Source organism: Seriola aureovittata, chromosome 17 (genome assembly GCF_021018895.1).
Source record: "Seriola aureovittata isolate HTS-2021-v1 ecotype China chromosome 17, ASM2101889v1, whole genome shotgun sequence".
NCBI lineage: Eukaryota > Metazoa > Chordata > Actinopteri > Carangiformes > Carangidae > Seriola > Seriola aureovittata.
Window position 1 is genome coordinate 19,315,794 of NC_079380.1, and position 119,355 is coordinate 19,435,148.

Below are 119,355 nucleotides of genomic sequence, written 5' to 3' on the forward strand. Positions count from 1 at the left end.
TCGTTGCCTTTCTACAATTCTTTCCTGTCTCCTGTTTCTTTCTCTCTCTTCCTGCACATTTTAGGGTGCTACCGGTGAGCGTGGTGCCCCTGGTGTTGTTGGACCTAAAGGTTCCACTGGTGAGCCTGGCCGCACTGGCGAGTCTGGTCTGCCTGGAGCTAAGGTGAGATACCTTACTAACTATCTATCACATAATTGGCAACAACAACATCATTTACCCTGCACTGCACAGGCTCTCCTCTAACCTCTGACCTCTGACCTGTAGGGTATGACTGGTAGCCCTGGCAGCCCTGGACCTGATGGCAAGACTGGAGCTGCTGTAAGTTCATATTCAGTATAATAAAACTGATCTCATCAAAACAGCTACATTTTGAGTTTATGTAAATTAATTAATCATTAATCCTCCATCACAGGGAGCCCCTGGACAAGATGGCCGCCCCGGACCCCCTGGCCCCGTTGGAGCTAGAGGCCAGCCTGGAGTCATGGGATTCCCCGGACCCAAGGGAGCCGCTGTGAGTAATGTGTCTCAACTGCTACACAGTATCTTTGATCAGTGGGATACTAAGAACTTGGCTGCTGATAAAATGGTTCACACATCTCTGTTGATGATGCTTTTCTACTCCTGTCTGTAGGGTGAGGGTGGAAAGCCCGGCGAGAGAGGAGTGATGGGACCCACTGGCCCCGTTGTAAGTTCTCTATGCTATACTAGTCTTTGAATCTACTGAACTCTACTATTTTCATGTATTGAGACTGTGTGTCTAAAAGCCTGCCATCTTTCTACACAGGGTGCCCCTGGAAAGGACGGTGACGTTGGTGCTCAGGGTCCCTCTGGACCTGCTGTAAGTCTGATGGCCTCTCACTACAAAATACTTCTAAACTAGCTCTGCACGTAGCATAGCAAAGCATAGCCACACAATGCATTACTTCTGTTCGCTCTGAAACTCCCTCTTTTGCTCATCCTCAGGGCCCCGCTGGTGAGAGAGGAGAGCAAGGAGCTGCCGGATCTCCTGGATTCCAGGGTCTTCCAGGACCCCAGGGTGCCATTGGTGAGACTGGCAAGCCCGGAGAGCAGGTACTGACTGAAATATGACTGAACTACATACATACTATGATCAAACTGATACTTTCTAGTGAATCAAAGCATTAAATTGCCTCTCCCTCTATTTCTCTGTGTCTAGGGTCTGCCCGGTGAGGCTGGAGCCCCTGGACCTGCTGGAGCTAGAGTAAGTCACTCATTATCATCATATTCACAATAACTCAATTAGTCTCACTTACTCAGCAGTATCCTTTAATGGAGAATCGATGTATGTTAGTAGTACTTGACGTTATAATGAATACATCCTTACCAACCAGGCTACAAGCACTTAAAAAAGCTGTGTGATATTGCTGCTATAAATTGTTTCAGTTGTGTTTGATACAGTTAACATGTAAAGAGTTGGTTAAAAATGTAGGTCACTGTAAGGCAGCAAACTGGCTCAACTTCTGCCCTAGTTTTTAGTCCAAAACACTGTTAGCAAAGAGCTGTTAGCTTGCTAACAAGGTAGGAGGTTCATTTAGCAAACACACTGATGTTAGTGCTACTCACTGCTAGCTAATAGCTAATGCTAAAGGGATGTTGGCTAGCTGTTCAGATGATATGGCTAATTACCCAGACCAGAAAGCTTTCCACCTCACATTAGTTATTGCCTCCTTTTGGGGAATAACCATTCACCTTTTAGATAAGCCTTCCAGTCACATAATCTAGATACTCTTCATTTGTTTGACCACTCCTGCACTCCAACTTCAACTTACCAGAATCTCTACGTCTCCTTCCCTTCAGGGTGACAGAGGATTCCCTGGTGAGCGCGGTGCCCCTGGCGCTATTGGACCTGCTGGTGGTCGTGGATCACCTGGTGGTGCTGGAAACGATGGTGCTAAGGTACACTGGCAGATGTTGAAAGAGAAGAATGGATGTCCTGTGATCAAGCAGAATATTCTAGTATTTTGATTTCTTTCTCCTAATCTTTCTTCTTCTTCCTCTTCTTCCTCAGGGAGATGCTGGAGCCCCTGGTAATCCTGGTGCTCAGGGTCCTCCTGGACTGCAGGGCATGCCTGGTGAGCGCGGTTCTAGTGGTCTTCCAGGACTGAGGGGAGACAGAGTGAGTTGCTTCAGTATATATTTGTATTTGATCAGACCCCCTACTATGATGAGTGTGACCAGTTTAAAGCCATCACCACCATCTATATCCATAACCCAGTATCACCACATCACATTATCAACAGATTACTATCAAATTACTGATCTGGTAGTGCTCCCTACAGAATGCTCCCAGTATTACGGGATCTGATGTATGATCATTCCCTGTATACCCTAACCCTCTTCACCATCCTATAACTTAGGGTGACCAAGGAGCTAAGGGTGTTGATGGAGCTCCTGGTAAGGATGGTCCCCGTGGTTTGACTGGACCTATTGGACTTCCCGGACCTGCTGGAGCCACTGGAGACAAGGGAGAGCCTGGTGCCGCTGGACCTGTTGGACCTTCTGGAGCTCGTGGAGCCCCTGTAAGTACCAGTCTCGGGAGCAGAAAAAGTTCTCCAGCCACTTGATTCTTCAATCTTCAAACCATTGGTTGACTCTTCTTGCTCCTCCTCTTCCTCAGGGTGAGCGTGGAGAGTCTGGACCACCCGGACCCGCTGGATTCGCTGGACCTCCTGTAAGTATTTTCTCCATCAATGTCCTGGTTTATCTTTTGCCTGAAGTTTTAACAGAATTTACTGAGAAATGATTTGTCTCTCTCTCCATCAACCACCATTCCTACTCAGGGTGCTGATGGACAGCCTGGTGCCAAGGGAGAGGCTGGAGACAATGGTGCTAAGGGAGATGCTGGTCCCCCCGGCGCTGCTGGACCCACTGGTGCCCCTGGACCTCAGGTTTGTAAACTTATACATTCACAGTAATTACAATAAATAGCTGCACTGCCTGCTACTGTTTCTCCCATGTTCCCTAACACTATGTTGTGTTCTTTCAGGGTCCCGCTGGAAACACTGGCCCCAAGGGAGCCCGCGGACCTGCTGGACCTCCTGTAAGTCTTCTTCTGCTCCGTCCTTGTCTTTCTCTACAACATTTACATTTATACCAAACTGCCTGACTTCAGCTTCAATTCCTAGATCAGGAACATCTAAAGCAGTATAGAGGTCATGTCTTACTTGTATTGTAAACAGCTCAATGTTTATGATTCATCTTTGATTATTTATTGTTTGTACGTATTTGATACATGTTTGTTACATGTTGCCATGTTTCCAGCCTCAGACAACTAATGGACCTCTATTTGTCTCCTTAGGGTGCTACTGGCTTCCCTGGTGCTGCTGGCAGAGTTGGACCTCCCGGCCCCTCTGTAAGTCTTTCTCTAGTGTTATTAGCACTTCCTGTTCAGAGCTGTGGTAGAGCTCAAAGTCTTGGATGGTTTTTTAGCAGTGTCAAATTTTATCCTCTCTTCCTCCCCCACAGGGCAACGCTGGACCTCCCGGACCCCCTGGACCCGCTGGCAAGGAGGGACAGAAAGGAAACCGTGGTGAGACTGGACCTGCTGGTCGCCCTGGTGAGATTGGTGCTGCTGGACCCCCAGGACCTTCTGGAGAGAAGGGTAGCGCCGGTGGTGATGGTGCCCCTGTAAGTTACCTTTATGGCAAAATCTTCAGCAAAACCAGGCAAACAGCAAGACTGGAGCGTTAGCTGCTGTCATTTCTGCCACTCTGTACCTTGAAGTCTAACCAATTTCTCTTTTTTTCTCTCTGCCGCCACCTGCAGGGTGCTGCTGGTCTGCCTGGACCTCAGGGTATTTCTGGACAGCGTGGTATTGTTGGTCTGCCCGGATATAAGGGAGAGAGAGGTTTCCCTGGCCTGCCTGGACCTGCCGTAAGTTACTAATTTTATTCAACTTCAAAACTACAAACTGCACAATGGATCAGATGGAACCAGCAAAAGAAATCTAAATGTCTTTAGTGAGCCAACAGTATGCTTTGAACTAGAAATCCTGAAATATGGAAGTGTATAAACCACTTCTACAAGACAATCTGATGATGAAAACAAAACCTCTGAGAATGAATGTGAAATACTATTCAACTCTAGTTTAGTCCATGAAAACTCAACACCTGGATGCAATGCTGTGTTTTAGCCTTGGCACCTGCAGGACTGAGCAAACCCAGATAGACTTTAAACAGTTAGAAGAGCAACCGAAATTATTATAACTGGACTGATTGTGGTCGTGTCACAGGGAGAGGTTGGAAAGCAAGGACCTTCTGGACCCGGTGGTGAGCGTGGACCTCCTGGACCCATGGGACCCCCTGGACTGGCTGGAGCCCCCGGTGAGCCTGGACGTGAGGTATGACGAAACAATTGCACCTTAGAACAACAAGGCTACCTGACTATCTTTTGCATGCTAGTGTGTATAAGTCAACCCTGTAGGTGTTTCTTAATCAGTTAATCTGCTGTGTTTTTGTTTTAGGGAACCCCCGGAAACGAGGGATCAGCTGGTCGTGATGGAGCCGCTGGACCCAAGGTGAGTTCATTGCTAGTTGACAAGCATCAGACAGCTAGCTTATTTTTGTCAAAGAGATCAGTTGGCTAAGCTACATTTTCCAAATGGCTAGATTATAGTGACACAGTAAATGTTGTCTCTTCCACAGAACTGAGCTTTAGAAGAGTCAGCTCAGTTGACCCAGACCAACCAATGTAGCTTAGGTCATTTAGCAAACAATATGCTAACACCACAGTAGCTCCAGCTGGATACCCTGATGTTGAGCTGTGTCTGTGAGCTCCTGAAGGACAGATATTTGGTTTTCTCATTTTTCACGACCGCAAACCTTTACCTTCCTTGGACATAGAATTGGACAAGCCATGGTATAAAAAAAAAAAATACAAAGACTACATCTGGTGAAATAAGGGGATTTTGTGTTTGCATTTTAGGGAGACCGTGGAGAGACCGGACCTTCTGGAGCACCTGGTGCCCCTGGACCCCCTGGTGCCCCCGGACCTGTTGGACCTGCTGGAAAGAGTGGTGACCGTGGAGAGACTGTGAGTGATGAAGCCACCCTGATTATCTGTCCAACTTCAGGTCATAGTGATGAAAATTAGCCACCAGTATTAGATTTTTACAGTAGGTGACAGTAAATATTGCATTTCACTGTGACCTGTCTCTACATGAAACAGATTTTTCTATGTTTCAGGGACCTGCTGGCATTGCTGGCCCCGCTGGCCCTGCTGGACCTCGTGGCCCTGCTGTAAGTAGCAATATCAGCACAACTAATAGATCCCTACAATAGATGGAACCTCATGCAGAGGAAGGCAAAGCAAAACTCTTCATCCCCTTCTTCATCTCAACAGGGAGCTAATGGACTTCGTGGAGACAAGGGAGAGACCGGAGAGGCTGGAGAGAGAGGCATGAAGGGACACAGAGGATTCACTGGCATGCAGGGACCTCCCGGACCTTCTGTATGTGACTTAATATTCGAGCCCACCCATACTCCATACAAACAACACGTACCTGTACAGTATACCTCTAACTCCTGTTTTCATTTATGAACCCATAGGGACCCTCAGGAGAGCCAGGACCCGCTGGTGCTGCTGGACCCGCTGGACCTAGAGTGAGTTGATCCACAATGTTTTTCATCTTTGCTGTTTTCCATGTCTAAAGGTGTTTTGGTTGGATGTTGACATTCAGACACTTTAAGGTTTTCCTCTATGCTTCTTGCAGGGCCCTGCTGGATCTGCTGGCTCTGCTGGTAAGGACGGTATGACCGGTATGCCCGGACCTACTGGACCCCCTGGACCTCGTGGACGTTCTGGAGAGATGGGACCTGCTGTAAGTCTGACTGTCTAACTATCCATCCATTAATTCGTTTACCACCAGAAAACCTTTACCAGTCATGAATTAACCAACTTCTTTCTCTTCCTGCTCTTCCCTTCCTCTTCTCCTCTCTCAGGGACCTCCTGGACCTCCTGGTCCTCCTGGAGCACCTGGTGCCCCTGGTGGCGGATTCGACCTTGGCTTCATCGCCCAGCCACAGGAGAAGGCCCCTGATCCCTTCCGCATGTTCCGCGCTGATGACGCTAACGTTCTCCGCGATCGCGACCTGGAGGTTGACACCACCCTGAAGAGCCTCAGCCAGCAGATCGAGCAGATCCGCAGCCCCGACGGAACCCGCAAGAACCCCGCCAGAACCTGCCGTGACCTCAAGATGTGCCACCCTGACTGGAAGAGCGGTGAGTCTTTGATACAGTGAAAGGACAGTTGAAAGGGTAGAGTGGTGGTGGAGTGGATAATGCCAGGCTTAGGACAGCATAAGGTGGTGGTCTTGATGACAAATAACACACTGGAGTTCTGACTTTTTTTCCTCTCTGAACTCCTTGTTCTTCAGGTGAGTACTGGATTGACCCTGACCAGGGTTGCACTCAGGATGCCATCAAGGTCTACTGCAACATGGAGACTGGAGAGACCTGCGTAACCCCAACTCAGCCCGAGGTTGCCAAGAAGAGCTGGTACGTCAGCAAGAACATCAAGGAGAAGAAGCACGTCTGGTTCGGAGAGGCCATGAGCGACGGCTTCCAGGTAAATGCCCTCAGCTTGCCAGTCTGAGCACCTCCTTACTCTTAGCTCCAACCTCTCCACGGTTCCTTTGGTTTCTCTTTAGTCGCCTCCTCCTGTCCTTCTCCATCTCGTTCCAGTCACAAACTTCACCCTACTCATGGGCAATATCCTTTCTTGCCCTCTCTTCCTTGCCTTCTAAATTCCACCTATTCTTACTCCTCTCTTTGTTTCTCATCTATTCCTCGAGTCCTTCGTATCCCTCTGCTTCGTCTTCCCTCACAGTACCAATCTCTAACCCCTTCCCTCCTTCTCTTTCCGACGCAGTTCGAGTACGGCAGCGAGGGCTCTCAGCCAGAGGATGTCAACATCCAGCTGACCTTCCTGCGTCTCATGTCCACCGAGGCATCCCAGAACGTCACCTACCACTGCAAGAACAGCGTCGCTTACATGGACGCCGCCGCTGGCAACCTCAAGAAGGCCCTGCTCCTCCAGGGCTCCAACGAGATCGAGATCAGAGCCGAGGGCAACAGCCGCTTCACCTACAGCGTCCTGGAGGATGGATGCACGGTGAGCAATCCTGATTCTGAATTAGGAGGAATTAGATGTCAGAGGTCACAAGAAGATTTCAGGCAAAATGTCAATATATCCCTTGTTCTATGTAGTGCCCATTTTGACTCCCCTTTTCTTCTTCTCTCCTTCCAGTCACACACCGGTACATGGGGCAAGACAGTCATCGACTACAAGACATCGAAAACATCTCGCCTGCCCATCATTGATATCGCTCCTATGGACGTTGGTGCTCCAGACCAAGAGTTTGGCCTTGAAGTTGGACCCGTCTGTTTCTTGTAAAAAGAGAAATCTGGACTTGAAATTGTTGTTGTGTGTGTGAGTGTGTTTTATTTTTTCTAGCAGTCATCTCTCTTCTAAAAAAAAAACCCCCACCAAAACGTTCTACTAATGCCATTTTTCTGAAAAGTCCAACCCCTCACTACCGATTCTACGAGTTTCCATTTGGCCGTTGTTCCGATGGTCCACTTTGCCTAAAACCTGCACTTCAACAAGATGGCGGTGATGTGGCAGTGTCTGCATCATCGTGTTTGGGACCACTACCTTTTTTGTTTCTGACGCTCTTTTTTTTTTTTTTTTTTGTTTGTTTGTTTGTTTTTTTTTACCATCACCAACACCAAGGATCCTGTAGAGAAGACATTTTGTTTCACTGGCAACAAGAAAATAATATATGCTTCTGTAAAGTGTAAAAAAAATTACTTCCCCTCTTCATCCAGCCAAACCAGGCCTCTCTGGAGTTTACAGAAACACACAGGTGACTTTTGTATTTTTATACACCACTGCGGTGAGAGGAATGAAAGGACAGTCCCAACAGACAGAACCCAATTGCTTTGTACCACGTTTCAGGTGTTGATGAATAAACGGTGAAACTGACAGCCATGTTTGTCTCTGTTGTTCTGCCCCCCTCCCTCCCCTGCTCCTCCTCCTCCACCTGCCCCAAACAAGGCTGACAACCCCTTCCTCCTCATCTGCTGATGTTGTAGCTGTTGTGATTTGTTTGTTGTGGTCGCTTTCTTGTTTTATTCCTCCATTTTTTTTTCTAAAAAAATGTCACATTAAAACCACCAGCAGAGAAACATGGGTTTAAACCTCTTTTTTTGAAAGAAAGAAAGAAAAAAAAATCCTATGGCTACCTCAGAAAGCAAGGAGTTCCAGCTATGAAAAAAAAGGGCCCTGTGTTTTAGAAGTGCCTGCAGTAGTTGTGGTGGTCGGTGGGTTAGGGGGGTTTACTGACACTTTAGCAGAAGCAGAAACAGCTAGAACCTAAGGTGCTATTCTCTCTTTGAGGTTTCCTGCCATGTCCAGTGTGACTGTACTGTTCTGTAGTGTTAAGGTCACTCTGGCGTGGCAGGGCCTCCTTTGGTGCTAAAAATGATACCACAGCTTTTATTCTTGGTGTCCAGAATGAGAGAGACTTCTTCTGTTTCCAGCCTTGGTCGTGCTGGCAGTGAAACTCTAGCTCTGTTTTTGAGTTCAAGTGAAAAGTGGATTCGCATCTCTTCTCTTCCGTCACACTATCATGGTTTTATGTTTTCTGAACCTGCTGTCCACCTTATATCTGTCATCCAAAAATTCTCCTCCAGCCTCTTCATCCACACACCTGTTGTGGTTTGTTTCTTGTTGTTCTTGTGCAAAGGGTGAATTTTTCTCAAATACAAAATTGGAATCGATTTGGAAAAAAAAAAAAAAAAAAAAAAAAAAGCACAGAAAGAGAGCCATCAGCAAAAAGTTTGTGAGAGAAGGACACAGACACAAAAACACCACAAGGATCTGTACCTATTTTGTATATGTATAATAAATTGAGATGTTTTTAATTATTTTGAATGCTGAAATAAAGCATGTTAAGTGGTCTAACGTTGAATCCTGACTAATTCCCTGACTGACTGCGCCCCCCCACCCTGCTTTTATTTTATTAATTAAAGCAGCTTTATACCTTCTAACCAGTTGTACAGTGACTGAATGTGGAAGGAAAATCCCAAGATATACAGAAATGTCTAGAAAACCTCCAGTAATTCCTAAGAAGTGCCCATCGTAACTGAGGCAGAGAGTGTAAGTGTGTGGAAAGAGAAAAAAGATGCAACACGAGGACAGTCTGTTGGACAGTAGCAGATTCTTAACTTTGTTTTAGGGGCTGAATCAGTGGACTGGGAAACATTTTAAGAAACATCTTTTATTCTTTATTTTAATCTGTGTTTTCTTCACCTCTTAAACATAATTGTTTCCCAGAGTGATCAGTCAAAAAATGTTCCTGTCTGTGGTCTAAAAATGCCCAGTTGCCCGCGTAATATAAGTAGATCCAACTGGTCACCATGTCTGAGTCAGAAAATTGTGGCCTACCTCTGAGTTGGTGGAGACTCCTTCTTCTTGTTGTCAGGCAATCCCAAAGAGCTGGTGATGCTTCATCCGGACCATTAAATCCAATTTGAAAATGAAGGTTTTCAACAACCATAATCCACCAAAGGAAACACATGTAGCTCTGATAATCCAGCATTGAATACGATGATATTTGTGCATCCTGAATTGTCCTTTATCCAAAAAATCCAGTGTTTCAGCTACCAAGGCAGACACACTACACAGCTCATACAGCAGGACTGAGGGGCTGCAGGGTGGACCTGCTCTGCATGGGCTCAGTGTGTTGGCATCAGCTTGGCTTCACAAAGACACTGATTGTCCACCTTGGGGGAGGCAGCTGCCCAGGAACAGAGGATAGGTTTCCAACTCCCAGCGGGAATCTGGACTATTTCTGCAAGAATTCAGGTCTCTATTTGAGGCCTGGGCACAGGAATGCTGACCTCTCCTGTTTCAGACACAGAGGAGGCTCTATCTGCAGAGAGGAAACCCCTCTGCAGGCAAGTGGGACTTCACACTGAGGGTAAACATCAGACGGATGCTGATGAGGTGAGGCCAGGTAAAAGCAGATAGATGGTGATGTACATAGAGAATGACCAGTATTTTAAAGTATTTTAAGGGGTCAGTTCACACAAATTACAAAAAAAAGAAAACACCAGATGTAGTGCTACTTAAAACTGTCACAATGTGTATTCTGGATTATTATTATAATGAAAAAGGTTATATAATCTATTTTAATGCCCTGAGCACAAGTAAAGTATGGTGTTTAACAACTTAGTTTTTTTGACATTTCAAAGTAGCATTTGGGTAGTGTTGCTATTTTCATAATCTTGTAGAGAGTCCTTTTTAGCCAGGGTGGCAGCATGGCTCTAGATGAGCCAGTAACATGTATTGCTAAGAAGTGGGTGCAAATTCATGTTCCCCAGAGGATGAATTGTAATATCTTTTGTGATTCCCTGACTTTTCATCCAGCCAAATACCTGCAAAACTAAATAGCATTCCCATCAGTCTCAGCTGTACTTTGTGTCTAGAGCTAATTAGCAAATGTTAGCATGCTGACATGCTAAACTAAGATGTGAATATGGTAAACATTATACCTGCTAACCATCAGCATGTTAGACTTGTTGTGAGCAGGTCGCCATGGAGAGTTTTATTCAGCAGCTTGACTGCTTAGAGGAAAAAACAAACTACGTCGACAGGGGGAGCTCAAAGCAAAGCTGCAACCGTACACACCACCATCTTGGCATTGATGCGAAGTGCTGACCAGTCTGTGATAGGAGAGATCACAGACTGTTTTATGACACACGCCGCGCTGTGACGGCCGACTGTGTGTTGAGTGGATCAAAATGATCTCATCTCTCGTCACCTGCGCTGCGTCTCTGCTCTGTGCTGCAGGTAGTTTTAACCAACAGGCTTTATTTATTACTCCAGCAATAAAGCTCACATGGTTTGTTATTTGTTATGTGCAAGTAACTATAAAGGGAGTATTTGAAAATATCCTCACCTGTTAACTTTACTTCTATCTTCCAGGTGTAACATGGGCTACGGGAATCCAGCAGATCCCAGACTTACATGTACAGATGGGTCAGGCTGCTAAGATGGACTGCAGTCACAAGCTGCATGGCAGTTACTATCATATGTACTGGTTTCAGCAGTTACCAGGCGGTGGCATTAAGCTGATTGTCCACACGTTGCCTTACAAGCCACCAGACTTCGGGAACCTTAGCCAGGGCAAATACTCAGCCAACAAGACTGTGAGTGAGAGCGGATCGCTCACAGTGAAAAATGTGGACCCAAGAGACCGCGGAGTGTATCTCTGTGCCGTCAGCTCACACAGTGATGCAGACACCTGTCAAGCTGCACCAAAACTACACACGGATGATTGGCACACTGCCTGAGTTTACTGTTTGAACATCCAAATTTAGACCAAACAGATGCACAAAAGCAGTAAAATGTATGACTATTTTTAGGTAGTAAATCAAAATAAAAGTCGCCTAATTCTGCCTGCTGTGAAATAACCTCTTAATGAGTGATTACTATTTCTTTTATAATTTTCATTCTTTAATGGATGATAGACAGGAAAGCAGTCACAGAATACAGACCTCAACCAAGGCTGCTCAGTCTATATCTAAATCCTTTCTGGCAATATTAGGGATAGGATGCACAACAGTTAGATTCAAACCCACACCTATGGACAAAATACAACCAGTCCTCCAAATTCAACAACCATACAGGTTGTTTTTTTCAACCCTCTGTGTTGTGAAGATCAGGTTTAGAGGAGGAGCTGCCTCAGGAGAAGCAGGGAGGAGGAGGGGCTGGAGGAATCAGAGGTCATAAGAAGGATTGACTATAGGTGCGAACTCTTTTGTCCACCTGCAGCAGAACCCTGGGTTCTCCTGGTCACAGGTGTTCGACTGAGTGTAATGTGAGTTCTTTGTTGTTTAAACCTTGCAATATACAATTATTAGTTATGTTCAAGTTATATTGCTAGTTGCTTTATATCATGACTCTCTAAGCTTATATATTTTTAATGGAATTAATTCATGATTCATATTTTCTGTCTATTGTCAGCCATCTCTCTGTTCCCTGTATAAATGACCTAGAAAGACTGCATATAAACATGGAAAGATTGGAATTGTACTGCTACTTCTCCTGGTGTCTCACTGCGCCTGACCTCAAACCGACTGTGTTCACATTACCTGGAAACCAGCACCACCACCAGCATACCAGTAATATCAAACCTCATGAACACTCTGATACGACCCATAGGCGTGTCTCTTGAAATAGGGACTTTATGCAGCGACGGCTTTGGCATGATGTGATGATGTAGACTCTATGTTCAAACTTCTTACCGTTGCAGCCCAACTGTCGAATCACTATGCACATATGAATGTAGCTGAACTTTTTTTAATACCATATATACATAAAAAAACAAACAAATGTATTTTAAATGTTATCTCCCGAAATGAATGTGATCACAGTGAGGGGCCACAGCTGATGATTTGAATGTGGTGGAGGTGGAGTTCAGCTCTGGCCACGTTTATTACGCCTCTTTGCCCCGGCTCCCTCCTCAGACGTCAGGCAGCTCTGCAGAGGCACCAGCTGATGAGATAAAACTGTAGAGAAGACAAAGTAAAGATGATCTGCTTTCTCTTTTTCTCTTGCCTTGCAGGTAATGACAAAGACCTTCTGTTGAAGATGTGAATTCTTTCTCTCATCCATCACAAAATGAAAAATAAATGTTTTTCTGTATTCAGGTGGCTGTCTGAGTGTTGAGGTCCATCAGACTCCCCCTGCTCTAATCCGAAGCCTCGGGGACAAAGTGCAGCTCGTCTGCACCCATGGACAAACTGACTACAGGGTGATGCTGTGGTACCAGCAGCCACCTGGACAGACAGATATGAAACTCATTGGATATTTAAACTACTATGAAGTGAAAATGGAAAAGCCATATGAACAGCACTTTAGCATCCATGGAGATCTGAGTAAGAATGACGCAAAAAATGTTTCTCTCATATTCAGTCTGACTGGAGATGAGGACAGTGCAGCGTATTACTGTGCAGCGAGGTATGCACATTAACACAAAGTGTCTCTGCTTGCTACAAAAACTCGACACTATCTTTCAGCAGTGGTGGTGTCTTAAATAACATGACACAGCAGACACCTGTTTTGGTGGTTGTAATTTCATTTGATATCCTGTCACTATTGGCTAATGCTATTCTGTTCTGTGGGTTTAAATATTGTGAGTGCAATGTGTGAATCTGAGTCCCTATTTCAAGAGTGATAATGCCATATATGTTAACTATAACGGCATTCAGAAGATATAAGTTTATAACATATATGAAATACCCATAGTAAAATTTGCATTAAATTATGTGACATGTTTACAATATAAGCATATATACATAAACATGGATACCTGAATGGCTAGAAATATGTGAATATATATAAATTGTTCAAATTTCAAATAGGTTTTATATCTTTTTTTTTTACATATTCATTTTATGTGTACATATATTTCCTATATGGAAATTCAGTATATGTACATATATTACATTTGTGTATGGGAAGGTCCATGTAAAGACTCAAGTGGAGCAGGAACACATTTTTCTCTTTGACCAACAAGCATGTGAACAACAGTTTCTGACACAACTTCACCTGCTACTAAGGTGCGTGGAGAAGGGGAAAAAAGTCAAAAGAGGTCAAATCTCCAGCACTTGTAGCATACAAAATAACTTTATTGCTAGACCACACTTACGTGCTGCAAGGGAGGTAGCCTACACCACATGAGTGAGACACATCTTTTCATCATGTGATGCCTGCACCATCTCACTTCCTCTCCTGCTTCAGACACATACTTGTCCCTCAGCAGAAGCCATGCTCAACATGAAAACTGTTTTGATTGCAGTTATAATTCCACTGTTCTGGGTCGAAGGTACATCGAGTGATTCATTGTTGCTTCAACACAAAATTTGACCATGTGACTTCTGCTGGATTAACATTCTTCGTTGTCTGTTCCTTCCTGCAGGAATATCACCAAATAAACATGTTCATCAGACTCCAGCTGATCTGATCGGCAACATCAACGATGAAGTCAAACTGACCTGCAAACACAATATCGACAGCTATTACACTGTTCTGTGGTTTCATCGCCCTGGAGGAGACACTTCTTTAAAGCTAGTGGGTTTTTCAGCTCATACAAGTGTTCACATTGTTGAAGACCCCTATCAGCATAGCTTCAATGTCAGTGGAAATGGTAACAGCGAGGCATTCCTTCATCTCCTCAAACTGCGACATCCCAGAGACAGCGGGCATTATTTCTGTGCAGCCTCGCACTGTGATAGAAAAGCCCCAAATTTTGCTACAAAAACCCGAATTTTTACCCTGCACACCTGCAGCAAACCACATGAACGCAGAGTCAATTCAACAGTGGGAGGAGCTGAAGAGGAAATAGACATGAAAACACAACGAGACAGACAGAGTTGATAGAAGATCAACTGACTGCTACTACTGTCTTCATATCCAAACAAGTTCGTCAGAGTTTACAGCCGATTCTTCACATTCAACATGATCTGGCTTCATCTCATCATACACATTATCATCTGTATGAAAGGTATTCAGAAATCCACCTTGTCCTTTATAATCTTGATTTAGCCCTGGACGAAGAAAGTGGAATATTTGACACTTATTGATCACCTTAATTGGTACCACTTTCTACCTACAATAGAGGGATTATAAGGTATAACTAATGGCTTTATTTATCACATTTATTTATTTGTTTGTTTATTAGTGGTTTATAGATTAGCTTTTGGGTTGCTAGCAAGACACTTACTTTGTCTTTTTTAACTAGCTCCTCTACTGGACTGTCTGATCTTTTACCATCTGGAAAATAATTAATCATTTCATTAAGAAATTTTTCAAATTGCTTCACTCATTTCACATTTTGTTTTATTGCTGGCTTGGTCACTCAAGGAGTCGTCCCAAAGACACTCCTGCGTTGTCTTGGCTGTGTGCTTAAGAAACATGTAATAAAGTCCTCTCTTCATCTCTCTACAGGAGTTTCCCTCAGTAAAGAAATGCAAGTGCTTCAGACTCCAGCTGAACTGCTGAGGCCGCTGAATGATTCAGTCAAATTAGAGTGCACATACAAAAACCCAGACTTTAACACTTTTCTTTGGTATCAGCGTTCAAAGGGAGAAACTGCCCTGAAGCTCATTGGCTACATTTATTACAAAACTCAATTTATTGAACCGTCGTTTAGAGGCCACTTTAATATGAGCGTTGACAGAGGGAACACGGTGTATCTCCACATCCAAAGCCTGAAACACCCTGAACACAGCGCAGAGTACTTTGCTGCAGCGCGTTCAGCACCATGATGAAAATAGCTCCTCTCTTTTACAAAAACCATGATGATCCGTTAGATATTAACACACCAGCGTGAAACCACAGTCACAAAGCATCTATCCTTTAACAGAATGTCAGTTTTACAGAACTGTGTATATTTAGTGAAGAGGAGAGAATCATAATGATATCATTAAAGATGATGAGAGTCGCTTCATGTTTGGGAAGCTAAAACAAGATGATTTTCATCATTAAAATGACTCAGCTGCTTGTCTACATATTAAAATAAAATCAATACATTGATCTCTCATCTAACAAAAAATGTAATGACGGTAGCCTACTCTGTTTTTAATCTTTCATACATTCTTCTTATCTTTCTGTTACTTCATTAATTTGTGAAATGAGAAAACCTAAAATAAAATATATGAAGCCTGAGACTTTAAAAAAAAGAAAGTTGCATGTTAGAAAGTTTTGGGACACAATGTTGATAAATGGCTCTGTCATAACATTTTGCTGCACCTTTATTTAAAGTATATACAATAAACATCTGATCACAAAAGAAGTAGTTTGTTTTTGGCTAATGATGTCACCAAGTGCCGGCAGTGAGAAAAAAATGGACTGAAAAGACACAAGATTCAGCGGGACCATATTTGACCCAATCAGAATTAAGCCAGATAATTCACTAATTATAACAAAGAATAAAGAATGAATCCATCACAGATTATATTCAGCCAACAGATGGAGGCAGAGCACATGGTGTCGAGGACGAATTAGCACCTCCCCAATACAAAAATACACACTATTATTCACTCAGAGCAAAACCATGTTCTTCAGAAAGCAGAACGAGACAATGTCTTTGTTCATGTACACATTTTGTTTTCTCTTCATCTGGTTTCCAGGTAAGATCTTAAATCTGAACAGATTCTTTAAAGTATCGGATATAAACCTTTTCTCCTTATCTGCTCTATTTTATCTAAATTTCCCACAGGTCAGGTCAACTGCATCACGTTACATCAAAGTCTTCCTCAGATAGTGGAAGAGGGTGCTGAGGTCCACATCGGCTGCAGCCATAATGACAGCGACCTCCCGATAATGCTGTGGTACCAGCAAAGAGAGGACAGTCAGTCTATGACCCTCATTGTGTTTGGATATGCAACAGAAGTCCCAAATTATGAAGGAAAGTTCAAGGAGCAGTTTGAGCTGAGAAAAGAAAGCGCAGTGAAAGGAGATCTGATCATTCGCAGAGCAAACCTGTTCCACTCGGCTGTGTATCTGTGCGCTGCCAGGGCACAGTGATGCAGTGTAATGACACTCCCTCACAAAAAACCCCTCAGTGTGTTTTTCCTTCAGCTGTCATGACTGAGGATGTGCAGCTGAAAAGCAGGAGTCTCAGTCTGATTAGATGAAGCTGTGTTTCTCCAGGGATCTGACTTTTTCTTCTTTTCTTGTTTACACATGTTTCTTTAAAATGAACAAAGATCAAAGAAATTAATAGTCACACAGCAATATTTAAAAATGTTTTAAAATGTAAAGAATGTATCACCCATATGTTGAATTTCAATCCACAGATCAAGTCAAGACTGTGACATTTCAGCCATCTCAGCCCAGAGTGGAAAGGGTAATTTAGTTTCTGTGTGATGCTCTGGTACCAGTAAATAGAGAAGGAACTGATGGGATACAGCTATGATGTCAAACCACCTGACTGTGAGAAGCAGTTTACACATCACATGGAAAATTAAAATGTCCAAAAGCAGGGTGCAATATCTGCACAGGTAATTGTAAACAACACAAAATACTTCTAGTTTACCTGAACCCAACCTAAACATCCCACCATACACTCACCCATAACTTGGTTTCCCCTCTCCTGAAGGAATCTGAACTATAATACAGATTTTAGTGTGTAAGTTGGTTTCCGGATGCTGTTTGACTTGAGGAAAAAATATTGTTAGAGCTTTTTTCTATTTGATGGAGTCTGAATGATTTGTTAAAAAGAAACAAATTCATAAAGTAACAAAACTGCTTCCCTCTCAGTTCCCTGATGTTTCTGCAGAACCACAGAGCTGATCAGACAGATAAGTCCACAGGTGTTATTATAGAAGTTGTCAGTCCCTACAAACTGCTCTAGATGATCTTTTATTTAGCTCTTAGGCTTTAATTATTTTTGCTGCCTAAGAAGATAAAACTAATTTCTTTCTGTAATTGGAGGGAAAGAACAAGTTTAAGAGTTAATCATATACTGACCTCTACAGGGTACATTTGGCATTACATATTAAAAAAATTATAACGTTGTAGTAAGCTTTGACTTACATTAGATAATCAATATACCAAAGTGTAATGAAAAAACAGCCATTATGTGAGTTAAACATACTAAAAACTGTTAAATATTCCTATGTAAGAGTAAAACATTATAGCATAGCATATCATTGCATGACTGCAATGATAATAGTAATATAATAACTACGTGCATTTATGTTATGAGTAAGGCATATTTAGTCAGCATTATTACATCATTCATTAATAATGTTGTACTTATCTTATGATATCGTATATGCATGATGTGATAACATGATCTTATGTAATTTATTGTAAGAATTATCATTACATTTCAGGAGTCCATAGAAGAAATAGGAAATAAGACATACATACATACCTAAGACGATAAATGATAAACGTCTAATTCGGCCTGAATGTTGTGTTGGAGGAAAGCATGTAGTGTTCGAAATTGAGAGAAGTTAATCTTTTGGAGAGCATGAATATGTTTAATATACATCTTGGCAATCTCCCTGACTAAACTGGTGTAACCCCTTGGGTTATTTTCTTCATAAACCCTAGGATATTGTCCTTTATATTCAATTTGCACTGTTATGTAATATTCTATAATATGTTATACAGTGTTTAAATGTGCGTATCCATTTACATGGGGAGTAGTGTAAATTACCACGACATTGAATGTAACATAAAAAGTTTGTTTGTAAAGTACACTCGTCTTCACGTTGTGAAAAGAGTGAGAAAACCTAACTGTTTATTTTATTCTCACATACTAAAGTGCTAGGTTGTATCCTATCTTTCTATTGGTCAGTTGTAAAGCAACGTCAAGTTCCTTGGTTACTGATTGGTCAGGGTACGGGCGTACAGCAAGCGGCGGGACGTATGTGTGCGTGAGAGCAGTTGACTAGAAGCAGCTGCCTCTTTGACGCTTGGCTAAAGAGCGGAGAGGAAAGGCTAACAGTTAAATCTATCAAAGAGGTGTTACGGTTGTCAGTGTGCTTCAGAGTGTAGTATGGACATTACGAAGCTCAGCGAGTTAAAGCAAACTTTTTGATTAACTACCGCGTTTTCAGCTTGTCGAAATAAGTGTGTGTTTGGTCTGAGTTAGGAGCGGCTAAGCTAGCGCGCACGTTCAGCTTGAGTGCTAACCGCTCGCTAGCACGTCAGTGGATATCATCAGCCCAACATTGAGCGACAGGAGACCAGATAGCGAACTGGGTGACCAGGTAAAACCCAGGTGTTCCTCTGGCTACGAGGGGGGAGAGAACATCTTCATCCACGGTCAAGAACTGGATACTCGCTTTCTTAAGACAGAGGTAAACTGGACTGGGGTGAGTAACCATGTTGTGAAGCGCGGCCACAGTCAGGGGCCTTCATCTTTAAGGAGGCCCAACGCACACCAGCCGAGAACAAGCCTGCACTGGGAGGCTTAATTTTATTTCACTGCCATCTTTTTGTTTTTTGTCACAATGTTGGCCCCCAAATATTGAATGTGTTGTTTTATGGTTTGAATGTTTCATTATGTAGTTAAAGGTACCTGTAGAATTACTAAAAGTTAAAGGAGTCAAAGAGCAATTATGGAGTAATAGAATAATTAAAGGAAAGATTGTTTTAGGTTAGTCACTGTATCTTATAACTGAGAGGAGAAAGAGGTGTGACCAGGAAAGACGTCACTTCCTCTGTGCAGCTACTCCTTCTTGCTTCTTGTTTTGGCCTCACAGAAAAAGCATCAGTCAGGCTGCATGGAGCTCACCTCAGCCATCAGTCAGCCCAACCCGAACAGCCCTCTGACAGACAGATGGAGAAAGATGGAGGCTGAGATATGAAGAGGCCGGGCAAGGGGAACGAGGGCTAAGAGAAGTCTTAGAAGGTTTTTGTGTGGTGCTTTTTCACTGTGGGGACAGGGGGGGCACGGTGATACAATCAAATGGAGCCGCTGTACAAAAACCTCCTGTGTTTAAAATGCTTAGTTTGGAGCACATAAGTCAACTGTGACAATTGGCAAAAAATAGAAACATAAGTGTTCTAAAAAGTGAAGGATGCCTCACTCTTCTGGCACTGGACAAACCTAAATTTTGGTGGGAAATTTGCTTGGAAAAAAATAAAATCCAACCCACCCTTTGGGCTTTATCCACTCATTGTAATAAAAAACAGCAAACCAGGACATTCTGGACATTTTCTATGCTGAAACTACAGTAATGTCATGAGCCATTTTCCAAGAACCAGTTTTACCAGTTTTTGATAGAGGATGCAATCAATGTGACACTGGGGCTGAAGCTTACTTTGGAAGTGGAACTAAACTGACTGTTCAAGGTAAGTCTGAGTCATGACCAATATTAACCTTATCAGGTTGTGACCACTTTAGCTGAATGTTTTCAGTCTAATATTGCATTGTGAGATTTTGGGAATGTCTAGAGATTCTCACAGAACAAAGCAAATGTGTAAAGATGATTTGGTGATAGAGATTCATGCTCAGTACTTCTATGTTCTTTCTAAGTTTTAGGTAGATGTAGGTAAATAAAGGTTGAATTATTGTAATAAGAACTGTCCATACTTGCTGCTCTGTAGTTCTCGTTCAGCTCGATGCTTTTTGATATCACTCTTGCACTGTGCCTACTATGAAGCCTATTTTGGGCCTGGCACAAAACTGACTGTTCTTGGTGAGTAACGTCAAATTTTCATTTAATGAATTAATGCATGAAGCAAAATATTATATATGCGAGTCTCGCAGTCTGTTTCACTCATTGTTGAGACAAAGAAATTTTTTGTTCAGCAGTGTTGCTTTTAGGAATTAGAGGAAAGTGGTAGAATAAGGAATAAACTGGAAGTATTAAAGATATAAGGTAAAAGCATAAACTGCATCTATAGGCTGATTTGAGCCCAGTTAACTGCTTTTGGTATTTACGAAGCTCACTTTGGTGGAGGAACAAGATTAACTGTTTTAGGTAAGAAATCAACTCTAATTCAATTAAAATATATAACACTAATTTTGTTCATATTTAATCTGCCTTAAAGAAACTGATGAATAATGTAACTGCTATCAAAATTAATTAAATCATCATAAAACGTAAGTGATCTTTAGCAGAGAGTGGCTTGAGTAGTAAAGTGACGCAGCTGGATAAACTACAGAAAGAAGCCGTAGGAAGAGTTTTGTGACAGTCTCAGAGGTCTGTGTTCATTCACTGAAGCTTACTTTGGAGCTGGGACTAAACTGACCGTCTTGGGTAAGAACTAATCAGTCATCTGTCACAGTTTGTTAATGTGAGAGAATAAGCAATACTTGGACTCTGCTTTTAGGTGATTTTAATTAGCAGCAGTAAATGCAGGCTAGTATTCTCCCTTCCAACAGCCTTATATGGCCAGGGTTAGTTTTGTTTCAGTTGATCAGTCGGTCTTAACCTGCTCCCCATCAAACTGCTGCAGCTATAAAAGAATTGGCTCTTGATGTTTAGTTTTGTTATCAAGTCTGAATTTGGACACACTTCCAAATGTTTCCAAATTGGAATTCCAAATGTTTTGTTTTTTTCCATTTAAAAAAAGAAGAAAGAAAAAAAAGACAATGTACAGCTGTTGCTGTGCTGAAAGCTTGAACAGTTTGTACTATAGCAGTGAATCAGTGTGGGCAACTACAACCCTGCTGACTTTGGTAGTGGCACCAAATTAACAGTCTTAGGTAAGAAAATAATATTACATGCAATAATTAATCCTTGAATTTAAAGATTCTGATGTAAAATTTTCTTTGTAAAATTTAGGCCTGTTGAAAAGTTATAATTTGAATGCAATTATGAAGTTGAGCAGTAATTTTGTAGTTAAATCCAGTGCTATGAATTTGAAAGTTGGAGGATGTCTCTTTCTAGTCAGATAAAGAAGAAATTAAATAAATCAAACACAAAGCAACTTCATTTATTAATAGAAAGAAAGAAGAATTTATTGTAGGAACCAGGTTAACAGTTCTTGGTAAGATGATAACAGGTTTAAAGAAAATCTGTGATAATAGCTGTGAATGTGGACAGTGTTTGCATGTGGCTTTTATATGTTGCACGAGAATACTCATGGTTCATGTTTAAATTTCGTTGAGTCACAATATTTCCATGAATACAATCAACAGCTTTAAAGAAACTGTTTTGACTTTTTATTAGAAGAGCAGATTGATCTGCTCTCAGGTCCGTACTGTAAATATGTAGCTACATCCAGGACCTAGTATCTTACAACAAAGATGGAAAACTGGGGAAATGGCTAAAAACAACTTAAAAAAGTAGAAAAAAATCTTTATCATCTTGTGAGTCAGAAATCCCATTGGAAATCTGCCGATTTAACTTATCATAAAAACAGGCTCTCTTCTGTAAGGAGCATATTATATTTATTCATGAAAAGAGTTTAGTCAGAATTTAAAGTAGAAATCTTCTGATGGAACTCATGGATTCTTTTTTTTATATATACAAATAAATAAACTTAATACTGAAAAATCCATGTAAGAACTGAAAAGTGTCTTTTTAACTAAACTCCAAACCAACATTGGCTTTTTGCTGATTTAACACTCACACGTTTCCTCTGAGTATAATTTAATAAAGTGGAAATGTCTATATTAGTCATTCAGAAAATATCTTTAAATGCTGAAATCTTTATTTCTTAATCTGAAATTTTTTTATTGTGGTTGGAATAACATGCTGTCATTAATTGTTCAATTAACTCTAAGAAAAATCAAAGTGGCCAAGAATTATTTTGGCTGGTAAACCCCCTTGTGTAATTTTAGCACTTTCAATAGAACGTATTAATGAGCAAACTTTAGAGGTACTGTAGGTGTATTTTGTTATCTTTGCATACAGCCAGGCTTGGTGCTTCAAGCCTTTTTGCTAAACTAAGTTTACTAGCTAGCTACATATTTACTGTACAGACATTAGAGTGGTTTCAATCTTCTCCTCTAACTCTCGGCAAGAAGGCAAATAAACGTATTTCCCAAAATGTCTGACTATTCTAATAACTTGCTTCCCGCTTTGTCCCCACAGAACCGAACCTTCCTCCCAAACAGCCAACAGTGAAAGTGCTGAAACCTTCAGTGAGAGAGTGTCAGAACTGGAAAGATAATAAGCAATACAAGACCCTGGTCTGTGTGGCGTCTGATTTCTACCCGGACCATGTGAGTGTGTTCTGGCAGATTGATGGGGGAAATGTCACACGTGGCGTGGCGACCGACAGCTCTGCCCGGCGGGATGGTAAATACTATCGCATCACCAGCAGGCTGATGGTCCCACTCATACAGTGGTATACACCAGAGAAGAACTTCTCCTGCACCGTCAGCTTCTTCAATGGGAACAAAACTACGTACAGTTCAAACTGGGTCAGAGGCATTGAGGGTATGTTCATTTACAACTAAGAATCTAAACTTGTTGTTAATGACATGAATTATAACTGCACTGATTAAACCTTTATCTCCTTTCTTCTCCTGTCAGCACCGGGAGGAGGTAAATATAGTTTTGTGTGAACATTTACAGCTCGGAGTATGAACACTGCTGAAACACGCCACTGACTGAACTGTCACTGTTTTTTGCAGGGAGATATTTGAGGATCACGCAAAACGCCAAACTGTCCTACGCTGTTTTGATTGTGAAGAGCAGCTTCTTTGGAGTCTTTGTGGTGCTGCTGCTCTATAAGCTTAAGGTTGGTCCACCATCATACTGTGTGCAGGCTACATGAGTCATTGTTCATTTCCACAATAGTAAAGTCGAGAACTGGTGCTGGGTTTGTGCTCAGGCTTTTAAAAAGATAATGTCTCCAATAGAAAGTGTTGTATTTGTCATAGTAAATGGTCCTGTATGTTTTGAATTAAAGAGCTTGTGGCCAGTGTAGGTTAAGCGGTATATATAAGTGGTGTTTCTTCACTCATATATGTTACCTGTTGATTCAGGCAGCAATTCAATCACCATTACAAAGTAATAGGGATAACAAATTTTGAACGTGTAAATGTTTGGTTTACCTACCTTTTATATTTGCTCCCATGCACTTTTCGTGTTTTTTTAGCCTGTTTCTCCCAATAATATGAGGGGGGCAAATCATATTCAAGGTTTTTTTAAGTTTAAGCCAAAGCATTAAAGATATCACTGAAAACCATTAGGGGTGATTAGGCCAAAGATCATTTACCAAGTCCATGAATTGTTCATATTTTTGTCAGCACTTCCCAGCAGTTATTAGCAATAATTGCTAATATCATCATTAATTAATCATCAAATATGACCTGGGTCCGGATAAGTAGCACAAATTGGATTAATGATGATTAATGAGTGAATTTAATCAGTGTTTTTCCCGTCAACATTAAATTTAGATTTGTGTCATATTGGAAGTGCTATGGTAATGCTGCAGGTCTGACCTGGCCACCCACATACCAAAATAAATCCATATGCCTGCTTCTACGACCGGAATCATATACCAACATGACTGTAAGATGTTACTGCTACATCTGGACCAATTCTGGTGCACATACATAAAATCATCTGTCAGCCAATAGCAGAGGATGATAGCTGGAATCTGCTCAGATGTGGAAATATGTTGTGCCAGAAAAGTGACTCGGACTTAGTGACATGATCAAAATGTAATATTGCCATCACATTCATATCAACTAACATGATGTTTTGTGATATGAAAATGTGTCCTTCTCTGTCTGCTGCGCAGGGCTCATCTGGAAAACAGAACGACTGAGAGCCGAGCTGAACGATGAGCTGATTCTCCAGTTTTCTGTAAATCAATTTTAAAAGCGTGTATGTTGAAGTGCATTTGCTTTCAATCAGCCAATCACATTCTGCACAAATGAGAGCAACTTGCTTGACTTAAAACCCTGTGAATCATTTAATATCCAATGTTGATTGATACTTAATGATGCCTTGTTTGTGTAAGAGCTTGTGAACTGCTTTATGCTGAATTTTCTTCTCAATAAAGGATTTCAGAAGAGATAAGGCATCATTATTTATTTTATTTCTGAAGCTAACACGATATCCTGCATTCAGAACGACCTGCAACACATGTAAGCTCCACCTGTGAGATGCTGGCCACTCGGTTGTTATTTTATGGAGGCATGGTTTTGTTTCCATACAGACACATATGCCCACATATCTGAGTCTACATGACAGACATTACAGACTCGGTGGAAGTATTTTTAGTTGCTTCCATTTCTGTCGGTTTTGTGAGAAACTCATGTATGTTTCCATTCACTGCACTGAGCCCCAGCCCTGCAAACTGGGTCATTTAAGGGATCAAAACAGGAAAAGTGTCTCTGATTAGATCTAAACACTAAAATAAATCTACAACTGTAAAATATTTTTACATTTATCTCCTTTAGATTCAAGTCATCTAGTTTTTCCATTCTGCACTGACTGTTTTGCAGCGACATATCATGATTGATAAACACGGTCTGTGAGCGTAAAGCTACAGCATATTCCTTTAGGCTGAAGGAGTCGATGTTTAAATGTGAGTCAACCGCTGCATGTCAACAGGGGCGTTGTGAGCGACAGCAGAGCAGAGGATGTGGTCACAGAGAAAGCTGCAGGTCGCTCTAAGTGCCGAGAAACAAAGGAAGCGGTGTCTTCCACTTCACCGCAACCTTTGCAAACGACACTTCCATCTGCGCAACGACCTGCTGCACCACGCAGGTCTGCAAGAAACTGCTGTTTCTGTGTCAACTGAAGCTACAGTGTGACCCAGCAGCTGCTCAGTATCATCAGCTGCAAGCTGAGAGTTAAGAATGTAACAGTTTCAATTGAGCGTTGTCACAATCTGTCCTCATTACCAGCGTGACGAAGAGGAGGAGGAGATCTGAGCATTTTACTTACTGACTCAGACTACACAGAGCCAGGAGTGGTCCTTATTTAAATCTGAAATGACGCAAACACTGCCCAATAATCACCACATGAGGGCAGTGTATAACAGTGAAGCTCGATCCTCTGCTCGGTCTCCTCCCCTCCCCTTCCTGCTCCACTGTCTGTTACAGGTGTTTGTTTGTTTGTTCCCCACCATGCTTGTATTATTTCAACCTACTATGTCTTTTAATAGGCCTACATCCATGTTCCCCACATATATGGTTCCACAGTTTATTTTTCTAATGCTATTATTCATATATCTGGGCCGAGAAATCAGTTTTTTTTTTTGCCGCTTTCTCTCATGGACACAGGAAAGGAAAGAGTGAACCAGCAAACATGAAGTCTATAAAGGAAGGTTCAAACTTCACAAGCTGCAGCTGAAATCCACGAACTGCAGCGGGAAGTGAAGGTAAAAGTCCAACAGCAGCTGTGTATGAAGTTCAAAATACTAATACATAATAATCACAACATTCATAAACACACAGTTCATTCATTTGAAAGAAATTTTACTAAATAAAAGGTTTAAATGTCACTTGTTATTCCCATGCCCAAGGACAGTTAAGTCTATTATCTGTCTTAAAGCTAGAAATCAGAGAATCCTCAAATCCTCCACAGACAACAGGAGGGCACTGACTTTGTTCTGTGTCAGCAGTTGTGTAATCCATTAAAATATCGAATAAATGTCATAAGTGACAAATGAAAACGTTAAATGCACTTTTTAATTGAACCCCCCAAATTAAGAGCAAACGATGAACGAATACAGTAGAAAAACAGACACTGGAAGAAATAAACTTACAAATGCCATATTCTAAAAAAGCGAAAGGCTTGTTTTCATCAGTCAGGCTACTGAAATATAAAGCTGAAATTACTTGCCACTGTAAGAAATGTGTTTCCTCTATAACCTCAATAATCTACAGTAGCTGTGTAGTGTACCAGGTCTCATCACATTTTGGTGTGAGAAATTAGACAAACATTTTATGACCTCACAGCATCAGAGCCCCATTCATTGTTATAGAGCAAACTGGGGTGACCTTACACATTTTAAGGTTCTCCCTTTGGTTTCTAACTTTAGAGGAGAGTGCTGCATGTTCACAAATATTCACCAATCTGTTCCTGGGCGCAGGAATAAGAAAAGTGAATTCTTAAGAGGGTTGAATTCTCCTTTAAATGCAGAATCCATGATTATGATAAAGTGTTCCATCCTCAAAGCATCTGGTGCAGAAAAATAACAAACTCCTGTTCACCAAACAGGGCATTTTCACCGTAACTCTCTTCCACCAGGAGATAAGAGTAACAACTCACCCGCCCCACCCACCCCCCACTCACCCAATCAGCACGCACCATTGAGTTAGTGTCTGAAATATCCTTGCTGTCAGTCAGTCACTGTGGTAAATCTCCCTCTAATCCTTGTTGTTCCAGTCTGTTCTGTTCAGTTTTAAAACCTATTATCTTAGAAGGGTGGAGAGGTCGAATTTGTCTTCATTGATTCATGATGTGATCAGTCCTTCCCTTCAGCGGGGTCTGTTTAATCTTAAGGCTCCTCTCTATATATGTTTTAAACTATGTTAAAATACCCTGCTATGATTATTATTGTGTTTAACATGGTTTCCCCACATAAAAAGTGACACAAAAAATTGAAAATTGTGGTTGGAAACTCATCTACATGAAATTCTGAGTTAGGCCTTATGCCCCTGCTTGCTGCAGGTTGACAGGTGAAACAGCAGTGCTTATCCAGATGGTTAGAGGAGGAAACATTAGAGAGACTGAGCCACATGTTCGAGCCTCAGTCAGACCCAGACTCAGATGAGGAGTCTGTTGTGACCGAGGGCGAGGCTTTGGAGCAGCCTGCTGTTTTTGGTTGAGTAGAAAACAGCTGCCTAAAAAAAGCATAAACAGAGGTGAACTAGTAAAACTAAAGGTCAAAGGGTACCAGATTAAAAAATGCTGGTTTTTAATTAGATTCCTTTGTCACATCCTTGTGAAATAATCACAAGTCTTACATGGTTGATTGGTTGGTAAAATTTTATTCAACGTTTTACAGATGCTCCTTTTCCAGTGATTGTGTTTGGGAAAAACTATTTTGTGCCACCACTGTTGTGCTGTTCCTGGGGGCTTGTCCAAGACATAGGAACTTTAGCATGTGTTAGCTTGATGCAGGGGCTTGAGGTGCAGGGACGCAGTTAACTCCTGATATTTCCAAAGTTGTCTTACTCACATGTTGTGTATTTTTAGCTAGCTTACTAACATTAGCCAAGGATACACCTCATGTTCACAGTTGGAGGGTGTCAGCAGCTGAGGTCTGGTCTTCTGGAGAGCTAAGTGCAGTCGCCAAGATTAATGTTGAGCTAGCTGCTGGATCCCTCTTAATTGTGTGGCTGCTTGTAAAACCACAATATCTTGTTCAACACGGATGTGACATACAGTATGGATGTGGAGGATTCACAGTTGTTTAAAGGCACCTTCGATGAAGCTGGGCTGATTAACAAAAGCAAAGTAGTAAGTTCTTCAAAGAACTTTCTCAGTTATCTGCATATTTTTGTTAGTTTTCTCTGATGAATTTCTGACATTTCAAAACCTCAGTTAATATGAAAAAATATTTATCTGTGACAATCTGCTGCTAGGCCTGCTGTTGGGCTTCTGTCTCTGCCTGTTTAATACTCTCCAACACACACAAATTTAATGAATGTATTCCAATCCAGCAGTAATCATCTTGACATCTGACTTTTACTATAACCCCAATAGGACTGTGTTTCTATTTCTCTTTCCCACATCAGTCCAGCACTAATCTGCTGTGGTGTCGAGAGCCATATGGTCCTTATCAAGGGCTCTATCTGTCTGACTGTCAGCCTGAAAAAAATAAATGTTTTAAATGCTTTTGGACATCTGACAGTCAACTATCCAGAGCCCAAACATGGGGAGCATCTTCAAGAAGCCTCATATTAAAAGTTTGTCCTACAATTTTTCATTTGACATAATGGATTACACTTTTAAAGATTTATTTTTGGGGTGAACAGTTACATATTACATAGATACCACAAGTTTTTTATTAAAAACAATACTAGATTCAAACAAAGATTTGGTCTCAAAAACTACTGAATATGGCAACCAAAAGAAAAAACAAGTGAGAAAGAAAGAAATCTAATAGAAAACAGGTTGTGAGTGAACACATCTTGTGATTGGACATAGCCAGCTAACATTATCATGTGATCTGCTCTTTGTGGTTGTCAAGTCAGGGAGTTCTCCACATTGTGATGCCTCGTCCTCTTCCTCTCTCTGTCTATCATACAGCCTCTCAGGAGCTCTAAGTTTGATTCTGTGACTCAGTGTCCCAGTTCTTTCCATGGTTCCTCTTCCTGGTCCTCTCAGCCATCACCAGAGCTGCCACCACGGTGACCAGCACGGTGATGGTGATGACGAGCACGGTGGCGGTCTCCGCGATGCAGAGCTGGCTGTCCACCCAAGCCAGCGAAGCCCCGGTCAGCTGCGGCGGGTCCTGGCACGTCACATTCCTGTAGTCGTCGATGTGGAGGTGGCGGACGTGCAGGATCTTACTGAAGACGCGATGAAGATCGCAGTCACAGCTCCACGGGTTTTCTGGTGAAACAACAAGGAGGGTAAATGTAGAGATGTATGAAGAAAGAGTGGTGATTGAAGGGATACCACAAAGTAAAAGGTATTATTGTTTGAATACTGCAACACAGTCACTGTACTCTTCATTCTGTAATAATATCTATTTCAAAACAGCTCTAATCGTATTTTAATTATTCAGTATAACTGTTGAAATATATTGTCTGTAAATTCTATTTTCGGCAATATGTTTTAAGGTTGTCCGTTCGACTTTCCCATTCTCTGGAATGTGATATCTCAGTAACACCTTGAGGGAACTTCTTCAACTTTGGTACATTCATATATATAATACACTAATTATGACATCATTTAACACAAATGTCTAATCAGATAAAATGATGAAATAATAACTTTTTATATCCAAAAGGTCAAAGGTCAACTTCACTGTGATCATCATGTCTGCCATTATTCAATGCTGTAACTCAGGAAGGAGAGATTGTGCCCATATTTCCTGCAACTTGACCGGTTGGCGGAGGGATACAACCACAAGGAGGTGATTCTAGTTCTCTTTGAAGTTCTTTATCTGAGTTTTCTACATACTGTAAGGACATACTGCTCAAAATGTATATCTTGTGCAAAACAGGATATTGTTATTAGTAGCAGTAGTAGTATTCACTGATATGATGCGTTGGACACTGAGACTAATGAGCTAGATGCCAATTTATACCAGATCTTGTTCATTGTTTTACAAACACTCATGGCATTAGAATAATTACCACCATTCATCAAATTTTATACATTCATGGTTTCCAGATGATGAATCCTACTGACTTTGGCGAGTCTCTGACTTTTCATTTCAAGCCATCATCACATCAAAATTCAGATTTGGAAAATAATAACATACTGTCAAATAGAGTAGCGTGGTAATAGACTCTTGGGCTTGTTTACTATTATACCAGAGTGACCAGAGTGGTACCTCTTTCACTTGATGAAAGGTTTAAAACAAGATGAGCAGAGGTTATAGTAGTAGTGATTGTAGACACCTGACAGCTGGATGTGTGTAGCTGTTGTATGCAGACTGAGGAAGGTTTTAAACTTCAGGTGATGCAGGTTGTTTCCCTCCAGAGCCAGAACTGCCAAACTGTAGAGAGGAGCCAGAGCATCATTGTCTATCTTAGAGATGTTGTTGTGACTCAGCTGGAGCACCTGAGAGACAGACAGATAGACAGATGGACAGAGACACAGGTATTTAGATGGGCATACAGACAACTTGGTATTCACACATAATTATTTCAGCAGTTGCTTATGTACCTCTAGTCCAGGCAACATATCCAGGCTCCCCTGCTGCACCACAGTCAGTCTGTTGTTATGCAGGTAGAGCTGTCTGAGCCTGGAGAGGCCCTTGAACACACCGGGGCCAACTGACGCCAGCTGGTTATAACTGAGGTCCAGTTTCTCCATGTTGTCCAGATACTCCAAGCTGACCGGAGGAGGGGGAGACAGTTATGGCATGAAAACAACAATGAGCTTGAAGGCTTATAGCTCTATAAAACTCAGGGGAACTGGATTAGGGTCAACCAGTACAAGCAACTCCATATACATTATACAACAGAGGACTGAAAGAGTGCCCAGATGTGACCACATGTGCTTTGACTTTAGTTTACAGTACAGTTTTCTTCTAATGAGTACCAAATGATCAGCAAGAAGGTGAAATAAAGGCCCAATAATATATATGTAATATATAATATGGCATTATTATCATTATGGCAACCTCTAATTACAGCCTGTGATGTGTAATGAAGCTATCACATATCCATGATGAAGTAATTGAAGTATTCAATGTGATGTATTACGGCATAATTATGGAAAAGTTTCTAACTGTAGAATATTTTGGACCTGATACAGCATTTTGTTCGATTTTCCAATTAGAGTATAATTTGGTGAAATGGTGTCTAACTACATATCTTGTTTATTTTGGATCTAATACGGAATTATATGGGATTTCTAACTACAGCAAAATTTAGGTGAAGCCTATGGTGTCTAATTAGGGTTTGTTTACTGTCTAATTAAGAACATATTATTTGTAGTTTTGTCTGAAGTCTCAGCTCCACGTACACCCCACCTCTTTGCCCACTTTTGAATTTGCGTTTAGCATTTGGATTAGAGGAGTAAGGTGCAGGCAGGCACTGCCAAGATGGCGACGGTGGAGCGGCTCACTCTGAAACTTAAAAGCCACTCTTCAGAAACCTGTGGGTGATGTCACGGAGGCTACATCCATCTTTATTTATATTCTATGACTAATCATGAAGGCAAAGTTTTGGATAAAGACTGTAACAATGAGATCTTTGGAGGATGTCTGAGCTCACCTGTGTGGACGAGGTGAGCAGCTCAGATAGTGGACCAACTAGATGAATCTCCCAACTTTGTTGCTGCACTTACACAGTCTTGTTTCAAACATCAGGTCAAGTAGAAGAAAGGGGGGTATACATTTTTTCACAACAATGAGGAGGAGGAGGCTGATAGGAATATGGAGTATGATGGTGGGAGAGAGACAGACTTTGAGGGCAGACAGACAGTTACCTGTATCCAGATATATAATGTAAGTTGTTGTGCTCCAGTCGAAGCTCTCTGAGAGCCGACAGACTGGCTGAGAAGTCGACAGGGAGAGAGCTTAACTGGTTCCAACTAAGATCCAGCTTCTCCAGGAAGGACAATGAGAAAAATGCCTGTGGAGAGAGAAAGAACACTTCTTTAAAATCTTTACTTTTTAATCCTACATCCTCACTCATTTCCTCAACGTGTTCCCTTTACCGTCTCATCACTTCAACTGCTTGCAGTGATGTCAGTTCGACTGGCATTTCAACAGCTTTCTGACAAACCTTTAAACTTTCAACTTTCTGATACTTCAACAGATTTTTTACTACGACTTTCTTCTCTTTCACTTCTGAGATCAACTGCTGTCAGTGGTTGCAGAGTCAGAAGCAGTTTTAAAAAGTTTATGAGAACTTCACAGAGCTTGTAACTGTCCGTCATACCATCGACAATGTCGCTACAGTCACCTTTTTGGTTGTGCAAAAGCAGAAGTTCACAAGGAAGACATTCTGTTTTTGGCCAGGATGATTAGACCTTCCAGTAGATATAATTTCTAACCCTTTAGATACATGTTTGTACTTCAACAGTCCAACTATCTTCACTGGTTTCACTCAACAGTACCTGAAACTTCAGCTCATGGCAGTGACTAACCTTCAACTGACATGAACTTCACCTCAACACCTTTCAGTACTTCCCTTCAAACCCTTTCTGAGCTTGAACTAACACTTTAAATTGTTAAGTGCTTCACCTTTAATGGTAACTCTCCTACAACATTACACCAGCATGGAATTAATATTTTACAACATTTTAACCTGTTTTCATATTCAATATTTCCTGTGTAGTTTTCCAAACAAGCAAACCTAAATTTTCCTTGGAAATTAAAAAAAAAAAATCCTCATAGTCCTGCCACCCCTCTGCTTTTACCTGTGGTTGTATTTCTTGTATCTGGCTGTTTGTCATCACCAGCACTCGCAGGGACCACAGTCTGCTGAAGGCTCTGGTACCAATCTCAGTCAGATTGTTTCCCCCCAGCTCCAGCAGCCACATGCCATGTGGGAGGCCCCTGGGAACGTGCTGGAACCCACGGGCGCGACAGTCCACCAGGTCAGCGTGCTCATAACAAACGCACTGGTGCGGACACGAGTGTGAGCACTCGACCGATGGAAAAAGCAACGGGGGTGAATAAAAGGTAAACAGATGGGCCAGGAAAAGAAGACACATATTTCTCCGAGGGCAGCTCATTCAGTGGAGTAGTTAAAGCGTGGAAAGGTTAACGAAGCTTTGAAGTTTAATTCTACTGTTGTCTTCGTCAACCCTCACAGTCAGTGTAGACGAAACTGGAAATACAAAAGAAAGAGTTTGTAGTTTATGTTTAGATCAGTTACAAACATAAAGGTTTTGTGGATCTAATGAATGTTTAAACCTGCAGTGATTCATTTTATTAATTTCTTTTGTGTCCACTCAGGCGCCGTTTAGACCTTTACACGCATCTCAGGTGATCCACTCACAAGTGGTCAACTCTGAGTATGGATGTGATCACACCCAGGAGGCAGTGAGGACGCATTGCTCAGACCACATTCTGGGGTGGATCGTGATTTCAGTTAAAATAAGTACTTCCTCAACATTAAATGATCTTTGTTGCCATGGTTACAATATAAACTGTTGGTTTCAAATGGGAATCGAACACCATTCTCCTGTGTCATATGCCTGTTTTGTTGACCCACCCATCCACCGCAGACTTTGTCACTCTTTGTACTACGTTACAACAAAACGTAACTATGGGTCATAATAACCTGCTGCACAAACGACCTATGGGCTCGTTTTTTACAGGACTGTCTCCCTTTCATGTAGTAGAAACATACATACTATCCACAATCAAATGCCAGCATTAAAAGCACTGTCACCAAATTTTCATCATTACGTAACTGACTTATTTTAAATTGTTCCTATAATTGTGACACTTGTTTTTAACACGGGTTTTTCATTTGCTGTAGCCTCCTTTTCCCAGCCAAATGTAGTTACATAATCACAGCCATTAAAGACAGAGCAGCAGTAATGGATTAAATTCAGCAAACATCTCTGATGACACTTCTTTCTCATATTTGTACACAGTAGAAAATCAATAATAGTTTTCAGCATTTACTTCTTATTTACTGTAATGCAGCAACAGAATAAGTTGTTTGCTTTTTCCTACTAACTCATGTTCAATATCAGTGCTAACTGATACTTTTTATAATATCTTGTCATTAAACAGAGTACAGTAATTGTGTTGGCAATAAACTTTCATATCTCAAACTCTCATGTAACTGGAGAAAAATAAACTATTAGGTGTACATTTCTAAGATAAAATCTGACAACAACACACAGTGACAGTGACAAATCACATTAAGATGAAGAGTAAAATCAATATTCAAATGACACAAAAACCATTTGGTCTGATTATTTCTTCACTCACCTCTCCTGCTTATGAGGCATACAGACATCTCCATCCTGGATCACCAACTCCTTCATGTCCTCTGACTTCGCTGCACAACAGCTCTGCAAAGCTGAGATGATGGACGCAGATAGAGAAACAAAGACAGTGATGATGCTGATGCTGATGGAGACTCTTAGTGCAGCCAGCTATGTCACTAATCCTCTAATCCTTTCCAATCACCAAATGTTTCCTCTCATCCACTAAACTGTGGCAGTTCGTCTGATGTTTTCACCATGTTTTGGTTTCTGTGCCCCCCTCTCATTTCCTGTTAATATCACCAGAGAACCTTGGAGTCCCTCCATCTGTCTGTTTCGATGACTTGAATATAATATAAAGACTCTTAACAGCTTGTGAAGAATTTGTGTGTGCGTGTGTGCATTTTTCAGAGACAGACAGAATGGGGGAGCCAGATGGGCGGAGGAATAAAACCATAGCTGATTTTCACATACATACATGATGTGAGCATCAGTGTTGTCCCAGATTTACAGCTTGTATATGCTCACTGTGGGTCAAATCATGCTATGCCTGGATTTAATGAGCTCTCTCGCCAAGTGACTGGTTACTATTGTAACCATGGTGAAAAAGGTCCCCTAACCTTAATGAAGTCATGATTTTAACATGGGCCCCTCTAGCCAGAGATCATGAATGACTTTGTTATTACAAATTTAATCAATATTTATTGAACATTATGTTTATTAATCAATATTGCAATATTGAAAGACAAACGTATTTTTCAAATACAATTTTATAAATGATATTCAAGATCCTGCTTAGAGTCCTTCATGGCTGGTTTATTAAGCAGGCTAAGCAGTGAACTATGTGGCCCTGATCACCTGTCTGGTAAATTGACTATACTTATAAAGTGCTTTTCCAGTCTTATCAACCACTCATGGTGCTTTAAAGTAGAAGCCACATTCACACTTTTTCTACACAAACTGCTTTTCCATCATACACAGTCATTAACACACAGATGTTACATTTGGGGTTCAGTTCAAGGAAATTTCAACATATTCACAGGAAGAGTTGGCTCCAACCTCCTGAGCCAGGAGTCCGTCACTCCTCTGGCCTTTGTGTCAAAATCTTACTGCAATATCTTATAGAGTTTGGATTAAAATGTGTTTACATGGTGCCTTTCAATTCAATTCAACTTTATTTAAATCTGAAAGGGCAACTGCATGCAGCAGCTTACAACGGATACACGCACTATATACACTAAACATTACCATTTACTGCTTTTCTCTGTTTTGAATCGTTGCACATACCTGGGTTTTAGACTGTTGGTGAGACATAACAAGGTAATGTCACTGTGGGCTTTGACAACTTGTGTTGATGTTTTTCATTATTTTCACTTTTTTTTTTTCCAGACTAAACAATTAATTCCCAGAAAAATATTTGACAGATTAATTGATATTGAAACTAGTCATTAATATTTAGCTCCCGTCCAGCTGCCCACTACTAATACTAATGATATGGACATTATTATCTATTTTGACCAAGGATCTCCATAGCCAAGAGGCGCAAGCAAAGATCCTCTCTACAGGTTTCTTTACTGTCTCCGGCGCAAGGAAAACGGCCGGAACTACGTACATCTGCGTCATCACGTTTTTCAGTGCGGAAGTAATGGTTGTTTTGGAGTGCACTTCTTGCGAATAATGAGTGGTCAGATGCAGAAGAGCAATGGAAAATGACCAGTGTTTGTGTTTTTGCTGTAACTTGAGGTGTTTTTAAAATGACCGTGTGATGTTGACGGAGCCCGGAGAAACATCGGCGACGTGGTCCTGCTAACTTCCAGCTAACTTCTAGCTAACAGCTAGCAGAGGAAGGTATGTTGTCCAAAGTTTGACCACATGGCTGCATGAATACACCGTAACAACCAAACTGCCTTGGTTTTTTCTGTAAATGGGTTAAACTAGAGAAGTGTTTTCAGTTTACTGTCTAGCTAAGCTTTGAACTGAATCCAGTTTGAGAAATCACAGCCTTTATTCATCAATTCAATTCACTCCAATTGTATCTATCTATATAGATAAAATAACACAAGGCATTTGACATAATTTGCATGTACGTTTCCGTAATTATCCAATGAAGCAAGTAACAGTTTTAACCCTCAAACTTGAAGTCGCCTGTTTTAGGGCTGATATAAACGTTTTGGTGAACTTTAACCCTTTAGTATAGGTCACTGGAACCTAGGCTGTGGTCGAAAAGTCAAAATAATCTCCTTTCCTGACCACTAAAAATGTGAATGAGAATTCATAAGGACTTAGGAAAAGACAAGTGAGGATTTCCATAAGATTTGGATTGTGTCACAAACATAAAACAGGAGCTCTGTTGTTTCAACATTTATGTTGGTCTGCTGTGGTGCCTCACTTTAAATGTTGCTGCAGCAAGTGGGATGGCATTTCTCCTTTCCTTTCGTAAAGTAAGGTCTAGTGTTTCCTAGACTAAAGGAGACACTGGACCTTCCTAAAGAAGCATTAAAGCTCCTTTACTTATCATTTAGAGAATTCGACCAGCTCTTATCATGGCTGCTGCTGAGATACTTCCAGGTTATTTATACTATACAAGCAAAAAATACTTTTTTGACCGCAGCCCAACTGTCTTTCACAAGTGGGTCGTAAATGATATTAGAATAATAATGAGCAAATGCTGTCTTCATAGTTTTACACAAAATAGTTATTGTAGCTATTAGGAATTCTGAACAAGGATTATTGAAGATTTGCAGTGTTTATTTAACAGGTTTAATACATTTTAAAAGTAAAAGGTAACATTTGCCCTTCAGACTATGTTTCTAGTCAGACTCAGTTCCTCATGTGGACTGAGAGAAACACTGATCACTCAGTGACAAATAGTCATAGATGCTCTTAAGCATAATTGTAATCAGTGTTTTAATAGTATCTAAAACAGCTGTTTATGTAGTGACAGTTTTTTTCTGAAGTAAATAAAATATATAGATAATACTTGTATGTATGAAATGTAACAGACAGTTGAGGTGTGGTTCACTGAATATGCCAAAGAGAAACGACTGATGAAGGTGAATGCTTACTACATCATTTCTGACCCACTTATGAAAAGTTGGAGTAAAAATAGAAAAATGTAATCTCCTGAAAAGATAAAAGCAAGATAAACAAAACCTTAGAGGAAATATCTTGTATATGACATATATCTATATTTTCACAAAATTACATTTACATTACATTTATATTTACTAATTTGGCAGACACTTTTCTCCAAAGTGACTTTCGAGTGAGGGACATCACTAAAGCTTAAAAAACATGAGCTGTGTCATTTCTGAGCCACCTAAACATCTAAAGTAAATCTTCACTGTGTGCCTAGCCCCAGTTTGTATGTCTCATCATTAACATTATGTTTTCACAGTGCTGAGCATTTGTTTTTCTGAAAGATAAAGTGATCTTAAGTGAAAAACTCCTTAATGTCATTAAAACAAAATGTATAGTTTTTTTTTGAAGGAGCTCAGAGTCTTCAAAGACTCCTCTGTCAATGGATGAAAAAAATCTGTCTGTTGCTTCACTGAAACAAAGATGGGAGACAGAAATGACACAAGTCTTTGGTCAATTTGTATGACATGAACTGCAACTAAAGTGTTATTATAAGCTGTGTGTCATCATGGTTTAACCCTCTCAGAAAAAAACTATGCTTAGCTGAGTGACTTGAACATTATGTTACACACATGAGAGGCACAAAAATACACCAGTGTATTTCACTGTTTGTCCACTTGTGACTGTTCAGCAGCCATGGCTGAGGCCGGAGCTCACCTGACCTCCACCGCTGTGAACGAGCAGCCGTCAGTCTTTGAGGTCCTGGCTCAGGAGTCTCTGATGGAGGCGGTGAAACCTGCTCTGAGACATGCTGTCAAGGTGAGTGTCTAACTGTAGCTTAGCAATTCTGTAAACATGCATATCAAGCTTTTTAACCGTTGTAAAAAGGGCCGTAATGAGGGAGATACTCAGTATCTGAGGAGTTTGGAAGCTCGTGTCTCTTCTTAGCCTTTACAAAACCAAAAACACAAAACTTAAACTTAAATAGAATGGCATGGAACTGTGTGTTTACCTATTCTTATGTAAAGTGCAAACATTAGCATGTCTGACTAACAAGCTTGCTACCTACAGCAGTAACCCAGCATTATTTTCATTTTACAGGTGATGAAAGATATTTGTTTAGGGCTAGAACAGCCACTCTGGCATTTTTATTTTTTGTTAAACTGTCGTTATTATAGAGAGCACAATAGCCAGCTTTGTTATAATTTGTTAATTATAATAATCAGCTTGTGAAGATGCTGACATGCAGCTCCAGCCTCTTTCGTCTTTGTCCTTTATAACAAATCCTCTGGAAACATTGAAAAAGTCACCAAGAGACAGTGTTTTAAGCCAACATGGCAGTTGTCATTTCAGTCATAAAATCAACAGTCGTTGGCCTCTGTCTGAGTTCAAGGATCCATTGCTTCAAAAATTACTAATTATAATCTGCTGTTATTAAAGAAAACTGTGTGTGCTGTGCTCAGAGAGAAGGCTTGACATATGTAGCAGCAGTAACTAAGTAACAGTAAAGGTTACTTTTTTTGGATTTATAAATACAGGAAAAATTGTTTAAAGCTTTCAGCTGTCAGCGGGTGTCATGTTTTTACTTTCTGTTTCTTTCATTTTCACATTTGTTTGACAGTTTGCTGCAAATAAATTCAGTACTGACTCTATCAACCCTAACGCTGCTCACCCTCTCAGGTTCTGGCGGAGACCAACCCGTCCCGTTTCGGCTTTCTTTGGCAGCGCTTTGACGAGCTCTACCTGCTGCTGGACCTCCTCCTCCAGAACCACTTCCTGTCTCACTGCAGCGCCTCCTTCTCTGAGAACTTCTACGGCCTGAAGAGAGTTTCAGGAGGGTGGGGATTATCTGTTGGCCTGGGGCTGCACAGGAAGTCACACTGGCGATCTCTTCTTCTTCTGTGCCTGGTGCCTTACTTGCGGGCCAAGCTGGAGGCGACGCTCGCGCAGCAGAGGGACGAGGCAGACTTCTCCATCCAACTGGCGCAGTCCAGGAGACAGAGGCTGTACCGGGCGGCCGTAGCAGCCTACCCGTACGTCAGGTCAGCGTGGCAGGCCTTGAGCTTCTGCCAGCAGCTGCTCTTTATCTTTGGAGTTGCCAGGACCCATAGTCCCCTGCTGTGGCTGGCCAGGGTTAAACTGGCACGACTTAATGCGCAAGATATCAGAGACATGGAGCTGAAGAGCAGCAACACTGGATACCCAGCTGACCAGAGGTACATCTCAGGCTAATCAAATTCTAATCTTTCAAATGAACAATAGCTATCGATGTGATATTATTTTTAATATGGCTCTGACAGACACACACCTGATCCCAAGAACCACAGTCAAAGATTGACACTCTCTGTGGGATATTGCTGGCTTGGTTATGAAGTGTTTGATGCTAAACCACAATGCAAGCAACCAGCTACCTACGTTTCCATTGCAAAAATATTTATTTACCCTTAAGTCCCTCTGCAGAACCAACAATCAATCCCTGCTGCCTGTGTATAAGTATTTCACAAGTCCACATGTGAGAGTTGTTTTAGATATGATGAAGCAGCAGTGATCAGGGTCCAAGCATGCAGGGAGCATTTGGATGCTTGTTTCTTTTTTAATTGTTAACTTATTTAATTATGGTTCCAATGAATTCAAACCTCCACCAGGATTTGGTTTCTCTCTGGTGCAGACTTTATCATAAAGTATCATGTTAGTTAATTGTGTTAACAGAGGTTATTTAACTTTCTGACCTAGAAAAATTCAGGATAGTTCAAACCCATTCTTTAATGAGGCTCGATGTCAGACCAATAATGCATTGTTCCTGTGTTTGCAGCCTGGTGCAGAAAGTGTGGTGGTTGATATCAAGAGCAGCGAGAGGGGTCGCCATCCCCCTCTCCACCTCCCTCTCCCTGGGCGTCTTTTTCCTGCAGTTCCTGGAGTGGTGGTACTCCTCTGAAAACCAGAGTACTATGAAAACCCTCACCTCCCTGCCTGCTCCTCCACCCCCTCTCCACCTGCAGGAGGAACGCAGCTGCAGCGATTCTCCATCGGTGTCGGCCAAGCGCAGAGAAGAAACCCAGACAGGCTCTGACAGCAGGAACTGTCCTCTGTGCCGGAGGCTTTGCACAAACACCACGGTGCTGTCCACCTCCGGCTTCGTCTTCTGTTACCGCTGCATCTACATGTACGTGAAAGCCAACCACCGCTGCCCGGTCACAGGGTATCCCACTGAACTGCAGCACCTCATCAAGATATACACACCAGAGAGCTAGACTATACTAACCCCCCCTTTTATATTTTAAAAGGTGAAACTCTCAGCAGTCTGTGACGGTTTCCCTCTGCAGCCTCGTGCTGAATGTTGATGAGCTGCAGGTGGTGGAAATACTGTATATTTTTTGTTTTTCTTTTGTATAAAACAGACTTTCCTGTGTACTTACAGTTTTTGATAAATTTTTCAGAGCTGATTTGATGTGAAGCTTAATTTCTATTTCTGACTGAATATTTTAAAAATCTGTAATGAATAACTTCTCAGTGGTAAATGTTGTCTGTGGAGGACACAACTGCTGTAAACTCAGCATCCCCAAATCTACTGCATGTGTGGTGCAGTGTTTTCCCATTCATTGGGCTGTATATATTGTTCAATAATTTATTTGTCACTAATTCCTTGGCAATTAAACTATTTGCAATGGAGCACCTTGTATGGTATAATTTAATGATCAATTTAAGAAGCTACCACTACAATCTACTTCTACGTGAAAGACTGTCGGTGGTGAGTAATTGAGTATTAAGTATAGCCTATATATGTAAAAAATTACATAGGAAACCTGTTAGAAATTGGAACAATATCATATATTGACATATATGTCTAGCATATATGTATTTTTGTATGTCTGAATATATATCCATCTCAAAGCCTGACAGTACATGTTCATATTATATATGTAAATACAAAGGATAGAGATGTATGTTTAAATTTAATAATATCATATAATATCACTATCATATCATACTACAGTAAGGCACAAAAACATCAAAAAAGCCATAGTATAGTAAGGCATAAAAACGTCAAAAGAAGTCATAGTATAGTAAGGTAGAGAAATGACAAAAAACGTCATGTTACACTAAGGCAAAAAAACGTAAAAAAAAGTCATAGTATAATAAGGCATAAAATCATCTAAAAAAGTCATAGTATAGTAAGGCATGAAAACGACAAAAACAGTCATAGTATAGTTAGGCATAAAAATGAATAAAAATGTCATAGTATGATAAGGCATGGAAAGTCATAGTATAGTAAGGCATAACAATGTCAAAAAAAGTCATAGTATAGTAAGGCATGAAAAGTCATAGTATAGTAAGGCATGAAAACATCAAAAACAGTCATAGTATAGTAAGGCATAAAAACGTCCAAAAAAGTCATAGTATAGTAAGTCACAAAAACATCAAAAAAGTCATAGTATAGTAAGGCAAAAAAACGTAAAAAAAAGTCATAGTATAATAAGGCATAAAATCATCTAAAAAAGTCATAGTATAGTAAGGCATGAAAACGACAAAAACAGTCATAGTATAGTTAGGCATAAAAATGAATAAAAATGTCATAGTATGATAAGGCATGGAAAGTCATAGTATAGTAAGGCATAACAATGTCAAAAAAAGTCATAGTATAGTAAGGCATGAAAAGTCATAGTATAGTAAGGCATGAAAAGTCATAGTATAGTAAGGCATGAAAACATCAAAAACAGTCATAGTATAGTAAGGCATAACAATGTCAAAAAAAGTCATAGTATAGTAAGGCATAAAAACATAATAGTATAGTAAGGCATAAAAACGTCAAAAAACGTCATAGTATACTAAGGCATGAAAACGACAAAAACAGTCATAGTAGAGTAAAACATGAAAACGAATAAAAATGTCAGTATAATAAGGCAAAAAATGTCATAGTATAGTAAGGCATAAGAACGTCCAAAAAAGTCATAGTATAGTAAGTCACAAAAACATCAAAAAAGTCATAGTATAGTAAGGCATAAAATCGTCAAAAAAGGTTATAGTATAGTAAGGCATAAAATCGTCAAAAAAAGTCATGGTATACTAAGGCATGAAAACGACAAAAACAGTCATAGTATAGTAAGGCATAAAAACGTCCAAAAAAGTCATAGTATAGTAAGTCACAAAAACATCAAAAAAGTCATAGTATAGTAAGGCATAAAATCGTCAAAAAAGGTTATAGTATAGTAAGGCATAAAATCGTCAAAAAAAGTCATGGTATACTAAGGCATGAAAACGACAAAAACAGTCATAGTATAGTAAGGCATAAAAATGAATAAAAATGTCATAGTATGATAAGGCATGAAAAGCTATAGTATAGTAAGGCATAAAATGGTCAAAAAAAGTCATAGTATAGTAAGGCATTAAAATGACAAGAAACGTCATGGTATACTAAGGCATAAAAACGTCAAAAACTGTTATAGTATAATAAGGAATGAAAATGTCTAAAAAAGTCATAGTATAGTAAGGCATAAAATTGTCAAAAAAGTCATAGTATAGTGAGGTATAAAAACGTTAAAAAATTTTATAATAAGGCAAAAAACATCATAGTATAGTAAGGCATAAAATGTCATAGTATAGTAAGGCATAAAAATGACAAAAAACGTCATGGTATACTAAGACATAAAAACATCAAAAAACATCATAATATAGTTAGGCATAAAAACGATAAAAAAGTCATAGTATAATAAGGCATAAAAATGTAAAAAAAAGTCATAGTATAGAAAGGCATAAAAACGTCAAAAACTGTTATAGTATAATAAGGAATGAAAATGTCAAAAAAAGTCATAGTATAATAAGGCATAAAATCATCAAAAAAAGTCATAGTATAGTAAGGCATAAAAACGTCAAAAACTGTTATAGTATAATAAGGAATGAAAATGTCAAAAAAAGTCATAGTATAGTAAGGCATAAGAACGTCCAAAAAAGTCATAGTATAGTAAGTCACAAAAACATCAAAAAAGTCATAGTATAGTAAGGCATAAAATCGTCAAAAAAGGTTATAGTATAGTAAGGCATAAAATCGTCAAAAAAAGTCATGGTATACTAAGGCATGAAAACGACAAAAACAGTCATAGTATAGTAAGGCATAAAAACGTCCAAAAAAGTCATAGTATAGTAAGTCACAAAAACATCAAAAAAGTCATAGTATAGTAAGGCATAAAATCGTCAAAAAAGGTTATAGTATAGTAAGGCATAAAATCGTCAAAAAAAGTCATGGTATACTAAGGCATGAAAACGACAAAAACAGTCATAGTATAGTAAGGCATAAAAACGTCCAAAAAAGTCATAGTATAGTAAGTCACAAAAACATCAAAAAAGTCATAGTATAGTAAGGCATAAAATCGTCAAAAAAGGTTATAGTATAGTAAGGCATAAAATCGTCAAAAAAAGTCATGGTATACTAAGGCATGAAAACGACTAAAACAGTCATAGTATAGTAAGGCATAAAAATGAATAAAAATGTCATAGTATGATAAGGCATGAAAAGCTATAGTATAGTAAGGCATAAAAATGTCAAAAAAAGTCATAGTATAGTAAGGCATAAAATCGTCAAAAAAGGTTATAGTATAGTAAGGCATAAAATCGTCAAAAAAAGTCATGGTATACTAAGGCATGAAAACGACAAAAACAGTCATAGTATAGTAAGGCATAAAAATGAATAAAAATGTCATAGTATTATAAGGCATGAAAAGCTATAGTATAGTAAGGCATAAAAATGTCAAAAAAAGTCATAGTATAGTAAGGCATAAAATCGTCAAAAAAGGTTATAGTATAGTAAGGCATAAAATCGTCAAAAAAAGTCATGGTATACTAAGGCATGAAAACGACAAAAACAGTCATAGTATAGTAAGGCATAAAAATGAATAAAAATGTCATAGTATGATAAGGCATGAAAAGCTATAGTATAGTAAGGCATAAAAATGTCAAAAAAAGTCATAGTATAGTAAGGCATAAAATCGTCAAAAAAGGTTATAGTATAGTAAGGCATAAAATCGTCAAAAAAAGTCATGGTATACTAAGGCATGAAAACGACAAAAACAGTCATAGTATAGTAAGGCATAAAAATGAATAAAAATGTCATAGTATGATAAGGCATGAAAAGCTATCGTATAGTAAGGCATAAAAATGTCGAAAAAAGTCATAGTATAGTAAGGCATGAAAAGTCATAGTATAGTAAGGCATGAAAACATCAAAAACAGTCATAGTACAGTAAGGCACAAAAACATCAAAAAAGCCATAGTATAGTAAGGCATAAAAACGTCAAAAAAAGTCATAGTATAGTAAGGCAGAGAAATGACAAAAAACGTCATGGTATACTAAGGTAAAAAAATGATGAAAAAAAGTCATAGTATAATAAGGCATAAAAACGTCAAAAACTGTTATAATATAATAAGGCATTAAAATGTCAAAAAACGTCATAGTATAGTAAGGCATAAAATCGTCAAAAAAAGTCATAGTATAGTAAGGCATGAAAACGTCAAAAAAAAGTCATAGTATAGTAAGGCATAAAATGGTCAAAAAAAGTCATAGTATAGTAAGGCATTAAAATGACAAGAAACGTCATGGTATACTAAGGCATAAAAACGTCAAAAAAGTCATATTATAGTAAGGCATAAAAATGTCAAAAACAGTCATAGTATAGTAAAATATGAAAAACGAATAAAAATGTCATAGTATAATAAGGCATAAGAACATCAAAAAAAGTCATTGTATAGTAAGGCATGAAAAGTCATAGTATAGTAAGGCATGAAAATGTCCAAAAAAAGTCATAGTATAGTAAGGCACAAAAACATCAAAAAAGCTATAGTATAGTAAGGCATAAAATCATCAAAAAAAGTCATAGTATAGTAAGGCATAAAAACGTCAAAAACTGTTATAGTATAATAAGGAATGAAAATGTCTAAAAAAGTCATAGTATAGTAAGGCATAAAATTGTCAAAAAAAAGTCATAGTATAGTGAGGTATAAAAACGTCAAAAAATTTTATAATAAGGCAAAAAACATCATAGTATAGTAAGGCATAAAATGTCATAGTATAGTAAGGCATAAAAATGACAAAAAACGTCATGGTATACTAAGACATAAAAACGTCAAAAAACATCATAATATAGTTAGGCATAAAAACGATAAAAAAGTCATAGTATAATAAGGCATAAAAATGTAAAAAAAAGTCATAGTATAGAAAGGCATAAAAACGTCAAAAACTGTTATAGTATAATAAGGAATGAAAATGTCAAAAAAAGTCATAGTATAATAAGGCATAAAATCATCAAAAAAAGTCATAGTATAGTAAGGCATAAAAACGTCAAAAACTGTTATAGTATAATAAGGAATGAAAATGTCAAAAAAAGTCATAGTATAGTAAGGCATAAAATCGTCAAATAAAGTCATAGTATAGTAAGGTATAAAAACGTCAAAAAATGTTATAATAAGGCAAAAAACATCATAGTATAGTAAGGCATAAAATGTCATAGTATAGTAAGGCATAAAATCGTCAAATAAAGTCATAGTATAGTAAGGTATAAAAACGTCAAAAAATGTTATAATAAGGCAAAAAACATCATAGTATAGTAAGGCAAAAAACATCATAGTATAGTAAGGCATAAAATGTCATAGTATAGTAAGGCATAAAAATGACAAAAAACGTCATGTATACTAAGACATAAAAACGTCAAAAAACATCATAGTATAGTAAGGCATAAAAATGTAAAAAAAAAAGTCATAGTATTGTAAGACATAAAAACGCCAAAAAACTGTCATAGTATAGTAAGGCATAAAAACGTCAAAAAAAATTATAGTATAGTAAGGAATAAAAAGTCATAGTACAGTAAGGCAAAAAGCGTCATAGTATAGTAAGGCATGAAAACGTCAAAAAAAATTATAGTATAGTAAGGAATAAAAAGTCATTGTACAGTAAGGCAAAAACAGTCATAGTATAGTAAGGCATGAAAAGTCATAGTAAAGTAAAACATAAAAACGAATAAAAATGTCATAGTATAATAAGGCAAAAAATGTCATAGTATAGTAAGGCATAAGAACGTCAGAAAAAGTCATAGTATAGTAAGGCATTAAAATGTCAAAAAAAGTCATAGTATAGTAAGGCATGAAAAGTCATAGTATAGTAAGGCATTAAAATGTCAAAAAAAGTCATAGTATAGTAAGGCATGAAAAGTCATAGTATAGTAAGGCATGAAAAGGTAAAAAAAAGACATAGTATAGTAAGGCATGAAAAGTCATAGTATAGTAAGGCATAAAAACATCAAAAACTGTTATAGTATAATAAGGCATTAAAATGTCAAAAAACGTCATAGTATAGTAAGGCATAAAATCGTCAAAAAAAGTCATAGTATAGTAAGGCATGAAAAGTCATAGTATAGTAAGGCATGAAAAGGTAAAAAAAAGACATGGTATAGTAAGGCATGAAAAGTCATAGTATAGTAAGGCATAAAAACATCAAAAACTGTTATAGTATAATAAGGCATTAAAATGTCAAAAAACGTCATAGTATAGTAAGGCATAAAATCGTCCAAAAAATTCATAGTATAGTAAGGCATGAAAAGTCATAGTATAGTAAGGCATGAAAACGTCAAAAAAAGTCATAGTATAGTAAGGCATTAAAATGTCAAAAAACGTCATAGTATAGTAAGGCATAAAATCGTCAAAAAAAGTAATAGTATAGTAAGGCATGAAAAGTCATAGTATAGTTAGGCATAAAAACGATAAAAAAAAGTCATAGTATAGTAAGGCATAAAAATGTAAAAAAAAGTCATAGTATTGTAAGACATAAAAACGCCAAAAAACAGTCATAGTATAGTAATGCATAAGAACGTCAAAAAAAGTCATAGCATAGTAAGGCATGAAAAGTCATAGTACAGTAAGGCAAAAAGCGTCATAGTATAGTAAGGCATAAAAATGTCAAAAAAAATTATAGTATAGTAAGGAATAAAAATGTCAAAAAAAGTCATAGTATAGTAAGGCATGAAAAGTCATAGTACAGTAAGGCATGAAAACGACAAAAACAGTCATAGTAAAGTAAAACATGAAAACGAATAAAAATGTCATAGTATAATAAGGCAAAAAATGTCATAGTATAGTAAGGCATAAGAACGTCAGAAAAAGTCATAGTATAGTAAGGCATTAAAATGTCAAAAAAAGTCATAGTAAAGTAAGGCATGAAAAGTCATAGTATAGTAAGGCATTAAAATGTCAAAAAAAGTCATAGTATAGTAAGGCATGAAAAGTCATAGTATAGTAAGGCATGAAAACGTCAAAAAAAGTCATAGTATAGTAAGGTATTAAAATGTCAAAAAACGTCATAGTATAGTAAGGCATAAAATCGTCCAAAAAAGTCATAGTATAGTAAGGCATGAAAAGTCATAGTATAGTAAGGCATAAAATCGTCCAAAAAAGTCATAGTATAGTAAGGCATGAAAAGGTAAAAAAAAGACATGGTATAGTAAGGCATGAAAAGTCATAGTATAGTAAGGCATAAAAACATCAAAAACTGTTATAGTATAATAAGGCATTAAAATGTCAAAAAACGTCATAGTATAGTAAGGCATAAAATCGTCAAAAAAAGTCATAGTATAGTAAGGCATGAAAAGTCATAGTATAGTAAGGCATGAAAACGTCAAAAAAAGTCTTGTATAGTAAGGCATTAAAATGTCAAAAATCGTCAAAAAAAGTAATAGTATAGTAAGGCATGAAAAGTCATAGTATAGTTAGGCATAAAAACGATAAAAAAAAGTCATAGTATAGTAAGGCATAAAAATGTAAAAAAAAAAGTCATAGTATTGTAAGACATAAAAACGCCAAAAAACAGTCATAGTATAGTAAGGCATAAGAACGTCAAAAAAAGTCATAGCATAGTAAGGCATGAAAAGTCATAGTACAGTAAGGCAAAAAGCGTCATAGTATAGTAAGGCATAAAAATGTCAAAAAAAGTCATAGTATAGTAAGGCATGAAAACATCAAAAACAGTCATAGTATAGTAAGGCATGAAAACGACAAAAAAAAGTCATAGTATAGTATGGCATAAAATGCTCAAAAAAAGTCATAGTATAGTAAGGAATTGTTACAGCTGTGGCCGTATTCGGGGGACCTTTGTCTTTCCCTGTGTGTGTTTGTGGTTGTGTTGTGTTCTGTCTCGGTCGCCTGTTGTTGCAGTCTGACCCTGCGAGAGGGGATGCCCGTGACGTCACCGGGATTTCCTGGGAGTGTTCCGCCTTTCCGCCACACCTTCGATGCTCCAGCTGCAAGCCATCTCTCCTGATCAGCTGGGCCCGCCTCTCATCTCCACGCCGCGTATAACAGAACTGTCATTCGGTTGTTCGTGGCGATCTGTGTTGCCCGTACAAAGACTCGCCGCCGCGCTGTGTACCAGTGCTTCTTGTGATTGTTGTTGTTGATTGATTAGAGCTGACTGAAACACTGTGAGAGCTAAGGTTGTGTGTTCTTGGTTGTCTAGCGTAAAGCTAAGTGCCGCTCTGTTTGAGATCTGGTGTTTTGTTGTTTCGCTTTTCTTTTGTTAGTTGCTTGTGTTCTTTTGTGTTAGTTGCATTATTGGGTGGCTTTGTTTTTCTTGTGCCGCCTCTCTTTTTGTTTACCCTGCTTACTTTTGTTAATAAATGACCTTATTTAACCCTTAACATCTTGGGTTTTATGTTACTTCCCTTTCCCCTAACGAGCTGGTCGTAACAGGCATAAAAATGAAAAAAAACGTCATGGTATACTAAGGCATTAGAATGTCAAAAAACGTCATAGTATAGTAAGACATAAAAATGAATAAAAATGTCATAGTATAATAAGGCGAAAAACGTCATAGTATAATAGGGCATGAAAAGTCATAGCATAGTAAGGTATGAAAAAGTCAACAAAAGTCATAGTATAGTGAGGCATAAAAACGTCAATAAAAGTCATAGCATAGTAAGGCATGAAAAGTCATAGTACAGTAAGGCAAAAAGTGTCATAGTTAGCAAGGCATAAAAACGTCAAAAAACGTTATACTATAGTTAGGCATAAAAAGTCATAGTACAGTAAGGCAAAAAAACGTCATAGTATAGTAAGGCATAAAAATGAATTAAAATGTCATAAATAATAAGGCAAAAAACGTCGTGGTATAGTAAGGCATGAAAACGACAAAAACAGTCATAGTATAGTAAGGCATAAAATCGTCAAAAAAAGTCATAATATAGTAAGGCATGAAAATAAATAAAAATGTCATAGTATAATAAGGCAAAAAACATCATAGTATACTAAGGCCTGAAAACGAAAAAAACATTCATAGTATAGTAAGGCATAAAATATTTAAAAAAAGTCATAGTATAGTAAGGCATAAAAATGAATAAAAATGTCATAGTATAATAAGGCAAAAAACGCTATAGTATAGTAAGGCATGAAAAGCCATAGTATAGTAAGGCATGAAAACGTCAAAAAAAAGTCATAGTATAGTAAAGTATGAAAAATTCAACAAAAGTCATGGTATAGTGAGGCATAAAAATGTCAAAAACTGTTATAATAAGGCAAGAAACATCATAGTATAGTAAGGCATATAATGGCATAAAAATGACAAAAAACGTCATGGTATACTAAGACATAAAAACATAAAAAAACATCATAGTATAGTAAGGCATAAAAATGTAAAAAAAAGTCATAGTATAGTAAGACATAAAAATGACAAAAACTGTCATAGTATAGTAAGGCATAAAATCGTCAAAAAAAGTCATAGTATAGTAAGGCATAAAAATTAATAAAAATGTCATAGTATAATAGGACATGAAAAGTCATAGTATAGTAAGGCATGAAAAGGTCAAAAAAAGTCATAGTATGGTAAGGCATAAAAAGTCATAGTATAGTAAGGCATGAAAAGGTCAAAAAAGTCATAGTATAGTAAGGCATAAAAACGTCAAAAAATGTTATAATATAGTAAGGCATAAAAATGAATAAAAATGTCATAGTATAATAAGGCAAAAAACGTCATAGTATAGTAAGGCATGAAAAGCCCTAGTATAGTAAGGCATGAAAACGTAAAAAAAAAGCCATAGTATAGTAAGGCATAAAAACGTCAAAAAAAAGTCATAGCATAGTAAGGCATGAAAAGTCATAGTATAGTAAGGCATGAAAACGTCAAAAAAAAGTCATAGCATAGAGAGGCATAAAAACGTCAAAAAAAGTCATAGTATAGTAAGGCATAAGAATGTCAAAAAAAGGTCATAATAAGGCATGAAAAGTCATAGTACAGTAAGGCATAAAAACGTCAAAAAAAGTTATATTATAGTAAGGCATAAAAAGTCATAGTATAATAAGGCAAAAAACGTCATAGTATACTAAGGCATGAAAACGACAAAAATAGTCATAGTATAGTAAGGCATAAAATCATCAACAAAAGTCATAGTATAGTAAGGCATAAAAATGAATAAAAATGTCATAGTATAATAAGGCAAAAAACGTCATAGTATAGTAAGGCATAAAATTGTCAAAAAAAGTCATAGTATAGTAAGGCATAAAAATGAATAAAAATGTCATACTATAATAGGGCATGAAAAGTCATAGTATAGTAAGGCATGAAAAGGTCAAAAAAGGTCATAGTATAGTAAGGCATAAAAACGTAAAAAAAATGTTATAATATAGTAAGGCATAAAAAATGAATAAAAATTTCATAGTATAATAAAGCAAAAAACGTCATAGTATAGTAAGGCATAAAAACGTCAAAAAAAGTCATAGAATAGTAAGGCATAAGAATGTCAAAAAAAGTCATAGCATAGTAAGGCATGAAAAGTCATAGTACAGTAAGGCATAAAAACGTCAAAAAAAGTCATAGCATAGTAATGCATGAAAAGTCATAGTACAGTAAGGCAAAAAGCGTCATAGTATAGTAAGGCATAAAATGTCATAGTATAGTAAGGCATGAAATCATCAAAAAAAAGTCATAGTACAGTAAGGTATGAAAATCGTCCAAAAAAGTCATAGTATAGTAAGTATAAAAATGACAAAAACTGTCATAGTATAGTAAGACATGAAAATGAATAAAAATGTTATAGTATAATAAGGCAAAAAACTTCATAGTATACTAAGGCATAAAATCGTCAAAAAAAGTCATAGTATAGTAAGGCATAAAAATGAATAAAAATGTCATAGTATAATAAGGCAAAAAACGTCATAATATAGTAAGGCATGAAAAGCCATAGTATAGTAAGGCATGAAAACGTAAAAAAAAAAGTCATACTATAGTAAGGCATAAAAACGTAAAAAAAAGTAATAGTAGAGTAAGGCATAAGAATGTCAAAAAAAGTCATAGCATAGTAAGGCATGAAAAGTCATAGTACAGGAAGGCATAAAAACGTCAAAAAAAGTTATATTATAGTAAGGCATAAAAAGTCATAGTATAATAAGGCATAAAATCGTCAAAAAAAGTCATAGTATAATAAGGCATAAAATCGTCAATAAAAATCATAGTATAGTAAGGCATAGAAATGAATAAAGACGTCATAGTATAACCAGGCAAAAAACGTAATAGTATAATCAGGCAAAAAACGTCATAGTATAGTAAGGCATGAAAACGTCAAAAAAAAGTCATAGTATAGTAAGGCATAAAAACATCAAAAAAAGTCATAGTATAGTAAGGTATGAAAAAGTCAACAAAAGTCATAGTATAGTGAGGCATAAAAACGTCAAAGACTGTTATAATAAGGCAAAAAACATCATAGTATAGTAAGTATAAAAATGACAAAAACTGTCATAGTATAGTAAGACATGAAAATGAATAAAAATGTTATAGTATAATAAGGCAAAAAACGTCATAGTATACTAAGGCATGAAAACGACAAAAATAGTCATAGTATAGTAAGGCATAAAATCATCAACAAAAGTCATAGTATAGTAAGGCATAAAAATGAATAAAAATGTCATAGTATAATAAGGCAAAAAACGTCATAGTATAGTAAGGCATAAAATTGTCAAAAAAAGTCATAGTATAGTAAGGCATAAAAATGAATAAAAATGTCATAGTATAATAGGGCATGAAAAGTCATAGTATAGTAAGGCATGAAAAGGTCAAAAAAGGTCATAGTATAGTAAGGCATAAAAACGTAAAAAAAATGTTATAATATAGTAAGGCATAAAAAATGAATAAAAATGTCATAGTATAATAAGGCAAAAAACGTCATAGTATAGTAAGGCATAAAAACGTCAAAAAAAGTCATAGAATAGTAAGGCATAAGAATGTCAAAAAAAGTCATAGCATAGTAAGGCATGAAAAGTCATCGTACAGTAAGGCATAAAAACGTCAAAAAAAGTTATATTATAGTAAGGCATAAAAAGTCATAGTATAATAAGGCATAAAACGTCATAGTATAGTAAGGAATGAAAACGTCAAAAAAAGTCATAGTATAGTAAGGCATAAAATCATCAACAAAAGTCATAGTATAGTAAGGCATAAAAATGAATAAAAATGTCATAGTATAATAAGGCAAAAAACGTCATAGTATAGTAAGGCATAAAATTGTCAAAAAAAGTCATAGTATAGTAAGGCATAAAAATGAATAAAAATGTCATACTATAATAGGGCATGAAAAGTCATAGTATAGTAAGGCATGAAAAGGTCAAAAAAGGTCATAGTATAGTAAGGCATAAAAACGTAAAAAAAAGTTATAATATAGTAAGGCATAAAAAATGAATAAAAATTTCATAGTATAATAAAGCAAAAAACGTCATAGTATAGTAAGGCATAAAAACGTCAAAAAAAGTCATAGAATAGTAAGGCATAAGAATGTCAAAAAAAGTCATAGCATAGTAAGGCATGAAAAGTCATAGTACAGTAAGGCATAAAAACGTCAAAAAAAGTCATAGCATAGTAATGCATGAAAAGTCATAGTACAGTAAGGCAAAAAGCGTCATAGTATAGTAAGGCATAAAATGTCATAGTATAGTAAGGCATGAAATCATAAAAAAAAAAGTCATAGTACAGTAAGGTATGAAAATCGTCCAAAAAAGTCATAGTATAGTAAGTATAAAAATGACAAAAACTGTCATAGTATAGTAAGACATGAAAATGAATAAAAATGTTATAGTATAATAAGGCAAAAAACTTCATAGTATACTAAGGCATAAAATCGTCAAAAAAAGTCATAGTATAGTAAGGCATAAAAATGAATAAAAATGTCATAGTATAATAAGGCAAAAAACGTCATAATATAGTAAGGCATGAAAAGCCATAGTATAGTAAGGCATGAAAACGTAAAAAAAAAAGTCATACTATAGTAAGGCATAAAAACGTAAAAAAAAAAGTCATAGTACAGTAAGGCATAAAATGTCAAAAAAAGTCATAGCATAGTAAGGCATGAAAAGTCATAGTACAGGAAGGCATAAAAACGTCAAAAAAAGTTGTATTATAGTAAGGCATAAAAAGTCATAGTATAATAAGGCATAAAATCGTCAAAAAAAGTCATAGTATAGTAAGGCATAAAATCGTCAATAAAAATCATAGTATAGTAAGGCATAAAAATGAATAAAGACGTCATAGTATAACCAGGCAAAAAACGTAATAGTATAATCAGGCAAAAAACGTCATAGTATAGTAAGGCATGAAAACGTCAAAAAAAAGTCATAGTATAGTAAGGCATAAAAACATCAAAAAAAGTCATAGTATAGTAAGGTATGAAAAAGTCAACAAAAGTCATAGTATAGTGAGGCATAAAATGTCAAAGACTGTTATAATAAGGCAAAAAACATCATAGTATAGTAAGTATAAAAATGACAAAAACTGTCATAGTATAGTAAGACATGAAAATGAATAAAAATGTTATAGTATAATAAGGCAAAAAACGTCATAGTATACTAAGGCATGAAAACGACAAAAATAGTCATAGTATAGTAAGGCATAAAATCATCAACAAAAGTCATAGTATAGTAAGGCATAAAAATGAATAAAAATGTCATAGTATAATAAGGCAAAAAATGTCATAGTATAGTAAGGCATAAAATTGTCAAAAAAAGTCATAGTATAGTAAGGCATAAAAATGAATAAAAATGTCATAGTATAATAGGGCATGAAAAGTCATAGTATAGTAAGGCATGAAAAGGTCAAAAAAGGTCATAGTATAGTAAGGCATAAAAACGTAAAAAAAATGTTATAATATAGTAAGGCATAAAAAATGAATAAAAATGTCATAGTATAATAAGGCAAAAAACGTCATAGTATAGTAAGGCATAAAAACGTCAAAAAAAGTCATAGAATAGTAAGGCATAAGAATGTCAAAAAAAGTCATAGCATAGTAAGGCATGAAAAGTCATCGTACAGTAAGGCATAAAAACGTCAAAAAAAGTTATATTATAGTAAGGCATAAAAAGTCATAGTATAATAAGGCATAAAACGTCATAGTATAGTAAGGAATGAAAACGTCAAAAAAAGTCATAGTATAGTAAGGCATAAAATCGTCAATAAAAGTCATAGTATAGTAAGGCATAAAAATGAATAAAGACGTCATAGTATAATCAGGCAAAAAACGTCATAGTATAGTAAGGCATGAAAACGTCAAAAAAAAGTCATAGTATAGTAAGGTATGAAAAAGTCAACAAAAGTCATAGTATAGTGAGGCATAAAAACATCAAAAACTGTTATAATAAGGCAAAAAACATCATAGTATAGTAAGGCATAAAAATGACAAAAAAACGTAATGGTATACTAAGACATAAAAACGTCAAAAAACATCATAGTATTGGTAGGCATAAAAACGATAAAAAAGTCATAGTATAGTAAGGCATAAGAACGTCAAAAAAAGTCATAGCATAGTAATGCATGAAAAGTCATAGTACAGTAAGGCAAAAAGCATCATAGTATAGTAAGGCATAAAATGTCATAGTATAGTAAGGCATGAAATCATCAAAAAAAAGTCATAGTACAGTAAGGTATGAAAATCGTCCAAAAAAGTCATAGTATAGTAAGTATAAAAATGACAAAAACTGTCATAGTATAGTAAGACATGAAAATGAATAAAAATGTTATAGTATAATAAGGCAAAAAACTTCATAGTATACTAAGGCATGAAAACGACAAAAAACGTCATAGTATAGTAAGGCATAAAAATGAATAAAAATGTCATAGTATAATAAGGCAAAAAACGTCATAATATAGTAAGCCATGAAAAGCCATAGTATAGTAAGGCATGAAAACGTAAAAAAAAAGTCGTACTATAGTAAGGCATAAAAACGTCAAAAAAAGTCATAGTATAGTAAGGCATAAGAATGTCAAAAACAGTCATAGCATAGTAAGGCATGAAAAGTCATAGTACGGTAAGGCATAAAAACGTCAAAAAAAGTTATATTATAGTAAGGCATAAAAAGTCATAGTATAGCAAGGCAAAAAACGTCATAGTATAGTAAGGAATGAAAACGTAAAAAAAAAAGTCATAGTATAGTAAGGCATAGAAATTAATAAAAATGTCATAGTATAATAGGGCATGAAAAGTCATAGCATAGTAAGGCATGAAAAGGTCAATAAAGTCATAGTACAGTAAGGCATAAAAACGTCAAAAAAAGTTATAGAATAGTAAGGCATAAAAAGTCATAGTATAGTAAGGCAAAACAGTAATAGTATAGTAAGGCATAAAAATGAATAAAAATGTCATCGTATGATAAGGCATGAAAAGTTATAGTATAGTAAGGCATAAAAATGTCAAAAAAAAGTCATAGTATAGTAAGGCATGAAAACGTCAAAAAACGTCATAGTATACTAAGGCATGAAAATGTCAAAAACAGTCATAGTATAGTAAAACATGAAAATGAATAAAAATGTCATAGTATAATGAGGCAAAAAACGTCATAGTATACTAAGGCACAAAAACGTCAAAAAAAGTTATAGTATAGTAAGTCATAAAAATGTCAAAAAAAGTTATAGTATAGTAAGGCATTAAAAGTCATAGTATATTAAGGCATGAAAACGGCAAAAACAGTCATAGTATAGTAAGACATGAAAATGAATAAAAATGTCATAGTATAGTTAGGCATAAAAGCGATAAAAAAGTCATAGTGCAGTAAGACATAAAAACGTCCAAAAACAGTCATAGTATAATAAGGCATAAAACATCATAGTATAACAAGGCATTAAAATGATTTAAAAAAGTCATAGTATAGTAAGGAATAAAAACGACAAAAAAGTCATAGTACAGGAAGGCATGAAAACGTCAAAAACAGTCATAGTATAGTAAGGCATGAAAAAGTCAAAAACAGTCATAGTATAGTAAGGCATAACAACGTCAAAAGAGGTTATAGTATAGTAAGGCATGAAAACGGCAAAAACCGTCTTAGTATAGCAAGGCATAAAAACGTGAAAAAATTTCATAGTATAGTAAGTATAAAACAACAAAAAAAACGTATAGTATAAGAAGACAAAAAATATTATAGTTCATGGCCATCAGTATTTGAATAACAAGATGGCGCAACCGAGTAGCTACAGGGGAGAGCCGCTTCTTTCGCCCGTCCCAACCAGCCACACGTCACCACCGCCAGACGTCTTTGTGCATTATTTGATAGAGCTAGTAGGGGTGGATTGCTTTTTCCGTTCTGAACACATTTTTTCCTTTTTTTATTAGACAGGGAGCTTAGTTGATATACTTTGGTTTTGATTATCTTTAGGCAAGTTATGTTTTTTTCAGGTAGACTTCTTCTGTTTGTTATTTTGGCCTGTGTCCACCCTGAGGTTTTAATTTGCTAATTTTTCAAAATAAACACGTTGATAAATTTAATACTTCGTTTTTGTTGCTACTTGGGATTCGGGTAAGATGTGCTATTCATGTTGTGTCCTGGCCACATAAAAACGTCATATGGCATAAAAAAGTTAGAAATCCACACAGAAATGTCATAGTGTAATAAAGCAAAAAAAAAAAAAAGGCATAGTATAGTAAGACATAAAAACAAAAACAAAAAATGTTAAAGTATACTAATGCAAAATACGTCATAGTATAAAAATGTTATAGTAATAGTAAGGCATAACCACATCATATTATTGCTATGCATAAAAACATCATAGTGGGATTTTTCGATAGAAATTAAAGTCATACTAACAAACTGACTGCTAGCCTACAGAAGACAGAGGCCAGGGTAAGCTTGCTAGTTAACACTAGATACCATGGTTAAATAACATGAATTGACATTTTTCTGGTGACATTAGGTACCGCGCAAATACTGGTAGGGGCAATTCTGTCCTCCCAAATGTCCATACTGTGCATATGCAAATCTTTGCCTATGATTTTAGTCCGGATAAAGTTGAGCAGCGTCCAGTTTAAAACTGTTCTCTGGAAAGTTTAAAATGTGCATCTGTCTTTGATGCTGTTGTATTAACGCATTCCTCTGTTTTTCTGGCATTTTTAAAGATAATTTTCTGATGAATAAATAAGACAACATGTTGAATTGCTGGAAGACATGACATCTCACTACTGATGAGGCAGATAATAAATTGCTGACTCATTCTGTCGTAGCATGAGATTAATGTAGAGCTTGCAAACTTCAAACCTTTAAAGAATACTGTTGTTGCTAATTGCTAAACTAACCAAGCAGTCTGCTAGCTAGAGAGTCATCTTATGCATTTACTGGGAGTGAGACAGTCAGTGAATTGCTTTATTGAGTTTCCAGACAAAGTTTAACAACAGGCCCACTTAAAAAAAACAACAACAAAGAAACAGATCATTAGGATCAACGTCACAACATTACAGTGAGACTAATAAAAAAGGGCTTCAATAAAATGTCCACAAACCCTGAAATGAAACTGAGTGTGAAGAATCACAAGAGTCACCTTCCCTTTTTAAGGTCTTGCAACACAATTCATCAACAGGAAATCAGGACAAGAAGAAAACAAAATGGACTGAAAGGTTCGAAAAAGGGACAAGTATAATCATCAATAATAGTCACAGTAATAGATTGCTCGAATAGCGTGTATTGCACATGTGTACACATATATGCACTTTTATATACATGTGAGTCAGAAAGAATTAAACACATGTTGTCTTGTCGCAACAGGAAAGAATCTGGATAAAACGACAGCACGGACAGAGAATAATCAGGAATGTGCTTGTGATCAGTTCCAACAAAAATCTGCGTTTTCAAATTGTTCAGTCGCAATCTGGACGAGAGAAAGGTCTCCCCTCGAGAACGGAGGGAGGTAAAACAGAGAGAAGGTGACGATCGCACTGATACTGAACCTCCTCTGTCCCACTCAAGAGTCCAAAAATAACCACCCCGACCCCCCATAACCAATCACAGCAGGACACTACAGTTACACCACAGTATCAAACATATCAAGAAATATACAGTATTAACTCATGTAGCAAAATAGTCTGAGAGTGTGTGAAAATGTGCGTTTCACCTTAGTGTGGGTGGTAGCAACAGTAAAGCTGTGTAGTCTCTGGACTGGGGAGGTGCCCTGACAACACGAACCATCAGACTGTGTCAACACTATTCATATTGTATGGTTAGAGTTTGAAATGTACATGGAGACTCCAGTGGTGCAGATGGTTTTCTAGGTGTCCCCTCCTTTCAGTAGGACTCAGGACCAGAGCCCACATGGCCCATGATGACCCCTCTGAACTTTGTGTCAGAACAAACCGACTGGGCACTGAAACAGCCTCTTAAAGCTTCAGTCCACAATCTGTGCTTACATGCATCCTCTGGTAGCAGTACAAGACCAAGCAGCAACCACCACGACTCAAAGGATCGTTCTGATTTGTCACAGGTTGAGTCTTGTTTTTGTAGCACTCACCAAAATAATGCAGAAATCTCAGAAAACAGCAAAATCACTACTCTGAAAGGTTTTGGTATGTTTGAAATGAACTAATTCCTACCACATGTTGTTGAGCACAGCAGAAGGTTTATAAGTAACTCATCGTTCAGATGGGTACACACTTCTGGACAAACTTTCCTCAAAGGCATTTATCGTGTTGCACTTGGTTGTGCACATGAAAAGTGACAAAAGTACTTGAAGGCGCTCAGAAAAAATTCAGATCTTAACTACGTTCTCACCTCCACACACCTGGACAGTGCATGAAGTCATCAATCTAACAAGGATTTACCATTTGTGTCTTGTGTTTGTTCTGTTCTTTGACCGTAAAGTATTGGCTGTATGGTTGATACTTTGTGTGCAGTAAAACCCTTTAATAGTTTTTGTGATTGTTGTTGCTGTAATATTATCTGAAGCCACTTTCTGCCACTCAAATTACCTTTATTTCATTATTTCAGTTGTGATTTAAATCTGGTTCCAATATAATTGTAACTAAATTGAAATACTCATTTTACTATATTTTCCATTTATTTTGATAATTGTACGTATCACTTAAAATTCCAGGAGACTGATTTTTATGAGACAATGTGAATCTAAAAGCCTAAGGGACTGGGGCAGTGTCTCACTTTGCCTGATTGGTGACTCAGCTTTACCCAAGAGGTCACAAGGTCAATCTAAGTGTTGGCAATGATAGGAAAGATGATAAGAATTTAGCAAAATAAAAATCTGCAAAACAGTAAGTATTTTTTCTAACTTCTCTTTAATCTTTGCTTCTTATTGTGAAATACTGGATAATTTCAGATAATATCAGTTAATGCACATTCATCAGTCCGCTACTGTTTGATATTAACATCTGGTGGCACTTATTCTCCAGTAGGATGCCAGTAAAACATTGTGGACAAAGGCATAATGAAATTATGTTACTAAAGCAGCACTATACAAAGCTCAAACTAATGAAAGGAAAATGTGATAGGTGAGGAAGGTTACTCCTCATCGCTTCACACAGACCTGATGTTTTTAGTCTGCCACTAGTTTTGGACGACTGAGTCACATTCATGTATATCGTGATTTATTCACTAAATCTGTTTCTATTGAACCTTGTCGACTATCTTTTCCTCACCTCAACATTTCAGTAATATTTAGAAAATACACAAAAAATACTTTCACAAAAATTCAAAAGGTCGTAAGTAGATGTCGCTTCTCTTTAAACTCAGAAAAGCTACAAATCTAAGGAGTGCCAACAAAATATCAACCATTATCCCTCTTTGCATACAAAAGCTGTGCACAGCTGTGGTGAGTATGGTGTCTAATTTGAACTGGGAAGCTGTAACAGCTTAATAAACAAGAATTCACCCTTGAATTCGCACTTTCTCTAATGGCCACTAGATGGTGCCCAAGTAACATAGAAAATCCTAATTTTTCAAAATACAACTAAATTCATTACTTCGTGGTGGTGATTAAAATATAAATTGTTGGGGAAATATTAAGGCATTTTTAAGTTGGACATTAAATGCTTAATTGACAGGCTTGACAGCTGCGGTAGTTGCTGCTTGCTCGTCCCACCACCAGCTGTTTGTTTTGAACTCAGCTGTCAACGCCCTTCAATGCTCCCATGTCTGATGGCTAATTTTCATCCTGTCTTAGACCTCTCTCTTACCAACCCGTTGTCTGTAACCCTGCTGCAGGTTTAATGGACAAACTGGCCTTAGTGTTTATGAAAGTACAAAAAGACTACACTGAACCATTTGGAAACACAGCCCAATCAATCAATCAATCAATCAATCAATCAATCAATCAATCAATCAATCAATCAATCAATCAATCAATCAATCAATCAATATTACACTCAAGCAGCACTCAATCACATGTTTAAAAGCTAAAGAGCTCCATGGATGATTTAGGTTGTGATGCTGTCTGCTGTGTTGCTATGGCAACGATGAAGCCGCATGTTGTAGTCTCTCTTTCTCCCTGTCTGTTGCTGTCATCCTGTCATTGTTGTATTGCTTTGAACAGATGAGACCCAGAGGTAGCAGTGTCAGCTACAACACCTGCTACACCGCAGGGGGTCCTCGGAAATGGGTGCTTAGTGAGGTTGAAGATTGTGTCCGGTAGAGATAGCTTACTGACGTCACACAGTAGTGTTTCCGTAGATGTGGATAATTAAGAGTGGTCCACTTCTTCTGAGGCTTTGTGTCCACTGGGTATCTTCAGTGAGCAGAGAACCTGCTTATACCTCCAGTCTCTGATGCAATTCGTCAGATTGTGAAAAGTGAAAAACTGTGCTTTAAGGTAGCCCACCAAAAAAATAAAATAAAATAAAATAAAATAAAAGCTAAATGCTCTGAAGAAGGAAGCTGGAGGTTGGAGGTGGCACTCAAAACCCACTGAAAAGTTAGCAGTGCCTTCTATATAAAATGCTAACCCACTGTCATTAGCATGTTAGAGCCATGGTACAAAGTTTAAATATTTTTGTGAGATTCAACAAACCATTTAAAACTCTTCCAGGTTCTAATAAAGATAGTTTAACTGAAGAGTTTTGTAAGGGAATTCAGACATTTGTTAGAAAAGTCCATTTTCTGTTTTAATTGTCCCAATTTTACCTACTGAGCTATAGCTTTTCAAAATGTGTTTTGTTTAAATTGTTGGGTGTAGCATTAACGTTTATGTTAGTGGCACCAGAGCAATTTTTTTCAAAGGGTAACCTATTGTTAACTTATGATTAATACTGATTTATTTTTTTGACCTCGTGTAAGCAATGCTGGTGTGAGGATTATTACATATAAAACAATTATGCAGTCCAGTATTGCCATCTTTCCTAACTCAGATATTTCAGTCACAGAGTGCTTCATCAGCCCTGATCCAGGAACAGCATACTGTGATGATCTGTTATAGCAAGAGCGCTGAAACTTTGAACTCATCGGATGGAGGGCAATCTTCTCAGCAACTTCTCCATTAAAGAGAAACACCGCAGTCAGTTCTTTGTTTTGCATTTTACACATAATCACATAGATTCTTGTTGTGTGTTGTGCTTATACAAGGGGTTTTTCAAACAAGCTTGCTTGTATGTGTCTCCTTAGTGTTAAGAGGCCAGTAAAGCTAAATTTTGTTGCCCCCTGTGATGAAAAAAGCCAAGACTTATTATTTTGTTTGCTTTCCATAGGAACGCTTTCTGGTATCTGTATTCCAGATACCAGTCAGTTACCGTGGCAACTTACTCTGAACTGACCCGCTTGCTGGAAGGTTTTTTTCAACAAACCCTGAGTTTCCCTTTGTCTCCTCCCCTCCTGCCTCTACATTTCCTCATTCGTACAGTCGTGCATATCTGAGCCCATTCAATTTTTATTGGGAGAAGATGATCAATAACCTAGTTTGATATTAGTTTGTTAACTAAGGGCTATCTTTATCAACATGATCGCGTTTATGATCAATCAATTCTTTAAACAGCTATTCCTTTTAATTCGAGTCAGCTAAATGATGAATGAGTGGTATATGCTGAATAAAAAGCAGTGTTAACTTTTTTCTAATCCAACTCACTGCTGCTGCTGTGTTTAAAGATAGCCTCAATGTACATAATATATCATAACATATCACCTTTTAAGTTGATCTGCCGAACTTGTTAACAAACAGCTGCTTATTTACACATATGGCTGTTAAGGAGCAACATGATGAGTGCATGTCAAATATTCACTCGCTTTCAGATTTGTTTTTGGTCCCTCCTCTTTGGCTGCTAAATGCTCCACTAGCACTAATGGCTAACTGCAGATTCAGCACTGTGAGCAACCCTCTTCAGGTTGTCGTATTCTTTAAAATTGTTATTTGATGCATTGTTGCTGTAAAAATATCAATCACAGCTGCTTTGAATTAATAACCATCATCATCAAGGGTTAGCTAATGTTAGCTTTGTGCAGTTTCCTGGACCTTCATGGACCTTGAGGCCGCTGGTTGCATTCTGAGCACCCTGTGACTTCCTGCTCCATCTTTGATTTTACATGGTTGTATTGAGTTTAATGGAGGAGTTGCCTTCCCATCTTATACTGACGACCATCCAATGAGTTCACATTTTAAACATTCTTGTTCTCAAGTTCTATTAGCTGCTCAGTGACTAAAGTGTCTCGAGTTACAGGAGCTAGCAATCCAGAACCGTGATATGTGGTACAATGTTTAGGGCTAATGAATATCATAAGCCATGGAGGGGCGAGCTTACTCCCTGTTGGACTACAAAAATGCACCATCACTGGACCAACCTATTTACTCAGTCATGACCTTTGACCATAATGACCCCTGCGCTGTTTGCTTGAGGAGGGCAGCATGGCCTGGTCCTGCCCGAGGAACTGGAGTTCGCTATTCACCTCCCACAACTGCAACAACAACAACCACCACCACCACAACAACAACATCCAGCCATCCTCAACATCTGTAAAACAAACAGGTGGCGGCCCAATGACATCAGTGCTTCCTTCCTGTCAAACAGCTAAACCTTTAAAACATCAACTCTCCAAATAGAATATATTCATAAATCCAATCTGATTGGATAAATCACTGTTTACATAAATATATATAGGTGTGTGTGTATGTAATATGTATGTATACAGTATGTATGTAATATGAAATATATGTGTGTGTCTGTGTGTGTCTGTGTGTGTATATATGTATATATATAATATTATTTTTGCTTTTTTATACAAAAAGAGAAAGTATTTTGTAATTTATACATATATGTATGTACAGATATAGAAAAGTGACCACAATGAGTCTGCTGTGATGTAACCGTGGGCAACAGGACAGGACAGTATTTACACCAAACAGGTAATATTACAATTTAAAAAAAAAAAAAAAAAAAAGGGACGTGGTGGTCATTGTGGTGTTTCAAAAACGTGCCACAATTCCCTGTACAGAGGAAGGGGGCGGGGCTCTGGTCACATGACTCTCAACTAAAACGAGTGAAAGAGAGAGAGAGTGCTGACAGCGAGGTGATACAGTTCAATTAATTACATGTGTAAAATGTTGAATACTGCTGAAACAGAGCTTATCCTGAGACACGTTCACCAGATTCCATAAAAGTCTGATTGAATATTATTATTGATATTACTATTAATATTCAATTGAGATTTTTACTGGATATTTCTAGTGTGTAATGATGGCTTTGGAGGCTTTTCTTCCCTCAAAAAAAAAAATCAAAGTCCGTTGGGAATACCTGACATGAATGTTGTCAGGTTTGAAAGAGAATACAGATTTAATACATTTCTGAATAATAATTATATCAACTCTCATGATTCTCTCTCCCTGTCTCTCTCAAGGTTGCTAAATAGTGAGATAAGAACAAATTAAGGCATCCAGATGAAGAAACAAAGACCCAAAAATGAACTGACAGACTGAAACAACAGCAGTATTTGTGTGTGTGTGTGTGTGTGTGTGTGTGTGTGTGTGTGTGTGTGTGTGTGTGTGTGTGTGTGTGTGTGTGTGTGTGTGTGTGTTTCTTCAGTCCTGATTGGCTGGTTGGTTTTGCTGAGGTGCTGCTGAGGTGCTGCGGCGATGGTGTTCTGTGGTTTCTGGTTTGATGGTTTTGTTTTTGTGGACATAAAAAGGCACCTAGTTCCTCCTCCTCCTTTGCTCATTTAAAAATTGGTTATTCCTCCTCCACCCCCTTGTTCGCTGAGCCCGTCTCTCCGGCGCACCGACAGACTCGCAAGAAGACAAGTCGTCCGCTTGGGAGTCTGACATTTTGTTGGGATTCAGATGCAGGTTTTCCAAAGTCATCGTCCCTCGCTGGAAACAGAGGAGTTGGGATGAAATAAAAAGACAAAAGAATGATTGAAGGGTGGAGGGGAGTAATTCAGTGGTGCTGTGTACAGGTGGTATACAGTATATAGGTTACAAGAGGTGTATCCTTGCTGACGCTCCCCTCCTCTGGTTTCCATGGAGATGCTAACAAGTCGTCTGCTCCTCCTCGGGCTGATGAACCACTAGAAAATAGACGTGTCAAAAGTTTTTCACAGCCTGTCCTTCTCCTGCCTCGATAATGTTCTCCTCAGGCAAATCGGAGCTCTCCTCAACGGCACAGGTCCGCCTTGTGTGCGTGCACCGACACCAACTCCATGGAGGAAGAAGAAAAGGAAGAGGAAGAGGAGGTGCTAGAAGGAGGTGAATGTGGAGTTTTTTGTGTGCTTCTTGTTTAAGTTCCTCCTACAATACAGGCTCTTCTTCCATTGGCTCCTCTGTGGACCTGTGGGCAATCAAACATCACATTTAAGAGCACTTATCAAATTTTGCAAAATTACCCTAACAGGACACAGTCTGTTTAAAGTGGCTATTTGTAAGTTTTCTCTGTGACGAGACTGGTTAGCTGGTTAGCATGCTAACTTCAGTAGAGGAAAAGACATGATGGAGAAAAGAGTTAACATTGGCGTTGCTTGCCATCACTGGAGACAGCTGTTGGTGAGTAAAGGAATGAAGTTTGATGCTGAACTCACACCGTTTCTTTTTCTAGCTCTTAATGCTAACGTTGGTAGCACTAGCACAACTTACTGCTTGTGGGCTTGTACTGCACTTTTATACTCGGTGGATCTCTGCTTAGTCTGCTTCATAATGTTACGATGATGTGATGTAATGTAATGCTGGTAATGTTATCAGAAAGTCACCACAGTTGCTCTGCTGACCTGCTGGTTTCTGAGTTGTCAGGAACAGAGCCCGGCTGCTCAACATCAACACTCAGGGAGGCCATGGCGCTGACTGTGTCTGCCTCGTCCTTCTCTGATTGGCCCTTAGCACCAAGGGGGCAATCCAATAACGAGTGGCCGCTTGTCTGAGACAAACTCTGGAGACAAGACCAGTGTTTACCTGGAGGGACAGAGAGAGACATACACATGGACTGAGGATGGAGACATGCTGCACACCTTACTGTACATATTTACTGTGTGTGTGTGTGTGTGTGTGTGTGTCTGTGTGTGTGTGTGTGTGTCTCTTACTCTGGATCTCTATTACTCTCTCCAGTGAGGCGCAGGCTTTTGGACATGGCTTCTCCTGAGGCCACTGAAATACAGAGTCACACTGAGAGAGACAGAGAGAGTGTGTTAACAGAAATGTATGAAATAAACAGATTAAAATACATCTCCCACAAACACGTTTATCACTCTGTATATCACTGACTGCTGGCTTCTTTGCCAGCTTTTTTCATCTGCTGTATAGTTCAAACACTTAACAATCAATTACAGATGGACTGTTAATAATATCATGCATCATCACACTGATAAGTTAGTTATCAGTTCTCTCTCGCTCTGAGAGCTAATGCTATCTGTTTGACCATAACATGGCACCAAAGATCATCTTTTTGACACGACATCTGCAGTGGATGTGGTGGTGTCAGGTCACATGACCTCCTCATAAATAGGATGCTGTGCACAGTAACAGCATCCTGCACTTGTCTGCTGAGAAACTGTTCTAGCACATAGCCACCAGCATGAAACCACAAACTATGAATTTCATATATCAGTGTATGTACAGATAAAAAAAAATCACATTCAAAGTGTCAACTAGTGAACAATTTTTACACTTTAAAAAGAGTAGGTGTTTCACCCTGCTTCATTATCTTTATGCTAAGCTAAGCTAAGCTAACCACACCCCGTTTCAGCTCTAAGAAGTGAGGAGTGGTAAGGAAAAGAAAACTAATATTTCCCAAAATGTTGAACTATTCCTTTAAAATTCAAATGGATATTTCCTAATGTTGCACTGGGCAGTTATGAAAGCGCTCCATGTCACTTCAAATCACCACTTGTGTTTCTGGTCATACTTCCATATTGTTCTTTGGGATGGTGGATGACACCTCAGGTTTGAAAGTGTGAATAGTTTGTGTGAAATTAAAACATGAATAATTATCGATGATAATGTGACTCCGCGTCTCACCGCGTCTCCTAGAAGCGCAGAGACACAGGCCTCTGATGCGTCACAGATGGCGGTGAGGTCATGACCGCCCTCCAGCGCCATAACAACCCGCCCACCTGCCAGTCCCATCAGCAGCTGCGTTAGCTGACCAAAGCCTGTCGACACACACACACACACACACACACCAGTCACAGTTAAAGAAACAATAATTACAACCTTATTCACAATCATGTAATTGAAACTGCAATTAGAAAGTGCCCCTGTCTGGTCACCACGGTAACCAGCATGGTACTCACACTTGGCAGAGACATTGTAGCCTCCCAGAGGAGACTGATGACCCTCAACTGCATCAAAGCCTGCAGACACCAGGACCACATCTGGGCTGAACTGCTGGGCGATGGGCATCACCACGCTCCTACACACACACACACACACACACACACACACACACACACACACACACACACACACACACACACACACACACACACACACAGAGTCGACATTTGAAAACATGTTGCTTCCTTAAGGTGTTTTCATACTTAACACAGAGCTCCTAACTTTGACCACAGGGAAAACTTTGTACACAATATTTATTCTCCATAAACAGTCAAAGCACAGAAGGTACCAATCAAGTGCACAGAGATTATTCCTGCAGATTCTCTATTTTTTACTATTTTACATTGAGAGATGACCCTCATTTTCAATGATGCTGAGGTTACACAAGCAGAAAGAAAACGAACCAAACAAAAAAATCTGAAATACAAAAGTCCAATATGTACCTCAGTCTGCACTGCTTGGAGCACAGCATGTCTATTTGTGTCTTTATTGATGAGGTACACACACACTTGGTAATAATGTCACCATTTGATAATAACTATCATTTTAATAATAATGTTTACCTAAAGGCAGTAAGGTACTCCACATCACCCATAGGGGGCTCCACTCCTCCGGTCCAAGCTATGTTCACATTAAAACCAACACCGGCACCTGATCCCACCTGCACAGAGGGACACAGAGAGATGACATAATTGTTATTATTCTTTTGCGTATGTGTGTGTGCGTATGTGCGTGTGTGTGTGTGTGTGTGTGTGTGTGTGTGCAAGTTGGCCATAAATATAAATATAACAATAATAATAAATTATATACTACAAATAATAAACACCAATATTTTTTCTAGAGTTTGGTTGTACTAGTTGGTTAATGGTAGCATGCAGTGACAGATCAAGTCACTAGATGGTGCACATGTGACATCACAGCAGCCACATCACTTAATTCAATGTCAAAAAGCTTAATAAATTATTAATTATTGGAAATAAGCACAGGAATTAGTTTTTATTTTTGAAGACTTTTAATATTACTTATTAATTAATTAATTAAATAAGTCAGTTGAAAGTGTTCGTTCCTAATGAGCACTGCAGTACACACTCTCTACAATAAATTCCTCCTGATCCTGTTTTTATCCAATTTAAGTAGATGGTTGTAAACAGGAGTGCAGGAGACTGTGCACTAAAACCAATAAAATAAACAAGCTCCTCTGGTCCAGTCCAGCACATGGCAAGCATTTAAGCATTAAGCAGAAAAGCAGAATTTGACCAAATCAAGACAACATCTTAATCTGTTTATGAAAAACAGGAATATGAATGTACAGCCAGCAGTTATGTTGAATTTAGATGTTTAAATTTAAATCTTTTTTTTTTTCTCTCCAAAGGTTGTTTTGTTTTCTAGAGGATCTTTCTGCTTCATGAGAAAAGACACAGATGAAGTCAGCAGCCAAGCTGAGCTGTTGGATGTTTACACAAACAGGAAGGATGCACACTTGTGTGAACAAAGAAGAAGAAACACAAAAAGACAAAAAAGTGAAACGTGATGCAGAGGAGGATTATCAACGGGAGAAGGGGAAGCAGCACTCAAAGCACATTTTCACACTGTTTCACTACTCGACAGTTGGTGGTGGCAACGCCCCAAGAAATGGAGCAATGCACCAGTAAAAGGAGGAAAGAACTCATAGTCAATGTAGAGAATCCATGTTTTAAAAATCTGTTTTAGTAATGTTTGATGAGGAGGGAAATGCATTTGTCAGGCCATAAGGAGACACGCAGTGCGTTTTTGGTTAGTAAGACATGCTGAATCTAAGCATTACTGCAGGTACACATTTTAAACACACTGACGGTAAGGTCACCACTGCTCAGGTTTTTAATGAGTTTCAGTCTCATGTCCACTTTGTATTCCAGTGTTTTTCTGCTAATATAAGACTTTACTGATACCCTGGGGAGAAAATGCACCATACAGCTACGGTGTAGATGTCTCCAGTGGGTGCACAATGATGACAGGAAACACTAGTGTTGTAGTTAAATACATCAGAAAGTGAGACAACTCTGGCTTCCTGAATCCTCACCTCTACTTTGTGCGTGTGTGTGTGCGTGTGTTTGCGTGCGTGTGTGTGTGTGTGTGTGTGTGTGTGTACCTCTTCAGGAGCTCCACTGCCAGGAAAGAAGTTTCCATTATCGTACCGATGGAGAGAGATGTAGAGGACGTTGGGGTCACTGTAAAAGGCCTGCTGGGTCCCGTTGCCATGGTGAATGTCCTGCAGTGCCAGGTCACAGTGCCATCAGAGAGAAGGTCAGTGGGATATTATGATACAGACACACTGAACACACACAGTCTGCTCAACATTTTATCCAGATTAGTCCTGCTTGCCTGCATAAAGGCCTGGTCAGAATTTTCAGCTCTTAAAATTAAGTTTGAATGAATATGAATGAATAAAAATGACGGCAGCGTGGTTGAAGATATGAATCATTTGGCCGGTAAATTACACTTTGTAGATCGAAATGACTCATTTTTCTAACCTACAGAGCTTTAAAGGTCCCATGTTACATTTTTCCTGTGTTTTATTTGAAGTGTTGATCCATAACTAAAAACCATCTCCATCTAGTTTTACATCTTCTCTCTAAGGCTTCTCTCTGGAGCTCTCGTAAGAACAGGTCAGTGAGCCAATCAGAAGAGAGGAGGCTCTGAGCCTCTCTTCTGAGTGGCTGACATTTTTCTGAGTGATTGAATTAAAATAAAACAGATTTCAGGTAAACACTCAGAGAAACCAAATCCTGCAAGGTTGGATAGTGGGTCCAGGTGGGGTATGGCTGAGGACAGTGACTGCTTTGTTGTGACATAACAAAGTTACAGAAATCCTGACAGCTCGTTTTAAGGCTCAGTTTCTGACAGGCTGTGTGCATTTCTCTGTGAACTGAGCGCTTTGATACTTTCATAGTATTAATATAGAACGTAGACTTGCTTTATAATCAGAAAAGACATGGAAATCTACCTTTATACAACTGGCTAATTTTATTATTTTATACATAGTAATTTTAATTTTACTATTTATGAGTAAATCTCTGTGTTCTTGCCAAATAAATATTGTCAATATTTTCTTGTCAAATATCTGGTGACAATGCTGACAGATTGTGTGTGTGTGTGTGTGTGTGTGTGTGTGTGTGTGTGTGTGTGTGTGTGAGTGTATCAGTGCTTCTCACCCAATCCACAATGAGGATCTTGCCCACTCCCAGTTTCTGTTGCAGCAGCTTTGCAGTGATGGCTACTGAATTGAAGAAACAAAAGCCCCTGTTCACACACACACACACCCACACACAAACACACCCACACACACACACCCACACACGCATACATACAAAAAAGGGTACAAACTGTAAGTCAACATGAAGATGTGAAGTAGTGAAATATCTAGTTGTGTAACAGTAAAGTTGTGGGTGAGCTTACATGGCAGTGGATTCCTCAGCGTGGTGACCTGGTGGACGCACCACCGCGAAGCCGTTCTAGTGCAAAAACAAACACAGTGTGAAGGACAGGTCCCACAAAAGTTTATGTTCAGTGTTTGTATGTGTGTACACACTTGTGAATATCTCCATGCGTTACCTTCAGCTCCCCTGCCGCCACTCTGAAGGCCAGCTCAATGACCGAGCCAACCGCCATGCGAACCGCCGCTGATGAGTGCATTTCATTCCACACTGTGTCACTGTCCACCTGCAGGGGGCAGCACAGAGCTCAGTCCAGGGCTTCAACTCTGAGAGATAAAACAGTATCAGATACTGACAGAAAGGTTGTCTCACCCCTATTCCTCCACAGGGAAGAACGGCGTACATCTTCTGGCTGATTGGACCTGAAACAACCAATCAGCAGAGGTTACAGGAACTGTAGTGTTTGAGCATCAGGATGCATTACAGAGAAACCACAAAGTTCATATTAGCATGTACACACGTGCATAAAAAATACCTAGACAGACAGACAGATAGACAGACAGACAGACAGACAGACAGACAGTTACCCAGCAGTTTCTTGTGGTCCAGTTTGTGTCGATTGAGCGGACTGGTTCCATAGAGCAGAGTGTGAAACTCTGAATGAACAGACTGGATCTCATCCAGAGACGCTTTACGCCCACGAATCCTCTGCTCACACACAGACAGAGACAGACTGAGTAAAGTTTTTGCATTTTTAATTTGCACATTAGAAAAAAACAATAATACAAGGGATATTTAGCAATTGCCTGTTGTAATAAAAAAGCTTTTATACATGAGATGGAAAATCCAGAAATGATGCATTTACAGCAACTGATGATAATAAACTGCCATGAGGGCTTTAACCGCACACTTGGGAGGTGAACATAAGCAGTACATAGCAATGCGTGCTGGGATATCTCACAGCATTGTGGGTTTGAGGCTTAATGTTACAATTAGCCTTAGGGGTTTCTGGGGTTAGGGTAAGGAGCTTGGGTTGTCAACATATGTCCTCACAAAGATAGAGGTACAAATGTTTGGGTGTTTGAGTGTGTGTGTGTGTGTGTGTGTGTGTGTGTGTGTGTGTGTGTGTACCTCGCAGCGGCCCAGCAGGCCCGTCTCCTGCAGTCTGGACCAGATGCTCTGCACTCTCCCAGCATGCTCTGGGTGGATGTGAGCGTTGCCACACACACACTGATGCTTCAACATCAGACTGTCATACACAAGCCCTGGAGTAACAGAGAAAGAGAGACACAGAATAGCACCTCAAATAAAAGCTGTTACTCCAATAACAGCTGAAGTGTGGGCTTTAAAAAGAAGTTGGGTAGAGATGGAGGACGCATAAAAAAATAGAGAAAAGAAAATTTCATTCCTGAGTATAACCCTGTCCCATCCAGTCCCCTGGCAACCTCCAAAGGACAATTGATACGGCTAATCAACAGAGGATGAAACATATTTATTCATATAATGATAAACTATCCAAATATTCACAGCTTTTATTACCCCAGCACAACAACAAATGTGTGTTAATGATCCTCTATGATGTTATTGTATTTTGTAGTAACAAATAAACTCCACAAGATGTCAGTAGCTCCAAGTGAAAGGTGTGTGATACATGCAGGACATTGAATTTAACACTGTACTTAAGGCAGACATAGTTTAATAAGACATATATATGGCTAATGTGACTTGAAAATTAAGATCCCAACAATCAGATCCCTACATCCGGTCAGCTGGAAACTCAGCCTCATCAGGATCATTCACACCCTTTTATTACTTCATACCTCCTGTCATACAGGTTGTTCGGTTAAGACAAAAGCCTCGTTAACAACTGCCACAAATAACATGCAGTTGAAGATTTGGACACTGTACATATTTTGCACTTTGCTACTTCTTTAGCCTTAAATACCGTATTCATCTTTTTACTCCATGTGCACTCTGTAGTTTTTACTTGTGAGACACAGCAACAACAAATTTACTTTGCAACAATCTCAGAAGCTTTTAAAGTGAAACAAATACAGGAAATGTTATGGTAATATTTACAGAGAACAGCAGCAACACAACAAAAAAACATAAACAGGAAGTGATAACACATCACAATAATGAGGCATCTTAGTTGGACATGTTTAACTGTTATAAAACAGGAAACACAGCTTTAAAATTGATGGTATTTCATTCAGTTCACTTAGTTTGTCTGAACGGTCAGCCAACAGAGAGTCAGATCTCTGTTGCTAAGCAACAAGCATTGTAGCTTACAGTAGGTGGACTGACACCAGTGATGTCAAACTCTCATTCAGTCACAAACCAGATGTGCACACACACACAAAAAAAATACTGACCAGTAGTAAAGAGGTGTTTGATGGGATTGACCGTGGTTGCAGGGGAGGACTGCGCTCTTCCCAGAGGTCTGTGGGGCAGGGAGGAGTGGAATACACCCAACTGCTGCAAGGGCTGATGGGAAGGGTAAAGAGAGACGAGAGGAGGAGAGACAGTTAGGAGTCACAGCAGAGGGATGAATCAGAGAGCAGTCCCTTCACTGCAGTGATGGAGTGTGTGTGTGTGTGTGTGTGTGTGTGTGTGTGTGTTTGTGTGTGTGTGTGTGTGTGTGTGTGTGCGTGCGTGTGTGTGTGTGTGTGTAGAATAGTTTAACACCAACAGTGCTCCCATCTCTCTCCCTGTCATCACACCCACAGTTTAATCATTATAAAAATATCATTCATAAAAATCAGTAAGAAAATGTGCTTCATAGATTAAAACTGATGATGATGATTGATTGATTGATTGATTGATTGATTGATTGATTGATTGATTGATTGATTGATTGATTGATTGATTGATTGATTGATTCAACTGCTGCACTTTTCATAATGATGACAATGGCTATTTCCTGACACTTTGACTGACAGTCCTGATCACCAGCCTCCACAGTGGTGTATGTAGGTGTGTGTGTGTGTGTGTGTGTGTGTGTGTGTGGTTCCTTTATATCTGTATATCTACAAGTGTGTGTGTTTTAGTGTCCACCCACACATGATGAGTCACTCAGTTTGCAGCAGGGAGCACAGCAACACTCCCCATATATAGACTCTACACAACATGTGTGTCTGCTGTGCTTACACAAACCTTAATACACACACACACACACACACACACACACACACACACAGCAGTGAGTCCAGTGGTTGAGTCACCGGCTGGTGATGTCACTGCAACGTCAACAATTGTGTGTGTGAGGTGTGTCAAGTCTCTCTTAGGTTTCTCCAGACACCACAGCGTGTGTGTGTGTGTGTGTGTGTGTGTGTGGTGGGGGTGTGTGTGTGTGTGTATTCCCATTGTGAAAGTGGTCTCAGACTTTTGGACACTGCAGTATATACATATAAATGAAGAGATATAAATTTAATGTGCAATTTTATATTCGAATCCTGCCCTTTCCTGTTCCTGTAAAATGTCAAAGCTTCTTTCGTCTTCTGATGACTCATCCTGTGCTTGTGTGTTTCTATCCAGTTAAATAGGATCACACATTTTAGACCGATCCATTCAAACCTCCCCTTGAATGCTGCTTTTTCCCCCAAACCACAGTGAACTCAGGTCAGAGGTGTGTATTGGTTGTTGCAATGAGGCTGAAGAAAAAAGATCAATGAAAAAAGCTTTAAAGTTTGTAGGTTCAGGCTAAAGGATAATATAAAGTCCTGACACACATAAACAAAGTCCGACTGCTGCTGCAGTCTGAGACTCGGGTTTTGAATGACTTAATAACCTTTCTAGCTAATTTGTCTTTCCTATCTATCAGCGTGTCTTGTATTGCACCTCGTCTTGCTGAACAAGCAACCAAACAAGTATGTTATAAAATAATTTTTTTTTCAATGTGCAAGTCAAATAAAAGTGAAGTGTTGGTTTGTTTTTGGTTTAGTGCCTCAGCAGTCCACATTTGAGGTTCACACACAGTACAGCATCACTATTTAAACTACATGCACACTGCCAACTGGTCAGAGCATCACACTGCCAGGCATTTGAGCTCACATTAGTCAAGCACAGTAGGTCTTGTCTGTGATTGGGAAAATACACTTGTCAAATTTTGGTAAATTAGAAACATGAACTTGTCAGTGAGAGCAGAAAACAGAAATGTTATATACAAGCTCACTCACAAGGAGCAGCACAATAAGAGAAAAAAAACCTACACAAATGCACTGCAGCTCAGAATTTCTGATTGTGAAAACTAGTGTGCAAAGGTGAAAAACACCTGCAGCCGCCTCAGGTTTGGGCTGAAGTAACGGGCCGACTGTTAGCTGCGATGAGTCAGATAGCTAATTCACAGCAAACATCTGCAGCACGGCAAACAAAGTGAGAGAGAGAGAGGAAAAACAAGCAGGAGGTTGGCTGATGATGCAATTGTATGATTCATCCCTCTGTGGGATGATGCTGCGTAACCAGGGTCCTGAGTTTAAGACTAACTCTGGACCTTAAAGCGGTGATTCCAAACACTTTTCGTCTGACGTAGCCCCTCATCAGGGATCAGATGAGCTTGGGTGCCCTTTAATCGACCCAGCCATTATGCTCCAAATGTATTTAATCAAACTGATTTTATAGTGGACGTTAAGTGACACTACAAAAGTGTTTCACTGTCATAATCATTTTAAATGTTTATTCATTACTTTACCTAACTATTCCAACCGGTTAAACATTTTTAACCTTTTATTTAACTACGTTCTTAGAATTATCTGCATTTGACCTGCTCCAAAAAAAACACATTTACAAATTTGATAGGATTTTGATATTGCACATGTAGAATACTCCTGGCTGGGAATCACTGTCACGGAATATAAGTGGATGTGGAGATACAGAGAAACGCTATTGACAGTGTGATGTTCAGTCTTTACGTAGAAAAACACTGTTTTCACACAAACCTGCGAGTAGCTCCCCCTCTCCTCTTCGTCGCCCTCCCTCAGCTGGATGACTTCTTCATCCTCTTCCTCTTCGTCCAGCTCACTCTCGGTACTCTCCCCTTTCACGTGCATGCCCCCACGCTCATCCTCACCCTTTAAGTACACACCAAGTCGCTCAGAGGGGGGTGTGCTGTCATCTGACCCCTCCTTCTGAAGTCTGATTAGGACAGAATAACAATAACATTAAGATGTTTACATTTACATATACAGAAAGAGATAAAGATGAAGATTAACCAATCATCAATACTGACAAATTGGTCATTAGAAATGCCACACCTGTGAGGGCCCGCCCCTCCGTCATCTTCCTGCATGTCATTGGTCTCTGTTAGCTCCTCCTCTGTCTCCTCTGGGTGGGTGGGTGGTGGCCTTGGAAGATCAGTCCCCTTCGATAGCATCTATTCACACAAGGTAATGTTAGTATATGAAAGTGTGCACTTATAAATGTGTGTGTGTGTGTGTGTGAGAACATGTGAACCTTGTAGTGTTTTTCCAGGAAGTGCTGGTGTTGCTGTTGAACCACCAGCTGCTGAAGGGCCTGGGGGGACTGGGGCAAAGGTGCACTCTGGGTACGAGCCAGTGGGCGATGGCGAGGCAGCTTGTTGACTGCCCGCATGCCACTGGACACGCCTCTCTCTGCTGTAACCAATGGCGACTGGCTGTACATGGGGACTGAGTGGGTCGAGGGTAAAAGCAAAAAGACAATGAGTTTGACACAACAGGTCAACACTGTCGTTACATTAGCAATGGACTTCAATGTACTGTACGTGTACATGTACGTGTGTGTGTGTGTGTGTGTGTGTGTGTGTGTGTGTGTGTGTGTGTGTGTGGGTGTGTGGGTATACCAGCTAGCATAGCCGTCTGTTGTCTGGCCTGCTCCAGTAGTAGTACATGTTGCAGTAACGAGGAATGGGCAGAGTGAGAGCTGGTCGTCTCGTCTCCGCGTCGTGCAAAGAAACATTATCATATCTTTACAAGCTCCAAATAACAGACTTTCAAAACTGATTCAAATAAATTCTGTCTGGTTTCTCCGTGTATGTAAATGACACTATACATACATATATAACATATAATACTATAATATAATAATTAAAGAATAATAAATTCATTTATGAACCATGGTAAAACTTACCTGCAGGTAGGGATGATGTGGAGAGAAACTTCCCCGTCAGAGCTCCGCCGCCTCGCAATGATTGGATGGCTTGACGCTCGGCCTCCTGCTGGGTAGACAGCTTCTGGGGGGCCTGGAGCGGGAGGAGGCATTACCATGGTTATCATACACTACACAATCACTTGGCCAAAGTGGTAACTGCAGGTCGTGGTCCCAGGTTGTAAAACTCGGTTATTAGATAATAAGTAAGTGAAATACGTGCAGAGTTCCTTGAATGATCATCTTGTAAATATTACATCCGATATACTGATATATATCCTGGAAGAGTGTTATGAAGATATTATTTACATGTCATTAGTTTGTGCGAGAAAGACACTAATCAACATGCACCTGACTGAGTCATAGAGTCAGGGAAAGCTAACAGTTAACAGATAACTGAACCTCCAGTTGACCAATTGCAAACCCTGAACAATTCAGTCAGCGTGCCCAGCTGACTAGTTTACCATCCACAGTAGTAACTAAGAGTTACGCCCAAGGAGCACATCATTAACTAACTATTAGTTTGTACAGTCACAGGTTACAAAAAGCCCAGCGGTTCAGCTAACAAAATTCATAGTTATGGGCTATAAATGGAAAAACTTGTATGTGTAGGTGTAGCAACAGTCACTCAGGGATATGAGGTTAGTGAATAGTCAGTTGTGCAGTATTGCTGCCCAGTGTCCACCTGTATGTTTTTATGTCAGTGTGTGTGCTGAGTAGACCAACCGTGATGTGTGTGTTCGCAGGGAGCCCCAGGGAAATATTTGGCAGCGAGGGCGAGGTGTAGAGACTCAGAGGACTCAATGTCCCATCAGCCCCCAGCGTTTGATGGAGAGATCTCAGCTGCAGACAGACAGACGGACACAAGGGCAGACTGGTTAGTTTAGGCGTGTTGTTCTTTCGAATCTTAGGTTGCTATGACAACCATTTACTGTAAACACCGACGAACAGTATCTCTCTCAAATCAAGTCATTTCACTCTCTGAATCCTCTTTCTACAGCTGCTTGTATGTATCTTTAATAACTATCTAATAGACCTATTAAACACATCTGCCAATGACCAGAACCATACAGCTGTTTTGAACCACTTCATGTTTACGCTCCACCTGCGCTTACTGGGATAAATTATGATGCTTTTGAGTCAACGTGGAAACACAAAAAACATGCCACTCCAAGACAACAACAACTGTACAATTCACTGCACTTAAAATAGCAATAAAATGAGTCTTGTAAGCTTTGAAGGTTACTACTTGCTCACTTGACATAATTACAAGTAGCTGTCTTAAGTATTTGATACCATTGGCCCTAGTATTTTTCCACATTCAACACCATCCTAGTCAATGGTCGTGACCCATCCTCCTTCAAGCATGGCATCATTCTACCTTTAATCAAAAAACTAGTTCCAACTGTGCTAACTTCCTGCCAATCTAAATTCATCTATGGTCCTGGAAAAAGTTTTCTTTTCACAACATATTCCTTTTTTTTTTTAGATCACAACAACATCAAGTCGAATTATAAATTACAGTCAGGCTTCATGATCTACCGCAGCAGTGAGTCAGCTCTGCTAAGACTAAGGCTCAGTTTCACACCTGTATTAGTTATTCAGGGTAAGGCCTTAGAATGGTTTGTTTATTATCAACAAAATAGACCAGTTTCAGTTATGATTGATAATCTATAATACTGCGTAGCCACTATTTAGCATGGTTTACCCCCTGTTTAATTTTCATCTTATACGCTTCTGCTAAGATCTGTTTTTCTTAACACACATCATTGCTACGCTGGTGACATGCAGCTATATTTCCCCTTAAAACCAAGCAAAACACATGCACTTCAGTCTTGGATGTTAACTGCTGAACAAAACTTTTCGTGTTTCCTTGAGCCTCAGTCTTCAAATGTCCATACATAAATTTATAAATTTATAAACTCTGTCATTACTGGTAGATTTTCTTCATTTGGTCTATTGGCAAAATAATGCCCATGCAAATAGACAAAACACAAACAAATTAAGAAAAAGCATCATCACCAATTTGAGCACACAACCAAGTATACGTTGTACTGCACAAACAGAAACCATAAACAAATATAGAAACCCCCAGCAAGAACATAAAACAAAACCAGATACAGAACCGTGATGCAAAATAGTAAAACACAACCACAGGAACGCATTGAACAAAAAGAATAGATAACTAAATTCAGAAATGCTGCAAGTCACACTGAACACAACAGAAAAGAGTTACAGATCCCCTTATAAATTAGTCTTCGTTACCATTACATGTTCTCAAATTAAGCCCAAAGGTGACCAAGCATTTTCCATTGCTGCTTTCAGACTGTGGAACAGTTTCTCTCTCTGTCAGGTCTATCACCACTTTTAAATCCTTATAATAACCATAAAACCCACCTTTTTAAACTAACCTTCGTCTCTCCTTGATTATTAATAAAACTATGAAATTCTTCAATTTGTCTGACACAATTATTTATCTATTATTTTATGTTCTGTTTTGATGTATCTTAAATTTCTCTGTAAAGCACTTTGATCCTCACTTGTTTTTAAATGTGCACCACAAATAAACTGACTTGACTTTTCTTAAACCACAGTGAACTGTAGGTGGCGAACTCGAGCTTTGTGTGCAGTGTGAGGAGATGAATGGATGACTGTGAAAATGAAACCAGCCCCTGTATGAGTCAGTGGTTATAACTTCTTTCAAAATAAAATGTCTGTGTGGTCGTGTGTATACCTCAGTCTGTATGTTAGGGACAGATCCTGTGTTGCCATTGGCGATGGCTGTATTGGAACTGTTGGGACTGCTGGGACCTGAACCTGGAGCGCTATTACAGAGAGAGGAGACTGGTCGAGGGACACAAACACATACAGAGAGAGAGAGAGAGAGAGAGAGAGAGAGAGAGAGAGAGAGAGAGAGAGAGAGAGAGAGAGAGAGAGAGAGAATGAGAGGAAGTCATCCTCAAGTTAATTAATACTAATTTATTGAGAGTGAGTTCATGTGTTAAATGCCTGTTTTGAGCAGACACTTGTTGTGTATTCATGTGTGTTCACCTGATATCTCTATGGCTCTCTTTTTAAAGGTGCTGATGACAGTTCCATCCTTCCTGCGGAGAAGCGGAGAGCTCCGCCTCTCTGCCACCTTCTGCTTCAACCGCGAACGCACCTTCAGGTTAGGTTCGGAGACTGGACGAGAGACACAAAAAAAAGAAAAAAAGAATAAGCTTGGAGCCAAAAAAAATCAATGATCATTTGAACCCTACTGTTTTATATTACAGTCTGTTTTCTCTGTATTTGAGATTTTTATCTTGTCATTTTTATTTCTAATTGTCTTATAATTAGCATTGTTGTATCTCTTGTGTTGTATGTTTTATTGTGAAGTGCAGTGTTTTGTTTTGCAGCGTATTTAATGGAGGTATATAAGGTGCCTAGTGATTTGCCAGCAGCAGACTGCTGTAATCCTACATCACTTGTTGGCTGGCTGCACATATTGGCTGGCTAGTTTGATTGCTGGATGAGCAGTGACAGCAGGTGTATTTTAAGGTAGCTTTGGTCTAAAAGTCAAGGTGAAGAGCAAGGAGCAGGAAGAGGAAAAAAGCATCCTGGTTTTATGGTGCTTTAACAGTATCTGAATCCAGGAAAACCTGATTACAGTTTGAAAATGTGGCACCAGGGCAGTTACTGACCGATCTAACTGAGCAACACTTGGACATGGACATGAAGGAACTGTTCACAAGTGGTATGAATGGTAAAATTTTAAATGTATGCTATAAATCCATCCATTTCCATTATCATGTGTAAGACTGCAGGGGCCTGGACACAGTATCCTAGAACATACTGTATTAGAGGATATTTACTGAGCATGACATCGCAATTTCTCATTTTAGCAAGGTAATTATGAAGAAGACGAACTGCAGATGTAAATAAGTCTAACTGCAGTTCATCTGATTTGCATAAGTGCTGCTTAATAACACCTGATGGTTGGCTGTTTTGATATGTGCATGTCTGGAAAACAGTGAGGTGCAAAAGAAAAAAGTGCTTCCTGCTGCAGAGCTTGGACTACTGGTTGAAAAGAAGACACTTCTGGAACTTCAAGCAAGAAACGGTCTATGCTGTGTGTGTGGAAATATTATTTAATAAGATGATGTTGTCAGTTCAACAAAAAGATCGGTGATTGAATGAAGATCTTTGGTAAAACCTTTAAGTTTCTTTAACTAGATACTTACTGTAAACAGATAAAATATAATATAATGGGCCTGCTAATACAATGAGCTGCTATGAGCCACCAAGTGAGGAAAAATAAATATTCAAGCAGGAGGCCATTGCAGGAAACAGTTAAATAGCGTGTTAATAGCATGTCAAACTAACTAACTTATCACCTGCAACAATAACCAAGATTTAGCATATAATAACCCATCACTTACCGCTACATTAGCTTGTGGAAATACAGGTTCATTTGAAAAAAAGTCCCTTTCATTGACTAATGCATTCAATGTGTAGCTGTGTGGATGCAAGTTCCAGATGCTATCAGAGTTTTGGTTAACGTTAGCGATTCTGTCCTGCTCCTTATTGGATTAGGGAAAGTTCAGTACAGTACAGTCATCATTACCAGAGTGTTAATTACTCATCTTAAAAGCCTTGACATTCCTCATCCTGATGTTTTAAAAATATACTGTTTAAAAACAGGAGCATGAACAAGTGTGCAAGATAAGCTGCAAAATGGAGGGTTTTGTTGGCGAAAAATGACAAACGTATTAACAAAATAACTAAATAAAGCAATTAACTAACATTTTCCTTTTCATAAAGGCTAGGGCTAACTAGCTCTAAACTGCAACACAAGAAAAATGCTGTTTCTTTATTTCCATTTATTCTACATGGGAAATAGTCTTTTTCCCAATATCATGATTGTAGCCATCAGGCACATGTTTAAGACACATCATGCTCAGTTACTGTTTTAAGACAAACCAACTTGAAACATTAAAAAGTCAACTTTACAAGAAATTAATTAATTTCCAGTCTCTCAATTTTTTTCATCTGCAAACTGAAAATGTGCAACAGAAAGTTGATGTGAAACATCATGAAAACATACTGTTGTGAATATTTCTGTGGGGACAGAACCAGGTCCACATCCTGACCTCTGACCTCACATGATCAGATAAAATGCTTTCACATAGTTTCAGGTACGTCTGGAACAGTGTATGTGTGTTTTATCACTAGGTTTGGGCTACCTCCTTACTGGTGAGTCAGACTGAGTCATCAAAGCAGGTACACACACACACACACAAACACACAAATATATATATATATATATATATATAAACACACCACCGTCCACACTCTACCCCCGCATTGTCTTTCATCAAACTATGACAAGTGACAATCTTACACACACAAACATCCTCCCTCTGTCTTTGTGTGTGTCTGTGCCTCAGTCTGTGTCTCCTACCTGTCTTGCGGAGTGGGAAATCATCTTTGCTCTCATAGTTCCCCAGCAGTGGGGGCAGTTTGTAGGAGGGAGGAGTTCCTGGTGTGTTACTCTGCGGAGGAGAGCTCTGCTCCAGAGAGGTGTGCTGGGCTCCCCTGCAGACACACAAACACAAGGAGAAAGCCAATTAGCTGGCTGGTAAAACAGTTTCACAATATTAAGTGATTAAGTGCTGCACTAAACGTTTTCTGGCAACCCGCTTAGTAAACCTCTGCTTCATTTAGTCATGTATTACAACTGAACATTGTTGAAAGATGGATTTAGGGAAAAATATTCTTGAGGACTGACACCAAAACCTGACATTTTTTTATGTTTCAGATCAGTGACATTTTTCTAGCTGTTGTTGGGACTGGTATGACATCATCCCATCCATAGCCCTTTTCAGGGCCCTTTACTTTACATTCATGTATCTCTTAATGTGATGCCTGCCTGTCATTCAGACAGAGGCGATACGATGGTGTGCTGCATATTCTCAGTTTCATCCATGTATTTAGAATGAATTAAAAATATTTCTTAATAGATTGAGAGAAGAATCTCCTTGACAACTTTCACGATTACTTCAAACTTTTACCTTGATTAAATAACAATTATTTTGGTGCCCATCAGTCTCTCACTCTGTTTGAGCCATCCACTCTTCATATTCAGCAATGTGATTTTGTCCCAAGTGATTGAACAAACTGGTGTTGTTACATTTGGTCACTGAAATTGTTTGTTTGTATTCGACTTTTTGTTAAGTGTTGCGTTCTGTGTTTTGTGAAGTCACTGTGACCTTTGACCTTTGACCACCAAAATCAAATCAGTTTATCCTCGAGTCCATGCGCATGTTTGTGCCAAATTTGAAGTAGTTGTGCAAAGGCATTACTGAGATATTGCATCCACAAGAATGGGACGGACAGACAACAGAAAAACCCCTGGACTTCAGGATGAGGGAATTGGAAGTGCTAAAATGCCAACTAATTTCTGGGTTTTAGGACTCATTCCTGCAGCACTCTGTAAGGGTTAAGACCTACTTTTTTTGCCCAGCTGGTGCATTCTGCGGACTTAGAAATAAGTTGGACAGAACAACTTACATTCACCAGCAAAATGACTGGGAATGCAGCCTACGTTTACATTAGGATAACAAAGACACAATTCCCAGAATAAAGTTGAGGAATTTAGTTTGAGACTGACTGAAAATGTAATGTTACAGTGATGTGACTGATCTGTCCAGAGACAGGTAGGTGGAGCTCTCAGAATCCTCACCAGCACTTTGGGGAGAAGGAATGGTTCAGTCCACCAGGACCTGGCTCTTTCTTACTGAGAAGGAACTCCTGGAGCTTCAGCTTAACCTCAGTACTGGCAATGGCACCTGCCAAAACACACACACACGCAAGACAACAATCAGCAAAACACTACACACTTGCTTGCAGACAAAGAGCAAACGTGTGGATAGCAGGCTGGTGATATCAGTAGCAGTGGTGTAACCTACTCTCTTTGCCTTTCTCCTTGTTCCTCAGCAGCAGCAGTTGTTGCTCCAGCCTCTGTTTCTCCTGCTCTTCATGTCTTTGTTGCTCCAGTTTCCTCTTCTGTTCTAGCTCCTGCTGCCGCTTTGCTGCCAGCAGCTCCTGTTGTTGCTTAAACACACACACAACACACACATTTTACTGGATGACTCATGATTAACTCACCAACGAATTAGAGATGAAAGTCAGTTTTAAAGGTTGCTGTCGAGTGGCTCATACTGTAGGTTAACCCTAACCTGGCTATCTACCTTCAGGTGCTCCTGCAGCTGGACTTCATGTTGTCTTGTTAGCACTTCGTGTTTTTTCTGGAACTCTGCAAACAGCAGCTGTTTCTGGAGCTCCTGCTGCTGTTTGAGAAGCACCAGTTCCTGCTGGAGCTGCTGCTCTCTCAGGGTCGTGTCCACCGCCGCCGCACCCCCAGACAGAGACCCCACCCTGGGTTCTGTCCGCAGGTCCACAGGGCTTCCTCCTCCACCTCCTCCTCCTGGGCCTTCTCCTGGACCCCCACCTGGAAAAGCACCACCGGACAAGAGGTCCTGACTCAATTGCTGATTTTGTTGTATTTGTGCATCTTTCTGTCAGTCTGCTGAATGTTCTGTATTTTGAATTTCTGACTGATGTAAATCATGTCCTTTTTGTTTAGTACATTCTTTTGTTTGCCCCTGCTCACTTCTCCCAGGCCATGTTCTTCCCTTTGTCTCCTCACACCTGCCATTCTCCATCCGTCCATTCCCCGGCTTTTCCCTGTCCCCATATCTATCTGCTCACCTGTTTTCCATTATCACCTGAGCTTCCCTGCCCACTCACATGCCTGTTCCCAGTTTCCTCATCACCTCAGCCAGTATTTAAATATACTCTTTATATATGTTCCTGTGTTTTTTCCTATGTGCCCTCTAGCTTCATTTAGTTACCTTTTGCCTGTATCTGCCTGCTTGTCCACTTGTCTTGAACTTCTCAAAGACCACCGAAATCCTCAGAAAGGACCTCCATCACACCTCAGAGCAGCCCTAAAGACCAGGATATGCCTGGACTAGACTACAATGTGTCAGGCAATAATAGTTTAAAATTAGGATTATGGCACTCACTTCTTCATAGGCCTTGATGCTCTGGGTTGTACACACAAAAAGTGTGACGAACAGAACAAGAGCCTGACTGAACTTCGAACAAGTGCGCTTGCTTGCTCGATTGTCAGGAAAACTACAAAATTTGTTGGACCCAGTTTGGACTTTAACAACAGAAAGGTGTGCGGAACAGGCTTTCAAGCACTTTGGTTGTAACACCTTGACGCCTTGACATCCCTTGACCTCTTCAGTAGCTGAAGAACCATGTAAGAGAACCATAAAAACAACTTCAACTGAGACTCTGTTATATTTTCTGAACAGAAGCTGCTGTAGAAACAAGTGACAAAATAATTACAATAAAATGATAACTGCTAAAATGCTGTGCAACTGTAGCACAAGTACAGTCACAGAGACAGCAAGTCGACTCAGTGACCCCATAATAGCTATCTTAAGTTTGATAACATTAGGTAACATTAGCCACCATATGCAAGTGATCATCCATCTAGTAATGCCAAGGTGCTATCAGTGGGTAAATCTGAAACTGAACTACAACCCTAAACCTATGTGGGTATCTACAGTGGGCCTCCCATTGACTCTTTGTATCGAGCATAAATTCAGCTTAAAACAGTACTTAGCATAAAAGCAAAATAAATAAATAAATTGTCAAAATTTATGCAGGAGTACCAGAGATATCTTTTTATTTTATTCATTCTTCTTTTTCAAAACCTGGTGTCTATATTACCCACAGTGCAACTTGACCGCCAACAGTTCACTCTGAGTTTGGGGTGTGTTATGCTAGTAGCAGCTAGTGTAGCCTGGAGCTGCTAGCCTCAAGCAGAGATGAGGAGCAGGCTACAGAGATCTGGTAAGCTCAGTTCTTTTTAACTCCACACCCACAGATATTTTCTCTTTCAAATTTGTAGATCTTTGTCCCAACCAACACTGACTCATCTGACACCACTTTATCAGACTTCATGCAGCTCCCTGTGGAGCCACAAAAGGCTTTATACACTTTTTCACATAAGCAGCACTCCCCAACATCTGTAAACAGACTATAAACAGACTTCTCCTTGAAGACTCTGACTGGTGCCTCCTGCAGGACCCTTGTATCTGCTGCACAGAACGGAAGTTGACTGGAGGACTAATTATGTGTTCAATGAGTTCAAAAAGCTTTGATTGGTGTTGTGCATTCTTTGAAGAACTCTTTTAAGTAACACCTGAACCCACCCAAGGACTCTAAACCTCTTCCACATGCCACTGATCCACTTTTAGGAAGCATTTGACCCATTTATTCGAACCCCCTTTTGGAGACCTGGACCTCCCCCTCAAGGACTCTTAGAGGACTCCCTACTCACCACCTTCTCCACCTCCTCCTCCTCTGTGCTCGCTCGCTGCTCCTACTGGGCTCTGCATGCCCGATGGGAAGCTGCTCTTCACCTCCACTACTGCAGGACAGAGAAACAGAGAGATAGAGAGGGAAATGAGTGATTGATGAGTCTGGAAAATGTTGTCAGGGATACAGCAGACTATTACATAATTCATTTCATACACACACACACACACAGAGAGAGAGAGGCAGTTCCCCTTTTATTCAGATGAGCTGTGATAGTGTTGTAAAAAAGTGAGGAACACAGTGTCTCGTCGCCTAAAAATAGCCTCAAGTCTAGCATTAGCCTAGCTTTAGCCTAGCGCTAGGTAGCGATGACTTAGAATTACCCTAGTATTACCTTGGCATTAGCTTAGCCTATATTCGGTGTGGCAAGGCTAAAGGACACTGCAGAATATGTTAAAATGTGCCATATATATATATATATACACACTATATATATACATACATACATAGTTATCAGAGAAACCTGCTGTTATTTATATCAGTATGTGGAAACTGAAAAAAATAATAATCATGAAGAAGAAAGGAAATTAAAAGAAAGTGCACTCTTGCTTTATAGAAATTAGTTTAATGTAGGAAATATTAAAACTAAATATGTCAGTCCCATCCCCTAGATCAGTGGCAATGCACTGCTTTGGATTTGTGGCAACCACTTGGACCAAATACTATGACAAATTAATATTGATTTCTTGCTTCAGGCAACAGAGTGGCATTAGCTGATATTTCACCTGTTCAAATGAAAGATATGGGAACTCATCAAGTGAAAGATTCATCATATTTTCAAATCTGTCAGTAGAATAAAAGCTTCACTCTTCAGTTGAAAATTATTGCTGCGAATGATTGGCATTGTGTGGTCACGCGGAATGGGTTATACCAGCTATTCATAAATCTATTACTTCCTAAGTTTGTATCAACTCCTAGTTTCAAGTTGCATCATTCAGACATTTCAGACATTTTTCAGACACGTTTTATTTTATTATCCCACGTTGTAAACTTGATTTGCAGTCAGGGCTACAGATTAAAAAAACAGATAAAAACAACACAAGTGCAACAATATAATTAAACACAGAACACTATAAAAACACCAGACACTAAGTCGAGCATGTGCACACAGAAGACAGCAAAACAATTGCAGCAAACAACTTTAAAACAACAAAACGCAGACACAAACAAATACGCCTGCTGCAGGTCGCTACAAGAGCCGCGCCCCGCCAACTTTAGACTGCAGCGCTGTAAAAACCCCTGTGCAATATCACTAAAGCCAGTTTGCCTCTGACCACTGCAACAAATCTGATTGCAACTGTGATTTCCAATTAAGGCTAATTGCATGAACAAGGTTTATAAAAATAACCTGAGCGCTTTCTAAGCTTTGAAATGTCAGAATAAGTAAGAAACCACTCAGAGACATGAGCACCAGCAGGTCCAAACACAGCTGCAGCAGCAGTTAGGAGGTATAGGAAGGAGGTAGGAGGGTGCAGTGGCCGTCCAAAAAAAAAAAAAAAAAAAAGGACACGACGCACAATCATCCTTTTACGTAGCCTTGCGTTGGAAAACAGATGAGTAAGAGCTACTGACATGGCACAAGGATTATCTGTGGAAATTGGTGTTTACAGTGACTGATAAGACATGAAGTCAACTTCCAAGAAAGAAAACTATTGCAAAACCATAATGCCCGGTACACACTTGTGTTTGTGCCATGACTTTATATTACACATGTGGCCTCCACAGTCTCCAAATTCATTCCTAATTTGGTTTAAAAATACATATATATTTAGGTTTTATGTCTGTGACATAATCAGATATAGCCTTTATCAGTGGTTTCTCAAAGTGAGAACAGATTAGTAACATATAATAAATTCTGAGAATTACTTCAACACTCATACATTTTATGCAACAGTATGAATATGGCATTCACACAATTCTGCTTACACTGACTATTGACGACAATGAACTTTAAGCATGACTGTACTTTGTGTCAGTATGACAGCATTCACAGTGCAGATGTTTTCATTTTGAGACATGGATCATTTTTGTATCACACACTCTCTATAAATAAGTTTTCCATGCAAATTTAGCACACAACTTTCATGCATGTACTGTATGTCACGTTCACCATTTAGCTACTGCAGAAGAAGAGGTGCCACAAGATGACATCATTAAAAGATTCAAGCAAATGATGGTCATGGTGATGACATTTATGTTTGTTTCATGTATAATTTGAGGAAGGTTCCTCTCTCTTTTTCTTTTCACACAAATCTGATGTTTCTGTCTGCTGAAAAGTTCATCATGATTTATAGGATAAGTCTGTTTCCATTGCACTTTGTAGCATTTTGTCTTAATGTCTCTCTCTAATTTCCTGCATTCTCACTTACTGTGTGCTTTTTATGTGCGAATCGAAAATTGTGCATAAAAACAGGTGAATGGAAACACACTTTCTGTGTGTGGCAGTTTAGGTTTTTACAGTATTCATGTATAAGCTACAATGCTAAGACTCAGCAGCACTCAGATCGGAAGCCCCAATCAGCTTAGCTGCTCCAATCAGCTTAGACTGATCACTGGATATGTGTGTGTGTGTCTACGTGCATGTGTTTGTATGTATGTGTGTGAGTGAGTCAAAGAGACTTTGTATAATGTCATTTGGACTATTTCTTCAGGCTTTCTTGATTGCACAGAAACTCAACAAGTCACGAGCCGAAAGGTTAACACACAAATACAAAGACAGAGAAAGAGAGAAAGATGTAAGTAGGGAAATATATATATAGATAGAGAGAGAGGGAGGTTTTAGTATCTTATCACCATCAGTATCTACTGTACCAATGTGCCCTTGAGCAAGGCAGTGACCCTGACCTGCCATGGGCCTGTGGCGAGTACGCACTCCTGGTCATGGGTGATTACACTAGTGAATCAGGCTACATCCTGGAAGGCTCCACACCCTGCAGCATGTTGGGACGTCAGGATGTTTCCTGTCTGCTGGCCAGGGAGGAAATTCAATTAGGACATACCTACTGAGTAGTCTGACCTTTGACCTTTCTATACGAAGGTGTTCTGATTGGTCACCTCCCACTCTTTGGCACGCCCTTTTTCCTTTGGCGTCCCACGTGGGTTCAAAGCTAATCAAAGCTAAACAAACAGCGACAATAAGGCCAAGATGATCAACCCTGTGCTTGTGACCAGTTAGACGAGGACAGACTTCATCATTTCTTTACCTTTGACCTCTGAACATGTTCTGTATGTACAGTGAGTGTAAGGGGCGCAAGCTCAGATTTTATTCCTGACAAAAGTTTAAGTTTATTTTCCCCTTATACACACACGTACAAAAACACATACACATGCACACACGCACACACACACACACACACACACACATTGACAAAGAAGCAGTCCAGTTTCAGATTTTCTGGTTTGTGGCTGCTGCAAAAAAAGTTGGTAAAAACCAAAAAACTGAGAGCTGTGTGTGTGTGTATGTGTATGTGTGTGTGTGTGTGTGTGCGCGTGTGTGTATTTGTATGTGTGTGTATGTGTGTGTATGTGTGTGTGTGTGTGTGTGTGTGTACAGTCACTCACATCTAAATTACCTAAACAAATATTCTGGCATTTCACTGTGACGCACGTGTCTCCCTTTCCACTTGAACACACACACTGCCTCAGTGTGCGTGTGTGTGTGTGTATGTGAGAGACTGGTCTGTGAGTGTGTGTACAACAGTCCGTTTGGCAACAGAGCAGCATTCCACAGCAGCCAGGGTCTGACGTCAAACTGAAGACATTTATAGTCTGGTAAACACACACATACACACACATACACACACTCACACACACACACGAGGAGGCGGGGATGAGGCAACCTTTCAGTCAATCATATTAGTCTCTAACTGAATACAGCTCACAGTTACACACAGTTATTCATGCACCGGGACAGAGACAGTAAAAAGAATGAATGACAATGTTTGTTCAGTCAGAAAATCCTGGTAGAAATGAACACAGAACGGTGATTACACCTTAGTGCTAATATGCACCATGCTAATACAACACAGGAGACTTCATCACAGATTTGGCGAAAAGTGATTTTGTTAAGATTTTGAATGAATGACGTTTGAGTCCATGTGTGCATCGGTCAGGTCCAGCTGGACTCATGATAGTGCTTAATAAAGCATTCCTCCTTATACTGGCACCAAAATTAAACACTTTTATAAGGCTACAACTATTAGTTTTTATTGCCAATTCATCTGCAAATCTTCGTCTCGATCATTTGGTCTATAAAATGTTTTTTTTAGGATTTATTAATTTGCACTAAACATAAAGTGCAGCTGAGTTTGAAAGTAATTTCATTAATTTTTCAGGTTTATTTGGTCATTAACCAAAGTATTGGACAAATTAAAATGCTTACCATATGTTACTAGATGAGGAATATAAAAAGGTCGTTCTATAAAACCCTTTTTTTATATTTAACATAACTTAAACCTCCAAACAGTACTCTAACAGTATTTAATTTTGTCTGCACAAGAACTCTAACTGGATAAAATTCAGTCTAACCTGTGACAAAAGTATTATTTCATATTAAAATATATCCAGGGTTTTCCCTCACATTTTAAGACACTGAATGAGCACATATATAAGACAAATTCTTTTCTGGAAATTAGGTTTGGAAAAGTGAGGTCACCTTATATTTGAGGTCATTACATCAGATATCCAACTATAAATGGAGGAATCGTAAGAAACAACTTTAAAACAACAAAAAACAACAACAGTCAGCCCATTTAAACCACTTCACTCATCATCCAAAGACTGACTGTACCTCTTGTTAAAGTAATCAGCGCGGACAAAACAGAAATGATCCAGAACTGCTCGACTTTAAATGATGTGATGAATAAATGATTGATGATGACAGTTTCAGTTACTAGAGAATCTTCTACTAATGAGGTAAAGACTTTGTCTTTTGGTACTGGACCACTGGAGTGAACCAGTTCATTACTACGGTCCACCAACTGGGAATTTCCTACAGCAGCTTTTCACAGGAATCTTTAAAGATGCAGTGATCCAGCTTATATCCTGAGAATCAAACATGCTACATGAAGAGCTGGCCAACATTTTTTTTGCTGTTAATAATCCAGGTTGAATGACTTTTCTCTGTTTCTGTTACTCCTGTTTTAAATTGCTGCTGCTGCTGCTGCTGCTGCTGCTGCTGGGAGGTATTTCTGGAAACCAATATTCCTCTTTTCTGTTCTTTCTCTCCCTGTCTTGTTCATTCCGCGTTGCTAAAAGAAAATAGGCACTATGACGTCAACCCTGCAAAACACTCTAAAAAAAAAATCAGGAGAGGGAGAGAGAGAGAGAGGGGGGGAAAAAAAAGACAGAGCAACACAGAGAGTGAGGTAAAAATAGTATAATGGCTGTGTGTACTTTAGACAAATTAGAAGCTTAGAGAGAGAAGAGTCACATTTGGAGCGTTGCTATAGAGACTGAGGGGTGGGTCAGAAGTATTATGGGCTGGCAGACTGTAGGTCATCCACCGATACTGTCTGTTGTGTGTTGCACCAAGCTGAATGTCTTTGACAAGATCTGATTCAATACATCACACAGCGCGTACGCACTATTGTATGTGCTGACCAATATTATATAACAATGGTCGGAGTGGCGATGTGTACCCCTCAGCTGTGTGGTGCCCTCTAGTGTCTTTTAGCTTTGTTTTGGTTTTACAACCTGTAGCTTTAATGTTTTGGTTCAGTCTCATCACCCATTAACCTAATTTCAAGCAGCAACTGGCAGCTAAACAAACTACAAGCAACATGGCCAGCACCAAACAACAGACAGAAAAAGTTAGTGATCGTTCACTGTTAAACAGCTAGCCAGCTAACTGCAGCTGGACACAGCAGTCCTTGTTCTGCTCTGCAGCCTCAGTGACTTTGGGCTAGCTGCACATGTAGCAGTTCTCCACCAGAGCAGAACAAGAACCACCGTCACAAGCTGCAGTCCAAGTCGATGGAGTTACAGTCCGTCCACCGGGCGAGGGAAACAAAGAGGGATGAGCCGGGGCATCGAATGAACTTACATAGAGCACGTCATAAAATAAATTACTGTGCAAAAATCCAAAAGAAGCGTCAAAGCAACGGAAAGATACGAACTTCTGTAATGTGATCTTTTGGCCAGATCGCCCACCCCTAGTTAGCGACTAGCTGGCGAATACAGTGGAGCATTTAGCGGCTAAAGCGGCTCTTTCTCCCGACTGAAATCAGACGCTCTAACACATTAACTTTTTTTTTAAAGTCTTTTCTTAAAATGTATCTCTCCACGAAAGCCTTTGTGTTTTATTTAGATTATTGTTGTTACATATTCCATTGCCTCTCCTCAGCTATTGTCAGATGTGTGTGCATAATATTCGATGTATGCTTTTATTTATGCTGTTATACTCTTGTTACTTGCTCTTATTAATTTCACTCTCTTCACTTCTACTGTGCTCAGGCTCTTTGGCCTTCTCTTTTATCTGGTTTTATTTTTCTGTGAAGCATTTGTAACTTTGTTAAGAAAAGTGTTTTACTATTTATTATTTATTATCTTTTTAAATACGCAACTGTATTCAAACACACATCGTCATATAAAATGCAAAACCAGTTTTATGGAACAATATTAGTAAAAAGCAAAGCTAATCTAAGAAAACATGAGCTACAGCTATTATCAATACACTGAAGTCTATGTGAGCCTGTGAAGATTGAATACACACACACACACACACACACACACACACACACACACACACACACACACACACACACACACACGCGCACACAAACACACATATACACTGACCTGGGTTTGCCAATGAGCCAACACTGCAATTGCGAAAAGAAGATTAGAGTGAATGTGCGTCCTAACTGTACCAGCTAACGACCTCCTGGCATCGAGGGGTGGCATGGAGCCACAGTCCAAACCCTGCTCACCTCACTTTGGCAACCACATTGTCCAGCAGACCACACTGCACCTCAACCTCCACAGCAGACACTAATATCTTTTAGCAGTCTCTGTGTGAGCATTAGATTAATTACTAAACCAATCAACTTCCCCTTGCCCAAGGAGAGTATTTAGAGCACTTGAATGTTCAGAAATGGTTCAAAAGGTTCCAAAATAAATGTTTTTCATCCCACCTAAACTGACGAGGAGCAGTCTGCAGCTGCACAACTTTGTAAGAAAAGAGAGTGTGATTTGTGGAGCAGCATCCGGAGCATTTTCACCCTTTTTCTCGTTCTGGAGCTACAAAGAGCATCTTATTTACTGTGATTTGTAAAGACATTTAATTGTTATGAACAGATAAAGTAAGTGTCAAACTGAATATAAAAACATGAGTCTGATGTTCGAGTTATTACTCAGTCACTCAGTTATTACTCTGACGGAAAATGCGGCAATTGGGTGCTGAGGGTTTTAAAGTGCTCTAACTGCCTCAATGAGCTGTGTGTGTTACCACCACTGCTGCTGCTGCTGCTGCAACCGTTGACCATGCGCAGGGGCCAAATCAGTGCACTAAACTACAATAACTAACTTCCTGTTGTATTGAGAACACCATCATGCACCTGTCCGCTTCACCTCAAACAGTATCTTCCCACTGCACGCTGTGTTTGAAAACCTCTGACTTCAACCTACTGTCTATCTAATGCTCTATCAACAAAACACACACGCACGCACGCACACACGCCTCTTTCCCAGATATGACTCACCAGTGGTGGGCATGGCAGTGCTGGAGCCCCTGTTGCCACTCAGGAGCTCCAGAGGCTGGTGGTGGCTGTCTGTGCTAGCAGAGGAAAAACAGGACTCAGTCTCATAGATGGTCTGCAACATGGCGCACAATCCTGACACTGTGGGACGCAACAGCATGCCAAGACAAGAGGCAGCGTTCTCTTTTGTCACAAAAAAAAACAGTCAGTTCCTCTTATTAGACACCGTCATGGCTTAGTTTAAGTTGTCAAGGACGGACGAAGGAACAAACATTGAAGTGTGCTTTCAAAAAAATGAATCACTGGTTAAATTGAAAACTTCCTTTATTGTAAAATTGATAGAAAAATTACCATGAATTCCGTCAAAAAAAAAATCCTGCTTTGAGTTTGTATTGTGAAGTCTAGCCGGGTCAGGCTCCGGTCTTCAGTTAGATTTTTTCTGGCTCTTCAGTGTTTTGCTGTGATGACCAGTTACTGTCACTGAGACAGCATCCTCTTTTCTAATGTTGCAGCCTCAGCTACAGGTTTCAGAAATCAGCCTCTTCTGCAAGGTTTGAGGAATGGATCAAAACTGGAAGATGAAATGTACGAAGTGCAGGTTTTCCACAGTGATGACCTGAAATATGACTTCCTGATCAGTTAATATTGTCTACATCACCTGGAGTCCCAATCCATGCAAAACACTTTGCCAGCTCCTGAGACAGTGACAGTGGCTGGTATGTTTAAGGTTGTACCAGTCGCCGCTGCAGATGGAAGAAAAAAAAGTTTGTTTCCTCTGCTGGTGCGTGGAAATCCTTTACCGACCGCCAACTATGAGACCAGGACCCGGGAGGGAATCAATGAAATCTGGTTGCTCGCCAGGAAAAATTGTGCGTTTCCATAAGCTGAGATGTGATGGAAGGGATCGGTTCAAGAGCGGGAGCCGCTGCAGCCTCTTCGCTGCTTCCCACAGCTCACAGCACAACAAAAATACAGAGATGAGGAGAAGCCGAATTCCCCTGCTCTTGGTGCATCAAAGGATCCTCATGCTGTTCTCCTCCTGGCCGACGAGAGGGAGAGGAGAGGAGAGGAGGAGGAGGAAGAGGAGGAGGAGGAGGAGGAGGAGGAGGAGAGGCAAGGACGTAAATAGCTTTGGGAGAGCGTTCCCCGAGGTTCCATGCTTCCAAAATTAGAACGAAGAGCTGAGAGAATGACAGTGAGAGGGAAATGGAAGGAAGGAGGGAGAGGGAGAGAGCAGTATTATAAAGAAAAAAAAAAAAAAAAAAAGAGGAAATGTGAGGAGAGGAAGGCTGAGCTGGAGAAGACGAGCAGCGCGTTCGAATCCTTCCTCCAAGAAAAATGAACAGCACAGGGATCACACGTTGTCCTCCTATCCCTTTGCTTGAAAACACACAAAGAGGACGAGACGGGCAACCAGAAACAGCTGCTGGTCAGAAAGCTAATATTCACTGTCTCAGAGTCACTGGCAGGTTTGTGTGTGTCTCTGTGTGTGTGTCTGTGTGTGTGTGCGGGCGTGTGTCTGTGACGCTGTTTGAGCTGCTGAATGAATGCCGAGAGAGAGAGAGAGAGAGAGAGAGAGAGAGAGAGGAGACAGAGGGAGGAGGGTGAGCGAGCGAGAGAGACTGAAAGTAGATCACTGGGTGGAAAGGAAGTTAGACGGATGAAGAGAAAGTCAACAACAGCTCATTTAATTTTAGTAAGCGTCACAACATCAGCAATGAAAGAGAAGGAGTGTGGACACTCCCTCCACGACCATCCCTCCATTCACCTTTTTTTTTTTTTTCCCCTGCATGCTACTGATGTGACATTGGCTGCTTTCTTTAAAGATTAAAAGAGAAGAGAAGAGAAGAAAAGAGAAGCATTTACTAAGGCAGGAGATGGGGGGTTAATGGAGGGACTAGAGCTGAAAATAGCCTGCCAGGGAGGAGGAGGAGCCACAGATAAAAATAGACAGAGCGAGAGGGAGAGCAAGAGCAGTAAGCCTACAGCTCTTGGGTGGGGTGGCGGAGGTGTAGGGGGGAGGGGGAAGGGGGAGGGGGAGGGGGAGGCTTTCAGCGCTGTCATGTTTCTGTATTGCACTTCACCAGAGATCACCTGTCAGTCAAACAGCGTGGGCGGTTTTACCAGATCGACATTCATGGTCCCCGGTGAAGTTTCCGCCTCACGACATCATCACATCAAATGTTATATTAGTCCAACACTACCTGCAAAACTAATGACATTCCCATCAGCCTCAGCTGCACTTTGTGTTCACTGCTAGTATGCTAATGTTAACATGCTTACATGCTAAACTAAGACTGTGAGTAGGGCTGGGTATTGCCACTGATTTCCTGAATTGATTCGATTGGATATCGACTCAGAGATATTTCAGTCACAATACCAATTTCGCTCGGATATGAGTGAGATTATCAGAGAATCAATGCTGGAAATTGTACCTAGAACCTGGTGTATTTTTTTAAAGTATTCACAATTATTAACATTGCTAACGGAGTATTAATGTAAGCAGTTACACTAATGCACTTTTTAATTTAACGTGACCAACAGTTTAGAAAACACAGCTCAAGAAATAATAGGTAGGTCAGTAATGTGCGTTGCTAACGTACACTGGTGCAACGGCGACAGCGTGTACCAACAGGGACACACAGTTTCTTCTTGTATCGGCTTCTTCTTGCACATCTTGCATATAACTTTACTTTTGTCCAGCTCTTCGCTGTCTTCATAGTTTTTAAATCCGAAATGCAATCACACTTCTACCTTTATACCAGTGCCTTCACCGGAGCCACATCTGTTATTGTAGCACGTGACCAGATCTCATCGCACGAGACTAACGGGATTACAGCTTCACACATCCACGGGAGAAACATAAAAGATAGATATATTAAAGGATCGATCTCAGGATTTATGAATTGATATCAGTTATTCAAATGAAGATCGATTTGAATCGGAGAATCGATTATTTTCAACCCATCATGCTGAAGTTGGCATTTATCTTAAAACAATGCTTTGCTTTGTGCACGCTCACAGGGTTGCAAGTCTTATTAATTTTGTAGCTCGATCAATAATGGATTTTTGTGGCCAATATCTGGGAGGGAACAGATACTGATATATTAAGCGATAGCATTTTTTTAAACTAAATATATAACTTAAAGAAAAAATCTTGATGCAGATCACTCATATTTTTTTTCTACTTTAGTTAAGACTAAGCTTCATATTGACAAGAACATTTTAGTTCAGTGTTCTCTGATGGACAAACTATGAAATGGTGACACTGTTTCTAAATTATCTCTAGTTTGATTTTTCTTTACAACACTTTCTCTTTGCTTATTGGCTGACATATACATTGGTACTGATATTTCTGCAATAAGGCAATATCATGACATGTCATATCACGTGACATATCAGTTTATTTAATTACTAGAGGAAATCAAACCTAAACAGTAACTCTTGTCTCTTCGCGTGCATCTATACAAGAACTTCGCCTGAACAAAATCCATACTAAAAACTAGCAAAAGCCTTTTTTCATTAAGAAGAATATCTAAGAATATTAAAGAAGAATACTAATGCGAGTGAGCATTCCTTCATTCAGCTCTCAGTCATAAGAGATGACACTGAAGGTCTGCTCTCTTTTGAGTTTGCTGAAACCAGAATTCAGCTCTCAAATTTGTTTGGTACCAAAATGTTTATGTAATGTCATATAGCAAATTTAAAAAAGGAAATTCAACTAATAAATCATTCATAAATAAAAATAACTAAATGGAGTATCTGTGTTTGCTTCAACTAGTGAAATGAGAATAAAGTTACTCCATCACATTCATTCAGAAATTGGTCACAACTCATTAATTGGCAACACTGCAATGACAGATACTGAAGTGGAAGCTTGCTCTTTTCAAATGGCTGATTTTACATCAAACATCTATATCGTCTCACAGCAGATTCTGTCATATCACACAACCCGAACATGCGGGATGGCAACTTGTGTTTTTTTTTTATTTTTTATGGAATATTATACGATACAATCGACACAACACGACATGATACGATACGATACGATGCAGCGCTTCCTAGCTTGGATTAGCATAATGACTGGGGACAGAGGGAAACATATAGCTTAGTTCCATCAGACGGTAACAAACTCCGCCTACCACAACCTCTAAAGCTCAGTGATTAATATGTTATATCTTGTTAGTTTAATCAACCCTAAGATATAAAAACCAGTTTCCGCTCATGGTGATGACAAAACTCCAAGTACTGACTGTACGTGAGCTTCAGCACACAATTTGTGCATTAAAAAAAAAATGGAGGAGAAACCTCAGAAATTCTAAAAAAGAAAATACTGCAAATGGCAACCAACTGGAGACTTAGCACTATTAGCTGTTCATCTTGATGCCTGCAAGTTCTAATATTCACATAACGGTGAAACCTGCATTACTTTGTTTTTCTTTTTCAAATTTTCTGCAAAACTTATCTTGTTTCCGGCACAACACGTAACCCTCAGTATAACCATGTGTCATTTTCTGACTCTTCAGAGGCAGCTCTCATCCAACAGCAGCATTTTAGAGGTGTATTTCACCTGGGAAATGTCATGGAGAATCACAGAAAGGTAATTTTTTTTTTACCAAAAGCTGCACTGCTCACTTTCGTGTCAGTGTGGATATTATTAATTGAAACTGCTGGCTGCTATTTATAGAAGTTGTTTATTCCATTCAGCAGCTCAGTCCTAAGTGTAGCTGTACAGAATAGGTTCCAGTGTTTTAACAGAGTGTAAAGGATGTCTCCGACTGCTGGCAAACCCAGCAAGCATGGATAACAAAAAAAACTAAGGCTCAGAATGAATCAGGCTTCATGTAACTGATGGTAATGCATTAAAAAATGTCTTGAATGGCTCCAGTGGATCAACTCAGGACAAATCTAATTCATTTTATAAGGTGGACGATTTGGACTCCTCTGTATCCATCAGCTTTTTGTTGCTGCCGCTATGACAGTTTCCTTTCCAGGAATGATAACATTTCATTGAATCATTTTATCATCACCTTTCATCCCACCTCCTCTTCATCACCTACATCACCCTCATCATCCTCACCTCCCCTCCTGTGTAACCAGCTCTGTGTGTCCTCAAGCAGATTTAGTGCTGCCTCAGTGTGACTCACAAGCACAAAGACTAAATAGATAGAAGGGAAAAAATGTAAATACTGAAAACTGGCCAAGCGTCATGGGACTGGCCAGGCAACATCTTAATGGTCTCACATACTAAACACATCTGCATCTGCTAAAGGTGTGTGTGTGTGAGTGTGTGTGTGTGTATGTGCGTGTGTGTGTGTGTGTGTGTGTGTGTGTGTGTGTGTGTGTGTGTGTGTGTACTGCAGTAGCTCAGTGGATGACTCATCTCTGCGTTTCTATTTGAGGCGCATCAAACCCTGGAGTCACACTGCTGTCTGTGTGTCTGTGTGTGCGTGTGTATGTGTGTAAGTGTGTGTGTGTGTGTTGTGTGTGTGTGTGTGTGTGTGTGTGTGTGTATCATGTACTATATCTGTATCCATGACAACCAAATTACAGGCAGTCATTCAAACACTCGGTCTGAGACGAAGTTGTCAAAAATATACCTGAGGTGGCCTTAAAGGTATCATGTTACCCAATTAATTAATGTGCCATCCATTGATTGTCTACACACACACACACACACACACACACACACACACACACACACACACACACACACAAACACACACACACAAACACACACACACACACACACACACACACAGTACAGTACATAATGCATACATTACATGTTGGAAAAGAGAGCTAAAAGAGAGTGAATATTTGACTTATATTCACCAATTGGCCAGAAATACGAGTCTAAACAAATGTTAATGTTGCTCTGCAACTGCTGGATGTGTTAGAAGGTGATGATATGTCAATGTTGTGTTCACAACTTATTTTCTGCTGCCTGCAAGTAGTCAAAAAAAATCAGCAATTACAGATATAAGGTATATATAACTCTCATTGCATCCTCAACAACAGACAAACAGCTCCATTGGTTCCAAAGTTAAAGCCATCAGCATGCCAACATTATTACACCAACAGTTGTGTCAGAAATCCCTCCAGTGTCTGAATTCTGAGAGTGAAATTTAGCTTAAGTGCCATGAAAATTACAGAAATGTCAGAAAAGAAATTAGTCCACGTCATGGACTGCCCCTAATGTCGCAATCCAGTGTGTCACATTTTATAAATGACAAAATTCTTGTGGTACAACAACAAAATTGTGAGTGAGCAAAAACTGATGACCACTCATGCATGACTAAATTTTTTAAATAATAAATTCAATTAGTTAGCTGTGAGTACATACTTTCCTTAGAATGGAGAATAAGATTAAAAGGAAAAGTTTAGAATTTAAAACTCTATAGACCTATAGAGCTAAATGATGGAAAAAATATTAATTAAAACATTTTCTGCTTCTATTTTCTGTTTCTATTCTAGTAGCATCTAGCAGGCAGAGTTGGTCAGTCCTCCACTTTGGTCCAGACTGAAACATCTCAACAACTATGAGATTTGGTACAGACAATCATTCATATTATGACATAAATGATGTAGTTGCATACACCATAAAGACAGAAAACTACAGAAGACTCTGCTGTGTTTGTAGCACCAGTATAAACCAAGAGAACACGCGTCTCACTCCAGTTACACCACATCAGCTGTTTGAGATAGAGAGACAAATTGAGACTCACCTGAGGTGTGTGGTGAATTCATGAAGGTTGAATCTGGATGTCTCTCCCCAATCCTTCCACTGTGTGTATGTGTGCGTTAAAGTGGGTCGTCTGTGTCAGCCATGTGTTGGAGGACAGACGATGGACAGACAATGTTGGTTTTTCTGCAAAAGAGAAAAATTATATTATATTTTTTTAGCACTTAGTATTCACCTTTTTATATTTTCTTTCTTTTATTTTAATTCTATTTCCTTCCTTACACTTATACTATTCTCTAAACCCCTGCTCCACACAGCAAAATTGTCCAATCGTAGTTTAACAAGCATAACTTGGCACCACACGTCTGTCAAGCTTTGGATTTATGGGATGCTACTACACTGTGTCAGAATTTATACTGATGTTAGCAGCTCTGTCCTTCTCTTTCCACTAAAAGTTACCTGGTGCCTTCTCCTTAGTGTATATCGTTGTTTTGCCATCTTGTGCAATGAAATTATGGAGGTGCTTAATCAATGACCAGCCTTCTATTGATGAGTCCAACTTAATTACAAATTAATTTACAGTTACTTACATTTCTAATTTAGCATTCTTACAATAGATTTTCACTTTCCTGCATCTACCCAATATACACTTGTCTACTATTTAATTATGAGCCTCATATTCAAACCATGTGTGTACCATGTATGTGCTGCACATGCATAGAAAACATATTTCTACAATGTCAGAATAGCTTAAATACAGACATTTTCACTATTTAAAAATTAGGTGGCTCACTGGAAACCCATGAAAGTGCAGTTCATGTATATTGTATTTAGTACTTACACCTATATACCCATACTGATATTATATGCTGACCATCAAGGGTGCTGGAGCTGAAGCACTTAATTTCTGGATTTCTTTCACACAAATATTTACACAATTAACTTATATATTCAAAGGTAGGAGTTGGCAATTAGGTTCGACAATCGGCCAGTTTTACCTTATTTTTTTAAAAACAGATTTATAAAACCAGTTGTTGCAGGACTGTATCTGAGGGCACACACATTAGTGAATTTGGACCAGCAGAGTTACAGAAGCTCATGTTGATATTCATTTGTCAAAAAATTATATGTTGTGAATCTGTATGTTGTGTCCTGAACCATCAGGAACTACATCAACGAAACAAGCTGTACCCTATTGCATAATGTGGCTGCCTGGTCCTCTGGCGCCACCAACTGGTCTTATATTGGCAAAGTGTACTTCATGTGCAATCGAGTATCAGCGAGAGGGGGACAGAATACACAGAGAAACGCCACACACTCCGACATCCTGAGTAACTATCTTGAATGAATATTATAGGGGCTTTGTGTGTGTGTGGGTGTCTGTGTGTCATGAGTGAGCCAGTAAATTACCTCCATACAAGCATTTGTGGATGATTAGCAGGGTTATATTCTCGATGTTTGTGCACTCGAGGTAACAGGGAGTTCAACAGCATTCTATCCAACTCAAATCCAGAATCAGCTCCACAAACTGAATGTGAATCCTTTTGAATCCCTTATCTAATCTCATTAGGTTTACTTTTCAACATTAAGTGACTAAAAACCAAGATGTATAATCACCTTTTATTCGCTGCGGAGGCGGAAACACTGCAGTTTTTAGTGGCAGCCTAATTACAGCTCACATACTGAAAAAGAGGTGAGCAGCAAGTGTCTGGTGGCCGGGCCTTGACCCATGGGGCCTGGTCGGGTACAGTCCAAGGAAATCACATAGAGCTGCCAACCTGTAGACTCCCCACCTACAGGGAGAGACATTGGTAGTCAGGTGCAGTGGAAGCCAAGTGGCAGGCAAAGGCGGGGAGGTAGGCGTGCCAAGCCCTGGCACTGTAGCTCTATGGATACTATGGATACTAAGAAGAATTGAAATACTATAAGTCTCCCTGTTCATTTCACCAGGCCATAGTGACATTTTAAAGCTCCAACAATAATCATAATACAATAAAATCTTTACTAAACAAACTTTTTAATTAGAAAGTAAATAACACCCCTAAAACAATGAGTCATGTGACACATTAAACCTTCCCTAAAAATTCTGCAGCACAACAAAGCTTCAGTCTAGGCAGCCTCTCCATTTTCACCATTTGAAGAGCCAAGTGTGCCAAAGAGTTTTTCTGCATCCTCACAGGTAATCTAACTATATACTCACCAGACTGCCATTACTAATTGCTCTTTGCACACAATACACTAATCAGACATTTCACATTTACTTCCAAATGGAGCATTTTTTTTTTTATCACTCAACAGCCGTAGAAACAGGAAACTTGCATCAAAATCGCTTCACATCCCAACTCCATTCCTGTGGTCTTAACAACAGGCAGCACAGACTCTTCATTTCACAGGCCAGTAAATCAACAACAATACACTCATGAGTCATTACCACTCATTGGAAAAGTCTCACTGTGAGCAATCACATAGTTTGAACTTAATTTGGGTACACCAGTATAACCAGCAGAGGGCACAAAACTCTGTAAGGTCCTCATTCAGGTTTACACCCTCAAGTCACAATCAGTGTCCTGGTTGTATAGAAAAGTGCATTGACAGGCTGAAATACTACAGAGGAGGGTAAAATACTGATTTCAATCATTTCTGACCAAAATGTAGAGTTTTGTCCACAAAAGAGAGAAAGTGTAGATTTCTTTTCTTTTGTTGCATGTGGCCGGTCCGACTATGGAGAGAGCTCCGGGACTTGAGAGGGTTCGAAAGGGAACGCAAGATTCAGTTGGCATTATTTCTACAAGATCAGTAAGTAACAAAACCGGCCCACTTATTAATACAACCAGGTGTTTTAATCTGCCTTTATCATGGCACCGGGAATGGGGTTTCAAGTTAAAATTGGGATTCTTACAGTTGTTTCATGCTTTGGACAGCAGCTAGGCCTAGAGCGGCAGCCATGTTGCTAAAACTACCACTGATAATCTATAAAAATAACACATTTCCTGGTTGTGACCTTTATAAAAATGGGCAGTGGTGAAATGTACTATATTCTTCTTTACAAAAGTGGCGCCAACATTAATACCATACAAGTTTTCTATTGCTACTTTAACCCATTACTCTCCATATTTTCATAAAACATTACTTACATGTAATTTCATATGTGTCACAAGACTAATGTAAACTCATGTCTAGCCTGAAAATGTTTTACTTTTGTTTTTCTGTTGTTTTGTTACTTTGGAGAGAGTAAATATGTATTTATAGGTATTGCAAAACTGACATATTGAGGGTAACACTCATATTTTCTGAATCAAATACCCAACAGAACAGCTGTGCACGCCCTGAGATCAGCCATTAGCTGGGTCTCAATTCAGGTGCCACATCCACAGAGGGACGAGGTCTACAAAGACGTGGCCCCTGAAGCCCGCGGATGCCGAACCAAAATAGGACAGTCTGGTCTACGAAGAATTTCCTATTTATCCTCAGCCACTGTTTTATTCGCGGAGTCCACTTTTGTCTCTTTTTGAAAAGTGAAGGATCCACCCATTTTGATCCTTTGTTGGCAAAGAAACAAAGGATGAAGGACCAAGGTCAAGTTGTAAAAATGCCATCACCAATAAGAGAGCAAGATTTAATATGCAAGAATATACAGTCCATTGGTATTGTTGCAGGAAATGGGTTGTACAGTTAATAAAGTACGAAACAACAAAAATAATGTGTTGTTTTCTGTATCACTTCAAATATGTTCGAACTTGAGCCATAAGACTAACTAGCAGGCCAGCTACTGTATTAGCTTAATGACACGCACATAAACCCGCCCAAAGAAAGAGAAAGCATCTTTGAATACAAAACAGAACAAGCTACCACCTCAGTCATGTGTCTCAATGTTTCCAAAGCATCAAGAAATAAAAATCTCTCTTTCTCTCTCTTTGCCGCCTCCTCCTCCTCCTCTTCACACCATCATTTCCTAAAATACCTGGGCCCTCCCATTCTGGAGAGGAGCAGGAAGTGCTGCCTGGCAACCAGGGAGCTGGCTGCCGTGGTAACGGTTCACCTGAGCACCTCTTCCCTAAACAAACAGCAAGTGTGAGCAAGTGAGAGAGCGATGTGAAGTCAGTCATAGAAACTCTCCTACAATATTTGTTTATAGTCTCTTTTTTCTTGCTCGATCGAACTTGTCCGTCACATAAACAGAAACACAAACACACACACGCATGCACGCACACACACGCGCACACATACACACACACAAAATCAGTCCTTTCTCAGACTGAAGGAGAAAGGAGACAAACATATATTCCAAGAAATACATGCACATACATAATAGCTGTCCTCTAAGAGTTGACTTTAAAATTGTGTACAATAAAATGTATTTGTATATAATAAAAATTTACTGGACAGCTGCATTGATTATTCATTTAATCAGCAAATTAACCTGTTACTATTTTGATAATCAATTAATCGTTTAAGTCGTTTTTCAAGCAAGTATGACAAATCATCTGGTTTCTCCAATAGCTTCTCAAATGTGAGCATGTACTGCTTTTGCAAGTTTTAAAATTAGAGTAAATTGAATTTCAAAATGAGAAAGGGCAGATCCTGATCAGCTTCATATAAGTAAAGCATTTTCTTCAAGTGGGAGCGAGCAATGTGTGTTGCTTCATCAGGTTCCCTTGTCAATCAGGAGGATAAATCACAGGCAGTGACTGGGACACCCACAAGGGGTCACGGACTCACGTGATGGTCTTTGCCTCATTTTTTGTAAATTACTGTCTAACTTTATTTCGTCAGGGCTCTGAAAATTATTGTGTTCTTTTAAATTGATATGGTGATCATGTTAGCAAACACTTTACACATAAAGCAGTTACAGAGCAACATCATCATTCATTTGGAGTCCAGTTTCTGTCCACCCAATATATGAAAGTCCAATATTCACTCTCTTTTAGCTTTGTTTTTGTTCTATATCAACTCCTGAGGGTAGTACCTGGCTTTTAGTATCTGTTTTTTTTTTTTTAGATGAAAACAACTGTAGGTTAATTGCTGTTTTCACATTTTCATTTGACGGATTATAATTATACAGATACTGATTATAGCTGCTTTAAATAACACAAAGACAAAAAGTATGGGACCTAAAATGAATCATGCAGCCACTTCCTGTACTGATTTATTTAGGCAGAAATATTGAAGTTACAGGTACAATATTCTCATACCATTTTTTTTGTTTTAAGAGTTATTAGTGGCTGTAATCATTCCTCCTGTCCATACTGGCCGTGAACTAATCCCTTACTTTAACTGGAGAGACAAAATTCCTAATCTTTTACGAATGCATTCAAGTTTAGCCAAAGCTAATATGAAGCTTCAGCAGTCTGAGGCAAATCAAATGGGTATCTTCGTGCACTGAAAGGAAGGAAGGAAGGAAGGAAGGAAGGAAGGAGAGGAGAGGAGGAGGAAGGAAATTTAAATATAAATTTGAAGATGGAAGGACAAAGGAGAATTAAAGGATTACAGGGTGAGGAGAGCCAGAATGCTGTGAACAAACAGCTATAAGAAGTATGAGATCATCTTGACCCGTTTGCTGTGATTCATTGCAGCTTTTAAAATGAATCAGTCATTAAGTCTCACCTACTGAAATCAACATGTTCTGTAACTGAACATCTGCAAACATGCAAAACCTTATATCAAGAAAAGAGATGTCTTTACATCTGGATTCATATTGCAGAAAAAAAAAAATTTAAAATCAGGAGATGGGCCTATCGAGATAAACAGCTGGTGGCGCTAATTCTTCAGTGGCGTGTCATTTAATCACTGCAGAAGAAGAGGACACAAGGAGATTATGTAATGAAAAGAGTGCCAATCAAAACCTCAGAGGGTGGAAAAGGATGTAGAAAACATGATGGAAATATGGCACTTCTCTCTCTTCAGTGGAGGTTTAAGTCACATTATTCATGTCTGCCATGATTTATTTGCTAATTCTGCAGCGTTTTGTTTTTATTGATACACCAACTCTCTTCTACATCAGTCCAGTCAAACCTTTCTGAGATATTTGGACTTTGTCAAATTTCGTGCATTTCAACTTTTTTATGGTGCCAATTGAAAATGCACATAAACACAGATATATATAAACACACTTACTGATAGCACCTGTACTATGTGTCAGACTACTGCACTGAAACACTAAATAAAAGATCTCAGACCGAGTCTGAGAGCGGCAGGGATGGATTCTTAACATTGCTGTTAATAATAGCAAAGAACAGGTTCATATTCTGCGATGAGAGAGATGGTCTCGAAGTACCGACTTCAAAATAAATCAACATGTCATCATTTTGAATCCGTGTGAACCTCCAGGAAAAAGGAATATTAAGTTTGCCATAAACAAGATTCACAGCCTGTTGTAAAGAGCTGAGGATAAAAAAACACCAACAGCAACCAAAGTCTACAAAAAACATCCAAACATCTCCATGCTAGTGCACAAAAATATAAATAGGCTTTCAGTCACTATAAACCCACACTTTCCACCACTGAGCAATTCAGAAACACTCTCTCAAATGGACAAATAAAACTGATCTTGATCTCAGCTTGCCAGAAGTAACAGCCTTTGGAAGGAGAATATAAACTGTGCACATTTTTGATTTTATATGTACATGCTAAAATTTTCATCAAACGATGGGAAACTGAAAATAGGTGCCGTTCAGCTGGTACATGACGTACATAATTACATAATACATACTAAACTGATTTTTGTTGAAGTACCAGCTTCCATCACTACAGAGTTCTTGATGTTAGCAAGTTAGCAAGTAAACTAACATTTAGTCATATGGCACTTTTCTGATCAGACATCACAAAGCACAATAGGAGATAAAGCCCTTTAGTTTTGCACCTGGAACGAGACCTATCTTAGAGACCTACTGGTGACACAAAGCGGCAGTAGACAGTCATGCAGGGCTCTTTAAGTAATCACAAGAAAGTGTGCTGCACCTCCAGAGCAGCACGTTGTGTGTGGGATACAGTATCTATATCCTCCCACTTATGTACTAATAGAGAATGTAGTATTAGTATAGTAAATAAGTACTGAAATCCCTACCAAGTTGTCATCTGCTGACTCCACAAGTTAGCCTGTAAATGCCACACTATCAGCTTCAACACAACCAGCCCACAGCAGCATCCTGGAGGTTTTTAGGGAAACTGCCGCAGCTGCACTGCTAATCATCATCAGAGGAATCTCTTACAGTCTGGGACAAACCTGAAGACGAGCTGAAACCTACAAAGTCTGGACAAACCAAACACAATCACTGTTTCCACCAGTGTGCACAGATGTTTTAGTCTTTCAGTCTGTCAGTCAGGACAGAGCAGAAACTTTACGACTGAGTAAAAATACTAGACAACACACTGGACGACTTGTTAGTAACCACTGGAGTTCTGGTGGTAGATGACCCTGCAAATCTCACAAGAAGGCCAACTGCAGGTGAGTGTGAACTTCAGGAAACACAGCTAACGTCAGGTTCAGTGATGTCACTTTATTAACAGACATCGCTGGTCACAAATATCAAAACATGATTAGAGAAATCTCTGAGAACAACTGGCTGTAATTAGAATCTTTTATCGCACACTACATAGTTTTATCCGTCGACTGTCAACACCAGTTGACCCAGACTGGTTCAGACGCTGCCCAACTAAGTCAGATCAGTCCTCGCACCCAAATCATATTCATAATCGACTCAACATTCCCCTTCACCGAATGTCCCATCTCCCATATTCCAATTCCCCAGGATTCTGGTTCTCCTGAGCCTGTGTTTTAGCTGCTAGACAAGCTATGGTGGATAAACTCTTACAGTGCTGAAAATCAATTAACCGATCGACAGAAAATGAATCAGCAACTATTCTGACAAACAATAAATCATTTAATTTATTTTTAAAGCAAAAGTGAGAAACATTCCCAAGATCCAGCTTCTCAAATGTGAGGATTTTCTGCTTTTCTTTGTCAAGTGAAATACACAGAATCTATCTTTAGGTTCTGGACTGTTTGGCAGAGAAGACATTAGAAGGCATCACCTTGTACCTTAGGAAGCTGAGATGAGCATTTTTTTCCCCCATTTTCTGACATTTTCTATTGACCATAAAGAAGACTCAATTAATCAATCAATAATGAAAGTAATCCTTAGTTGCAGCCATAAAATGTGTGCATGACTGACTCTGGATGATGTGGATGTAGTCAATTTTATATTTCTTACTGATATAACAATTTGCATTAGCTACTAGCTGTTTTTCGCTAATACAAGGGGAAGTTGGGTTTTAAGTGCAAGATCCATCCTGCTATGCATGTTTAGTCTGATCTAATGGCCCTTTTTAACTGGCCCGGTTTGTTGTTTTCATTCCCCTTTTTCTTTCAGTAAAGCACTTTGTAACTTTGTTAAGAAAAGTGCTATATAAAGTTTATTATTACTATAATTATTATTATTATTATTATTATAAGTCCTGATTTTAGGTGGATAACAGTGCTGAACTGAAAATTTGCAGGGCCAAACCTTGACACTTTTTCAGTACAAAACAGTTGTATTGTCAAGTAAGGACAATACAATTATTAGTCAGTTTTGTTGTTTGGGCGTCTTTGACAGTCAAGTTGTTTCCTTCCTTAGCGGCAACTAGCAACCCAGATAAGTGTCAAGTGCCCGACAACATTGCAACAAAACGTACACAAAATGTAGATATTTTTAATGTCATAAAGTAAGAGGTTTCCATATTTCATGCTGAGCACTAAATTGCTCATTTGGAAAAGGCTTTCTGTCGCTCACTGACTTTACAACTGCAAATGCAAGATCAGCAACATGGGAGAAATGTACACATATGTCCGTTTCCAATAAGGAACCTCATTCATAAATGTAAGTGTAACTTGGACAAGTTAAAGCATAACATCATACTACATTTGTTTATAGTCACTTTTCAAGCTTACAGAGAATGAGCTCTGGTATATACTTGCTACCAGTGGTAGCTGTGGTGTTACTGGTTATTTGGTTGGATGTTCTTCACTGGCAGCCAGTGGTCATCCACTAACCATCAGTGTAGAGGGTTAACTACTTTCCTCTGTTAGCTTTGAGCTTGTACAGTAGATGGCTGGTAACCTTTTGGTTGTCAGTTGCACCCTAGTTAGTTGCTAGCTAGTAACTTAACTCCTGGGTCAAAAACTTAATGTACAAAGGTAGCTGCTGTGTGGAATCAGGCAGTAGCTGTTACCTGTGCGGTAGCGAGTAAACTGTTGTAACTGTCAGGTGTCATCTCCCGTCCTTTGGCTAGCTATAGCAAGTACGGTAACTTCCAAGTTAGCTGGTGTGTCAACTGTACAGTATAGTAAGTGCAGGCAAATGCTTAGCAAGCACAAACATTCACCTCCTCTCGCCCTGCGACCATTCTTCACGAAACCTTTAACTGCCTGTCGGTAGGTAAATCCCTCTCGGACGGTCACGCACACACGCACCCAGGCACCCTCTCCCTCTCTCTCGCTCCCTCTCCCATAAACCTCACGGTACCGTGGACGTCGGCGGGTCCTCCTGGAACGCGTATTTTCGCAGAGGTCGCTTCCTTCCCCGGCTTCGGTTTCCGCCGAGGCTCGGTGTGTCCCCCGTAGCGCTCCCGTGCTCTTTTATTTTAACATGAAAACGTTTAATTTAATAAGAGGGACGGGTCTTACCTCCTACCGTTTCACCTCCTCCATATTTACAGTCTGCCTCTCTCCCTCTCCCCCTCACACTCTCTCTCTCTTTCTCTCTCTCTCTATTTCGCTCTCTCTCTCCCACCACCAACAACAACATTATTGACGTCCTCCTCCTGCCACGTGACCAGTCTGCTGGGGCTAAAAATAGACTCAATAGAAACCAATGGAGGCGGACAGACCAGGCAGAGATAGACAGGCAGGCAGACAGATGTACAGTTTAGTTTGTCTTCCTTGCCTACTTAACCTTACTTTCCCATGTTTGCTACACACATGGGGCCTCAGTACATACAACAGAGCTGCTGGGTTCAACTAATTGCTCTTTGCTAACTGCTAACGAGGAAGACTGCAAACTGGAAGACTTAAAGACCCCCCCCCCCCATTAGCTGTGCAATGTAAGCAATGAAGAAACTATCAAAAGGAATAATTAAAAACTATTACTATGATTAATATTCGGCTTTTTTTTTTTTGCATAATGTTCATCATCATGCTTTCCATTCTCCTCATAATTTAGCTCCATATTTTTGCATCTTATATATATCATTGCATTCCTGTCACAGAGATCCAGAGGTATTTAGGATATTTCCAGAACCCTCAAATTATCCTCTAATAGTGTGGATTAAAAATAAACAATTTAATCTGATGCACGATTGAAATAATAATAATAGTTTTTACTTGCTTCTCAAGTTGTAACTGTATTTCCTGTCCAGGTAGCCAAAAACGACTTATGCCATTGCTCTTTTTGTAAAACATGAGCAAAATATTAATATGAATGAAAACCTAAAAGACTGGACAAACACATCAATATGCATATCAGCCAATCATGTGGCAGCAGTGCAATACATACAATAATGCAGATACAGGTCTGTAGCTTCAGTTCATGTTGTGAAACAACCGATCTCCAGGGATTTTCACACACAACCGCCTCTAGAGTTTTTTACTCAGAATGGAACTAAAATCATCCACAGAGCATCAGCTCTGTGAACAGAAACACCTTGTTGATAAGAGAGGTCAGAGGAGAATGGACGGAGTGGTTGGAGCTGACAGAAAGGCTACAGTAACTCAGATAACCACGCTTTATAACTGTGGTGAGCAGAGAACACATTCAACCATGAGGCAGATGGACTACAACAGCAGAAGACCACGTCAGCTTCAACTTGTGTCAGTCAGAAATCTAACGGTGCAGTGGGCAGAGGCTCACCAAAACTGGACACTTGTAGGCCTCCAGTGGCCTGCAAAAGCCCCATATTCACTGTGTGACAATTGATTTTTGATAATTTGATGAATTGAGTGTCCACTAAAGCTCAATACCAAGACAATGACAAGATAAGGGACTCATGGAGGGGCGTGCTTTATTAACTGATCTTTTGACTCTGTCCTTTGTGAAAATGTGATGGGCATTTTTAATGTTTTTTTGAGACTAAATAATCATTAAAAAAATGCCCAGTACAAACCTGTGTCTAGATAGAAACCTACAATATGCATTTCAATGACACATTAGCTTGGCCACTGAGCTGTCTGTTTTGATCCTCTTCGAAACGCAAACAAGAAGCTAAGAATATTAAATTATAACTATAACTATATACTGCACTTTGTTCTGGCCCCAGATTTGCAGCTCAAAAAAATTAAAAAGTCAGCTGGTGACAGTGTTTTTACCCAAATCTTAGATTTTTAGTGTTTGCGTTAGCATTAGCATTAGCACTATCGTACACTGACTAGCTATACTTAACTAAAACTGATAGTGACAGTTGTCATTTCAGCCAACATAATCCATGATTGCTGACTAGAAATGAAAAGTCTGGTGCCCTCTATATTACCATTACTTCGAATGTCAACTGATAAATCTGCTACTGTTCTCTTTGTAAACCGCATAAGTCCTTTGCTATGGAAAGCTCGGGAAGTGTAGTTACAGTAACTAAAGAGTGCAGGGCAAAAGGTCAGTTGTCGTAACTTTACACTTACGGAACCAATGAAAATATGTTATGTTGTATTTCCTATAGGACTTTCAAGGGTCATAATGGACGCTAGATTTCCGTGTCTTTATGATAATTTTTCTGTTACACCACTTTAGCATTTGCAACTCCCAGATGGGTGTCAATCTTACTCCACTGCATCATCGCAAGCATCTGTGTTCAAAACAAATCTGGTCAGTGGGTACAAACGGTGCACCACATAAGTTAAAGTCAGCCACAAGTTTTAGCTCCAAAACAAAAATACAAAATACACTTCAAGAATACAGAGAACAGAGTTTAGCATTAACAGAAGCACGGTGGGACGGTTTAAAAAATTAACATAAAAAGGTTGATGTATGATCCAGTGGCCGGCGTCAACGTATATATGTCTATGTGGGGCTAGTATTATATATAGCATTTACAGGGAACTAAAAAATATGTATAAACTCCAAAGGTCCTACAAGAAAACAAGTGAAGTACATATAATAATGTCTTCGAGGGTGGGAGTGGATGAATCTGGTTAAACAGTAACCGCCCGTAAGGGACGCTGTAAGAATTGAAGCGAATGTGTCCGCAATGAGGCAGTGATGAATTCATTGGTCAGCGTCAACTCTGGCGTCATACCTAACCTTGACTGGGGAATTGTGACAGGGTCATTGCACAAAAATCCAAGAGTGAAAGCAGAAATCTGAGAGCAGGAATTTCGCGAGCGCACTGAAGCAGCCTCAATGTGAGGAGAGGGGCACAGGACACACTCTTGAATATAGATAGGAAAGAAACCAGGGGTGGAGGAGGAGATTTGGTGAAAAAAAGTGCAGGAAGAAGATAGGAGAATGTGACTGAGCAGAGAGGTTAAAGAAAAAATGAAGGAAAGGAGAGAAACAGGAACAGAGATGAAGGAAGGAAAGGAAGTTAGGGGGTTGAAGGAAGGGGGAAGAGGAACGATGAAGGGAAACAGGATATATTCTGCATGAACAGGAAAATAAGCTAGAAAACAGAAAGCAGGAGGTGGAATGAAAGGAAGGAAAGAGTGAGAGACAGAAATAGAGAGAAAGAGAGAGAGAAAGAGCTATTCTGGTAATGATGTTGTTGCCATGGAGACGTTGTCCTCAGTCAGACTACTCCACAGGTGCCTCGTGGGTATTTTTAAAGGACTTCACTGATTGGTAGAGGTCTTTGGAACAGAAGGCTATTGACTGGTTGACATAAGTGAAAGTGAAAGGTCATCCCATTACATCTCATTACCCTCTGAATGCTTCTCTTCACAGCCTTCTCCTTTTCTCCTCCTCCTTGCTTATTCCTCTCAATAGTCATGAAATTAATGAAGTTACACCTGCACACTGTGTGTTCTATTTAAAGCAAAGCCATTATTAACCTATCTATGTTCAATCCTGTTAGAAGAGCAATAATAACAGATACATTAAAGTAGCTGTAATCAATATGTTTTTATGATCAATGATCATTTGACTACTTGTTTTGGTTTTTCTGGTGTGCTACCCAGCACCAGCCCACAGACAGACAAAGTTAGCAGTTAGCTGGGGAACTTTGTGGAGCATTTAGGAGCTGAAGAGCCACCGGTATAGAGACCACAAACAAAGCAACAAGAGAATGAATACTGGACTTCCATTCATTAAGTCGCCAGTAGGACAAGTCCAAATGAAAACTAGTGAGGCTCCATATCATCTGTAAATAGGCTAAATGTTGCCAACAAGTTCTCAATATGAATTTAAAAGGTAATTATAGGGCAGTACTGTTATTATAGCCTCTTTCCCCTGCCCCGACATTCGCCAAAAAATCTATTATTGTTATTATGTAAAACATATTAAAGGGACTATTTGTAAGTTTTCTCTCTCTCTCTCTCTCTCTCTGTCTCTCTCTCTCTCTCTCTCTCTCTCTATATATATATATATATATATATATATATATATATATATATATATGTGTGTGTGTGTGTGTGTGTGTGTGTGTGTATAAACCAGACATAAATAAATAGACATTTGAAATCACATAAATCAAAATGACTCTATGTTCCAGCCTGAAATCAGTGTTTCTTTAATTGTGACCTCATGTTGCACCAGTGGGTGGATGTAAAATCTCAGACTAATAGAAGCGTCACAGGTTCAAACCTACACAGGTAGAAATGTGTCCAGTCATAGTGAAGCAGGGACAAACACTTCATCATTACACTGGGATGAAGATGTGAAAATGGGCTCAGTGGTGTCACTAAAAGTTATTAAGACAATAAAAGATGAAAAGAGAGAGAGAGAGAGAAAGAGAGATAATGATGAGAAAAGATGAACGGATAACATGTCAATAAGTAGCTCAGACACACGCACACACACACACACAAACACACACACACACACACACACACACACACACACACACACACACACACTGCAAAAGGAGCAGTGATGAGTCAGCCTCCTGTGAGTCACCGGTGAAATCAGAAATGTCAGACAGAAAAAAGAGAACACAAACGCACGCACACACGCACACACACGCACACACACGCACACACATATATGACTAGCCAGTTTCTGACATTAATGAAGATAGCCTTGGAAACTGATCCAACACACACACACACACACACACACACACACACACACACACACACACACACACACACACACACACACACACATACACATACAGAGCTCCCATTCTGCATGACTTTTAAACTTGTTAAACCGATATATATACAATTTCCAAACATGCTTCTTCCTATTTAAAATCAAAGCCAAGTTTCATGGATTTAATAAAACTGAAACAGAAATTTTACCTGATTCAGTTTTAGGAGGACTTCTGATTCTGCATCTTCCTGTGTTGCTCTCTGAGACCTCAAGTCCCCAGCAGGTCCCCGGACCACGGGGTGAACACCACTGATCCTGCTGCTTCACTAAATGCTGCACATCAGTGTAACCATGAACTGAACTGACCAAGACTGCAGTGCCCTCTAGAGGAGAGGAAGGAAGGTGCATGGACGTTCACGAACAGTTATTGCTGTATTACTCTAACTACCCTTTCAAAGATTAATTTACTTGAGTAAATGTTCTTAATTACTATATTTAGGTAAAATACTGAGGTACTTGTACTTTTAATGCTTCTTTAATTCTACTTCACTACATTTCTCTAGAAAACGTTATACAGTTTACTCTTTTATATTAATATTGTAGTGGGTGAGGTTTGGACCCAAAAGCAGCACCGACTAGGACCGATGATTGGTAATGACTTTTATTGTTATTAGATGCAGGTAAATAAACACAGTTCAATTCAAAAGGGGAATGGCAGTCTTTGAGGGGCTTGGGGAAAATCCGAGGGCCCAGAATAAAGCTGTGGATGAGGCAGCCGTACCTGGCAGAGGGTAGGTCGGAACCAGGCAGAGGACCGAAAAACCAGCAGGTGAGTAACCCAGGAACACTCACGATGGTCGAGATGAGGACTCTGTCCCAGCGATGATCAATGGGGAAACGAGGAGAACTCACACGCTGCAGCAGTGGAGGTGGAGGACTCAGAGCAGCCCCGAGAACAGGCAGACGAAGACCAGGAAGAGGCAAGGCAGAATCGTGGTCAAAAACAGAAGGGCTGAAGTAATTACCAGGGCAGAGACGAGGCGGGTAGGTCGGGAGCAGGCAGGGTCGGAACCGGGAGATCAGATGAAGAGTAAACGCTGGAAAGTCTTTCATGGGAACAAAGAACAATCTGGCAGTGAGTGTGGAGGAGAGTGGAGCTTTTAACCAGGCTTGATTGCTGAAGAGCTGCAGCTGAGTGAACAGGTGAATGAAGTGACTGACGAGGTGGGTGTGGCTGGCAGATGGGGTGAGCAAGGGAGTGATGAGTGGAAAACAACTGAAGGCAGGTATGTATGGAGAACAAACCATGACAGAACCCCCCCCTCAAGGGACGGCTCCCGACGTCCCAAAAACGCACCAAGCCGGGTGGGAGGAGGGGGCCAGGAGGAGGGACTAAAACTCCTCGGAGCCAGACCAGTCCATCACAGCAGCCGGGTGGGCGGAGGGGGTCTGGAGGAGGGCACCCTCGTTATCCGAGGATGAGTCCTCCTCGGAGGAAGAGACCCCCTCCCCCTCCAAGTCAACAGGCATGGGAGGGACGGATGGCCCCCGATGTGTAGCCCCAGCGGAGGAGGTCGACCTGGAGGGTTGTTCAGGGTGTTGCCGATGAAAATCGGTGATGAGGCGAGGGTCAAGAATGTGACCAGCAGGTACCCACGACCTCTCCTCTGGACCATAGCCATCCCAGTCGACCAGGTATTGAAGCCCACGACCACGACGGCGGGAGCGCAGCAGGCGACGAACAGCGTAGGCCGGACCCCCATCGATAAGGCGAGGAGGCGGTGGAGGAGGAGTGGGGGGCACCAGCGGGCTCTCCAAAACAGGCTTGACGCGAGAGACATGGAAGGTGGGGTGGATGCGCATGGACCGGGGGAGCTGAAGCCTCACTGCCGCCGGGTTGATGACCTTCAGTATGGGAAAAGGACCGATGAATCTGGGAGCCAACTTCCTGGATTCCACCCGGAGAGGGAGGTCCCGGGTGGAGAGCCAAACCTTTTGGCCCACTTGGTAAGTCGGAGCTTGAGTGCGACGCCGGTTGGCCGATGAGGAGTAGCGATCAGAGGCTCGGAGAAGGGCTGCTCGAGCTTGGATCCAGGTGCGGCGACAACGACGGATGAAGGCCTGGACAGAGGGGCAGGTGGCCTCTCCCTCAAGGGCCGGGAAGAGTGGAGGTTGATACCCATAACAGCATTGAAAGGGGGAGAGGCCAGTGGCCGAGCTGGTGAGGGAGTTGTGGGCGTATTCGACCCACAGGAGCTGCTGGGACCAAGAGGAGGGGTTCCGTGACACCATACAACGTAGTGTTGTCTCCATCTCTTGGTTCATGCGTTCTGCTTGGCCATTGGACTGGGGGTGGAAACCGGAGGACAAACTAACGGAGGCCCCAAGCTGAGCGCAGAACTCCCGCCAGAAGATGGAGGTGAACTGCGGGCCCCGGTCTGAGACCACATCAGTGGGAAGGCCATGGAGGCGGAAGATATGGAGCAGGACCAGCTGAGCAGTCTCTTTGGCAGAGGGGATCTTGGAGAGAGGAATGAAATGTGCCATCTTGCTAAACCGGTCAACCACTGTGAGAATGACTGTGTTCCCATCAGAAGAGGGAAGACCAGTGACGAAGTCCAAGGAGATGTGGGACCATGGGCGCCGAGGCACCGGAAGGGGATGCAAAAACCCAGCAGGGGACTGATGAGAAGGCTTGTGTTGACTGCAGACAGGACAGGCATTGATGTACTCACGAGTGTCCTCCTCCAGCGTGGCCCACCAGAAGCGCTGCTTTAATACATCACAAGTCCTCCGTATTCCAGGATGACAGGTAAGTCTGGAGGAGTGAGCCCACTGGAGTACGTCAGACCTCAGAGCCGAAGGAACAAAGAGACGGTTTGGGGGACAGGCGCTAGGACCTGGTTGATTCTCCATAGCAGCTTTCACCCTCTCCTCCACCTCCCAGGTCAGGGAAGCAATAACACAGGGATACGGGAGGATGGAGTCGGCCTCTTCCCTTGCCTCCCCCTCCCCCTTGAATTGTCGCGACAAGGCATCTGGCTTGATGTTGCGGGATCCAGGTCGATAGGAGAGGGAGAAGTTGAATCGTGTGAAGAAGAGGGACCAGCGGGCTTGGCGGGAGTTCAGTCTCTTGGCAGTCCGGATGTATTCTAGGTTCTTATGATCAGTCCAAACCAGGAATGGCAGTCTGGTCCCCTCCAGCCAATGGCGCCACACCTCTAGGGCCAGCTTGACGGCTAACAGCTCCCGGTTGCCGATGTCATAGTTCCTCTCAGCAGGGGACAGTCGACGAGAGAAGAAGGCACAGGGATGGAGCTTTTGATCTGACGCAGCCCGCTGAGACAGGACGGCTCCCACGCCAACATCGGAGGCATCAACCTCCACAACGAACTGGCGGTCTGGGTCGGGAACCTGAAGGATGGGCGCTGATGTAAAACACGCCTTGAGAGTCTGGAAGGCCTCATCAGCCGCAGAGGTCCAGTGGAAAGGCACCTTGGTGGATGTGAGAGCTGTGAGGGGGGCGGCGACAGTGCTGTAGTTGCGGATGAATCGGCGGTAAAAGTTGGCGAACCCCAGGAAACGTTGCAGGTGCTTGCGGGAGTCAGGGATGGGCCAGGACGTGACTGCTGAGACCTTGGACGGGTCCATCTGCAGACTACCTGGAGCCACAATGTAGCCCAAGAAGGAGACAGAAGAGGCATGAAACTCACACTTCTCGGCTTTGACGAAGAGAGAGTTCTCGAGGAGGCGCTTGAGAACTGCCTGAACATGACTGACGTGCTCCTCCCGGGTCTTGGAGAAGATCAGGATGTCATCCAAGTACACGAACACAAAGCGGTTGAGCATGTCTCGGAGCACGTCATTAACCAGGGCCTGGAAGACAGCGGGGGCGTTGGTGAGACCGAAGGGCATCACCAGGTATTCGTAGTGACCGGAGGGGGTGTTGAAGGCAGTCTTCCACTCATCACCCTCCCGGATGCGGACTAGATGGTAGGCGTTGCGAAGATCTAACTTTGTGAATATGGTGGCCCCCTGGAGAAGCTCAAACGCTGAGGAGATGAGAGGGAGTGGATAGCGATTCTTGATGGTGATGTCGTTGAGGCCCCGATAATCGATGCATGGCCTCAGTGTCTTGTCTTTCTTTTCGACAAAGAAGAACCCTGCCCCCGCAGGAGAAGAAGAGGGTCGAATGATTCCTGCTGCCAGAGAGTCATTGATGTAGGCTTCCATAGCCTCTCTTTCTGGGCCGGACAAAGAGTAGAGACGGCCCTTGGGTGGAGTGGTGCCGGGCTGCAGGTCAATGGCGCAGTCATATGGGCGATGAGGAGGCAGGGATGTGGCCTTGGCCTTGCTGAACACCTCTCGAAAGTCATGGTATTCGGGGGGAACCCCGGACAAGGTAGGCATGACGCTGGAACAGGCTGAGTGCTGGGGAACGCTGGCGTGTCTCAGACAGATCTGGTGGCAGGAAGGGCTCCACCCCAGGATGGTCCCTGCAGCCCAGTCAATGTGGGGGTTATGACGGAGGAGCCAGGGATACCCCAGAATCAGAGGGATACAAGGGGATGGTAGGACATGAAATTGGACAGTCTCATGGTGGTTACCTGAAAGTAACATGGGTACCGGGATGGTCTGATGAGAGACAGTTCCC

General features: G+C 39.8%; 5 protein-coding genes and 1 long non-coding RNA gene across 11 annotated transcripts in view; 4 read left to right on the forward strand and 2 right to left on the reverse strand.

Annotated features, from left to right (window-relative positions):
• The window catches only part of col1a1a (collagen, type I, alpha 1a), a 21,649-nt gene extending 12,655 nt beyond the window's left edge, over positions 1 to 8,994 (forward strand). The window contains exons 23-49 of the mRNA XM_056402604.1: positions 65 to 163; positions 266 to 319; positions 414 to 512; positions 633 to 686; positions 786 to 839; positions 965 to 1,072; positions 1,179 to 1,223; positions 1,820 to 1,918; positions 2,031 to 2,138; positions 2,380 to 2,541; positions 2,640 to 2,693; positions 2,803 to 2,910; positions 3,009 to 3,062; positions 3,321 to 3,374; positions 3,488 to 3,649; positions 3,788 to 3,895; positions 4,254 to 4,361; positions 4,485 to 4,538; positions 4,946 to 5,053; positions 5,206 to 5,259; positions 5,363 to 5,470; positions 5,569 to 5,622; positions 5,733 to 5,840; positions 5,962 to 6,241; positions 6,397 to 6,587; positions 6,891 to 7,133; positions 7,269 to 8,994. Of these exons, the coding sequence (XP_056258579.1) occupies positions 65 to 163; positions 266 to 319; positions 414 to 512; positions 633 to 686; positions 786 to 839; positions 965 to 1,072; positions 1,179 to 1,223; positions 1,820 to 1,918; positions 2,031 to 2,138; positions 2,380 to 2,541; positions 2,640 to 2,693; positions 2,803 to 2,910; positions 3,009 to 3,062; positions 3,321 to 3,374; positions 3,488 to 3,649; positions 3,788 to 3,895; positions 4,254 to 4,361; positions 4,485 to 4,538; positions 4,946 to 5,053; positions 5,206 to 5,259; positions 5,363 to 5,470; positions 5,569 to 5,622; positions 5,733 to 5,840; positions 5,962 to 6,241; positions 6,397 to 6,587; positions 6,891 to 7,133; positions 7,269 to 7,415 (2,877 nt within the window). The 3' untranslated portion in view covers positions 7,416 to 8,994. The remainder of the gene's footprint in view (positions 1 to 64; positions 164 to 265; positions 320 to 413; positions 513 to 632; positions 687 to 785; positions 840 to 964; positions 1,073 to 1,178; positions 1,224 to 1,819; positions 1,919 to 2,030; positions 2,139 to 2,379; positions 2,542 to 2,639; positions 2,694 to 2,802; positions 2,911 to 3,008; positions 3,063 to 3,320; positions 3,375 to 3,487; positions 3,650 to 3,787; positions 3,896 to 4,253; positions 4,362 to 4,484; positions 4,539 to 4,945; positions 5,054 to 5,205; positions 5,260 to 5,362; positions 5,471 to 5,568; positions 5,623 to 5,732; positions 5,841 to 5,961; positions 6,242 to 6,396; positions 6,588 to 6,890; positions 7,134 to 7,268) is intronic.
• Positions 8,995 to 10,520: 1,526 nt separating this feature from the next.
• Positions 10,521 to 24,532, forward strand: LOC130184768 (uncharacterized). The gene is made up of 9 exons (XM_056400790.1): positions 10,521 to 10,877; positions 11,013 to 11,374; positions 12,769 to 12,967; positions 16,312 to 16,610; positions 20,134 to 20,251; positions 22,598 to 22,945; positions 23,042 to 23,053; positions 23,143 to 23,249; positions 24,258 to 24,532. Exons 1-9 carry the CDS (start codon positions 10,829 to 10,831, stop codon positions 24,282 to 24,284), a joined length of 1,521 nt encoding a protein of 506 aa, XP_056256765.1. The 5' UTR covers positions 10,521 to 10,828; the 3' UTR covers positions 24,285 to 24,532.
• Positions 24,533 to 28,739: 4,207 nt separating this feature from the next.
• Positions 28,740 to 33,042, reverse strand: si:ch211-237i5.4 (insulin-like growth factor-binding protein complex acid labile subunit). The gene is made up of 5 exons (XM_056400645.1): positions 32,522 to 33,042; positions 31,586 to 31,731; positions 30,317 to 30,485; positions 30,049 to 30,211; positions 28,740 to 29,032 (listed from the first exon to the last, which is right to left on the reverse strand). The coding sequence occupies exons 1-5, from the start codon at positions 32,837 to 32,839 to the stop codon at positions 28,740 to 28,742; spliced, it is 1,089 nt and encodes a 362-aa protein (XP_056256620.1). The 5' UTR covers positions 32,840 to 33,042.
• Positions 28,972 to 34,352, forward strand: LOC130184647 (uncharacterized). 2 transcript variants are annotated; one of them, XR_008830037.1, is made up of 5 exons: positions 28,972 to 29,111; positions 29,263 to 29,336; positions 29,433 to 29,558; positions 32,564 to 32,786; positions 33,063 to 34,352. It is a non-coding gene; the product is annotated as an uncharacterized LOC130184647 (long non-coding RNA). The 2 variants fall into 2 exon arrangements; XR_008830038.1 differs by having other exon boundaries at positions 32,630 to 32,786.
• Positions 34,353 to 35,677: 1,325 nt separating this feature from the next.
• On the forward strand, positions 35,678 to 40,795 carry pex12 (peroxisomal biogenesis factor 12). Of its 2 annotated transcripts, none has more exons than XM_056401518.1 (4): positions 35,678 to 35,896; positions 37,818 to 37,945; positions 38,807 to 39,342; positions 39,939 to 40,795. In XM_056401518.1, the coding sequence occupies exons 2-4, from the start codon at positions 37,823 to 37,825 to the stop codon at positions 40,375 to 40,377; spliced, it is 1,098 nt and encodes a 365-aa protein (XP_056257493.1). In that variant the 5' UTR covers positions 35,678 to 35,896; positions 37,818 to 37,822; the 3' UTR covers positions 40,378 to 40,795. The 2 variants fall into 2 exon arrangements, with proteins under 2 accessions (XP_056257493.1, XP_056257494.1); XM_056401519.1 differs by having other exon boundaries at positions 37,821 to 37,945.
• Positions 40,796 to 57,745: 16,950 nt separating this feature from the next.
• On the reverse strand, positions 57,746 to 110,244 carry hdac5 (histone deacetylase 5). Of its 4 annotated transcripts, none has more exons than XM_056401233.1 (29): positions 110,153 to 110,244; positions 100,532 to 100,674; positions 86,069 to 86,158; positions 83,901 to 84,160; positions 83,619 to 83,763; positions 83,393 to 83,498; positions 82,112 to 82,245; positions 79,720 to 79,851; positions 79,403 to 79,512; positions 77,395 to 77,511; positions 76,651 to 76,762; positions 76,364 to 76,456; positions 75,997 to 76,190; positions 75,798 to 75,916; positions 75,483 to 75,678; positions 72,921 to 73,032; positions 71,677 to 71,810; positions 71,133 to 71,253; positions 70,918 to 70,967; positions 70,724 to 70,831; positions 70,568 to 70,623; positions 70,324 to 70,411; positions 69,261 to 69,380; positions 67,696 to 67,793; positions 67,090 to 67,208; positions 66,815 to 66,948; positions 65,881 to 65,962; positions 65,572 to 65,752; positions 57,746 to 65,138 (listed from the first exon to the last, which is right to left on the reverse strand). In XM_056401233.1, exons 2-29 carry the CDS (start codon positions 100,551 to 100,553, stop codon positions 65,099 to 65,101), a joined length of 3,273 nt encoding a protein of 1,090 aa, XP_056257208.1. In that variant the 5' UTR covers positions 100,554 to 100,674; positions 110,153 to 110,244; the 3' UTR covers positions 57,746 to 65,098. The 4 variants fall into 4 exon arrangements, with proteins under 4 accessions (XP_056257208.1, XP_056257207.1, XP_056257209.1 ...); XM_056401232.1 differs by having other exon boundaries at positions 109,992 to 110,244; XM_056401234.1 differs by lacking the exon at positions 110,153 to 110,244 and adding an exon at positions 109,852 to 109,970.
• Positions 110,245 to 119,355: the final 9,111 nt, after the last annotated feature.

Bases quoted from the DNA above. Each gene is read 5' to 3' on its own strand.
- pex12 (XM_056401518.1), top strand. From the start codon at position 37,823: ATGGCTGAGGCCGGAGCTCACCTGACCTCCACCGCTGTGAACGAGCAG. The intron at 37,946-38,806 runs GTGAGTGTCTAA...TCACCCTCTCAG, and splicing joins CTCTGAGACATGCTGTCAAG to GTTCTGGCGGAGACCAACCC. The intron at 39,343-39,938 runs GTACATCTCAGG...CTGTGTTTGCAG, and splicing joins GGATACCCAGCTGACCAGAG to CCTGGTGCAGAAAGTGTGGT.
- hdac5 (XM_056401231.1), bottom strand. From the start codon at position 93,963: ATGCTGTTGCGTCCCACAGTGTCAGGATTGTGCGCCATGTTGCAGACC. The intron at 86,159-93,806 runs GTGAGTCATATC...TCTGTCCTGCAG, and splicing joins CACTGCCATGCCCACCACTG to TAGTGGAGGTGAAGAGCAGC. The intron at 65,963-66,814 runs GTGAGACGCGGA...TGTCTCTCTCAG, and splicing joins CTGCGCTTCTAGGAGACGCG to TGTGACTCTGTATTTCAGTG.
- si:ch211-237i5.4 (XM_056400645.1), bottom strand. From the start codon at position 32,839: ATGAGCTGCCCTCGGAGAAATATGTGTCTTCTTTTCCTGGCCCATCTG. The intron at 31,732-32,521 runs GTAAAAGCAGAG...CTCTCTCCACAG, and splicing joins TACAAGAAATACAACCACAG to GCATTTTTCTCATTGTCCTT. The intron at 29,033-30,048 runs GTGTCTACAATC...TTGTTTCACCAG, and splicing joins TACACACATCCAGCTGTCAG to AAAACCCGTGGAGCTGTGAC.
- LOC130184768 (XM_056400790.1), top strand. From the start codon at position 10,829: ATGATCTCATCTCTCGTCACCTGCGCTGCGTCTCTGCTCTGTGCTGCA. The intron at 10,878-11,012 runs GTAGTTTTAACC...TCTATCTTCCAG, and splicing joins GTCTCTGCTCTGTGCTGCAG to GTGTAACATGGGCTACGGGA. The intron at 20,252-22,597 runs GTGAGTAACGTC...TTGTCCCCACAG, and splicing joins CACAAAACTGACTGTTCTTG to AACCGAACCTTCCTCCCAAA.